The sequence below is a fragment of the Lonchura striata genome, chromosome 1 (genome assembly GCF_046129695.1).
Source record: "Lonchura striata isolate bLonStr1 chromosome 1, bLonStr1.mat, whole genome shotgun sequence".
In the NCBI taxonomy this organism is placed as follows: Eukaryota; Metazoa; Chordata; class Aves; order Passeriformes; family Estrildidae; genus Lonchura; species Lonchura striata.
Window position 1 is genome coordinate 7,901,247 of NC_134603.1, and position 144,179 is coordinate 8,045,425.

A 144,179-nucleotide genomic window follows, 5' to 3' on the forward strand; every position below is an offset into this window, starting at 1 on the left:
AAAATCTGTTCCTGATCTTCCTTCATAAAACCTCATGTTTACCTCTCAACATTTTCCAGCTTCTGTAACAAACCAGGCAGAGTCTTGTGTTACAGATGAGCCCTGTGCTGTGTAGCCTTCATTCATATCTAGGTCAGGTACGTCAGCAACACTGAATGAGTCAGAGATTCTGAACAAATGCAGTATATGACTGTGGGATGTGAAAGATTCCCAGAAATAGCTTATGCAAATAGAAATGAAAACTGTACAAAGCAGTACTAATTCTAATTTTTGATTGATTTTATCACCTTAATTCTGTGGGGCTGGCTGCTCTAATGGAACAGCCAAGCAAGCTGCACTCTTTTTTCACACTTGGGAATACACATCTCCAGTGAAATGCTTTTCCTATTTGAAAATAAAACCATGTAACTGGGAAAAGGAGAAGTCAGCATCTGCTGTGCCCTCAGTAAGGGCATCCACACTCTGTTCATGGATTCCAGCTCCAGATGCAGGCTGAAACCCTGTGCAATACTGAACTTGCTCTATATTTGAACTTTGCATTCCCTAGTTCTTGGTAGAGATTATTGTTGTTATTATTTTTATTATACAAGAGCTGGTTCAGAAGTCAACTCATACCAGCCAGCCATGGAGGCTGTGAGGAGCTACTCAGTGGGCTGAAGAGAAGGAACTGGGAGCTGTATTTGATAAACACTTGTGTGTGTGCAGGAGCTTGTCTGCAAGTGACTAGAGAGATGTCAGGGGTAAGAGAGAAAGTGCAGAAAGCATCTGGAAAGAGCACTTGAGAGAAACAGGAAAGATATTCCTGTGAATGAAAACTGACACTGGGACCTGAAAAATAACAAAAGATCAGACAAGAAGATGTGCAGGAGGGACAAGGAAAACATGGGTGGTGTGGGCCTTGAGTTTTGTCAATAAGGAAACTGTGCCAGAATGAGATGAACAGACCAGGATCAGGGTCCTGCTTGACACGAGGTCTGTTCATAGAATCACAGAATATCCTGAGTTGGAAGGGACCGTAAAAGGATCCTTGATGTCCAGGTCCTGCACAGGACAGCCCCAGGAGTCGCTGCTGTGTCAAGAGGGCCTCACAATCGATGCTGGTGATTCCAGTACCTGGATTTGTCTTGTGTGTGGTAAAGCTGAACTCTGTTGGTGATGAATTATATGGCTTTTAGTGGCTTTTGCCACTTCAAAGAACTTGAGAGTATTTTTATTTAAGCTGTGAAATTGCTGATTCAGAGCTGCAAGTTTTGCTTGATGTAGCTCTATGACCTGGCCAGGCACCTCAAGAGCGATAGCATTTCTTTCTTTTCTGACATCCAACAGACAGACCTGCCGTCCCCCCACTCCCCCAAACATTTTGACTATGCCAGGCAGCAAAGCTCAGCAATTCCAACTCTGATTTGCTGTCTTAGGTAAAGAACAAACCTTTATGAATGTAGCCTTTTAAACAGGCTTGTGATTGTGCAAAGCAGAAGTGTATGCAGAATGTGTATGTAAAAAGTAAACCACGTGGCACGTGGATGCTCAGCCAATGGTTCTATGTGAAGATAAGTGCTTTTCTTGGCAGGACAATCCACCCCACTTGCTGTAGTGAGGCTCAGTGACTTAAGGACCAGAGAATGTTCTTTCAATGCCAAGGTAAGGATGAATATTATTCATGTCCAAAAAAGAGCACAGTCCTTTCCTTTCATGGGCAGTATGTGCTTGAGCAGAACTGTGCTTTCATCTTTATTGCTCCAAGAAGTATGAAACGTTCTCCAGAAGATGTGTGCAGTCCGCGGGAAGAGGGGCAGAAATGGGCACAAGGAGTCCAGAAAGTAAAGAGGGCGGGTCAAGGCAGTGGGCTAAAGACAGGTTCCCAATGTTGCCTCTCATGAGAACACCCAGTGATGACTCTGCTATAATATTGCTCTGTTATTTGCATTTGGTCAAAAGAAACAAAAATTTTGCAGAGGAGCAACCACAGCCTCTGGAAAGGTCTGGTCTTTCCCTTCTGCCTTCTACTCAGGTCTCTGACATAAATTGCAAAGAACATGTTTTTGTAAGAGTTGTCTCATCTAAGTAATTCTGAGTAAGAGAAGCATTAATGGGTGAAGTGATGGAGCAAAGCTCTGCGTAAAGCTGGAAGAAGTTGACACCAGCAAGGAGAAGTGACTTTTACACACAAATGACCCTGGTTCCAAACACTTGCTTTTGCACGCCCACAAGCACCAAGTGTGTTTGTTCAGACAGTCCTGCCAGAGTTACCTGTGGTGACACAGAGAACAAGGGACACACAGCCTGGTTCCCCGTGATCTCAGCTCTTACCTCAGAGGATAGGTTTAATTAGGAAGAAATCCGTCACCGTGAGGGTGGCAATACTGCAGATTCCTGAGAGTTAGTCAAACTCAGGATGTTCCTGGGAATGTTCAAGGCCAGGCGGAACTGGGGCTCGGAACAACCTGGCTTAGAGGAAGGTCTCCCTGCCCATGGCAAAGAGGCTTGAACGAGACCCTTCCACCCAGTGCATTCTATGACTAGTGCTTAAGTACCAGGCTCATTAAAACACATTTTACCCACAGGTGGTGAATTAAAACGCCTTTGGCACCCGAGGCTGTGCCAGCCTGAGCTGTGCAGCCCCGGGGTCCTGAGGCGGGCAGCGGGTGCTCCGAGGGGCACGGGGAAACGACGGCGGCGTATGGCGGCTGTCCCGCGTGTCCCTGCCACACCGTCCCCATCCCGACCCGCGTGTCCCTGCCACAGCGTCCCCATCCCGACCCGCGTCTCTCCTGCCACACCGTCCCCGTCCCGACCCGCGTCTCTCCTGCCACACCGTCCCCATCCCGACCCGCGTGTCCCCCGCCACAGCGTCCCCGTCCCGACCCGCGTGTCCCTCCCACACCATCCCCGTCCCGACCCGCGTCTCTCCTGCCACAGCGTCCCCATCCCGACCCGCGTGTCCCCCGCCACAGCGTCCCCGTCCCGACCCCCGCCCCGGCCCCGCTCCCGCCGCCCTCAGCCCGCGGGCGGCGCCTCAGGGGCCGCGGCCCCGCGCGGCCGCGACTGCGCAGGCGCCGCCCCGCCCCGCCCCGCCGAGCCGAGCCGCCACTGCCGTGTCGGCCGCGGCAGATTCGCCATAAGGCGCCGCACGGGGACCCTGTTTTCGGTGGTGTTGGTTTTTTTTCCCCCCCTTTTCCCTCACTCTGTGTTCCAAGCGGGCCGCGCTCGGGCCCCGGCGCGCTGTCCCGCCGAGCCCCCGCGGCCATGGAGGCGGCGGCTGCAGGTGAGCGGGGCCGGGCGGGCGGGGGAGCGCGCAGGGATCCCCGCGCGGCGGGCGGGGAAGCGGTTCCGGCGCGGCGCTGTTGCGGCGCTGTTGCCGCTCCTTCCGCACGACAAGTAGTTCCCAGCGCGGCGGCCGGCGCCCCGCGCTGCTCGGGCCGGGGGGCTGCGGGGCCGGGCGGCTCCGGGAGCTGCCGGAGGGCTCGGGCAGCCCGAGCCGGGAGTGCTGCAGTGCCCGTCCGCCCGTCCTGAAGCTGCCGCTCAGCAGCGAGTGAGGAAGAGCCGGGAAGGAGCAGCTGGAGCTGCTGCTGGTGCCGAGTTGGAGCGTGGAGACCCTTACAGGATGTGAGGGGGCCTGCAGGGAAGCTGGAGAGGGGCTCTTCCTCTGGAACTGTAGCGATAGGACAAGGAGTAATGGGTACCAACTGAAACAGGGGAATTTTAGTCTGGATATTAGGAAGAAGTTCTTTACTCTGAGTGTAGTGAGACACTGTAACAGGGTGCCAAGGAAAGTTGTAGCTGCCCCAAGCCTGGCAGTGTTCAGAGCCAGGCTGGATAAAGCTTTGGGCAACCTGTTCTGGTGGGAGGTGTCCTTGGCCATGGCAGGGAGGTTGGACTGGATGATCCTTAAGGTGTGTTCCAACCCCTTTCCATGCTCTGATTCCGTGATTCTGTGCTCACCTGGGTTTGAAACACTGGTGAGCTCCTCTGGCAGTCACTCTAGATAAACAGTGTTAACAGCTCAAGGTCCCCGCAGCTCAGCAGAAGGCAGATGTTTAGGATGTGTTAAAGATGTTTTCACTGCGGTATCGTCTCAGGCCTTGGTGTGCCTTGTATTGGCCTGGCTTTCATTCGAGCAGTGAATAAAGTTACTCAGAGGTGGCAGCCCGAGGAGTGCTGTGTATGTGCTTTCTGCATTTCACAATCCTTATGTGCTGCTGCAGTACAAGTTTGTGAAGTGATGCTGCAACAATTTAATGCCTGTTAATTACCCTGTATACTCAAATTTGGCTTCTGGTTGTCATTCCCCAAGTTGACTTCTTAATTTTTAGAATCCTGAGTTACTTCTACCTCTCTTATGAAGTACTGATGGATAGTTTACAGCTCAAACCACCACTAAGGAGTAATAGCCATACTCTAAAACTCAGAAAGTTCAACTGCAACATGAAGAAGAACCTCTTTATGTTGAGGATGGTGCTGCAACAGGTTGTGCCCAGCGAGGTGGTGGAGTCTCCTTTTCTGGAGACATTAAAAACCCACCTGGATGCATTCCTGTGTCACTGGTCTAGGTGATCCAGCTTTGGTGGGAGGGTTGGACTAGATGGTCTCCAGAGGTGCCTTCCAACCCTATCTATTCTGTGATTCTATGAAATGGGATTTTATGCCAAGGAAAATTGCACTATCAGGAGAATAAGTGAGTAGCAGAGTATCTAACAGGTGCTATGTTACTTATGGATTATTGTTAAAACATTTAAGGACTGCTTTATATCCTGGGATCCAACTTTCAGTGAGAAATAATTCTTCTACTAGTAGTGCTACTAATAAATTAATATTTATTCAAGTGCATTTATCTTAATAAAGAGTGTTCTGAGTGTGGTTGAACCCAGAACTCTCATGAGTGCACAGTATTTTTGATTTTGCTACTGCTGAGGTGTATCTGACCTCAGATGTTTTTCCTTATGGCTGCTTCCAAAAATCTGGTTCAGTGTTGCATCTTGAAGTTGATGACTGATTAAGTAGTTTGTGCTTCTACTTTGAGGGCTTCTGAGTGGTTTTGGTTTCTGGTAGAGCACCTTACACATTTTGATATTATGCATTAGTGTATTTTAGTGGAACCTTAAGCAGTGTTGTGTTTAGCCACATGAGGGAGATCTTAGCACATGAAAATAAAAATGTCTTGCTATAAAATGTACCTACTATGGCTTTTTTTTTTTTCCCCTTAATGATGGAAAAGCTATTATTTTTCTGTGTTGGATCAAGTGATTATTCTAAACTGAGAAAAATTTCATAATTATTTGAATATCCTATTAAATCCATGTTATATCCAAGTAAGGAATTTTACATATTTTAGCCAACAAAAGTCTGTGTAGACAGTTGTCTTCTTTTAAAGAACTTTATTTAACTTTTTTCCAGGAGCATTTATGAAGATGGTGTGTATAATACAGAAAAATACATGTGCTTTTATTTGCCATCGTCAGTTAAACTCCAGCATTTTCAAATGCAAGTTTCTTTTCACAAATACAGTATCAGACAGGTTAAATACAGTGAGTTTGGGTTAGGTGAGAGTGCCACAGGTGGGGCTGGGTGAAGCTCATGGAGCTCAGCAGTGCCAAGTTCCAGGTCCTGCACCTGGGTCAGGGCAAGCCCGAGCACAAACACAGCCTGGGCCGGGACAGGACTGGAGCAGCCCTGACGAGGACTTGGGGTGTTGGTGGGTGAGAGGCTGGACATGACCCAGCAATGTGCTCTGGCAGCCCAGAAACCAAACGTGTGCTGGGCTGCATCCAGAGCAGGTGGAGGGAGAGGATTCTGCCCTACTGCTCTGCCCTGGTAATGAAACAGATTTTTGGAGGTCACTTAACAAAATGAATTAAGCATTTATATTCTAGCTTGTAGAGTTATATGTTGAATCTTAACCTTTTACTTAAGAAACCTCTGCCAAGGTACAAAAGGGCATAAGAAAATGCAAATTTCTGAAGCTTTTATAAAGAACAACACCAAAAAGGACCAAAGATACAAAGAACACGGATCAAGAGGCTCCTCTGCCCCTAAGCCTACAGAGACTGACAGACGGTACTCAGATAAGCACCAGAAGACCGAAAGCACGCATGCAGAGAGGAAGAGTTCAAGAGTTCAACCATGAGGAAGACCACGATCTTCAGCCCCAAGAGACCACCAGAGACCCCCACGGGACTACCACAGCAAACCATGCATGCCTAGAAGGCCGTGGACTTACTTAGCATGACAGGCAAGGACAGGGGCCAGGGCTTGAATATGCACAGAAAAATTGTGTAATGTACTGCGTATGGAACACCTTTGGGAATAAAGGTGGGTCAGACTAAGGCTCAGTGCACAAGTCTTGGAGAGTGATCTCACTTGTGCTGAGCGCTGGCAATACGTACCCACTCCATAACTACCCCAGGCTGTGGAGTCTATTTATTTATCCCACGTATTGCTTCAGTGAGACCCCAGCTGCAGTGCTGTGCCCACCCCTGGGGCCCCAGACATGGGAAGGATGCTCTTTGGAACAATTGAACTATGTTAAAGTCTACATATATTGGTATTACCAATATTGAGAACGGGACGTGCCTTGGCTTGTGTGGCCCTGCTGCTGACCAAGTAGGTGCCACTGTGGTGTTGCACCCCAGAGACACTTTTGGCTAGCTGGGTGTTGCAGCTGAGCACGTGGAGACAAGTCCAGGCCAGCCGGAGCTCCAGTGGTGGTGGGATGGAGCTTCCCTCACAGAGGGTCTGCTCCCTCAGAGATTTTCCTCTGCCAGAGAGGCTTTTAAGGCTATGGTGAAGGAAAGGAGTTGGTTCTCATGGAGGGCTTTATCCAGAGTTTGTATTCTGGCCCGCAGGCCTCTGAATCTAGCAGCAGCTCCAAGCAGAGCTCTGAATCCTATCACTGCTCCGTCAGAACTCCCAGATTACGTGGTTCCCCTCTCTTTTACCTGGGGGAGGGGACAGGGGAAGGGGTAGGGAGCCACCAACCAGGTACAGGAGAGGAAGTCTCAAGGGACAAAGGACACCTGGATGGCCCAATGCCCCCTGGGGGTAGAGGGCATCTTTTGAATCTGCCCAATCACTCAACGCCCTTCTGGCATTCCAGGAGTGACAGGCAGTGCCCAGCGGGGGTCAGGGTGGCAAAAGGAGGAGTGATTGACACACCTGAGCTAAGCCCAAATACCTCCAATGTGGCATCATGCTGCAGCATAGATTATGAAGTGATCTTATTGCAATGTGCAAAATATAATGTCAGAGAGTATTGAATGATTTGGATCTTAATTTTGTTTCGCTCCTGACATTTCATGTGCCTAACAGCACACAATGGATGTATAAATAGAGAAGAGTAAGAATGGGACAAGCACACAGTGATACTTGTCCAGAATACGGACTTGGACCTTTTTATAGGCTTTGCTGAGCCCCAGCCAGTCTGTATCAACTTGGTGCTTCCTGGTCAGCTTCTAAGAATTCTGGACACCAAGTGGATGTGTACCCACCTTGGAGTTGCAGCAGCAGGGAGAGATCAGCTGCAAAGCAGGCAGTAATTTCAGAGGGGTCATGTCCTTCATGACATCTGGTTTTGTAGTTCTTCATTTTACACTTTGCCTTTTCTCTGGTCCTCAGTTATATCTTTCCAAGCCAAAAAAAAAAAAAAATCTGATTTATTTAACTCCTCATGTATGCTGTGTTTGTTATTGATCTTCCTTATTTCTGTACCTTTTAAGGCTGTTGATTATGATTATTATTATTTTAATAGAGGAACAATATCCAAAGATGTAAGCCAAATATGGATCTTTTCTGTTTTTCAATAGGTCTTTGTATTCTAGGACCATCTCTTTTATAGGTCTGTCTGGTTTAGCTCTGAGGTTTTATTTCTGAGCAGTGCAGTTTCTAGCCTTGTTTTGAGGCTGTCTTTAAAGTGTTTGCTATAATTGAGATATCTTTCACAGAAAACTTCTCCAGACCATTATAAAATGACAGCAAATCGAAAAATTTATTTTGAAATGGGCTCACCTTCTTTGAAGGGTCTTTTTCCTATACAGATTGCTTTATATTGCACAGGCTCTTGGGCAGGCCTGTTACTGTTGAGATGTTTTTAAAATCTTGCTGCATTCTGATTTTTATTTTTTAAGTTACTAAAATTACCCTTAGTGACCTGCCTAACTGTTTTTTTTACCTTAAATTTGACACAGTTTAAATCTTCTTTTGCTTTCCTCATTTGATGAAACATCTATGAAAATGTTTTCTTCTATTGAAAGTTCATTTCACTGCTATTTAGCTGTGCTAGATTTCTTGTTCCCGTTTCTAAAACCTTCTTTGATGATTAGCATCAAATATGATGCTTTTAAATAGCCTTCATGCTGCTTTCAAGGATTTAACTTCTCTTGGAACTTTGTAGTCTTTTTTGTGGTTTGTTTTGTTAAAGATGCTTTTTATCTTCATATACTTTGCATTGTTGAAGTGAAGCATAAACATTTGGTTCTTTATCACTCTTTTAAGAGGGCTTTTGAGTAGTACTTTAATCATGGTTATAGAGTAACTCTCAAATAATGTCACTTTGAAAAGGGTCTTGTGTTTTACTTCTGATAAAGTTAAGAACTGTTTCTCCTCATGTGTTTCCCTGTCTGCTTGCTGGGTGAAGCAGTCATTAATGGTGTCTAAACATTTAATCTTGGCATCCTATCCTGACCTGACATTTAACAACTCTGCATAAGGCTAATTAAAGCCTAATTACTAAGAAGTTGTGCTGCTTGTCTTAAACAAAAGTAATTGGCTGTTTACATGCTGCTTTCATATTAACTGCTACCTCACATTTCATTGCTTCAACCTGAACAGAAAAAGTCTTGTTTATTATTCTTAGACACTTGAATATCTTACATGTTCAACATTTGTGTGTGAAAAGTTCTTTTACAGAACAAATAATTTGATTGGAATTGCTGTGCCCACTTTTTCCACTTTTTATTGTACTTGATATCTGTACAGAAACAACAGAGAAAAAAAAAAAACTAAAACAAAAAGCCCAACAAGACCAAGTCCTACTCTGATGAATAAGATTTTTAATTGCAGAAAGTTCCTGTTAAGAATTTGATTGTGATGAGGCAACAAAGTTTGTTTCAGCTCTGTAGTAAGTTTAGAAAGAAATAAGTTATTATTCATATTCTGAACTTAATTGCTGCATATTTTAGGAAGGTTGACCAGATGCATAATTATTGATCAACTTTTTACACAGGCCAACAAATACTCAGTGACTTTATTTTTTTATTTAATTGTGGAGTTCTAATTCCTTTTAACAGCTACAGAACATTAAAGGCACTTACAGAAGTTGTTAACTCTTGCTTGCTTTGAAAGGAAATGTGAAAAGTTTTGGATGCATTAGAATGATTTAGGGTACACATAAATATAAATAAAACAAATATAAATACATGTTTGTGTCCTTGTCCTGTGTGTCTTGTGAAAGTAATTGTTAAAACAAAACAATACCCAATACTGAGATTTCCTTTTATGCAAAATTAAAGTTTTTGGTTAGTTAAAATTGACTTTGCACTAGTTTTGTCATATACTGGTTAAAAGTATATATGACAATAATATATTCCTTGATTCCCTTAAGTACTGTTAATTTCAGTGATCTTTCCAAGAGAAGTGCTGCTTTCTTGCCCCTTTCCCATTCCCCACTACAATTTGAAAGCCAAAGAGGACAGATACAGGTTTATGCTTTGTGAAGGGGATTGGGAAGCAGGGAATCTGCTTCCTAGTCTGCAGCTTGCTCTTTGTTTTTAGAAATCCATTTGTTAAACTCCCTTTGCTGTAGCTATGCTCAGTGTGAAGGAAAAAAACCCTACTAATTAAGCAATATGCTGAGGGTTTTGGAAGAATTAGAAAAAAAAGGCTTTGCTTAAGTTATAGCTCAATTTTCCACATAGTCAATTAAGAAGAAAATTATTGGTATTATTTATTTCAGTGTATATTTAGCACAGCTTATAGGGGCAAGTTGAAGATAATGAATTACCACAAACGTGTTTAGTGAACAGAACATCCCAGATTGGTTTTGGCTGAATTTCCTGACATTTGTGTACCTGCATACTTGATTACTGTTCTTTTCTTTCTCTGCATATTTAATTGCTGCCTAATTAATTGTTCAGTTGATTTCCTACATAATTAATTATTCACTAATTAGTCATTGATTCTATGCATAGTTAATTAACTTACTCCTTATTTGATTTTTACACTTAATTGACTATAATTCATTGCTTTATTGCTACACTGCCTAATTAGCAACTGCGTAATCAATTATTGTTTGCTTATTCCATACTTGCTTAGTCTGGTGATCAGCAGAGTTTATCCTCTGCTCTCTGCCCTCCTTTTCCAGTCATTCTACCTAAAATAATTTTATTACTCTGGTTTCCATCTTGCCTCTGAGTAAAGCTTGTGCATCTTCTGTGTGTTCTCCTGGTGCTTCCTGCACCTTCACTGGCACTCTCAGTGCTCTGCCACCTGGGCAGTTCTCTTCTGGTTTTGGGTGGCCTTGCTAATCAAACACTTCTAACACCCACAGAGGCTTCTGGGCGCTCTCCTTGCTCTTCTGCCCCTCCCCAAGTCCTCACTGGGAGGAGTGAGATATAGTGGTGTGTAAATACTGATTGCAGTTGTTCAACGTGGAGACAAGAGAAAAACACTGAGCCAGAACTTCTAGGGTAAACAGCCAGCAGGTCAGGAAGCAGATACAGAGGCAAATAAAATTTCAAAGCAGAAATGTCAGCTAAATCGTGAGATTTCAATTGGTTAAATGTTTAGGTAAATGTTCGTAGGTTTTATTTTGCATTTACATTCAAAGAGCAGAGTTGTTATTTGCTGGGTCAATAACAGGCTTCATGCTCTGTAAAAAAAATAACAAAAAACAATAATGCTAACTAGAGCAGAATTAGTTCAAAGGACCATTTCAACATACTGCAATCAAAACAGAAATATCTGTGTGCTCAAGACAGCAGAATGCCTGAGAAGGAGCCCAGCTGAGCTCCTAAGAACATGTTGATTGTACCATACACTTACACAGCTGCTTGTGTGTAATAAGGGAATATTTCGAACAACAGGAGCGGTATTGGAGCTGTTTTTTCAGAGATACTGTGGAAGAGATGAAGGCATAACCTGCCTGTTGGTTTTGAGCCATGCTTTTGTTATGTTTCAAGAGCAAATACCTGTAAAAGAGACACCTCTGCTACTCTTAACTTTCAGGACACCTTAAATAAAGATTTTTTTTTTGAGTGGGGTGAACTATATAATTAGTGTGCCATGAAAGAGGTAGAATAAGTTTCAATAGGTGAGTGCTTAGGTTTGTTTTAAAAATAGGTCCCAAAATACAGCTTCCATGTTCTCATACGCCCAGATTCATCCCAAAATTCACAAACTATCACTTTATTTCTGTACTTACCCAGTGATCTCTGGTTTGGCTTGTACCTCAGAAATGCTGCTTGTTCCAGTTTGGTTTCAGTGGGTTTATGTCCCTAATTTTCTATAGGGAGGTGCAGGGAGAGCAGCAATTGCAACCGGGCTCTGGACCAGAGCTTCATACATGTAGCTGGAGAACAGCTGTGCTGTTAAAATTGGTTACTGGTTGTTTTTTTGTTTCATATTACCCCAAAGGGAGTAGGGACTCTTCAGAAATCAATTATTAAACTAAAAGACTGCAGTGTTAGAAAACAGTAATCCTCTGAATTTCTCTGGCTAAAATCTCTGGCTTTTTAAAATCTGGGATTATATTAGTCCTTCTTTATTTTTATTTACTTTCTTGACGCTTTGCTTTCATATCACACGTCAAGTACCTGTGAATTAAAAAAAAAACATAAAGATTTATCTAAAAAGTTGTGTCAAATTGACATTTTAATGGCATTCTTCATTTGCTTCTGCTGCTTTGAAGGTTTTTAGTTTGTTTTTTTGTTTTGTTTGTTCATTTTTCTTAAATCAACAAGAACTTTTCATGGAACTCAATAAGGACATCATGTCTTACATATAATTTTACCATGTGTTTGAAAATATATAAAATTAAAATGATGTTTAAGGCTGGAAGGGGAAAAAGGTCTTAAATTGTTCTTCTTCCTTTTGTGTCCTGTTAAAACATTTCTAAGATTTTAGCCAGAAGAAATTATCTGCCCTATGAGGATCTAGCTGGGAGTTTGCCCATTTCTTAAATTAATTAATTTGGGGATATATTATGAATGTGTTCATTTCACCTCATTGCTACCTGTTATGTGTCTTAAGTAAATGATAGTTACTATGTTGACTGAACCAAAATCGCAGTAACTCATGGTAACATAAATAACTTATATTTGGAAACACTAACTCCTTGTTTTTAAACTTGCTTTTTTAGGGAACAATTCCATCTTCATGTGTAAGCTTTGTAACTTATTTTCACCGAATAAGTCCGAGCTGTTGTCTCATGTCTCTGAGAAACACACAGAAGAAGGGACCGGTGTGGATGACATCATTATTCCTCTCCAGCCTCTAACAGTACCCACAAACACAAGCAAAGATGGAAAAGGTACCTTCAGAAATTGAGAGAAACGTAATTTTCAGTGTTACATATTTTTTTAATAAAACCTGTGGTGTGATGACTCTGCATTGTGTATAGAATGGTTTCCATAGTTTGTTTTTATAATAAGCACTGTGAAGCTGTCACCCCAAATTTCATTCAGCACAGAATAGATTACATAACAGATATGGATAAACTCAATGTGTTTTAGGGAATGATGACATTGGTTCATTAATTGCCAATGTCAAGTACAGTAAAGTTTCCTTCCTACAGCTTTAGTTTGAGCTCTGTACTGGGAGCAGTGGGAAGATTGTCTAGCAGCCATCTGGACACCATGGTGAAAAGCAATCAGGACACCATGGGTGAGGGTGTCTTGAGGCTTAGTTGTCCTTTTTGAGTGATCTAATTGTTTGTTGTGATTCAGGTAATGTTAATAGTTCTCTTCCAAACAGAGAAGTGGCACAATTCATAATTTATAACTGTGTTTTGATAGTGATGCTGGTAAATAAAGCAATCAGAAGTTGAATTAGCTACACATAAAAATTTTATTGTGCAATGGAAGAAGTTCCATTTGTTCCTTTCCATTTTTAACTGATCATAATTTCCATCCTTTGGAATATTGGAGATGGGTTCAAAATAATTCAGACTTTTTATCTTCTTTTATGCTCTTACAAAGTAATGGATTTATATTGCTGGCAAACCTCTTATTTAACACAAATACTAAGATTTTTCAATCATTATAATTTCTGGATTTTAAAAACTATGTGCTTATGAATCAACTGCCCTCTAATATCATACATTCAAGAATTTTTTTTGTTGTTAACAAATGTATGTGATGTTTCTTTGCTTATTTACCAGCAGTAATTCAGTAGTTATATTAACTTCACCAATGTAAGAAGATATTTCTAATTATGGTCATTTAGTATTTCACTAGAGCTGCTGTCTACGTAGGTGGCTGCTGATGAAAAAATCTCACCAGAGTATTATTTCACATAATGCCCAAAAGTACCAATGTATCAGAAGATGATAAATAAATTTCAAATCAGTTTTCAAAATGTTATTCTAATTTTATTTTCATAGCACAGAATTAATTCTTTGGGCATGCAAAATGCCTTTTCCTTTCTCAAATCTTTGTTTCCTGTTATCCCTCCACTACATATGTTTCTGAGCACAGTGAGCCTGGTACCTTGTAACATACTCATTTTAGTAAAAAGGCTCTTCTATCAACTTCGCTTTGCATTTTTGTCAGGAGCATCTGCACTTTCTATATTGTATGGGTTCAGCATGCATTGTACATTCATGAGGATAGTTTGCAATTACCATTATGATCTGCAGCAACAGAAATTAGACATAATTAGCTTTTAAGAAAACAACTTTGCAAATCTTATGTAAAATATAACATTCTTAAGTTATATATTCATAATTTACCTTTCTAATTATTCTTGGTGAATACTTTATTCATCTGATGTGTTCATATGGTGCCACCTTTTTCAGGTTATGTAGCCCAACTCTTTGCCATCTGCTGTCAGTAAGAATGTCAAGGTAAATTACTTTTCCATAGTTTTCAAGTAATGTTCTAGGCATTCTTTAGCATTTCTCCTTTCTTATCAGGCAGATTGATTGGAGAAGAGGGTTCTGAAGTCCCATTGAATTATTTTCTGTGTTCTGTTTTAAAAAAAATACAGTATTCTACAGTTGAGCATAGGATTTGGGAAAAGTTCTTCTTTAAAAACATCAATTATTCCCTCCTGCTGTGGAATCTGTAGCAAATAAAACTTGGAAAGTTTGTAGCATACAATTATTTGTTAGTGAACCAGTCTTTGTAGTAATTCAGTATTGTCATTGAAAGGAGAAATAATTGGTGAATGACAGTCTTAGAAATTACAACTTTCAGTACTTGGTGACTAATAGATGAAGGTATTTTTCTCCTTTGAAAGTGTAAATTATTTTCCAATTATTGGTAAATACTGTAGCTACCCCACAATTGGTATAGAAGAGTGAATGCTGACTTGCTAATGGAGCTTTGTTCTGCTTCAGTAATGAATTAATTATTTTATAAATACCGGGGACATGGAATATATGTTTATTACTCTAGTGTTATTTTACTTACAGTGCTCTCTGCTGCATTTTGTTTAGTCACACCACTTTCCCATTGTTAAGCCATAATCTATTTAGAGTTGATTTGTCCTAAATATTTTGGCACAATGCCGTTAAAATTTTTTTAATGGAGTTGGACCAAGGGTTCCAGGGAGATGTTGCTGTTATACATCTATGCACAAGTCACATTTTGTCCAGCTTTAATGTGACATCTTTGTTTTGGGAAATGACAGGTAATTGTAGTCATTCGTGCTTCAGTTTAGCCTAGGGCTTTTTATAATTCTTCATAATGATCTCCATTTCCTTCAGAGTGCTTGTCAAAATTCAGCTTTCTTTTGCTTCTGCTTAGTCAGATTGGTGAGGATTTGTGGACATCAATGGCCCTGGCTTCATCTGTTCATACTGTTATTACCTGATGGATTATTTTTGGTTTGGGCTGTATCTGGATTATGGGATGCATGTCTCTGTCTGTTATGAAACCTTGAAGGAAGTTACAGTCTGAGTATCACAGTTTCCTTTGAGGAGTGCAGCTCCCTAAGGTCACTTAGAACCACAGTGTGTACATCACCTTCATCCTTGCCTGAACACAAAACCACACACAGAGCCTGCATTCACACCTGGGGGACAGGAGGTGTTGCAGGTGCTGTGATACAAACACAGAACTGTAATAAAATAAGGCTGAGGATGAGATTTATATGCATGCATTTGTGTGACACTGTGTGCAGAAGAGTCTGAATATGTTGTGCTGTTGTAACTGATGAATTTAAGCTTTTTATACTGACATTTGAGGAAGGAGTCATGTTGCATAATGTGTCAGCCTGTTAAAATATGGTCAGGAGGTTTAAGTGACATTTGCACAAGTGTTTTGTGATTTCTGACAAACTTTTTGTATTAAATAGATTGATTTGGACAAGCTTACGTGGACAATTCCTATGAAGAAACAGTATAAAAATAGACTTACAGTTTATTTCATTACTCTCTTTTCGGAGTGTCTTTTTTATGCCTTTGAGTACATAATTATACATCATAGCACAGAATGTCTTCCCTGGATATTGCCATTGTTCATCCAATAGCAGTCAGCATAAAGATTGGTTTCAGTCAGTCTCTAATGAGTGCAAAATCCCCAGAAACAATGAAATTGTTCTTGAGGGAACAGGATCTTAATTCAAAATCTTTTTAATGACCAATTTAAAACTTCTATTTATGACTAAGCATCCTTGAAATAAGTGTTGGGGGGGGGGGTTATTATTTATTTAATATACTACTTTATTTTTAGCAGTTAAATAGATTCTTTTTTCTAACAAGAAATATTTTATTAACTTGGTTATGTACTGGCAGGTGAATGAAAATGTTCTACTATTAAATTACTGGGTGCTGTTTATCTTAGGTGGTTTAAGCTGGAATTTGTATACTGCAGTGTGGAGAGCTCTCTGGAGGCAAGCTGGCTAGAGAGACAGCTGGAATTTGTGGTTATGTGCCTCTTTAAAAGTTTAATTCTGTCATTGTTAACTCAAAGTAGCTTGAGATAAGTTCTGTCTTGGAAAAAGGAAACCAAGGAGCAACGAAATGACTGATAAGCCTTGGAAGTTCCTGTGATGTATGAGTTCTCCCATTAGCCCTCCTGTTCCTGTGTTTGTTGCTGCCTGCCTCATGCCACCAAACCTTTTACATGGTTGAGAACTGCTGTAAATTCTCCTACTGCTGCACACATTTACAAACATTCTTTGTTTATTTGCCACACCATTAAGAGTCACAGTGATAAGAGCTGCAATTTTGTAAGCCATAGCAGAAGTTCTATCACTAGCCATTTAAAGGAGCAGTTTTCATATTTCCACTTGCATGCAAGATTTTATTTCAGTTTTGGTTTTAATGTGAAAGTGCTGTTCTGTTTTTCATTAAATTTGCACTAAAACAGTCAGGAAGAAGTGACTCTTTGACCTGATTTTTCTTAATTTCTTGTTGTTGGGTTATCTGATGATTGCATTGGAAGAAATGAAAAGAATATCATAGATACAGAACATGGTGGTTGCATTCATTCTTTGAAGCCTTGGATTTAACTATTTTATAGTAGTCGGACCAGCATCCACATGTGTATTCCTCATGTTGGACAATTAGCAGACTGTGGTCTTGTGATGGGTTTTTCTAACAGTAAATATAATTGTTGTTGGGTTTGTTTTAATTGTTTGTTAATCAACTTAAATACTGATTGCTGTGATGGCTATCAAACTAGCATGAATGGTAATGAAGAGAAGTTGTGAGAGCACTGCAGTCACCCCTTTCTTTTGGCTGAAATTGACAGAACTGCTTTTCCTAGAGTAACATGAAATTTCAGGACACTGGTGGAGAGTTGCAAAAAGTTAAGGGAAACAGTTGTTTTTTTCTATTCATAGTAAGGTTTCTTGGCAGTTTTAAGCAGACAGGTATTCAGTCACTCCTGTAAGAAGACAGAATGCTTTCTTTTTAATCTCACAGTAATTACATGGTTAACTCAAAGCTGTGGTCTCTGATTGTGAGGTTTTGTTTGCTTGATGTTTTGGGGAAATGCTGACTAGGTTACAAATAACATGATGCTACCTTCTTCTGTTCTCCTGCATCATCTTCCTTTAAGATTCCTTAAGTCATTTAGTTTTCCATAACCTCTAAATCAACCAATTCAAAAAGGTCTTTCAGCACTTGTGCTTAAAAAATTTTGTAGTTCGGGGTTTTTTTTAATATTCTCTCTTTTTGTGATTTTTCAGACTTCTACATTGTCAATCTCAAGTTATCAGTACAGCAGTGATGAGAGAAATCTTAAGCAGGAAATACAGTTTATGTTGTTATGCATTTCTGTGCACTGCATATCATGGATTTCATCAATATTTCCTCTACTATAGGAAAAATATAGGAATGTAAAATTATAGAAAATATATGTATAGAAATATAGGTATGTAAAATTATATTGTATTTATTAGGAGTTTTGGATTACTTCTGATTTTAATTCAGGAATTTTTTTTTGCATGACTTCTGGAATTTATTTGTTACCAATAATTTTTTAGGCCAGCTTTTGGCTAGAAAGTGCTGACAATTAAGAACCACAGAAAATATTAGGGAGTAATTTTTCACTATATTAAAAAGACAATGAGATTTTGGTTCTTAAACATACATTGTTTTTCCCTGATTACATCTCAGTACCTAGATAATTTATTAGAAAATTATTTAAATTAAAAGGCTTTTGTAGTGTTGAAACACAGCAGAACAATTTTGTAGAATACATGTGCTGATAGACTGCTTGCAGTGTAATTAAGTAAAACTGTGGCACTTTGACATCTGTTGATCTCAGTAACACAAGTATTATTGCTTTGCAGCTACCAGAAATGCCAGCAAGTACCACTGCTCTAAATAAGTTTGTGTGATGCTAGCCTTTTTTAAGCTTTTGGAATAACTCCCCTCAAACTTCATTTAAGGCACCTATTTTTCAAAGATCAGAGGGATATTAGCTAATTAGCCATGGAATTTAATTGTAGTTTACTTTCAACTTTAATTTTGTTTCCTAGAGTTGCTTGTAGCGAAGAGGAAAAGGGGCAGACCAAAAGGGTCCACTAAGAAGTTTTGTGTGGATGAAGATGTGGCAGAAAATAATCCTGTTCCAAGCAAAGAGACTCCAGCTGGGACAGAGGAAGGCCCAGAACCATCTGAAGTCTCAGCAGGCAGCCTGGAGTGCAGGAAATGCAATCGGAAATTCTCCAACACACGTCAGCTGACCAAACACATCTGCATTATTGTTCTAAATGAAGGAGAAGAAGAAGGAGATGGAGGTAAGAAAACATCCAGAAAAATATCTGAAACAGGTTTTAGGACACCATGAGACCTGGCTTGGAATCCCCAGTGCTGGCTTTAAATGGAATGGAGTTGTCTGTTCCTTGTAGCACAAAAAAAAACAAAACTGAACTTAGACGAGGTATTTAAAATTCCTTCAAAGTGGCCAAAATATTTATTACAGTAATGATGGTCTTACAAGGCCCTGAAATGCTTGTTTTTGGTTAGCAACTGTTCTATTTCTCACAAAGTGGATTGTAGCTTTTCAGTGGGAAGTGGTACAGGCCCTGCAGGTGGGTATCACACACAGGTGAGGCAGGATGAGCCTGTACAGGTGTTTCTATCCCATGTCTTTGGAAACCTGTATTCTGCTCTCTTCTTTTGACAGAGTTTGCTTTTCTGGATGGCTTCTTTCACTGTACAAAAAATAATGTCAAACTCATATAAAGCTTTATGTGAATTATTGTCTTTGGCATAGGAGAGTCCAGTGTTTAAATTTAGCTTTAAGATTGAATTGGATATATTCAACCTCTCAAATTTTTGGTATAGAACAGAATGGAGTTATTTTCAGTTCTAAGGAACCTACAATGCCAACTGCCTGACCAATTCAGGGCTGACCAGCAGTTAAAGCTGCTGCTAAGGGCATTGTCCAAATAGTTTCTTAAACACTCATTGGCCTGGGACATTGAGGCCCAATCTGTTTAAAAAGACAACAGTGAGTATTTGTTCAGATTAGAGTAGTTGAAGAGATGTATAGTAGTAATCTCCTCTACCTGCCTATTTAATTTTTCCCTAAGAGGAATATCACATACATACAAAGCAATTACTTAGTCTAAATTACCTTAATTTATGTGAGTTCTGTGTTAATGGTAAAATTCAGGCTTTGCTTTTGTTACAGTTGCTCAGCATGATACTGTGGATTCTGCTTGTAGACAAAATTTGCTACTGATTTTTTTCCAGTTTTCTATTACTCTTTCCAGTCTGTCATGATTATACACAACTAGTATAGCTATTGTACTTTCATTGATACGTAGAGTTTAACTTCTGTGGAAAAACTGAATTAAAATAAGCTTAAAATATGTTGATAGAGCAGAGAAACTCTTGCTTTGATAAAGTACCTGGTTATATTTTACTGTCATCAATGGTACAATTTTTCAACTACACAAAACAACAATTACTCCAGCTGTCTCACCTCTGCCATCCTAAGTGCCCATGCCCTCTGCTGTTTGTATGTGCTAATATTTGCATTATTTTAGAAATGTCACCTTTTGTAATGTCCTTTAAAAATAAACTCTTCAGGTCAAAGTACAAACTCAAATTACCTGTTCTTGACCTGTTAGCTCATTAGAGCTCCTAAATCTTACCTCCACTGGTTTCACTACAAAATACACTGCAGATTTTCCAAACTAAATTGCTCATCCTTTTCCTTCTTCATAAAGAAAATAGCCTTAGTTTTGGGCAGATGAAACATTTTTTGTTTATTCCCTGGTAAAAGCAAAATGAGCAAGCAAAGTCAAACAACAAGTGACTTGGGGACACCAAAACAAGGGGTTCCAATTTTGGGAAGCTTTCTATCTTGACTATGAAGGTATTAGGGGCTGGTTTTATCCTGAAAACATAATTCTTCCTTGGAATACATCTGTGAAATTCAGTCCTCAGCTGTCTGCTAATTACTGTCCCATCACAGGAAAATTTTTCACTTCTGGCTTTACCATATGAACTGGTTTGAGACAACTTTTAGTTTCTGAATATGTAGATGAAAGTAGTGTGTGCATTATTATTTTCCTCTAAGAAAGTGTGAATACAGTCAGTAACACAAAACTCTGTGGAATGGGCAAGAACAGCATGTTCTCTGCCTAGGGTACTCTATAATAGTCTCTGTAATATTCCCCATAACCTTTTGCATAATCACAGAATTGCTGTGTTTGGAAAAGACAGGCAAGGTCATCGAGTCCAACTGTTAACTCAGCTCATGTTCACCACTAATCCATGTCCCCCAGGCGTCACATCCACAGACCTTGTGAACGCTTCCAGGGAAGCTGAGTCCACCGCCTCCTTGCACAGCCTATTCTGATGGTTGATCACCTTTTCATTGAAGAAATTTTCCTAATATCCAATCTAAACCTCCCGTGGCACAGCTTGAAGCCATTTCCTCTCATCCTGTCTCTTGTTACCTGGCAGAAGAGGCCAACTTCCACCTGGCTACAGCCTCCTGTCAGGCAGTTGTAGAGAGTGATAAGGGTCCCCCGGATCCTCTGCTCCCGGCTGAGCACCCCCAGCTCCCTCAGCTGCTCCTCACCAGACTTCTGCTCCAGACCCTTCCCCAGCTCCATTGCCCTTCTCTGGACCCACTCCAGCCCCTCAATGTCCTCCTTGTAGTGAAGGGCCCAAAGCTGAGCACAGGATTTGAGGTGTGACCTCACCAGCACTGAGCACAGGGGGACAGTCCCTGCCCTGGTCCTGCTGGCCACATTAATTTTAATAACCTGTCAAGGTGCCAAGATGCCATTTGCCTTCTTGCCCACCTGGGCACATGCTGGCTCATGTTCAGCCGCTGTTGACCCACAGCTCCAGGTCCTTTTCTGCCAGGCAGTTTTTCAGCCCCTCTGCCCCCAGCATGGAGCAGTTGTGATCCAAGGGCAGGACCTGGAACTTTGCCCTGTGGAAGCTCACACAGTTTGCCTCAGTCCATTGATCCAGCCTGTCCAGATCCCTCTGCAAAGCCCTCCTGGTTCATACCAGGGCATGAGGTGTTTTTTTGCTGTATTGCTCTTGATGTTTCCTTTATGTTATGGTTGATTTTTCTGACTCCTGCTTACTATTAAACTTATGTTTTCAGGTAAGTATTTAGAAATAGAGACAGATCTTTCTTGTACTCTTAAGAGTCAATTTAGAGCCCATCATTTTATCAGTATTTTTTTTTCTTGAATCCACTTTTGCCAATTTTCTTAGAGGTGGATGGAAGATTTTGTTGATGGTCTTTGAATCTTCCAGAAATATAATACCTGGTTCTGCATCTCAGAGACGGTTCAAAACAGATGGTTAAAATTCACAAGAGCTTTGGCTGCAGGTTCTTCTCATTTTACCTAGTACATACAGGTTGCTTTTTTTTTATTTTTTCTTTGTATCCATGCATTTTACAACTTTTTTAAAGTTTATACCACTTTCTCATATTTTTAATTTCTTGGAAAACTTAGCACTCTATAGACATCTGGTTAATAGTCAGATGTTTTCACTTTGCCCTGTGTCTGGCTGCAATGGAGTTAATTTCTTCATAGCAGCTCATATGATGCAATGTTTTATATTTTTGACCAAAATAATGGCTATTGCTAAAATATGCCAAGCATGAAAATATCTATCTATATATATATATAAATATATATATAGTTATTTTGTGTGTTATTCTCTATTCAGAGAAATCTAATAAATGTTTTGAGCTGGAGCTCAAATATTCATAGAGGTTTCCCAGTAATAAAATGTTTTGCTGTCTTTTATAGGTTGACAAGAAAAGTTCTGAAATCCCTGACATAACTAAAATAAATAAATCACTAGAAAACTTAATTGAAGCTGCACATGTATTGGTCAGAGGAATAGTTGGTAGATGCAGTGGGCCTCCGCTGTTCCTTGCTTCTGTAAATTCAGATTCTCAGTGATCTGCATTGATCTCCGAGATCAGTGACTCAGGGATAGTTCTGCTCTTTGCAGAGTCACCAGGCCTTACTGGTTACTCACATCCTCTGTGCATCTCATTTGATCCTTTAAAGCATAATGATTGCCTCCACCTTGTGGGCCCATTCACTGAAACAGAATAAAAAACCCAAAAAAGTATTTTTTTTTCAAATTTGGAGGGTTGACCCTGCCTGGACTCCAGGGTGCTCAGGAAGCAGCTCCTCAGCTGGACTGGAAAGAGAAAATCCTACAAAAGGCTTGTGGGGAGAGATCACTCACGACTTACCATCACAGGAAAAACAGACACAACTTGGGAGAATTAACTTATTACCAATCAAATCAGAGCCGAATAATGAGGATTAAACTCAAATTTCCATCAGACAAGCCAAACTGTAGCCCCATTGCTGCCAAAACTTGGCAACACAAAGCCAGTACAGCACAGGAGGATTAAAAAATATCCGCTTTATTTACAGTTTTCCATGTACATGCTTAGTAAATATATTTTCTTCATAGCAAGTTGCTGTTCTGTATAAGCCAAACTGTGTGTACACCTATTTCTGTTTCTTTTTGGTTAAACAAAGTTAACAGTTCTGGCTAATGGTTTGGATCAAGATACAAGAGAAGACATTTAATGGCTGGAGAATGGCATTTGGGTAGAAAACAGATTAAAGCCCCTTCTCTGTAGTGAACCATTCAATCCTCATGAAGTGGGAGCCTACATATATCTTAAAGATGTCACTTTTGGCCTTAGTTTAAAATGGTTTTGCCATCAGCTGGATTCTAATTTAAATTAATTCTTCCTGCAAGTAGGATGTCATTCTCTGCAGGAGAAGCAATTTTCTGTGTTAGTTTTAAATGGCCAGTCCAGTTTATTTTTTCTCGGCTGCTCTCCTACTGCTATGAAATACCACTTTTTAGAGGCTAAAAAATAGTAATTTGAATGAAGAGTAGTTTAAAAACATGCCAGTTAAGGCTGTGTAGCTATGCCTGCAAAGTCATACATCCAATTACAAATGCCGAGAGCAGTCCCTTCAAATTAATGACTCCAACAGAGTCATGGGACAGAGGAACGACGCAGTTCGATGGGACTCTGGAGCCCTGATGAGTTCAGAGCTGCCGTAGCTGTGCTCTGGACAGACCTGACCATCACTGGGTGGTGCTGGAGGCAGCTCAGCATTGTGTGTCCTGCACAAACACGAGAGGTGTTCAAAGCCTGGCGCTGGGAGGGGAGGGCGCTTCGGCCATCCCTGTGTTGGATCCAGGTGCCAGCTGATAAATGCTGGGCCGACTGCTTAGCAGGGGAGGTGCAGAGGGAGACAGCTTGTCTAAATAAACCTGTTCAAGGAGCAAGCAAAGGCTTTTATTGCCTGGAGAAACTCAGTATTCAAGTGGCATATGCTCCATTTTCTCATAAATCATCTTAAAATCGTCCAAGGGTGTTCCTTTCTAACCCATGGCCGTTATTATACAGCAGAACTCTCCTAGTTGAGATGGACAAAGAATTTCTTTGACACTCTAATCCATGAGCCAACAGTGAAGGAATTTTTGTCCAGGAAGGCAGCTAAATACTGATGAGATGACCACATATTATAGAAAAGCTGTTTGAGCCCTGTGGTCAAAGTTGAAGCTCTTTTTCATTAAAACATTATTTTGTGTCCCTTTTAATCCTTTCCTAAAGCACACCTTCCACTTCAGGGTTTTTTTTTTTGGTGTAGAGAGAGTTCAGGAACAAAGAGCTGTCATTGAGAGTTAAGGTGTTTGCTCATTTGGTGGTTTGATAGGGAGTGTTGGTTTGAAGGATTTTTAAGTCACAGGTTACACACAGACCATGAAATAGTTCTCTTTGTAGTAAAAAGTGTTGTCAATGTGTGCACCCCAGCTCCTTATCAACAAATTGTTTCTGGAAGATGTTTCTTCCTCTCTGACAGGGGTAGAATGGAGCTACTGCCACCAACAGGCATCAAATTAGTGAATAAATTTTAATGTTTAAATATCAGAACTAGATCGCTGTAGAGAGATGATTTGTTTTTTTTTTTTAATCCAGTATCACGTGAGGGTGAGAATATTCTTAATGTTCTTAGAGATCCTCAGCACTAATTGGAGATGTGTGATCAGGAAATCAGTGGAGTTTTGTCACTGCTGTTTCTCACCAATCTATGTGTGGGCTTTTTTTGTGTTCACTGAGATTGCACAGCACTCTGTAGTTTCCTCACACCTTTGCTCCTACTGAATGTAGGCCTCCTGTTAGAGGATGTCTTCGGGGCCTAAGATAAAAATATATTTTCTTCTCATATTGAGAAAGTGGAGATGATTTTTTCATATAGGTAGTTGAGATTGAGTTCTTTGTTTGAAGTACTTACCTGCTTTGGGTTTTGTATGAATTTTTTTTTGTATGGCCATAATTTTTAGTGCTTAGTCTTCATGCACAAATATTCTACACGTATGAAGTAGCTCCATTTTAACAAAGAAGTATTTTGATACTACAATTCTGTATGTTGTTTTTAAGTCTTTTAAAATAGTATTTGTGGTCTGTTTTGAAAGCAGGGAGACAGCAGTGTTTACTGTAATACATCTCTTCACCTTGACCCTTGGCTGGACTGAAAGAACTGACAAACTGATCTGCCTGACAGAGGCAAGTCAGGAAAGAAAAACAATGTGAAACATTCATTGGCTTCTATGGTTGTAGTTATTCACTAACATGGATCACAAGCAAACTCAAATCTGTGGCTCTCCTTTTTTTAGTAGAATTCCAATACTCAAAAGTTAATAGGGTTGCATATTAATATGAAAAGGTAATAAATGGTTTTGTTATTTGTTTTCAGCCTCTTCATCATTAAATTGATTAATGTTTAGATAGGAGATTTTAGGAGTAAGGTGCTTGGTTTCTGTTCAGACAACTACTAGGAATTACATGATTCCTAGTGAACTAGAGAAAATTCCATTCTTCTCATCAGAGCTTTCATTCCAATATATGGTTCTGGATTTCTTTTAGCTAAAGCATGTTTTGTCCATAGGTATATAAAATCTTTTGGGGCTTTTTTGTAATGCTTTTCAGTTTTGTTTACTGCCCACTGAACAAAAGCAGAGTAATTAATTAATTAAGCCAGTATGTGAAGTACCCTCAGGGAAACAATTTAATAAGCAGATTATATTCTCAGGTACATGGTGTGGCTCTTGAGGACAGTCCTGTGCAGGGTCAGGAGTTGGACCCCATGATCCTTGTGGATCTCTTCCAACTCAGCTTATTTTGTGATTCTGTGTGTTCTGATTCTTTGTGAGAAGACTTTCTTGTGTTGGTAGCCTGGTCCTGCTGAGAAATTTGTGATAATTCATTTTATTCTTGCAAATAAGCTAACAGAGGTTGTTTAATGAAGAAAATGTGAAAATATGTGTTTGTTTCATAGAATCATTAAGTTTGGAAAAGAACTGTAAGATAGAAACTGACTGTTTCCTTACACCCCTGCTCAGCACACTAAATGAGACCTATACAAGCAGGTTCTGTTTGAAGGGGATTTTTCTTTATGTTCAAATATCCCTTTCAAGTATTGCAGAAAAATATCAGTGCTAGAACTATGTGCTTTTAGTATAAATGAATAATTTACAACTATATTAAGGAATTAAATGGGGACATTATGAAACTCTTTATACCTATAAAGCAGCAATGTTTTCCAAAAATCATAGAAGTCCACAGAGAAGAGGCATAGATCAAGGAATTTTTGTAATGAAATTGGAAAAATCATTAGTAGGTGTTGAAAAGCTGGGGACTCCCCAGGCAGAGGAACTGGAAGCTGGGCAGAATCATGGCTGGCTGTGTTTGAATTCAGTTTGCTTTTTTGTTTTTCCTCATTCTGGAAACTCTAAATATTAATTTCAGGTTTCAGTTTAGTATTAAACCACTACCAGCTGTCAGCCTACAGTTTTCTGTCTCAGGATACCTGAGAAAGCTAAACTTCTCCCTGCACACCTTGTTTCCTTCTGGTTATGTGTCTAGTAAAGAAATTGTAGTTTATGCAGATTATGTGATCAGGCTTAACCCATGCTGCTTTAGCTTTTGCTTGTGTCCTTCATTTTTGTAAGGAACAGCCAGGACACTTTAAACCTTTGTTCCATTGGAGTGAGGCCACAGAGACAGTCTTTGTTTCAGTCTCAGCTGAGTATTTACAAAATATTGCTTGAATTAAAACAGCTGCTTCCATGTTGTATTTCTTTTCAGTCCTGCTGTTTGCATGACAGAAGCAAGTCTGGACAGACTACAGCTTTGCTCTTACTGGTTTTTTATTTATATTTTGTTTTCCTATCTCATCATGGCAGCTACAGCATATTTTGTATTTACATGGAATTGCTTACTCTGGAGATTGAATCAACTGAGAGAGGAAAAAAAAAAAGAAAAATTCACTGGGTTTATTTATAATTTTCTTCCTTCCTTCCTGAAACTTTTACATAATGCCTTAATTTGCTGACTTTGTTTTTTCTTGTCTGCATCTTCTACAACTTCATCTGATATAAGGAATTTTATTTTTATAAGCTTAAAGGGTCTCTGATTTTTTATCGATGCTGCTAATTATTTATCTATAGAGACACTTGGGTTTTTTTTTTTTACTTTTATTTTTATATTTCAGAATTTCAGTAAAAGAATTCCTCATTTGCTTTCAAAAAGAAATCAACTGATTACTGTCTATTAATTTTTATCTCAGAAGAGTGTTTTGTTGCAAGTGTTGTGTGGCTTTCTAGTTAACAGGTTGAAAACTTATCCTATTGAAGAGGTTGAAGACATTCTGGGAATGATTTGGAAGTGCAGGCCTTCAAAATGAGGAGTTACATGTTGGGAGTTAGGCTGAACCAAAGAACTGTTTTGAACCCTAATTATTCTTGAATCAGCACTAAAGAGAAAATTTTATTTCTGTCCGTTGATTTGCAATAACAGGAGTGGAAGAAGGTCAAATCCAAAGAGATTGTTAAAAGATTTGCCCTTAAATAAGATGAATAATGAAGCCAGTACTAGAAAAGATAATCCTAAGATTATCAGAACAATTAAATATGGAAAAGAGACAAATAAATTGTTCATTAATTGCAAAATCTTGAGAACTTCAATGAAATTTGTAGCATTTTTACAGAAATCCACAGTAACGTGAATGAATTTAGAGACACATGTTTCTGAGGGATCATTTTTTAAATTTTGATTTTTTCTCTTTTATTTTCTTTGGATAAATATCATACTGGTTTTATTAAATAAAGGGGAAAAAAAGTTCCCCTTTAGGCATCATGCAGCACATCTTGTTTTGATAATGTTTCTCTTTCTACTGTAGGATAATTTTTCTCCCCATTTGTTCTTGCAGTGTTAGAAACTGTGTTACCTGCATTGCTTTTGTACATAGTTACCTTCTTTTTGATGTTTGCTCTTTAGGTAATGATTCTGACGTTGACCTTGACAGGAAGGAAGATGAACGAGAAAAAACTCCCAAGAGGCCCAGGGTTCAGAGAACAGAGAAAACAACATCAACCAAGGAGACTGAGCAGATTTCAGGAGCTAAAAATCCTATTATAAGTGTGGTTTTGACAGCCCATGAAACTATTCCAGGTAATCAAAATCACCAATTATATAATAATATTTTTTAAAATTATGCTGACACTATATAAAACATTCATTGGTCTAAGACAAAATTGCTTGGAATATTTAGTGTATGAAAAATATTTAGCATTATTTGATTATCTTGATAGAGACTCCACATCTGGCAGCTATGTAACTGTAGAATTTCAGTCACATTTCTGCCTAGGTACCAGAAATGCTGGACCTGGCTGTAGTTAACCTCAGTTACTGCATTAACATTAGTTATGTTTAGTCTGTGAATAGTTTAAAAGCAGAAAATGCTAAAACACTGACCAGAGAACAGAAAAGTGCATATATATTTGAAAATCAACTTCTACATAAAGATAAGAGGATTCAAACTATTTAGTTAAACCTAGATTTGTATTTGACTGTTTATATAGACCATTAACTAGTTATAAATCATTAACCATCCTGACTGACTGTCAGAATCCATTTTTTATAGTTTTGTACATAATTTTCAGCTTTGTTGTTTTGTTTTTCTCCTTTTCATTATTGATAACATTTCTGAGTATTTGTTTTGCTTATACCTATCAGAACAACTTCAAGTCTTCATTTTGTTGTTGTGGGTTGAAAGCTAGCAGGAATCTCTGTGTTGTTAATATCTTTAGATATTGAGATCTGTGATATGCTGGTTCAGGACTCATGGAGGTCTAGGTAAATTAACACCTTTTAGGTGTTAATTTATGGATATAGACAAACCTCCCTTCCTCAGGGCTTTTGGAAAGAACCATAACTAGAGATTCCCCTCTCCTAGTGCTAAATTTTATGCACTTTGTAGAAGTTTTTATCTTAGACCTGCACATTTCTGGCAGGGACTGGAAGAATTTCCAAGAGGGGGAGGAAAGATAGGATGGATAATGCAATCAAAGATCCATTTCCTTACAAAACTGGCCTAAAAAGGCAAATGAAATAATAATAAATATAGATAATGAAGCAAATATAGGAAGCATGTGATGCAGGAGAGGAATGTAAATCTAGTGGATGTTGTTGCCTTAATTACTACCTAGTAAAAGTTTTCTTTGGAAAACCAAAATCTTTGGCTTTGTTGCACATATGCTTTTTGAGGTACTCAAAGTAGTAAAATAACTTAAAATTTGGAGGTACTTGGCACAGTACATCAAACATTCAGAAAACTTTAATGAACTAAAAGGATTTATGGTCAAGTATGAACCTGCAGCAGTTTTTAAAGGTCTTCTCATCTATTTGACTGACAATAATCTTACTTCATTCAAGTTCCCAGCTAAATTATGAGTAATAAAAAAGTCAATACTCTTCAAAAAGTTATGAATTGTCACCTAACTTTTCAGAATTTGGAAATTCTAGAAGACACAATGTAAGTTATTAAAGTTTCAAATGAAAAATATTCATTTAATGCAATTATGGTATAATTTATTTTCATTGATTTTCCTTCTATTTTTTTCCATTAATTTCCACAATCTAACTATATCTTAATGGCACTAGCATTTCTTAGACAGTTCCCCTTGCTCAGTAATACTTAAATATCTGGAGTTTTTAATAAAGATCTTTCACAGTCTTTTTCATGGTAATTTTTCTGGAGATTTGTGCTGAAGAGATGAATTACTGCGTTAGACTGCTGTTGAAGAATATAAATAGATAAAGCAGTTCTCCCTTCTCTTCTGCTTTCTTTATACTAGGCCATCTGTAATGTTAAGGTGAAAATAAAGTTTAAAGTTCCTTAAGCACTATCTAAACTAAGTCCTCTCTCTGCAGGCATTAGCAATCTGTACCCACCTATTACCTAGTTTTGAGGATGCATGGAAATATCCCTTTTTGTGTCCATTGCAGCAAAATTCTGTTGAAAGATTTCCGATGACAATTAAAAAATTAGAGAAGGCCTTAAGAATTACCTGGTTTTTATTCCCATTACTAAGCAACTACTTAGACCGTATTTTTCCCCTCTTAAATAAAAGATTATTTCAGAAGTATTGCATTAACATTTTGCTGTAACTTTTCTAAACACTAATGAGGTTTGGGATGTTGGGTTTGTATCATTTAGATTATGACTAAATGGGTTTTCAAAATCCCTTGGAACAAACAGGATAAGTCAGTTTTTAACTTCCCAGAAAGGATATTTGGGCACCTTTGATTTTCCCCGGTGTTCTTCTGTAATGTTTTCCTGGGAGGCATATGAAAGATTTACAGCTATAGAAATCTGAAAGCTGGCATTAACCAGATTAAATACAGCTTGAATAATCAAGTTGTAGATTGTTTTTAGTGCAAGCCTTGAAGTTCCTTGATAGGCTTGAGAGGTCAGCCTGGGCAAAGCTTCTGCAGGGCAAGGCCAAGCACAGGGTCCTGCACCTGGACATGGAGTGATAGGATAAGAAAAAATAGCTTCAAACTGAAAAAAACTAGTTTTAGATTAGTTCTTCACTCTGAGGGTGGTGAGGCTTGGAAAAGTTTGCTCAAAGAATTTGTGGATGCCCCAGCCCTGGAAGTGTTCAAGGCCAGGTTGGATGGGGCTTTGAGCAGTCTGGTCTAGTGGAAGGTGGCTCTGCTCACAGCAGGCAGGTTGGAATTAGATGACCTTTAAGGTCCCTTCCTACCCAAACTACCCTGTGGTTTTATAGCTGGAGGGATGTGGAGACCTTGAAGAGGAGTGCTGAGTTCCTGAGCACACCAAGGCATCAGATCAAACACAGGACAGTTTTTTCATAAGCATCACAATTAAGAGAGGGAATAACTACAATTATATGCATTTCTGAAAATTATTTTGAATGACAGACACTTTTTTTCATAGTCTACTTTTAAGAACAAGTGATTAAATTTGTCCAATATTCCATCTTCTGGCTTTTTAATGTATTTTGTTTCCCATGTTTAAATTCTGTAAATATCAAGGTGTCAAAAACCAATTTATTATTCATGCTCGGTTAGTTTGATTCAGGAGAGATGTGAACATCTATATTATTGTTTTATGTAAATTCTGTAATATTGTAAAGACTCAGCTTGTTACTAGAAGATTCATTTTAAGTTCCTGTTAAGATGGTCAGTAGTAGATTATTTTTTTGTTTGTTTGTTTTCAAGAAATACAAAAATAGCATGAAGTATTCAGTTTCATTAAAATAATTAATTTTTGTCCTCTAAAGGAGTTTTTTTTTTTCAACTACAAATTCTTAATACAACACTGTGAAGGCTTTTCTATCCCTGATTTCCACTGTCCATAAAAGTCCACCTGAGTTCTCATGCTACTGTGTGAGAGGATTCTATCTGTAATCTATGAACACTTAGTTCCTTCTTCCATCGAAATTTTTGGGCAGTGGGGAGGAAGTGGAAGAATGTAATTTTGCTCACTATTTTGGGACTGACTTAGTTTAACTGGTAGCAGTCTTTTTAACTGATATTAGTCTTTTTTGTTTAAGATAATTTCTGTACTGTACTTCATTGAATGATGATTGTGGGTTTATGACACATCTGAATGGATTTAATATCAGACAAAATGAGCCTCCTGGGAAAAGGAGGAGGACTGGGACTACCCCTTTTCAAAGTATCTTGGTCAGTAAGTACAGACTGCTGTCAAAAGCAATTCTGTTCTCCAGCCCCAGCTTTCTGTCCTTCAGATCATTGTGCCTGTTGATGCATTTCTGTAGTAAAGCACACTAGAAAATTAATAATGTATTTGTAGGAGAGGTATGGTATAGATTTTAGGCAGATCCCCTCTTTAATCCTTTTCAGAAACTTCGTTGCTGGTACTTTTCAGGCATCACCAACATGTAGTTGAATGGAGGGGCAGAGAAAAGATGTTGTCCTTATGCTGACTTAAATGTTCAATTAGACAAACAGCAGTTGTTCATGTTATTGTGGGTTTACAGACTGATTTAGTTCAGACAATCTAATGCCTAGTTCTGGTGAAACGGGGAATCTTCATCCTCCCATACATGGGTCTGTGTTTCTATTTTTGTCTAAATTAAAATGTGTTCAATCTCAGGGTGTTCTAACCTACACAAATGTTAAATGGTCCTTTTGCCTTTTTTAGCTTTATTTTGAGGATTAGAGACAGCTTTGCTTGGAGAGCTTTGGGATTACGTGTAGGGTTGGTTTCTGATGATTTGACTTTCAGAACTGTCTTACTGTGGATCACACACATTTGGAGCACATTTCACAGGATATTGTGGAAGCTGAAAAAAGTAATTCCTTCAAAAAAAATTGTAAGAAACAAATACCTCATATCCATAGCATATTATTTTAACTGTACAGGCCAGAGTTATGGTCTGTACATTAAAATCTGTTATGTATACCTACATTATGAAGTTGTTTTTTTTACTTCAGCTAAAGTCCTTTTATAAAACAAAAGAGTTGGTCTAAAGGCAGCATGCAGCATTTTATAGGAAAGAAAAAAGATATTGTGTAAAGTCTCGTGGATTCTGACCATTGTTGAGCTGGTGTTTGCATTATCATATTTAATATGTATCAGTTAATTAATCCCATCTTGAATGCATTTATATTTTCAGTCTCTGTGACATTATGCAGTAATTGTTCTATAACTTAATTACATGTGGGGTGAAAGTGAATATTCCTTTATTTAAGTGTGCATTGAACTGGTTTTTTTGGGTTGCAAGATAATGATTATTCACACTTTTTTTTTTCACAGTATTAATAATGACAGAATTTTTTCTGATATTTAACTTTCAGTTACCTCTCTTCTAAGATGAAGGTCTCCAAATTCTGCATCCCTTTCCCAAACAAAACACTTCTGATTTTGTCTTTGTTACTGTTTTTTTGGTTCTTCTTTATCCTTTTTTGTGATCCATACTCGAAGCTTTAGGACATTTGCAGAATTTAGTTGAATTAATAGGAATTGATGTTTTTTCCTGGTGTATTTCTGACCCCTTCCTAATAATTCCATTGCCTTTTAGACTGTTGATAAGTATAGGAGAACTCTGTAGTGAAGGACAGGCTGTTTTTCTAAGGGACAGACTCTAAGACACTGGAGGCCATCTCTGAGTTTGAGCCAGAGATGAGGCTCACTGAGTAATGCTTATCTGTAGAAACTGCTGTCAGAATGCCATGAAGAACTCAAATCTTATTCTTCTGAAGGCAGCTTTACTTAGATGATATTGACTGAAAAGAGGAAAGCAAAAGGCATAAATATAGTCTAGTAAACTAAAGTCGATTCTGCCATTAAAATAGAGATATGATAGTGCTGGAGGAAGAATTTTTCTGAAAGAAATGATCAGTAGAGTAAACTTCTTTTTTAACCCTGATATTTATATGCTTTGACTTCTTGAAATGCTTGCCTAGGGAAGCAGGAAAACCTTTATCTTCCTTATTGGCATTTGATGTTTTTAATGAAAGATAAGACCTTTTATGTGTTTGCTTTATTCTTAGGCATTTCCCTAACCTGAATACTGAGTGCATTCTTTTGGGATTTGGGACATGTGGGGACTAGACTAGGTATAGCCTAGAAACCAATTTTCTCACTTCCTGGGCAAATGTTGTAGTCATTAGTCTGTGTTCTAGTGGTGATTGCTGTGGCTGCTGGTCTGTTGGCACCCTCAGGCAGCATCCCAAGTGGATGGAGACATCTAATGTTTCTTAATGCTTCCCTATCTTCTAAGGGTGAGAAGTAGCAACCTCCCACTAGGGGACAAGATTGCCTTTTGTGAGCAGGTACTTCATCAGCATGACTGAAAATCTGAATCTCCCTCTTCAAGTTTTTAAAGACATTTGTCTCTCTGTTAAATGCATAGGTAATTTAGAGGCAGTAACATGAGGATAACCTTGGAGCATTCTGCCCACTCAAAGTATGTAAAATGCTGGTGAGTTAGTATTTATCTAGTGAGTATATATTCAGTTCACCCAACTTAGATGATTAAATTTTTATAGTGGTAGTACAAAAGTCTATTAAACCATTTGGCAGTCTTTTTAGGAAATGCTCAAACATCCTGAAACACAGAAGGGCACAGAGGAGAGTTAGTGCGGAGCATTTAATGAGAATTTTTGTCTCACACTGAAGAAATGGGAGGCCTAGAAGAGGCAGTCATGCATATAAAGCAGTTTAAGGTCTATTTTCTTTTAACTGAGTCATTCTAAATATAGAATTTGATTCTATTTTAAGTATTGAAGTTTCAGAACACGTTTATGGTGTCTGATGTCTATTCTGTTACCTTTGTACTGAACCCACAGACTGAGCCATGCTCCTGTGCTTTAATGACAAGGTCCCATCTCACTGGGACAGTGCAATTTGGGAGATGCAATCCTTTGAACAACCTGACATTTTTGGGAAACAGAGAAACAGGAAGAATAGAAGTTGTAATGTTCTAGAAATGTTTAGGGTGAAAACTTGGAAGATAAGTTCTGTTGAACCTGCAGAATCTTTAGTACAGAACTGAAAGCATTATTAAAAAACAGTACTCCAAAAAAGCTGGTTTTAGATGCAAACAGTTTGGTGAGCAACAGAGCTATTATAGTTTAGTTATCCTGTTTAATTACAGGGTTGCCTAATGTCCAGTCTGATAAGAAAAGCTTCAATAACTTTAGGTACTCCCATATGGTCTCTTCTCAAAATACCTCAATTTCCCACTTAAAATCACTCTGAAGGACCCACAGAATCTCTGTTTTTCTCCTTGTTGTCTACAGCACTTCTTTCCTTCATGTCCTCCTAGACTCCTCACTAGACCTTTCACACCTGTTGTTGGGTAGCCCTCACTGTGATTTCAGAAATTTTATGTTAGTGCTGACTATATTTATAAATAATGTCTTCAGGAATTTGGGCTAAATGCATTCAGTAGAACCTCTTCTGCTCCCAGCGGAGATTGAGAAGTGCACATGGAACACAAAATCAGAATATCCTGAGTTGGAAAGACTCCACAAAGACTGAGTCCATCCTCTGGCCCAGCCCCAAGAATCACACCATGTGCCCGAGAGCATTGTCCAAACACTTTTTGGGCTCTGTCAGGTTTGGAGCGGTGGCCACTGCCCTGGGAAGCCTGTTCCAAACATAATTTCATTCTGAGGGATGGCAATATGCCCAAAATATAAGGAGTTTAAGGAAAAGGTGTACATAGTTTTTTAAATACAGACTAAATTGTTTTTCAGACTAAACTTTTCCCCAGCCTTATTTGTGGAACCAATTAAACAGCTTGGCATAATTTTTCAAAGGATGTGGTATGAAGCAGAAACAGAAAAACTCAAATCTTACTTAGAAGATTTGCAATCTTTTAAAGGTGGAAATATTTGGATGTAGGATCTCCTTGTAGCAGGCATCAAGCACCATGAATAACGCTCTGAGCTATCAGTCCTGGTAAGTTATTTAAGCAGAACTGTGGTGTAAGTACTGATGGCTTCTGGAAGTGTATCTGTTATTAACAACACAAACAAAACCAGTCAAACTGATGATTACAGAGTTTAAATTTACACTTTTATATTACAGACAATGCATGTCTCTAGAGTGAGATTTTTAATGAGCGTTCTTTTCATTCTTCCTTTAGGAGCCAGAAAAATTGTTCCTCTTGAGGCTTCTCCTCGTGAAAGTGAACCCAAAACTCCAGACACAACAGTCCAAGACCCATCACAGCGTAAAGGATATCAAGAATATGCCATTCAACAAACTCCATATGAACAGGCAATGAAAACAAGCAGGTAGTTTTGAAGTACTTATATTTGTGTTCATGCAGAATATGAATTAAGTGCTTCCTCATCCATTTTCATGAAGCTGGGGTATTTTTCTGAGACTTTATTTAAAGGAACAGCAGAAAATTAACTATGAATAAGCTGTTTAATTTAAAATGTCTTTGGAGAATACCTTTTTTTAAAAACTAAGCATTTCTGTCCATTATGAATATCTAGGGAAATTTCAATACATTATTTTACCAAGGCTCATTACTGTAAATATAACTGCTTGTTTTTGTTTTTTTTAGGTTGGGTCCGACTCAACTGAAAATTTTTACATGTGAATACTGTAACAAGGTGTTCAAATTTAAACACTCCCTCCAAGCACATCTGAGGATTCATACGAATGAGAAACCTTACAAGTGTTCTTACTGCAGTTATGCCAGCGCCATCAAAGCCAACCTGAACGTTCACCTGCGGAAGCACACCGGGGAGAAGTTCAGCTGTGATTATTGTACCTTCACTTGCCTCAGCAAAGGCCATCTCAAAGTCCATATCGAAAGGGTTCATAAGAAGATTAAGCAGCACTGTCGTTTCTGCAAAAAGAAATACTCAGATGTTAAAAATCTGATCAAGCATATGAAGGAAACTCATGACCTTCAAGACAAAAAGGTGAAAGATGTTTTTGATGAGCTTCGCTTGATGACACGAGAGGGCAAAAGACAGCTTCTCTATGACTGCCATATTTGTGAGCGCAAATTCAAAAACGAGCTGGACCGCGACCGTCACATGCTCGTTCATGGTGACGAAAGACCCTTTGCTTGTGAGCTCTGTGGGCATGGAGCCACTAAATACCAAGCCCTTGAACTTCATGTTCGAAAGCACCCTTTTGTATACGTGTGTTCTGTGTGCCTGAAGAAGTTTGTCAGTTCTGTAAGGCTCCGTGCTCACATCAAAGATGTGCACGCAGATATGCAGGAAGATTTTGTTTTTAATAATTCTATCAACCAGAGCTTCTGCCTGCTTGAGCCAGGAGGTGACATCCAGCCAGAAGCCCTTGGTGAACAACAGACACAAATTGCAGGTGAATCGACTGTCACAAGTGCTGATGCTGTTAACACCCCACAGCCATCTGCTTCTGAAGGCCAATCAGCAGCTGCAGATGTAAACCATGATGGGCAGCATAATGGTGATACAAGAATTGATGCAGTATTTTCCTTAGAATTAGAAAATCCTCTGGTGAAGAATGTAACAGAGGCACTGTGTCAGACAACAGACATCGCAGTCCCAGACATTCAGCCCTGTGTAGCATCAGACTGCTTCCTGCTGAAAAATGGTACTGCTGGCCCTGAAGAGTTACAAGATTCTCCTCCAAATGAAGAGGAAGTTAATCAGTGCAGTTCTGTAAACAACCAGGGTGAAGAAATTCACCTTTTACTATCTGAAGACAAAAGTTTAAATGTTAGTCAGAACAACACAGTGACTGAGAACCTTCCAGTTCTTGAAGAGAGAATCCGTTCTGTTCATCCTGGTGAATCAGAAACAAGCAATCTACCCATTCAAAATTCAGCAGAACCTACTGACCCTTTGACAGCAGCAGAAGCTGGTGCAGCCACGAGCCCCCAGGCAGCCTCTTCCAACACAGCCACAGCCAGCGGGGGGAATGGATCCGTTGCCTTCATGCAGATCCTGGACAGCTTGCAGAAGAGACAAATGAACACTGAGCTGCGGGACAGGATAAGGAAAGTTTATGGAGACTTGGAATGTGAATACTGTGGTAAGGAGCAGTGTTATTATGTTTGGGGTTTTTTAAATCTTATGCAGTGAGCTATATTTTTCCTTCTCCTTTGGTTTACAGTGTTTGATATATTTATGTGTCTTTGCAGCAGCATTAATTTTGTAGTTCAGTATGGATTCTGGGATCCAGTGGGATTTATTTTTTGCTGCACAAATCATGGGAAATGAGTCAAATCTCCTCAAAAAAACCCATTATAGAATATAGCAAAGCAGTGCCTTGCAAGGCTCAATTTTCTGTTTATGTGAAATTTGGTACAATTAGATTACTTCTGTCCACATGCATCTCCCCAACTTTCACTGGGGCCAAGCACAGCAGATGTAGTCATGTGATCAACATTAGTTCAGTACATGCTTTAATGCTTGAGCTTCATTATCAGTTTAGTACAAAACCCATTTTTTTCATATAGTGCAGGAGGATGTATAGTAATATACATTCTGTAGAATAGAAACATAGATACTGGCATAATTTTGTGTCTTGTTTTGAACCAGGTTCTTTGAGATGAAAATTTTTATTACGTGGTATCAGATGAAGATTATCCTGATTGTAATCACTTGGGTTTTTTCATTTATGGAAGTGGGAATAACACACCATTCCCACTTATTTTAACTGAAAATGTTTGTGTTTTTGTAACTGGAAAGGAAACAATTCGGGATATATTTTGTAGTTTTCATTCTTGAAAAGGGAAAAGACTCGAAGTCTGAAAAAACAAGTTTTTGAAACATCATAACATTGTATATTAGATTAATTGCTCTGAACTTTTTTGGTGCCATTAAGCCAAAAAGGCTTTTAAGAAGTAGTAACATGCAAGAAAGTAACAAAAAATATTTTAGCAGTCTCTTTTAGTGTACAGTTGTATTCAGATTCTTTGCTTAAGAGAACAGATGTAAAGGACTTTTTCTTTAGGAAAACGATTATTGATATGTATTAAAGTTGCTCTTGTTAGGCCATTTCAGTATGTGTACATGATCTTTTTAGGCAAAGATGGATTTGTAAATATGTTTTCAGTAGTGAAGGGTCTGAAGACAAGTTTTCATCAAAGACAAAAGGGACAGGATTCAAACTATGTCTTGTCCTGAAAGAAAATTGGTTATATTTTTTAATTTTCACTAACAACTGTTTAGGAATTCCTTTCTTCATGTCTAATTTAATTTTCAGGCAAGCTGTTTTGGTACCAGGTGCACTATGACATGCATGTCCGTACGCACACTCGAGAACATTTGTATTACTGCTCCCAGTGCAGTTATTCTTCCATCACCAAGAACTGCCTTAAGCGTCACGTCATCCAGAAACACAGCAATATTTTGCTGAAATGTCCCACAGAACATTGTGACTACTCCACTCCAGATAAATACAAGCTCCAGGCACACCTTAAAGTTCACACAGATCTGGTGAGTAGCAAACCAAATGTGTGTTTGTCTGAATTCAGTGTCTTCTTCAGTGTTTGTAATTCTGTACTAATACCTGAAGACATAACTCAGGGTTCTAACCTGTGTGTTCTCTGCACACTTCTGGGAATACCTGACTTAGAGTAACTGGATATTTGGACCTTCTCAGAGCTGTTTCCAGGGGAGTATGTCTGTATCCATTTTCTCTCTTTGGTTTTCCCAGTATTTTCAGATCCTTTGAGCAAGTGGAATAAAGTTGGTATTATTGTTACATTGCTTCATTCTGTGAACCTGAATTTCCTTCCTTCATAAATAGATGATTTGTTCTTAATTACTACAAACAAAATATACTTGTTGTTAAAAAGGATTTTTTCCCTAGTATCTCCACCTAGTTGCAGTTGAACATCTATGATTTTCTATTGTGTTGACAAAGAGATCACATTTTAAAGGTTCCTGTCTTGTTCAGAAAGCTGTCCAGGACAGAGTGCCATGTGCTACAACCAGGTCTTGGTAGACTATTGGTCAGTATTTCCAACAGCTGGAGTTACTTTAAAGGTATTTGGAACAGAACAACACTTCACCTCCTTACTCTTCTTAAGCAGTTACTTCTCAAGAACTTTAAAACCAAACAGAAGAGGTGACACAAAAAGGAAAAATTATTGAAATTGAATCTGATTTTTTTGTGAAAGGTGCAGCAAAATCACATATTAAGACTTTCTTTTTGGATGTTTTTGAATTCATTATGTTTACAATGCCCATCTGATAGCACAAATCTGTGCAATTGATGTCTAAGAACACTTAAGAAGAAAAGAATCTACATCTAGCTTTCCTGTATCCTTCCATAAGTACCTGGTTTTCAAGTGTGATGAATGTCCAACAAGCTCCCACCAGGAAGATCATTTTCATAATTCTAAATAGAACTGAAAAAATGGATTTCATAATTAAAACAATTGTGACAGCAAGATCTTTCAGAAACATGCTTACTGATGCTTAGTGTCAAATATATTTATTTAAACGTATTGAAAAGTTAATGTATTAGATTTTGGCAATTCTCATATGGTCTTTGTGCCCATTGCTTGGTATATTTACTCCATGCATATCTCAGTGAAAAGGGCCACTTCTTCAAAAATATACCTATGCACAGTTAAATGTGGAAATCTACTTTAATTTTAATTTGAAAAATAAATTATTAATAAATATTAAAATTTAACTTCTCTGGAGACAGAAGATATCAAAATGTCAGTCCAGTTTCTTGTGTGGATGCACATCCTGCATCATCTCCTTGCTGGCTGCATTTCAGCTGGATCCCTGCATTATTTGTAGAAGATAAATGATGGGTGTTAAAAAGCCTTCATCCTTGTATATATCACTCTATAGCCAACTCACTTTAATCTCTGTGCAGCACCCAAGTCTTGCACTGAATTTGGGACTGGGTATTCCCTGGCAGATGATGATGTGGAGTGTCAATGTGCTGCCTTTTGCCTTCTCTGTTTTCTACACATTGTTGTTACAGGGAAGGTTTTTACTTTTGAAGCCTGGGAATTGAGCAGGGCTTGATTCAAAACCAAAATTTTGTATATATTATCTAATTTTCAGTACTTATCTTTCTCTCCTGGGGCTTTTATTGTAGGTTTTTGATATTTATTGGCATTCATTGAGCTCTTCCAAAGTTCAAACTGTGACATGACCAATCACTTCAGTATCAGAGGACCTAGGAAAGGGTTGGGCAGTTTCAAATTGATTTAGTACAATTTATATCATGACGGAGCTCATGATAACATTAAAGGGCAGGGTGTGGAATTGAACAATGCTGAAGTAGGTACCAGAGTTTGTTTACAACCTCAAGTGGCTTTTGCCATAGTCACTGTGCTGAGCAGATAAACATCACAAGATTTGTCTCTGAACATATTTTAAGTCTATGTATGTAATTGATACTATATTGTTAGCACCTCTATAAAACTGCATTTCAGACCCAGAACCAGCACCCATTATTGGGTGCCTATATCTGCTTTCATGCATGTTTTGGGATGTAAATTATTCTTGTACTTGGAAGGATGCTTAGAAATTCCATTATGCTGCTGACCTTCCATGTAATGGCATAGCTGTTGGTAGGATGTGAGATGCTCAAGCTCTGTTTGCTTATTTGCCCTTCCTGAGGAGAGTAAATTTTCACATGGTCACTGCTCTGGCTGTGTTACCTCTGCCTCTGGAGCAGTGCTGCTGAGCAGTCAAGAAGGCAAGGTACTGCAGAGGGAAGCAGTTAACAAAAACATCTCTGATCTAATGGTCAGGCACTCAGTTGGAAAGCAGCTTTTGCTCTTAGTGCTCACTTCCATAATGAATGTCAGCTTGGCATTTGTTTTTACTAATAGTTATTTGACAAAAATATGCTTAAGTGCTGTGTGGAGGTGCTTGTCATTTTGTGAGCTGAGTTCTGCTTGCCAGACTTCAGAAAAGTCTGTCTAAACATTTGCACGTTTTTCTGTAGCCTCCTTCACATGAGTGCACAGCTGTCTCCTAGGTACATCACATCCTTTTAGCTGAGTTGCATTTTAATAGGACATCAGTTTAATTAAGGAATCTTTGGGAAATTTTTTTACTTGAACATCATGACAACTGTGGTGAAGATTTCTGGAGGTCTTCACTCCTCAGAAGTGTAACTTGGGGGACTAACTCTGATCCTATGGGTGTTAGAAATAAAATTTCTGTTGATCTGAATAGATGTGGGAGCAGGCTTTGGCCCTCTATTCTCCTACAAAATGATGCAATCAAATATTGTGTTGAGTTGTGGGAACTTTTTCTGAAAATGTTCTGTGAGTGCCAATATTTAGTAGAGGGTTTTAATTTTTATTTTTGTGACTGTATACTTGTATACATACCCCTTGAATTATCTTGAAACACATGCCTCAGAGAAATAAAATTCACTTCAGAGCACTATAAATGGATAATGCAATGTAGCTGATGCTTTCTTAGCACAATCTTAATTTATATAAAGAGAAATGCATTGTGATTATTATTTAAGTGGCCTTATTAATAACAAAATAGTATAAACAATAAAAATTTTGATAGTATTAGACTAATTTATTTTCACTAGGTTTAAGAATACTTAATTCTAATTAAAGTACCTAATTAAATTCCTGTTTTCTGGAATGTAAACAACACTTTCAATCAAAAACCTACCTTTACTTAGGAATTATTTTAAGTTCCTTATATTTTCTCAAATTGGCTAATAGGGGTTTTGAGCAAATACCAGGCAGTGATAGCCTTTGACATTTAAACAGCTGATTGTATTTTGCAGCTGGTCTCTAACAAAGGTAGATGCAGTTCTCTATATGCTTTGCTTCTGTTTGTGTCCTTCACAAAAACCTTCAAAGTCATTTAAAAGGCAGGTATTCCAATAAGGCATAGGAAAAATAGCTTTCATTCTTACCAGAGGAAAACGTGCTTGCTGAAATGTGATTCGGGTATTACTGCAACCTCAGCCTTCAAAGGGTTTTTGTCATCACCTATGACCAGGGCACCTGAAGAGCTGGAGCTGTGGTGCAGGGGAGCTTCTCTGGGGCTTTGTGTTGTGGTCTGGGGGCTCTGAAATACTTCATTTGTGACAGAGCATTTTTAAAGGCTGTTTTGAGAGTGATGGGATTGCACTGAAGGACTCACACAAGCTCTCAGGGCAGCAATAGAAGAACACTTAAGCATTCCAAGCTGACAGCATAAGCTCCAGTACTCTGGCACTGGCCTGGATGCCCAGCAAGGAAAGGTTTGGCTTCATCTGGGCGCTCACTGGGAGAAACTGGAGCTTGACAGACACACTCTTAAGGGCCTCAGTGCTCCTAGGCATGCTCTGTTACACGACAAAAGATAAGCCTTTTGAAGATCACTTCTGCAGAACTTGATGTAGATAACTTTCTAACAGCTTGAAAAAAGCTGTTGCCATTATTTCATTATTGAAGAATTTTGTTCCCATCGTCTTGTGGAAAGATGAATTCTCAGCACCCATCCATTCATGTTCCTCTATAGCTCTTCATGCATTTACTGATTATTTTGGTTTTTCCTCTAAGTTGTAGGCTTATAGCCTTGCCTTCCTTGAGAATATTAATAGGAATGTAAAGTTGTCACAGTCAACAGCACTTCAGCTGAAGTAGTGTGTGTGTAATGGAGTGTTGAATTTTTTCATATTTAACATTTATCTTAATGTCCTGGTCACACTGAGAAATATTTCATTCAGTGAGTATTAGAGACCAGCAACACCCAACTGTTCATTAAAAGTATACTTTCCCCCCCACTCTTCATTTATTGTATATTTTGAAATCAGATATATAGCAAGTTTGAGGAACAGACTGAGATCTATCAACACATTTCAGCTCAAGAGCCCCTAAATGTTTTTTTTCTGTTTTTCTTATATGTGCCAAATTATGAATGTGATCCTGCAACTACATCTTTGAAAAGGTGCCAGCATTGCTATGTAGTTTTGTTATGATTAATCTACGAATCCTTATTGGAGTAATGTGTTCAGGTAGAAATCCAAAATCATCAGTAGCAGATTTAGGTTATATCATTTGAGAGACCCTAATTCCACAAATTAACAACTCGTGTTCAAGGTTTTGTCGGCTTTGTAAGCTCCTTGAATCTCTTCTAAAACTCAGCTAGTATTCTCTGATGTTCCTTTTTCCCCTTAAGATTCTTAGGGTTTAAGATGATGACAGCTCCAATTCCATCATAGCAAGGTACTGCCCTCAGGGTGGTAATCCTTGTGTAGCTGCCATCCCCAGTCCCTGGTGCAGGTTTTCTCACAGGAGCAAATGACTGTCAGCTCAGGCAGAATTCTCCTTGTGCCACTGCCACATTAATGGCACTGAGAGCTCTGTATTCTACAGCTGAGTGAGTGTTTATTGCTGTTTCAGCCCAACTGTTCTAGGGCTACTGCTGGTTTTAACTTGTAAGGTACTTCAACACAGGGATTTGTTTCTCAGAGGTACATGAGACTGCAAATGCTGCATCATATTCCAAAACCCCATGAAAACCCATTAATATTTGCTTTCCTTTCAAGAGAGGCATCCATTTACAACTCTACAACTGTACAGCAACATCTGGATATTCAGAGATTCTCTTTGGTCAAAGGTCAGAAATTGTTAGAGTCCAGGGTCCTTAGCCTTTTGTGAAATCCAGTTTTCTCCTTCATAACACAAGGGTGTGTCTCATTTTGATCAATAATCTTCCTTTCACACTGTTTGGGAAGTATTTCTGTCCTCCTGGAATTAGTAGTGAAGTGTCTGTTCTGTGGCTTTAGCTCACCTTTTCAGAGATCTCTGGTAGATGGGCAGCTGCACCTCTGAAACCAAGTAATGTGTTAGCTGGGCACCAGCCCAGCTGTCAGGACTAACTAGGCTCCCTCCATCTGTGGTTTTCATAATGCACTCACAAATTAATCCACTCAGTGCAGAGGTGACTATGACCCACCCATTTGATTGAGCATCCAGTGCCAGCAGGTACTTCAGGAAAGACCATTCTCTCCAATTTGTATTGTGACTGTCAAGGTTTAATTTAAAGTGTAATGGGGAAAATTCTTATATTTTTACATGGAGTTAGATGCATTTGTAAAAACATGAAAATTACAATTAAACTAAAATTGCATATAGGAAGAGATGACATCAAAACTTTCCAGTTGATGGATAATGTTAAATCTGTTATAATGTCAGTGACACTGAGAAAATCCACTGTAGTCTTTAAATCAAAATAGTAGAATAAGACTTTATCGGTAATACATAAAATGCTGAATATTTATAAAGTAGTTAGAAATTGAGACACTGAATAAATAATGGCATCTGTCATTATTAACTCTGCTGCTCAATTTCAGGCCATTTTATAAATTCACATAGTAGTGGTTATCTTCAGAAGGGCAAGATCTGATCCTTAGGTTTCAGAAGGGTGAACTTGTGAAAAAAAGAGAAGAAAACCCCCTAAATATTACTGCTTACATCAAATACATTTTCTTCTGTTACGTGACTTGATCTTTCAACTCCTGATTTTCTACAGAGTCAGTCAGAAGATAATTCTTACATTTATAGTGCATATTCTCATCTGCTGTAACTTGGAGCCCAGTATTCATGAGGATTAATGATGTGCTTAGAGTCTTTTAATATTTCTCCTTCACTTATTTCACTATAAATACATTCATTTTTTCCTTAAAAACCGAACCTTGAATTATAACTTTGTTGAGAACCATGTATTACTGAATAATGACTATAGTGATTATACCAATAGACTGAAAATGCAATCTTTCTTTCTCACTTAAGGATAAAAAGAGTTATTCCTGTCCTGTGTGTGAGAAGTCATTTTCTGAAGATCGACTTATAAAATCTCATATCAAGACAAATCACCCTGGTAAGAAAAAAATCAAGAAAGATTTCTCAGTCTATGGCAATAAATGGATAAGAGTTTAGAATGAGCAGTGTAATGTGATTATATTCCTAAGAAAGAGAAGAATCTATTTCTAATTCAACTGGTTTAGAGTAAGAATTGTGTTGGTTTTGCAGATATTACAATTCAGAGTGAAAAGTGTTACTGTTTGAGCATGGAATATGTCAGATAATTGTGCTAAGAAATCTGTCTTCATCTGGCAAAGGGTGAATTCAAATTAAGCACTGGAAGTTTGGGATCAGGCATACTGACATCCTGTAGCAACCCAGGAGATGTAAATTCCCACTGGACTTACATGAACTGACAGGAATGTGTCCAGGGGTCATGATTTGTCTGTAGGTGCCTGATGGGAACGCAGAGCTGGCCCTGTGCATACCAGGGCTAGGCTGGACCTCCAGGGCCAGCTGGAGTCTGCAGCAGGGCTCCTGCTAGAACCAGCTGGGATGTGGTGTAGCCAGTAGTAGTGGAGCTGGCAAGCCTGGCTGGATGCAGCAAACTGCTCCAAACTCTGTTTGCACATTGCATTCTGGTGCAAGTACAAAATAACATGAATGTGGTCAGTCTGTGTCCTGTGCCTGGATAAACAATTCTTTCTCAGCTCTTGGGAATTTGATGCCAGAATACCAGTGTCGGGGCTGATTTAAACCTCACTGATGTGAACTCAGCAGAGCTACACTGGTGTGTCCCCAATTTCCTGCTTCTCAGGCTCTGTGTTATGTTGGATAGAAAGTCCTGCTGCTACTTCAGAAAAGGGAGAGGTGGCATTTTCATTAATTCATCTACGGTGTTCCTTATCACCTGACATAACTGGATACAAAGAAGTCATGCTCAGACAGAGTCTAAGGGAAAACATCCAATTAAAATGATGTAACTTTCCTTGTCTTTCTTGTCAGATGTACAGCACAATAGGTAAAGCAATAGTTTATCTTCCTACTGCCACTAGATAGTGCTAGACACGTGTTTTAAACAATTTCCTTCACTTTAATTTCATCCTTAATTCCCACTTCAGCTCTTTAGTTACTAAACCTCTTTATTTGCAGACCACTCCAGAGCAGTGTGGTTGGAGGGCTTGTCGTACGTCAGAGGACATGTCTGATGCAGGAAATTGGGATGAGGAAAGGCTTCTGAACTATACTGTAGTCAGGAGGTATAACACCAGTAAGCATAGAAACTGAATCTCTAGAACTCTGCCCTTAAAGCCTTCGTGCCTCAGGCAGGGAGCATAGGAGACTTCCCTACATAAGGACCTGAGAACTGGCAGGACAGTGCCCTTACATGTTGTCATTAGCCTGTACTGTTCCACTGACTGCTGAATGATCAATGTGTGCTACGTCTGAGGTCCAGAAATACCAGTTAACTGTGGAGCCCTGAAGTACTAAACTTGTGGATTTAACTAGTCCTGAACAATCCATTTGGTATCTGAATCTCTCTAAAAAAAGTATAGTGTATTTTTTTTTATTCAAGAGGGTCTTTTAAACTCTTAAAATAGAAGTAAGGTTTAAAAAGAAAATCTGCTGTATTTTGTGTTTTCATTTTTCATTCTTTTATCAGGGCGAATAGAGCTTAAAGGCAGAATAGCAGATTTATTAGATGTGTTTTTGTGGTACTAAAGAAATACTGCATGTAAGATATGCCTATGCAGCAGTTATGCAACAACCTTATTTTCATATATGGAGGAGAATTAATGCACTAATCTTTTTTATGTCTGTTAATTTTCTCCTTGTAATCAGGAAGAAATCCTTAATTTGTACACCACACCTAATTACAAGTCATATTAATGTGAGGGGTCTGGTGGTATAAGCTATTAAATACTGCAGTGGCATGAATGCAGTTGTTTTCAAAAATATAAATTAAAATTAATGAAGATGAAATTAATTTGAACTGAAACACTTCCATATTTATCATTAAAATGTTCTAGAACTCCCCCTCTCCTTCCTTCCTTAGTATCATTCAGCATGCCCTGCTCCCTTGTCTCTTCTGTTTCATCAAGTAGAAAGTATGAAATCAAAAAGTCATCCTTCCTCTTCTGTATTTGCAGAGGAGTTGATTTTTGGTCCCATGAAGGCAATGAGAAAAAAATCTCCATAGATTTGGCAAAGCAGTATTTCAAACCAAAGAGACAAGAGAGCTTGGCTTTGTTGCCCAATGATTTTTGTACTCAGCAGTGAAGGAGGAGTCTTGGGTTCTGGTCCCAGCTCTCAGAATTATCTACCTTTCATCTACTGTCTGATTTAATATATTTCTTAATAGTTCTGAGGCATAAGAGGCATCAGCTTCCATAGCTCCCCACTGAGCAGACATCCTAGCCTGCAGTCATGAATGAAGGATCTAAGCCATGAAAGGCAGAATGAGGGTTCAGACTTATGGCTGTATTTTTCATGTTTTTGGTACCTCAGAACTTATCTCTGCTCAGTTCATGGGCTTTTATAGTTACCTTTTGAGGTTATTTTCCCTGTGCATATGAGTTCAGGCAGGATTTTTGTGATTGCATTCTGAGACCAATCATCAGGAGACAAGATGATTTTGGTAAAAATCGAAGCTTAGACGGGAACTTTGAAATTTGTAAGATTTGGGGCATAATATGTCACCAGCTTTCACGTCTTAAAGTTTAGATTGCATGAGTGTTGTACTTTCATTAAGTCAGGAGATAGCCTTTCATTCATCTGACATGCATTGAGCAATTTGATTTATTTGTAAAAGCATCTGGCAGTGTTTTCATTATATGTCCAGGCCACTTTAATTTAAACTTCATTATTTTGAACTTTTTCACTGTGACAACCAAAACATTATCTCATATGAAGGAAATACAGAGAATGGAGTGTGTCTAGCTTGAATAAGAAAAGACCAGGAGAGGAATCTTAATTGCTGTCTTCAGCAATCTAATTAAAAAGAAGACAGAGGGAGATTTTTCTTGGAGTTGTACACTGAAGGGATGTCAGTTGAAGCAAGAAGATTCTAACTCGAACTAGGAAAACAGTTTTGACTGTAAAGAAAACAGTTTTGACTGTAAACTCTGCAATGGCCCAAGAGAGGCTGGATATGGCCTTGGATATGTTCAGAACAGAACTGGATATGACCCCAAGCAACTTGATGTAACTTTGAAAATGGAACTGTAAGATTGACTCTGCTTGAGTAGGTGACCTTAGAGGTCTCTTCCATTCACATTTATTCCATGAGCCTGGTTTTCCCTTTAAAATGTCTGATTATCAGAATTCTGACCATTGTAACTGTGGCTGAAGTGAATTGTCTTCAGATCCTTGACATCTGGAAGTCAGGGGTGAAATTGTGAAGCTTTTGAAAATATTTAAGAAAAAATTGCTAATTTAGCTTATGGGGAAGGGTCACAGTAACAAAATTATCTTTTGTGCCAGTGGCCCGAGTTTTTTATATTTAAAACATTAATTTTTTTTTAAACAGGCAGTGAGGACAGTGAGTTCACAGATCAGGAGAGAAAGGACAGAGCATCCTAGAAGGCCTAAAGGAAATAAAGGTCCTTGTGCTCTTTGCTCAAGTCAGTTTTGAGTGGGAGTAGGGGAAATACAACTTCTTAAAAGTTGGACTGAATCAGGATCTAGCTCTTCAATATTACTTACAAAATAAATTCCCTCATGTCCTTCTGGTTCTTACTACCTTTTGCATTTCTCTCAGAGGTTTCAATGACTACTATTTCTGAGATTCTTGGCAGAAGAGTTCAGCTGAAAGGACTTATTGGAAAACGAGCTGTGAAATGTCCCCACTGTGATTTTTATTTTATGAAGAATGGATCAGACCTTCAACGTCATATTTGGGCTCATGAAGGTAAAACTCAGGTTTTAAGCTTTTGTGGGCATATAATGAGTCTCATATTCCCCTGAAGCTTTGCTGACATTTTAAAAAATGTATTTAAGTTTATTTCTATACTCAAGTATAAAACTTTAAACTACATTGGAGGTTAATTAGCTAGTTTAATGGATTCTGAATCTCATATGGAACTTCATAATCACAACATGAACAGACAGTTTAAATGTTTTATAAAAAATTAAAAAAATTGGAAGCAATTTTTTTTCCAAAACATATTCATAAACATCAATAAAGTATTCTATGTGAGTTAGTAGGAGTAAATTAAATATATGCTCAGTATTTTGAAACAAGTAATTTTCTGTATCTTCTTATGAGTCTCTGCTGCTGCTTTTACGTTTGTCCAAAAATCCTTGGTCTGGAAATCTGTTAGTAAACCAATTGAAATTCAGTTCCTTTGATGTATACATATAAATTCTGTGAGTATTTTAATTAAATCCTGCTGAGCATAGCAGCTAGCTGCCACAGACATAGACAGTAATCAAAATTCCCTAAGATAATGCTCATCATATTTATGACTTTTTTTAGGGAGAAATTCCAGTAATATGGCAACACAGGGGTTAAATATGCCTTGAATTGAAAATCTTTAGACAGTAAAATCTTGTGTCCATCCAGTCTGTGCATTTTTATAAAAAGTTGAAGACAGCCTACAGGCTCTTTAGTCACATTAGTAATCTATGGAACAGATTGCCTGTGATTTTAGGTGCTTTAGCCATCCCTGTGCACAAAGGGGATAATGGGATTTGGTGCTCTCAAACTGGTATCTTGTTCCCAAAGTGTTCCCATATCAGTAGTTCAGCATATTTGTTTGAATGCTCTAACTCTGAGCTTTCCTGCCTGTGTAGCAGAGCAGGGCTCCTCTCCAGTGGCCTTTCCTCCATTAAGGAGTTTAGGTAAGGCAGGATCTATGTTCGAGAAATTCCTTCTTTATTCTATAGACAAAATTCTTCTATTCTGACTGGAACTGGGAACCCATGTAACCTAATTGTCAGGAGAAAGAGGTGAATAGAAATTTCTTCCCAAAGCAAAGTGTGCAATCAAGTCTGCTTAAAGCAGATTGCAATTCTTCATGCTTGTAAATCTAATATTAAGGTCACGAGCATCAATCTAAAATATGGAGACCTCATGAAACTGTTGAACTGCTCTGCCAGTTCAGATTTATTCAGCTTTTCTCTGAAGGATTTACTTTGTTCTTACAGACCTTCTGTTAGATGACCCATTCTGTATGCTTTGGGCATATGTCCCTATATGCTTTGGACACTTTGAGGGAAGTGTTGATTGTAGTAAACAGAGAATGGGAGTTACCTGAAAACTTCTAGATGGAGACACATACACTAGCTCAGCATAAACATAGGCAGCCTGGATTTTACTTCTAAATGAAGGGTAGGCATAGCAAGGCCCAAATATCAATATTTTCCTGGGCAAACTCAGTACCTGGCTACAGTAGGGCAATATTCAATTGTGAAATAACTCCTCTTTTCTCTCAGCAAGTCATGAGCTCAGCACCATTTACACAGAAGCTGTAGATGAAATTTCATATTTGTAGAGATCCAAATTTTGAAGTGTTTCTTTGTCCATGGTGCTCACATGATCTGAAATTTCTTTCAAGCAAATGTCCAGCCTGGAAAGGCACAGCCTGGTTGTTTCATGGTATATTTTTTCACTTTTAGGTGTGAAACCCTTCAAATGTTCCCTCTGTGAGTACGCCACTCGCAGCAAGAGCAACTTGAAAGCCCATATGAATCGTCACAGCACGGAGAAAACCCACCTTTGTGACATGTGTGGGAAAAAGTTCAAATCAAAAGGCACTTTGAAGAGCCATAAACTCCTTCATACTGCTGATGGTAAGGACATTAAATCTCTTATCTATTTATTAAATATATTTTAGGACAATAAATATTGGTTGTACCACAGGCCTTATTAACAAATAAGTTGAACACTTACATATGATTTATAGACTTTGTTTATTCCCAGGAGACACCATCTGGAAAATAATTCAAAACTTTATGAAATTAATTTCTGTGAAAGACAGCTGTCTCTGAAATATTAGTTTTCTCTGAAATTCATGTTGGCTTTGTATTCCTTCCTTGTTCTTACGGAGAATCATTTTATCTGAATAGAAATTTGAAATTGCCAATAGTTTGTGTTTAAGTCTCTTACTGTTTTATTCTATGAGGATATTATTTGGGTCCTGGTGGCAAATTGTTTGGATCCAGCCAGTGGCAAACCTGGGCTCTTACTCTCTGCAGTCTCACACTCAGCACCTCATTTGCCCTGCAGTTTTATTGTTTCTGTGATGATAACTGAAAGAAGCAAGATGCACATCCAGAAAAGTACCCCATTTTATATCAAAGCTTAGAGCACAAAGGGCTTTATTATTCTGTGATTATCATACTGAAGTAAATTATTTAGCAGAATAAGTTGTACAGACCTTCATTATGACTTAGTACTGTGATCTTTGTTACTCATGCAATTATCTGAAACCTCATTCTACTTTTTATTGACCATTTCATTTACATTCTTGTTTTTTTCAAATTACATCTTCAGAGAAAGCACACAATGTTCTGTTACATTTTTAGAATATATTTGAAGTTTCTGTGTCAGAGATGTTTTTTAATGTTTATGTCTGTGTGTTCAAGTGGAAGAGACAATCCCTTTTACATCAATATGCTGCATCTTACAGGAAGATTATGGTTATTGTTATATTACCAAAGTTATTGCAGAAATTATATGTGTTGATACATCACTTGTTATTCAAAAAGTACTTTCCAGTATTTTGAACTAACTTGATCAGTAACAAGTAGGTCTGTTACACACACATCTAAGCTTCATATGTGAGAATCAAGATTTTACTTACCAGATGGAAATCTCAGCTGATTCCTTGCTAGGAGAAGGAGGCAAGTTGTATTTGAATGAAAAGAAAACTTCAAGCATCATCAGTCTATAGAGTAGATCTCTTTCTATGGCCCCATTAAAAAAAATCACTTCCTGGGATTTCATTCCAAAAACTTTCTGGTTTTCTTTCACTATCTGGCATGTTCAAATAGTGAAATTCAGTAATGAAAAGTTGAATTTGTTTTCACCTGTGTGTTACTTAGATTTCTTAGAACAAATTTATGTGTGTATGAGTCATTACTGCAATTCATCTGAGACTGCTTTGAAATTTAGTGTTGTTAAGAACAGCACTATAATTGAGCAGGATCTAGCTATGTCTGGATGGGGTTCAAAAGTGTGAAGTTAGCTTTAAACATTTAAATCCATGTGAGGAACTGTGTTCTTTTATAAGTTACTGCTAGGTCAGGCCGAAACCTTGCCTCTAGAGGCATTGTTATTACCAGGAGCCTTTTTTAGCTGCCTTCAAACTCATCATTTGGAACAACTCCAGTGACTTCTAGGAGAAGGTGTCTCAGCCCATCGCACGGGTGATGCGGGTTGGAACAAGATAACCTTTAAGGTCCCTTCCAACCCAAACCATTCCATGACTCTGTGTTCCTTTTTAGTAAACCTCCATTTTTGAGTGGTACAAATAAATCCAAGACTTAGGCTCTTTTGCCTTGCTTTTCACACTTCCAAAATTGTCCCAGGAAATTCCCAATGCCTTTGGAAGGTGAGTTTGACCATTTTCTCCAGTGGAAGCAGGATCTCACTGTCTGTGGAGTCTTAAGTAATTTTCCTGACTTAATTCACCCCAGCAAACTTTTCATGCATTTCAGACTCTTGTGGAAAAGGACATTTTTCAGCAGGAATGTGGTTTGTCAGGGGACTTTCAGCCTTCTGAGTGACAGTTTCTCTTTGCCCAGTGTCCCTTCCTGTAGTGACAGCACTGCAAAAGTTCTTAGCAGCACACATATAGTGTTCTTCAGTTATTCCACAAATAAGTGAATTTGAAAGCTGTTTCACTGTTTATGAGTCTTGTCTTCCTGACTTATGAATCCAAGCAATTTTTGTTCAAGTATCAGAGCCCTGCAAGGTCACTTAAAGTCGTGGAATATAAAGTAGTTTTGTGTCTGATTTATTCTTTTCCAGAAGACAGACTTCTCAAGAGTGACATGATAGAAAGCAGTTCCATAGTCCAGGGTCATTACTGCTTGTGGTTAGAAGTAAACCAGAAAGCCTGATTTTCATTATTTTATTTAGATACCAGAAGGTGCTTCTTAGACGTGCTTTATAATAACTTCCACATTTAGTATAAAATGCTTTCATCTTTTTCATCAGCATCTGGAATCTAAAGAAACCCCATCTCTTTGTGGTAATACAGAACATTTCTCTACTTCTGCTTTACCTTTTGATTATTTTGCTTTTGGAATAGTTTTTAGCATATCCTTATTCCACATCAGTCAAATACTATTTGTCAACTGTGCAGATTTAATTCAGGAATTAAGTCCTTCTGTATTTAATGCACTTCGTAATTTGCTTGGAGGTAGCAGGACTGATAGAATCTTAGAGGTAAAATAAGGAGAAAGAGAGTGTGAAACCCAGTGAATAAAAGGAAGGAAATTGTGTTCATTTAAATCATAAGGGGGAAAAATAGATTAGAGAGAGACTGCTTTGAGGGGAAAATGTATTTGAATTATAGCAATTCAGTGCTTGGGAGAGAAATAACTAAACCCATGTGAATGTGACCAAACATTGGTATTTTAAGGATTTCCAAGTGTGCTTTACAAACAGCAATGTAGTTGTGCCTGCAGTTGTAAGTAATGGATTTCCTTCTTCTATTTAGGGTGCACTATAACAATTCTTTTTCTTTCCCAAGTAACTATCCCAGGAGAATCCAGAGCATTTAATGCTTATAATTTAAAGATTGCACTCGAGCCTTTTTTCCTACCTTATTCTGCTCTTAGCTCTATTTAACCAAAATGCTGCAGAGCAAGTGCCAGATTTCTCTTACTGTTCATTCTTAGCATTTTGGAATTTATCTTTATAAGGAAATAGAATTAGTAGTTTTCTGAACTTAAATAGAAAAATTATTCCATTTCTTATTCCCATTACAGGAAAGCAGTTTAAATGCACAGTATGTGACTATACAGCTGCCCAGAAACCACAGCTCCTACGTCATATGGAACAGCATGTCTCTTTCAAGGTAAGAAAACATATAAATCATGCTTAAAGTTATTAGGAAGTACACAGAACTTTAGATAACATTATTAAAACTGACACATTTTCTTGTTTGATGACAATTAACAGTATATAAACATTTTAGTATTTTGGAAATTTTGACTTTATATTCAGACTTTTGAGATAGGGTTATTTTGTTCATGACCAATTTGTAATTAATACTTGACAAAAATACCTGTATGTTGCAATATGAAACAAATTTATTTATCAAAATTTGATTGTCAGTCCTTGAGTAAGTGAATCTAATATGTACCTTAAAATGGCCTAGGAAAGTATGAAAGCAAATCCACTATATCACTGTTCATTGCCCACCTTAATTTTCTCTGAAATTTGCAGTCTCTTATAATACAGATGAGTTAATATACTTGAAGAAAATTGAAGAGAGTTAATTTTAAAACACTTACCTTAAAACATTTATCTGAAACGTGCATTGGAAAGAGTTTTGAAAAGTGTTAATGTTTCTATGAAGTATTTAGATTAGAGATACAGTTTATTTTAATAAATGGTAGTATGTTTTTATTTCTAAATTTCACACTGGTTCTCAGTGTGATAGGTCCTAATGTAATGTATTGTGAAATGTTATATTCAGTAAATAGGAATTATACTGGTTCCTTTTCCAGAAAAGACAGTATATTTTACTTACAAAAATGTTCATTTTAATGTGAAGCTTTATCATAACAGTGAACATATTTCTTATTGAAAACATCATACTATTTTCACATGTAACATCTTTCATTATCTGACAGATCATTTTACTTCTATAAAGAGTACACTGCAGGCATTCTTAACAAGTACCATAAAGCAGCAAGGCAAGCAGTCTTTTCAATGATGGTTTAAGTTTTGGAAGACAAAACAAGTAATCTAAAGAGATTATACATTTTCAACAAATAATTTTTCTGTCCTAAGTATGTGATTTTGCTCCAGACTTATATTTTTTTGAATATTTTTTTTAATGAAGAAACATAATTTCCTTTTTTTGATGGCTAACGTGATGAATGCACTCACAGTGCAGTTCTTGATATGCAGCTGGTTCTGACCTTGGGATCTGCCTACACATAAGTGTGGCAATTCAGGACATTGTCAAGAGAACTGAATACTGGATTAGATCAATCAGGAATATTTGTTTAAAGGAGTTCAAAAAATGTTTGCCTCATTCTAGGACAGTTGTTTACATGCTTATCAGGCTCAGAGAAATGTCACTACTTTTGTGACCTAATGATCCTTTAATCCATCGTATTTCCCAGCTCCATGAATTTGCAGTCCTGCTATCTAATAGCAGGCAATGCATGGCTTGCACAAGTGAGTGCTACAAGAGCACAGCAGTCTGGATTATTTTCTATAAAAAAATGACAGTTTCAGCAACAGAAAGAGAGTACCAATCTCTGAAATATTGAGTAGCTGAATGTTACAGTACCCTTTGAAGCATAAGGTTAAGGGAGTCTGAACATCACTTTTCTTCCTTATTTTTGCTGTTTGGAGCCTGAAGGAAGATCACGAGCAATGAGCTTAGGAGAGTGTTCTAATCAATGTACCCTGACTGCAGACATTTCCCTGCTTTAAATTCAGCTCCTGGATGAACATTTCTGTACCAACCATTTTCTGCTGAGGAGTTTTAGGTGGGACTGCTCTGCATGAAACATTTTCCATCCTGTTCTGAGGTACTTGACTTTTCCCTGAGGACTTCAGTCAACATCTGCATGCTTTTACAGGACGTAATGGTTGTGTCAGGCTTCCTGTAACTGTGATATATCTCAGTCAGAAAGTTATTATCAAAGGTTAACTTTAGGCTCAAATGTTTACTCTCCAATTTTTTTCTTTCTTTAGGAATTTTTCTCTCTGACAATTGAAAAGAGATGTGTTGTTAAAAATTAATTAATTTAGTTGCCAAAATCAGCTCACCAAATGGTCAGAGAAATGCAAATGCCAGGGAGAGGTGAAAGGAAAGGAAAAAAAGAAAGGAAAGACAAAAAGGAAAATTAGATTGGCTGTACAATCATATTGTACTTTTAGTTATTTTAGTTGTCTTGCTGCCCTTTGTCAAACCAAAGCTCACAGCAGCTGAGTCATTTCATAGTAGAGTCTCCCACATTGTCAGACCTGTTATCATCAATTATGAAGACACACAATTTACTGAATTACAAAAACTGGGTAATAATCTTATAGTAGTGAGAATATTTGTTGTCTTGCACATAATAAAAACTAACATATTTAGGTAATGTTTAGTTACAACTTCAATTTATTTTGAATTTTCGAGGCTTTCCTTTAAAGGTGCCCAAGCCAGAAATAATAATGATTTCTTGGGATCAAAACCTTGCAGCTTAGACCAGTAGCCTGAAGAGGTGAGGAAATACAGTCCAACATTTTCCTTTTTGCTCCCAGCCCTTCCGCTGTGCACATTGCCACTATTCCTGCAATATATCTGGTTCCCTGAAGAGGCATTACAACAGGAAGCATCCCAATGAAGAGTATGTCAATGCAGGATCTGGGGAGCCTGCAGCTGAAGCTCTTATCCAACAAGGTACAGCTCCACTAAATAAGATTTTTTGGTTTGGTTTTTATTGCTGAAGCAAAGTTGGTGTGAAGGTAAACTTTTGTGCAGTATGTGTTCTTCAGTTTATTGGGTGTTATATGATAAATCATTATTCCTTTTTAGTATTTCTGAAATGGCCACCTTTTACCCTTCATTCAGTGTCCTTTGTTCTTGGTTGTTAAGGGTGTGGGAACCAAGTTTTGTTTGACCTTGACTATGCTATTTGTTGTTGCATACATTTATCATTTACACTTGTTTGTCTCCGTTTGTAAGTCAAGTGTTACTGCATGTTGAAATGAATGATAAATTTCTACCATTCTGCTGATAAATTTCTGTGACAATTCTGCAAGGTTGAACTTGAGGTAAGGTTCAGTAAACATAAGGAAAGAGACTGAAAAGTAGATGTCAGCAAATTATTCTCCCACTAGAAAAATCCGGGGAGAAAAGAGAGTACAGGTAAAACAGGTTAGGAGTTGTTATGCATGGAATATTGTTTATGGGCAAAGGAAGCACACCTTGTCTGTGTAAGTAAACCAAGAATTTTTTAGTAGTATATCAGAAATCTTAACAGTCTAATTTAGAATTAGTCTGACTACTGTAAGTAGTTTTGCTGTTTCACACCAGGTAGATGAACCAAGGCAAGCAACTGATTGTACAGTCAGGTTCATTTATGGGTGTAAAGCTCCTTCAGTTCTAGTGCTTGGTGTGAGGAATACTGAGCAAGAAAAGGAGAAAGCCAGATTAAATGTTAAATTGTGTGGAAAATATTTTAATTTTTGGTAAAATTAAGTTTCTCTCTTTGTTATACATAATTTTAGCGTTTTCCCTGTTTTTAAATAGAAACTACCAACAGTTTCATCTTTGGGAATCTTCAGTTTCTGATTTTGTTGAAGAGGAATGGAGACCAAAATAATGCTGTTGTTGTATTAGCTAATGAATTAAATGTCATTCTTGTAAGGTTACATTATTTCTAAATGCTATTTCCAGAGAATTAACACATAAGATTTATCTATTGAAGGCATTAATCCATGTTAAAATACTGAAATCACGATACGGAGAAAGATAACTCAGTCATAGACTCTCCCTTTAAACGTGCTCTATAAGGGGAAAATGCATAAATACAGTAAGTAATCTGAGTCTGTGTTGGTTTTATGTAACATTTCTTTATTTCCTATTATCAAAAGAAAACCAACCCAACCAAATAATTTTGAAAGTAAATATATGTAACAGAGTAGGTATATATAGTATAGTTTTATTCTTATTTTCACGAGCAGTACGAGTCCATGGGGAGCCTGCAGTTGTTTTAACAAAGTAATATTTGCTTGGTCAGTACTCAGAGCCTCTATTTTGTAGTCACCCAGATGAAGGAAAAACTCTTCAAGGGGAGCTTGGTTTAACTTCCCAAATATCTGAGCACTGCAAGGAATTATTTGTCTGTAGTTTCTTTTAGGAATAGTTATAAGATAATGAATTATTTCAGTATAAATTAGGGATCATACTTGCAATGTCTGGAACAAAGAAATTAATCTTATACTGATTAGGCTTTCCTTCCTCATTGGGAGCCAGATAAATGCTTTTCTGAAGGTAATTCTTTTCCACAGAAACAAAAGAACTGTAAAGTTGTTGAGATATAAGAGTAGTCTTAACATGGAGATGGAGTGAGATGAGAGAGAAGAGTCTTTAACGTTTTCCTGTGGCAGATATCCTTTTCCCAGCACACTGGAACATTGGGCAGGATGAAATTTAACAAGGTCAAATGTCAGCTTCTGCCCCCAGGGTGGAGCAATGCCTGGGATCTGGTTGGCAGCAGCTCTCCAGGAGCCAGCAGTGAGCCCTGGCAGCCCAGAGGGCAAATCCCATCCTGGGGTGCATGAAACACAGCATGGGCACCAGGGAAAAGAGAGGATTGTCAAATCCCATCCTGGGGTGAATGAAACACAGCATGGGCACCAGGGAAAAGAGAGGATTGTCAAATCCCATCCTGGGGTGAATGAAACACAGAATGGGCACCAGGGAAAAGAGAGGATTGTCCTCCTGTGCTCAGTGTGGGAACCCCGAGTGCAGGGCTGGGACCCACCAGGTGAGGATGTGAAGGTTCCTGACTGTGTCCAGAGGGTAACAAAGATGGTGATGGGGCAGGAAGCTGTGTCCTGTAAGGAGCACCTGGGGGCTCTGGGCTTGTCTGGTTTGGAGGAGGTTGAGGGGCAACCACATCACTCTCTGACAGCTTCCTGAGGGGGAAAGGGGAGAGGGAGGTGCTGAGCTCTTCTCCTTGGGATCCAGTGCTGGAACACATTGGAATGGTTCAAAACTGTGCCTGGGAAGCTTAGACTGGACATTAGGAAGCAATTCTTTACTGAGAGGTTGGTGAAACTGGAAGAGGCTTCTCAAAGAGGTGATCAATGCCTGAAGGCTCTCAGTGTTTAAGGGGTATTTGGGCAATGCCCTTAACAACAGCTTTAACTTTTGGTCATCCCTGAATTGGTCAGGCAGCTGGGCTTGGATGGTCCTTGTAGGTCCCCTCCTACAAAGGGACAGACACAACAGAAACAATCTTTCCTGTTCTTTCCATCTCTGGCTTTGCATCCTTCTTTCTCTTCCTCTCCTTACACAGCATTTATATTTCCTGTGCTGACAGTAGTGCTGTGCCTGCTTTCCACATTCACCTGTGGAAAAGTCAGGCATTTTAGAGTAGTAATGAGGCATCAAATCCATGTAGGAGCTATGAAGTCAGTGTCTCTTCTCAGGGCTCTGTAATGAAGCCCTGAGCTGTATTAATAGCTGTGATTTTCCCACATGCAGCTTCCTTTGCCAACTCAATTTCCTGTTCTGTGATGCATCAGATGTATCTTGCACCTGGGCTCCAAATAAGACCAGAGATTCCTTATCATGCTATAGAAACATCAATTTTTCTCAGTGTATTGTTATCTCAGTGGGGGAAGAATTGTTCCTGGTGGGAGACATTTGCATTTGGAAGTGATAACCATGAATCCTATTGAAGTTAATAAAAGTTTTCCTGATTTGGAAATCAGAATGTCTTCTGTATTTGGTTCACACAGCACAGAGAGATTACTGTGGACACATTATGCAGTATGACAAGTAAATCATATTTGTCATATATGACACCTGGTTGTCGTATGAGGTAATAGATGTTAGGAAGAAATTCTTTACTGTGAGGTACTGGAACAAATTACACAGATAAATTGTGGATGCTCCATGCCTAGAAATGTTCAAGGCCAGGTTGGATGGAGCCCTGAGCAACCTGGTGTAGTGGGAGGTGTCCCTGCCAATTGGCAGGGGTGTCGGAACAAGGGGATCTTTAAGGTCCTTTCCTTTGGATGTTTCTAAGCTGCTTGGGCCAGACATTGCACCTTGATATCTGACAAACTGCTATTTAGTTTCAATTACTGTATTTATAGATCTGAAAAGCAATTTTGGAAAATTATTCATGTATTCATATAAAGGAAGACCTTTCAAGCCTGATATTAAACAAATCCTTTGAAATTAAGAGACTGTAGATGAAAAGGAAAAGGAGAGAGTACCCGCAAGCAAAAAGGCTTGAAAATAAATTGAGAGGGGAAAGTAACAAAGATTAATATCTAATAAAAGCTGTCTATATCTATTTATATTGTATTCTGCTTGTTCTAAGTTACCTACTGAGCCCAGAGTGAATTGCCTCACACTCTGTCATCTCCTCTACTCTCAGTTGGTTTTTGACTGCACTGCAGGCACTGCAAAAAAACTTAATTGGAAATATTTATATGAATGTAGACTGCTGGACTGTACTCAAGATTCCTAGAATGAGCTTATAAATAAATGAATGATTCATAGAAGAGGGATTGTGTTCATTGGAGCAACTGCACTGCCAAAGATAGACAGCAGTATATAATTTCTGGGCTTGTGGTTAGAAATTGGAATCACCCAGGATCAGACAGATGTATGGCATTTTGCAGGGTATGTGTGTTTAAGGAGAAGTCTATGATCTGACATTTATTTTAGTATTATAAAGTAATAAAGGAAAAAATAGCATAGGAATTTTATATATTCTGCAAAGGGGGCAAGAATATTATGCATTACCCATTAGTTTTTCTACAAGGCCCTATCTATGTGCTCATTTGATGGCTTATTTTTTAGTTTCATTTGCTTTATGCTGGGCAAATCCCATACAATTTTTCTAGATTTGTTTCTTTTCTCTTCAATGATACTCCTTGCCATTCAGAAAATTTTTTTAATGTGTCTGAGAGACAAATTTGTGTTGCAGCTGCTTGTACAGGCCATAGGTGAGGATCCACTTGTGGCCTCAGTGTTCTGTTTTACAGCTGTCATGTGCTTTACTTATACAAAAATGAGAATTTTCTTGTGGAGATTTTAGGCCAGTAAATAAAAAAGAGCACAATGGAAGAAAGTTGTGGAGCTATATAAGATCTGCCTGCAGTATTTTGTTACAAACATAATTTTTGTTATTGAAGGTAGTAAAGGTGTGTAATTCATTGATTTTCTCTGTATGTTACCCATTATTCTAATTATTTAATTAATTTCTCTGAGCTACCATTTCAAGTCACTGGTAAGGAGTTATATATTAACAGCTGTATTCTATGTTTCTATTACTTGTTTAATTAAAGTAATAGTGACAAAAATTACGGATTTAATTTACTCGTGTGTTGTTTTAATACTGTTGATATCAAAGTAATGCAGAAAAGTGTTCACTGCTTTACAGCAATGTGTTTTTCCTAATACTACAGATTGGTGTGAAATTAATATGTAATTTCATTTTCTGTAACTGATAATATTATCTAATCTATTTGTATCTGAATTTTTTGTTTCCCTTAGTAAAACTGCTTCAGTTTTGCTTACAGGTGGAATATTGAGCATCTGCTCTAACAGTGAAGTTTGGTAAAGACTTAGCAAAGAGGAGGGTTAGTATAGTCACAATAAGTGTCAGTGAAATACTCTAGAGATTGAGTTTAGTTACCTTCTGTTTTTAAAAATATTACTAAAGTATGCCACTGATGTGTATGTTAAATATTAAAATATTTCATGTTGGACAAATAGCTAAAAGGAAATGTTTTACAGTTACATGGCTTGATTGAGATGGGGTCAAATAAAACAGGTTGTTGCTGTGTTAAAAAACAATTTATATGAAAATAACACAAAGAATTTATTTGTGTTTTCTTGTAGGTGGCATTAAGTGTCCTGTTTGCAGCTTTGTGTATGGTACAAAATGGGAGTTCAACAGACATCTTAAAAACAAGCATGGAATGAAGTTGGTGGAGAATGATGGGGAGACGAAATGGGAGGTAAAGCAAAATAACAATAGCTTTGACCCCAAGATTTTTTAAAATTCTGGGGAGAAAAATAAGGATAAAAATAAGAAGTGTGAAAAAATGTGGCTCTGACTTTATATAAGATCAGAAGGTCGTGGGATCTTATCTTTGCTTAAATGCATGCCTTGCTATGTCTGTTAAATTTTAATATATGGTAGGGTTAACAACCTTGTAAATGCTTATTTTTGCATTTTAGGCTTCTAGTCCTCTGTTTGCAGCAGAAAGGGTGAAAGCTTTAGCAAAAAAGTGTGAAATTGAAAAACTTAGTGCATTTTGTAATATGCTGAATATTTACTGGTGTTAACTGCAAGATGAGCAAAGCTGCAGAAAAAAGCTTATGTCTTGGTGGCTAGAAGGCTAGAATATAGAAAACTGAATTTTTAAATTGACTATCTGAAAAAATTATAATGTTATGCAGAGTAAGTCTTCTATGATATGTTCCATGCTTTCAGCTTCAATCCTGGAGATGCAAAATCAGTGGGAAAAGCACAAATTTAGACACTTTCATTACAAAATTATGGTTGGCCAGCAGAGTATCTTCTACTGCCCGAGTAGGCTGATTTTGAAGTCAGAGAGAGGAAAAAGCCAAGAGCAGCTGCAGCTGGCTGACCCCCCACAGTTTTAGACCTCTTCTGCTAAATTTCAGTCTGACCCCGTCACAAATCTAATGCCTGATTTGGAAGACCTGACCTGCAGGTCTTGTCTAACAGTTATTGAATATCCACACACAGAAGGATAAGTCTAGCGTAGATTCTATTTGGATAGCTGTTTCAAGAAGACAGGACAAGCCTTTTAAAATATAACCCTTCAAAGTCTTTTTTCCATCTTCCAAATGATTATCTATACACTTCCCCTGTAGCTGCCCAAATCTGGAAAAATAAGAGGACATCCTGGGTGCAAGAATGACTTTGTTGCTGAATTGTCAATAGAGTCCCATCAGAGCAGGAATACATATTGAGAGCTTGTCTTGAAAAAAAATTTAGTTTGTGGAAAGGGTAACTTGTCTGAAACAAAATGCCATTTTTTCCAAGTTTCTGAGGTGTTTTAGCAGATCTCCATTATAAATTCATTTTGCTGAAAAAGCCTTTGCTAAACCCTGGTACAGTACAAGTCTGTTGTTATTTCTAAGATAACTGTGCAACAAAAATAAGGTCAGGATAACTTTGCATCCTTAAAACAACTTTTGAAATAAAATCTAGAAGAACACTGTGGGATTATTACCCTGTCTCCCATGTAACACTCTTCTTGAAATCTGTTTCACCCAGTATAGCTCTTGTTAAAGTATTTGTTGTCCAAACTCATTCCTTGTTGCTGTTAAATCACTGAAATGAGATTATTAATGCCTTGGCTGGGTTTTGTTTCCAAGTTAACTGCTGAGGTTTCCGAAGAAGCATCCACTCAGTATCTCCATATCACAGAGGCTGGAGAAGATGTTCAAGGCACTCAAGCTGCTGTGGCTGCATTACAGAACCTCAGATACACTTCTGAGAACAGTAAGTTACCTTTTTCCTAGGTTGGAACACAAATACACCTTTTCTTCCAAAATATCCAATTCTTTTGAGTGTACTGGGCAATATATGACGTCCTGTAATCTTCTATTAAAAATTATGAAATAAGTCATCCAGAACTTACTTCTGGAGGGTTATATTTTAAATATAAATGAAAAATTCATTATGAATTCCTATATCCTGAAGTCATTAATACTTATCACTGCCTGTTTTGCACTTTATTACTAGCTGTGTGGAATTTCCTGCCTATATTATTAAATATGCTGTGAAATTAGCTATCTTGGCAGAGTATATGGTGTGTATCTAATGGCAATTCTCTGGCTATTATTTTTCTCTCTCTCTGGCTTTAGTCAGCAAGACTGCAGGAGTGACATGGTGGAATAGCTCATTTACCACATTCCCAAGACAGCACTAACAATCTCAATTTTGGTGGTACACAAAACTAAGTGAGCTATTCTGTATCAGGTTGAGAAGGAAAAGAGTAAAAAAGTAGTATTAGAAAACATCTACCAAGTGGAAAATAACAAAAACCAGGAGAAAAGATAAAAATGCCCAGATTTCTGAAAGTGTTATAACACCAGAGACTAGAGTAGGTATTCCTACTCTAGTAGGTATTCCTGTTTGGTTTTTTTAATACATATAAATAAATGCCTTGGTTATGAGAAGACAGCATTTTACAATTGTTTACCATTGTAGTCTCTATAGTTCACAGTAGAGATGCATGTCAAAAACTCTGTTTTTATGGATTTTCCAAGCATATTGCAATTAAATTACATTACTGCCAGTTTCTGTATATTACTTTAATAAGTTGAGATTCTCAGTAGGTGAAAACTTATTGAGTTCTTTTCTTCTGTATATCTAAATTAAAATAAATATTGTAATGGAATGTACTGTACATAGCAGTCTTTATTTTAAGCAGGAAACTATAGTATTTTGAGTAATCTTCTTTTTAGAACACCCAACTTCAGGTACTCTTCCAGCATTTTTCCTCTGTATACAAACAGTAGTATCTTGTCTAAAGGCAGTTTTATAGTTAAAAAACCCAAAGCAAGCAAACCTTTTTCAGTACTCAGATATATAACTACATTCTATTTGAAATTAAATTACCTGACCTAGACTACCTATACTATCACAGTATCAACCTCAGTTTAAAGAGTTTAACTTAGGAAATTAGATTTATTTTATATCTCTTTTCTGTCTCTAACAGTGATTAAAGCAAATATAAGGAAGCTTTACATGATCCTGACAGTTTCTTTCCCTAACATCTTCCTCATGCTGACAGTGGGCATGTAGGAATGGTGGGCCATTGGTAGGAATTTGTATTCCTGCATAAATAAAACATTTTTCTGCATTCAGGTCTTTCACGCCCTGTGAGAAGTGAAAGTACAACTATAAATGTTTTGTTTGGGCTTTTTTTTGTAAACGTCCCTTTCCTTTTGCAGGGGGGTACACGCATCAGAATTTTTTAAAGAGGACAGACATGTTCTGATCCAGTGTTTATAAAATGCTCACTATGAGATTAAGCAATTAACCTTTTCCTTCAGCAGGTTAGTGACAAAACTTCTTCATTTAGGTTGAGGTAGATATTACAGAAGACCAGACAGAGGGTAAACACAGGTTTCTAAAATACCAAATGGCTGTTATAGGTGTACAGGCAGGTTCTGTGTAAGTGAATGTCTGGTAAACACACATTTGGATTTGTAAAGTCTTGCAGTGCAGCTTCCTAATTTCCAATTCCTGCTATGACTTGTGGCTGTTGTTTCTTTATTCTATGTACTCTTTTAGGTCTCTTTCAAATAGGCATAGAAGTGGTAAGTGTGGCTGCACTTACTGATTCATGCATTCCCTGGGCAAATTTATTTTGTGAATACGTCCCTGCAATAGATCTGTTATTAAAATGTCACATTATTGAGCTTTTTGAATTGTACCAGCAGCACTGCGAGTCAAGGCTGTGCTGTTTGATTCACACAGCCTCAGAACTGTTCTACTGTGATGATCTTATGGCTGCTGTCTTTCGGATAAGGTGAAGGACTGGATCCAACAGCTGTGAACATCCTGCAGCAGATCATTGAGCTGGGTTCGGAGTCCCACGATGCCACCGCAGTGGCTTCTGTCGTTACCATGGCACCTGGCACGGTGACGGTGGTGAAGCAGGTGAGAGTCCTTCCTTCTCTAAATCAGCCACATTTAATTTTCATATATTTATTGTGAAATGAGTGTTTGCAAGGGAAAAAATTTAAATGATCATTCAAGACACATAGAGAACTTTTCCTGATTTTTCACTGGGTGCTGTATTTATGTGTGTTTACATGCCCACACATGTGTATGTTTATAGATACTTTTATATATCTAAAAATGCATATATAAAATATGAATTAATAAATACACCTGTATGTGTATGTAGATATTTGTGTGAGAATACAGCTTTTTTCTAACAGGTGTTTTCAGGCTTTATAAAATAACAAACTTACATTTTATGCAGACACTTAATGCCATTGTCATCTAAAAGATTCAGGTGGTCCTTGGTGCAGCAAGCGAAAGGAAATAATTTTCAATTTGAGGTGTCTGTTGGGTTCAAACATGAAGACTTTTGCTTCTCACAGGTGTCTGCTAACTTCCATTTTTCATTCTCCTCTCAGTGTTCTTTAAACTCTGCTTGTTCCTTCTCTTTCAGCACAGCTCTTCGCTTATCCCTTTCCCCACTGATTCACTGGGGTCTCTGCACTCAGTGATTGACAGGTGAGGAAAGGAAGGTACATGCGAAGTTTTAACTTCCCAAGGAGTTTAAGTAATTCCTTTTATTTAAATGAACCAGAACTGATTATTTTGAGTGCTAAAACTAACTGAGTCCAGCATTTTTGCAGTGTTTTGAACATTTGTGTTCATGAGAGCTTCACAGAAGTCTGAAGTTCATGGTCTGTGAAGTACTTGGATAATTCCTAAGCTTGCTGCCCAATGTCACAAAAACAAGGCAGAATTTGATGCCAGAGCATTTTCAGATGTTCCTTTGCAATACTTAACAGGTATTTTGACTAGAAACTATGTAAGAGTTTAGAGATTTTTTGTAGAATAGCATACCCAAATTTGAAAACTAAATTCATTCATTAAAGAGAAGAAACAGTGTGGTCCAATTATGTGCAAGTTTCAAAAAACCTATTATACAGTATGCACAGAATGTACATGCTGTGCTATAGAGGTGACCTGTTTAGGGGGTTGGATGCAGTATTAGCAATGGGTGTTTGTCAATATTATTTAAATTAATTCTTCGAAGAAATTCATCTTTTGAGGCTGTTGTACTAAAGGAATAGGAGAAAGTGGCTGCTGAAGGAGAGCTGCCTAGAGAATGTTTTGATACCTGAGTGTTAAACTTTAAATATACAGGTATTAACTCTGATCAATATCCGAGTCATCATAAAATCTATTACCTTCCTTGTTGGACCCTCTGAATGTAGTGGTAACTTTTTCTGAGTAAATATTTATATTCCAAATTAATTTTCTTTTCACTTTTCAATCCATATTGCTAGACTTTTGAGTTTGCAGACTGCTAAGCCTTAATCCCTTCTTTTTTCCCTCTATACATCAGTGACTCAGTGATATCAGACTCTTACAAGCACCCCTCCTGTATTAAGTAAAATATTAAATTCTTAGAGCACAGAATCTCTTTGCTACTTTTCTTTTTATGCCCCATTTCCCTTTCTCTTTAGAATCTTCTACATTTTAAAAATTTTTCTTTTCATTTTTCTCTTTTTTCTTTTTTCTTTTATTTTTCTATAGAAGTTGTTTTTTTTATCATAGTCTGGTCTGTTATATAGCTGTTGTTACTTTCTAGCTCTTGTCTTCCCACCAGAAAATTGCACCAGAGTTACAGGAACACCCAGTTTTAATCTGAGGGAAAGAAGTATTTAAATGTTATTAAATGACTTTAATCCTCCCCCATTGGAAACTGTTAAGTTTTTTCTTCAATACTGAGTTGCTTTCCTTGGGATATCCCTCATTTGTACCTGTAACTTTACTGGGTTTTAATTATCATATGTTCCTAATTGTTAGCCTTGAAGTGACCTTTAGATATGTTCATATTTCACTTTCCTACTGGAAAATGTATTCCACACTTTGTTCTGTGACCTTCAGCTTCTCTTGTGGATTGTGAGACAAAGAATTCATTCAGGGTGTCAGCAATCTACCGACATCATCTGTCACTGAATTTCCACTCCTGCTCTCTAATGGCCTCAACAGAATCCTTGCTTAGCAGCTTGGATCCCTTTTTTCTTTCCTAAGCAACATTTATTGTAGTTGTCCTGATTTTTATGCTGTTTGTTTTTTTCTTTTTCTCTAAGGACATACATTACCCATTTCTTATATCAGTTCTTACTTTCAAATCCCATTTTTAGCTAGCCCTCACAAGTTTCCTTCATATTTTTCTATTTTCACCAAGAAATTTATTCTAATTCTAAACTACTAGAATGTTTCAAAAGCAGGGTTTTTTTGTTGTTGTTTTTGTTTGTTTCGTTTTGGTTTTTTTTGGGTTTTTTTTTTTTGTTTTGTTTTTTTTTTTTTCTGTAAATGTTACACTATAGTGTTCCTGGTTTTGTTTCCTTTTTCCTCCCTGGAAATTTATTTCTCCCACAGCTGTCCTCATCCTTATTTTTAACTCATAAAATTCTCATTTACACTTTATCCTCCACATCTTGTATAAATACAGCTGTATCTCTCAGTAATGCTGCTATGCTCATACTTTAGCACTTCCCTAACCTTTGTGCTGTGCTTCTAGAGCTTCAGGTTAATGCAAGAATTTTGCCTCCAGAAAAAACTCAGTATTTATCCCTATGTCCTTTTCAGCATCTTAGAAGATGTCTAGTATATTAATTAGGTCTAACTGGTGTAATTTTAAAATTGCTTTCTACTAGGTCACAGGACATAAAGGACAACATGTTTGAGGAGTTCTAGTAAATTATTGTTCTCTTTGTGGTCTTAATGCAAGCACACTACATTATAAATATACATTATAAAGGAGGTGAAATCAAGATCAGATTGTCCTTCACAACTCCTGAATTGCATGTCGAGAACAAAATTTCCGTTCTGACTTAGGAAATTTTATATTTCTTGTTTATATGAGTGGTTATATTAAAGAAAAGGCTTTGACAACATAACAGTAACCAATTCCAGTTAGAATTGGGATTCAGCTTACGATTTTAAACCCCAAAAATGCAAAGTTAGCCCTGCTTAGCTTGGATTATGTTTGGTAAATAAGAATAATTGTTGGCTCTGTTAGTGTCACATGTATGAGACCTTTCCAAGGTTGTGTCTGGAGCCTGAAATTATTTTATCTTAATTTTTTCTGTGCGTCAGTATACTAATCTGTTATCAAAGTTAAATTTTTTCTAATTTTGGATAAATCCAGTTGTTTGAGCACTGAAAGTATGCAGCTTCTACAGAGTGTAATATAAATTTCAAATGCCTGAGGAAAGAAGTTACTAATGTGAAGTTTTACCAATATGATCTGAGACTGGCAAAAATCCCCTTTGAAGGTTTGATCACAGCGTGGCAGGAGAAATCCATCCTTGTCCAGTTACTGGGATCCACTCTGGATCTCTGTAAAAGAGCTGATGAAGATATTTCTTCATGGCAGGACATTTGAGACGTTCTGCTCTGCTTAAAGACAAAAAAAGTAGCAAGGTGGGAAAAAGGAGAGAAGAAAGAGTGCTAAGCTTGAAGAACAACTAGGAAAGAGGCTAATAAATGCTTAGAAAAGTCAGGAAATACTTTCCATAGTGGATGGTAAATATAGGCAAGAGACTGGGGAGAAAGGAGTTGTGTGGGAACAGCACATGGGAAGGTGAAGGGACTGAAAGGGTAAAACAGACACTTCCCTTTCTGCACATTCAACTCTGTGTGTCCTATTACAGATGTACTTTTGCCCTTGTGCCTTAGGGTGGAGATTGATTCATTTGGTTTTTTGTTTATTTTGCTAGAAGAATCTCTTCAATCCATTATTTATAGGGGTGGACTATTTTCCTGGCTTACATGCCAAGCATAAGCAGTCAGGCCAGTATCACACACACCCTTGATGTACAGTCTCTGCAGGCCTGTGTTCAAAGACTGCTTTTTCACACAAAATCTGTGTGTTAACTAGAATAATGTTTCATTACAAACTGCCTTGATGTTTAGTTGTTTCTTTCAGTTAGAGTGTACATCAAATAAAGGATATTAATTATTCCATTAAAAGTTTCTTCCAAGTTAAATATTTGTTTGATTTCAATACTGAATTTCTTGTGAAGAAACCTTACCCTTGGAAATGAACGGCCCTGATAGGTTATTTTTGGCAGAGGTGATTCTTTAAGTGTGTAATGCTGTAAGTAACCCTCCCAGGAAACAATATTCAAAGTGCATATTCTTGATTTCACAATATATGAAGAATATCCTTGAAAGCTTAGTTCCTGAATCCCTTACTGCATTGACAAGAACATCAGAAGTGTTTCCTCTTCTTGGTCTGTATCCATCAGCTCTAGTTTCTCTTCTAGTTGATGCTTTTCCATTTCTGGTGTTTGTTGGCAGGAATGTTTAATGGCAGCAAGATACTAACTGATTTAATTCTTTCATTTTTTCATAAATGCAGTTTATTTCTTGTATCAGATCTCTTTGACACAAGGAGCAGAAAGCATGTAGAATTCTCTGTCCAAATATGAATTCTTATTTTTGCATCAAATTACTACTACAGAGCAGTACAATTTTGGATTGCAAACCAAAGGTTTACATTTGTCTGCACTGTTGTAACCAGTTAAATTTGATTGCATGTTACCTGTTTTTAATGGTTTTTCTCATTTAGATAGTGATGGACAAATTTGCTGGTAATTTGGTTTTTTCTTAGGCCTGTGATACTGCACTGGGTTTGTGTGCTCTAGAACCATCACTTTTAGCTCACTCTGAAGATGGCTGAGAAGTTTTTGTTTATCACTAGTCATTATTATTATAAGGTGATTATATCAGCCTTTCTGCACAGTTGTTCATCAGAAGTCCACTTTATTTCTCAACTCTGTGGGATGTCTTTCCTATTTTTTCAAGCCAGAGAGCTGATTTCCTCCTCAGGAACATTCTTGGGCCATGCCTGAAGGTGAATACCTAAATGTTGCCAATTTGTTCTGAATGATGACTCCTGTATGGTTTCCCATTTCAACCTTTTAGCTACAATGGTTGCCCAAGCTATCATTATTTTATGCTACAGTTAACTCTGATAATCTTTTTTCTGGCATTCACAGTTTATGTTTTATCCCTTTTGTATTATTTTAGGAAAAAAAACTCAACTTTTTTCCTTTTTTTTTTAAGAAATAAGATTGCTTTTGCTCCTCTTCTTGTCATTGCCTTCTCTTATCCTGTTTACTTCATGTTCCTTTTTATGCCACATCAAACAAAGTCTTATTTTCCTTTCCTGAATTTTTTACTCCTTTTCTACTTCAAGTCCCATTTCTCATTAAAGATTTTGTCTCCTACTTTTGCCCAGCCCATGAAGATTTAGTTGCTTATTACTTTTTTCAAATAAATTTCTAATGCCTTCTTCCATCTTGTGCTTAGTTGTGTGGATTTTTAACGAGGAGCAATTTGTACCTCATTGTCTTCTCAATTACTTGTCAAAAATATGATAGCAGAAATTACCTGTGAATAGACTGTTGTATATTGACACTAATGCCTGTCACACTGAACTACCACTGTCCCATTTATGTTTTACTCTCTCACTTCTCTTTTTCTGTGTCTGCTTACTTTTTCTTGTTTTATGCTGAAATGATACTGAAATTATCAGGCCTCTGGGGCATGAACTACTCTTTTCATGTAGCATAGCTGATACAATCCAGGTCCTGATCCAAACCACTACATGAATATTAACAATACAGTGCAGTAGTTGGCTGCTGAATTCTCTTTCTTTTCCTTCCACTCAGAAAGATGACACAGGACTGACAATTTTACTACTGTACACTGGAGTGAAAGGTTAAATCTATTTCTAAAAAGGATAGTAACCTATTTTTAACTTAGACATAATGTGTTCTGGAGAGTAAGTATATCAGTTATTCAATAACACAACAGATCTTTATCAGAAGATAACCAGAAAATACTGGATTTCCGTGTGTTTCACCCTTTATTTTAGTTCCTTTCATCCTTTTATTCTGTGATCTCTTCAGGCTCCAGTAAAAACCTACCATGGTAAGTCACTTACTTCAAAGTGACAGCAGTAGGAAGGCAGAGCAAAGATTATACATGAGCTCAAAGCAGATCACAGAAAATAATTTTATAGTGCAGCACATCTTCAAAAGTAAATACCTATTATTAGCATGGCTGTCACATCAGAGGCTACTGATCATTGTGCTTCAGCAGCACACCTTGTTTTTCAGTCTGCCTGGATTGGTCCTGGATGGTTGCTGGTGGTAATCTAGAAAATTTGGCAGTATATAGAGTTAGGTACATGTTGATTGTCAATTTTGTTGCTTTAGAACACAGAGCAATCTGATGCTTCCTAACATGGAAACAGCAATGGAAAGTTCTAAATGGGGCAGACAGGGCTGAGGTGTTCTTATCTCTGTAAGGTACAGATAAAATCTCAGTCAAAATCCCTGTCCTGTTAGAGCTCCTGAAACAGTGGCAGTGTTGCCATTCTGCCTCAAAAGGAGGTGAGGTAATCCAGCATTTTGCCAGATGAGTGCCATGTCCAGCCACAGTCCCTTTGTCAGGGTATATTCAACCAGCCAATTGCAAAAAGTTTTTAAAAATCTGCATCAATAGTACAAAGATTTGTTTGTCTCCTTGCTGCTTTTCTTTTATGCAAAGCAACTCTTTCATACTCAAGCCTCTTATTATTCCAAAACCATTATGCACCAGATTGTCTTTGTTTTGTAGCTCATTATAGAGATTCAGATGATCAAATTACAGTGTTTTCTGTGTGTTTTTTTCACACAATGTAACTGTATGTAAACCAGAACTGAGAAAGCATTGAAATTATTCTGATGATATTGAACAAAGCTTGTAGGCACCAATGTAAGCTGACACATCATGTATCCAGGTGCTCTCTGTGATCTAAAATGCTTTCATTTTAGTCCTTTCTGCAGATATTTTGTGTATTTTTGTACTGATGCTTTATGATATAAATAGGAGCATCTGCAGCCTAGTATAAGGTTTTGAAAGTCTGAAAGATCTCTGTGATTAACTTTTCTGCTTCATGGTAAACTGAAAAGCAGCATTCAATGTGAAATCAAGATGGAAAGTCTACTGAGGATTTGGGGACAGGCCCAGCGAAACTGTTACAAGCACAATGGACCTGGAACTCCTGCTGACTTCAAATAAAATTGAAGATATTACAGTATTTCACAAAATAAGCTGTAGAGCAAGGAAAAGGCTTTAGCATCTTACTGCAAGTATTTTTTCCTTACTCCTTTTAGGAAAGGGAAGAAGTATGTTTTCCTTAATGGCTTGAATTCATTTATTTCATATTTAGAAATACTTCCTTGTTTTGAGAGAAAGAGATTTCTCTAAGAGTGACACATTTGCAATGAATACTTCCATGTATTTGGATGGTCATTGGATATGTAAATTAAGATCATTTGGAATATAGAAATGTTGAGTTTCGTAAGAAAACATGGTGGTGAAAGTCCCATTGGCTTTTGTGAGAGACAGATTTAGTTAATAAAGAATATTTATGCAGGTACTGACTTGATTTAATGTGCCAGCTGTGTGTAGCTTCAGCTCCTTGCTGTCATTCTTTAATGAAGGATAAGCAGACAGATGCTTTTCAGCTGACTCTCAAACAGAAAAGAGGTCTTGGATGCTGCTCTTCAAAAGATTTCAGAAGCCAATAAAGAGAATTGAGTGTGGTGACTTCGTTCATTCAGATGGCAGCTGTCCCACTGTTTCATCAATTTGAGGGATGTAAATTAACATTTTGAGATTATTCCCTGTGGAACAATCTAATAGGAACCAAGCAGAAGCATGTAAACATTGAACTGATTTGAAATGTAAATATCTCAAATAATGTGGTGATTTGTCAAACTAAAAGGATTACAGATAGCTGCCCAAAAAAGATACTGGAAGCTAGAAACAACAGAAATAAAGGCATTAGTTTTCTTTACCCTGCATGACAAGGGTAATAAACCCACATCGATAAAGTCAGGTAGGGAGTTTAAATTAACTTTCTTTATTGGCCATTTTCATTTCAAAAGGATATAAAACTGAGTAAGTATTAGATTGCTGCTATTGAATTGAATGAGATTCTGCTTTCATTTCATTTTTGTGTCAACTATGCTTTATTTATTTTCCTCTCTTCATTATTTATGTACATTCACAAAGCTGTATCTAAAATTATTTATGGGTTTTGATTTAGAGTGACAACAGTGAGATCCATCTCATACTGTATTGTGCATTCCTGCAGCTCTTAGCAAATGTAGTGCTATTTTTCTGGCCTAAGGCATGCTGTCAGAGGGTTATGTGTAGTGCACAAAAACAAGAGGGATTAGTGTATATTGCATAATTATAGGGCCACATTTTAGACACTCCTATTTCTGTATTTGAGCATCTCTAACTTAAAGGGCTGTAATTGTGAGCTGATTCATAACAAGTTGTGAGATTCTAATTATCTAACATTTTTAACTGCAGCTTCCTATCTGAATTCAGTGGTGATTAGACTTCTCATGGCCTGTTGCAATATTCATCACTAGATCTTGTGTATGTCCTTAACTTCCACAGAGCTGAGTGGAGCAAGTACCCTCAGGAAAAAGGAGAGGACAGTTATGAAAAGGGAGTTTGGTATTAAAATTCACCGATGCTCAGCTGCTTTCTGTAGGATTTAGGGTTTCTTTAAGAATTAAAAAATAAAAAAGGGTACTTTAGGAGCAACAAGAGACAAAAGTTTACAGTTCTGTGGTTTTTTTTTCATGATTTAGCTCCTTGCTTTTCAAAGAGAGGCCAAAGCTTCCATTAGCGAGGGATGAAAGGGGCTTACAAAGAGTGAGTGATTTTTGACAGGGAAAGGACAAGGACAGTTGTTTATATACTCAAAAAAGAGAGATTTAGATTAGATGTTAGGAAGCAATTCTTTACTCAGAGGGCAGTGAGGCATGGGAACAGAATGCCCAGAGAAGTTGTGGATGCCCCATCCCTGGGAGCATTCGAGGCCAGGCTGGATAGGCCTAGTGGAGGTGTCCCTGCCCATGGCAGAGGGGCTGGAACTAGATAATCTCCAAGTTCCCTGTCAATCCAAACCATTCTGAGTCTATTTACTCTTTGATTCTGTGATGCCTGCATTTTGAGACAACATAAATTGTTCTTTCTGAGGCTGGTTGCAAATTCTACTGTGTCAAGAAAACATCCAGCATCATCTTGTATAGGGTGTTGAGCTTGAAGTTCAGCAGGAGCTGTCTAAACTATATTTCAAATAAAACATTCAGATATGTTTGAGAAAAGAATGTGAAAAGGACTTCACTCCTGTATTTTTTTATCCCTATATCCTGTGCAATGAAGCCAGAGTGGGAATTGGTGGGTATGACTGTGCTATTGCATTAAGGTTAGTGACAATGGGAAGATGCCCTTTAGCTGTTGTATCTTTCACCAGATAAAATCCACGTTTATTTCATTAGTATATTACAGTCATACTGACTTGGGGCCCTCTGCATAATTTAACACCTGGACATACTTGTTACTGTTCAATAAAAGCTTTCTATAGCCTTATTAATTGAGTAGAAGTTCAGAATGATGTAAAGTTCTAAAGGGCTGGTGAATCTCTGAAATCTTCTCCTGACAGGTATTTTAAACACTAACTAGAAAAGTCAAAAGCAAAGTCACTGTGTAACAAAGAGAATGGTTGCTTAAGGAAAAAAATTAAATGAGAAAAGAGCATCAGGAAAACAAACATATAGAGCATATTTTTCTTCTTGCGGGTCTCTAAGGGACCAAACAGATCCTTGGAATCTCTAGTGTAGTTCTTCCCTTCTGTTCCCACTCCCTTTTTAAACAGCATTAATGATCTTAATTATATTTACTTGTATTTGATTGTGCTATTGCTGTTTACTTTCGCGCCAGCTTCTAACTAAAAAAAAATATTAGCCCTTTCTAACTTCTGTAACTCAGATTCCATTCTTCATAGAATCTACCATGTCTGACCTCTTCTTTGTAAGATCACTTAAGAGTTCAGTGCTGCAGGAGCACACCATGGATTCCCAGAATGGTTTGGATTGGAAAGGACTGTAAAAATCATCTCATTCAAACTTTCCTGCCATGAGTAGGGACACCTTCTTCTAACAAATGGTTTTGCTTATGTCTTGCATACTGAAAAGTTGCTGTTCTGTTCCCTCCTTAAAAGTAGATTATTTTGTCACTAATACTTGAAAGAATGCATTTCTTCCACGTGACTTACAGTTTCTGGATTTATTTATACTTGTTTGGAGTACTTTGCATGTGAATTTTATATGGGTCTGATAGAAGACTATAATTTGGTTTTGCATTCTAGTGTGTACTGCATTTCAGTAATTGACAGGCACTCCTATGAATTTGGAATTCAACACCAGATTGTGTTACTTTTTAAAATTTTGACAAGAAGAAAAATGTTCAGTAAAAATTTCTTTATTTTCACTTGTTTCTGTCACTCTCCTTTCCATAATGTAAACATTACTGCCTCACAAACAGTAGGCCTTAGGAACCTATTTCAGTGATATTTATATTACACATTTTTCTAATAAAATCCCTTAAGGTTTACAGTGAAATTTGCACTTCTAAGAGCAGCCACTGACTATGGAAAAAGAGAAAAGTGGGTACAGTTAGTGTTTTCTCACATGGTTTTGGTTGGGTTCTCAACTCAGTGCTACTAGAAGAATTGATTGAGTTCAGATTTATTTAAATAAAAGCAGTTTTGAATGAGTGACTGCTGAGAGATTAAAGCTGTCACTAAAGACCAGTGTTCCTGAAATTTTGCAGCTCTCTGTGCCCAGAACTGAGATGCTGTGCTGGTGCTTTCAGTATTCTGCCTAGCTACGCACTCATTAATCAAAAGCGCTCACATTTTCTGCAAAACTGACATTTTCTTCCAAAACTCTGTGATTGCTAATTTGTGTGCTGTATTTCCATTAATCATCTCAATGCCAGCAACGTCTTGGGAAGGTGAAATTTCTGTAAGCTCTCCACTGTCTCCTCAGGTGAAGGAAGAGGAGCAGTCAGCCAACCACACGCTGATGATCCAGGAGACGCTGCAGCAGGCATCGGTGGAGCTGTCGGAGCAGCATCACCTGGTGGTGTCCTCAGATGAGGTGGAGGGCATCGAGACAGTCACTGTCTATACCCAGGGTGGGGAGGCTTCAGAATTCATCGTTTATGTTCAGGAAGCTGTGCAGCCTGTGGAGGAGCAAGCTGTGGAAGAATCAGTGCAGGAGCTCTAGAGAACAATGCTCAAAGGAGATGAATTCTTAAATTTGCCAAAGCCAGAGGTTTGGGGTTTTCTTGTCCCAACCAAAAGTGAGCAAGCTGGTGGATTTTCAAGTATTTATGAAGTGGTCTAACTGGTTGAATTCTATCAGTAACATAGACGTATTATGTGCAAAACCTTCTCAGACTTTTTTGTTTCTAGAAGATGCTTTTAAGGAAAAAGTATTCTTCCCCTTCTTAGAAGATCTCTCACTTGATTCCTGTAAATTTGCACAAATATTGTCTGTTCAAAACTGTGGTATCCCATGATAAAATCCATCTGTAAAGATAGCTAGAGTGTCTGGAAAAGCCCATACATCCCATTTTATACATGCTTCATATGTTCTTGACTTGGCTGGAAGCAAAGTTGTTTTTTCTGTAATTTAAAAGGGCCTCTTAGCTCTGAGTACATGCTTAGAAAGTGTCTGTTGAGTTATGGATCTAACTCAAACAAAGGCTCGAGTTTAAACTAGAAACACACCACAGACAGACTGTAGTTTATACCTGTGAGATGATCCGTTGAGTTTGGGAGCTATTTAAAGCCATATGTGATAATTCTGGGTATCAGTAGGATGACTGTTATTTATCTATTTGAATAATGATAACTGTTTCCATCCCACTGAATAAATACCCATCTGGTATTTTTAAGGTGAAACCAAAACTGTCAAATCAAGGAAATATTCTTTTGTTTTTAAGAAAAAAGATATATTCAAAAGATTTATAAATGCTCTAAGAGATGTATGTTCGTATGTTTTAAACAGACATGCTTGTAAATATGACTGTGTGAAAAAATTTGTACAAAAAGATTAAGTAAATATTGACAAGAATCAAGATATTCGTAATTATGCATGTATATAGTTCCAGGTTTTTCTCCATGAATCTTGAATTGTTTCTGGTTTAATATTTTTAAATTTGAGCTATAAAATTATTAATAAATAAAATTTGTCATGTTTTCTTCTAATGCTTGAATTTCTTAAGTGCTGGTTTCATCCCGAGGGTGCACCAGGAGCCCCAGGGATGTTAAGTTTGGAGGGTGCAGACCTTCTTGCCATTTTGTGTCACTGATCAGAGCTGGTCGTAAGTGTCAGGGTTGATTCTGTGTATGTTCAGTGAACTTGGCAAGAATGAGCCATGAAATGTTTTAGTAACATTTGTAATGTGATAGAAACCGATGCATCAAATGCATCAGTGTGATTAATCTGGATAAGAAATTGTGGGTTTGTAATTAATGGTTCAAATTCAGTATTGATTTACAAGAACAATGCTTTGTTATCTAGAAGAGAAGAAAGCAGTCTCAAAAACTTACAGTTTATTGAAACAACCATTTGCTGTTAAAACCATTTGGAAGAGCCTCTTGATTACATGTGGTAACAGTGGTGAACTTAGTGTAAAACCTCTCTGAAAAGGGGACAGTATTTTTCTATGCATCATTCAAGAATTCTGAAGTACATTGTTTCAGATAGACTGAATAATTCTGTCTGGCAGAATTCTGTCTGTGTGGCTGTATTTGGACAAAGTTTTGGGGTTTCATTTGTTTTAATTTTAGTATATTACAGCCGTACATACTTATGTAATTTAAGTCTTGATATCTATTTGGTGAGTTATATGCATTTTTCTATACTAAATCATAAACACTTGAATTTTCTGCTTCCTTTTTTAATTATTTTTTTAAAAATACTTTTAAATTCAGGTCTTTTTTCCCCCAGTTCTGTCTCCCATGACCTAAATAGCACAAATTGTTGTTTTTAATGACTTGTTTTCCAACAAGATTACAAAATTGACATTGATGCAATTCACATTTTCAAAATATTTCAATATTTTTAATTCTTCTAAAGTTATAAATTTCTTAGTCTACACAGCATCTTAGCACTGCTGTATAGAATATGAACTACAACCATTCGGTATTAATAAAGGAAAATTATTTCACATTCCAATTTGCTCACAACATGGACATCTGCTTTACAAATTAAAAAAAAAAAAAAATCAAGGCAAACCCAAAACACAGGAGAAAACCTTTTGCACCTCAAGAATGAGCAGTCCTATTAGCACAGGTAGTAAAGAAAGGAAGAATGTAGCAAAAATCATACTGCAAGATATTCAATTGTTCAAATGATTTAAGATCCAAGTGGGCAGAAAATCTGGTGTGAGGGAATATTTTGGAGTTATGTTCAACTTGCATGATCAGAACTTGATATTTGGCTTGACTTGTTCACATCTACTTGTGGAGGAGTCTGAAGATTCAGTGAAGTGTCAATGGAAATGTGAAAATTGACCCAGTGAGAAGTTTTACCTTTCTGGCCCTTGTAAGCATACTGAATGTTTGAGACTGACCACTCAGGGAGAACTTCTTTCCTAAGTCCCACCTAATCTTTTATGGGCCCATCTTATGCCCTAGAGGACTGCAAGCCTGTCTTGTCTTACCTACACCTAGAGTTATATTTATGTAAGAGCAGTGAGATTCAATTGAGAACTCTGGTACTAGTATGGAATAAAACTAAGATTAATTTTTATTTTGTAATTCTTTTGATCTGTTAATAAGGATTACTGCTATCAGCACTCACAGAGCAGAGCTTCATGAAACAGATGGTGTGCACAAAGTCATAGTTCATGGAGGTTATATTTGAGTTTGTGTTGATTGTTGGATTTCTTTACACCAGATTACAATTTTTGCTATTTGCAGGTATGTTTGAGCTGTATCTGAAAGTCTGAACAGGGAGTGACAGGAGCTCATTTGCAGATGGCATCATTAACAAAAGTGTGGCTTGTTTAGGTAATGGTAATCCTGTCGTGAACTGCAGATGTTCTGTTCCCTTTTGTGGTACAATGACAGTGAGGTTACTGAGTGGTGCTGCACGTGGCTTGACAGCTTCTCAGTTTGCATTTCCAGCTTTCCCATCATAGCAGACATAATTTCCATCAATAGCAGCACTACTCCATTTGTCTTTTAATCTGGGAAGACTTTCATGTTCACTCAGTAACAGAGATGTATTTTGGCTCATCTGGGGATCAGACTTGCCATTAGGACATAAATATGCAGTATATATTCATTCCTGGTATAGTTCCACCAGGTAATTGATCTTTCATGAGTTCCTGTTCTCAATTTGCCTATATTGTGCTTTAAATGATTAAAAACAGTGGCACACATTTCAAAGGACAGTGCAAATTACAGATCTCTCATATCTGCTAAACAAAATATTCTTTTCAAGACCATTGTGTTCCCCACCCCATCAACCTTCAAAATGGTTGAAGCAGAGAAAAGAAACTGATAAACACTGATGGACAAAAATGCTGTGTCTGTGACTGATACTAGGTCTGGTCCAAATTCCATGCCATGTGCTCTGGGATGATCCTTCTGGAACAGAGAGGATGGACCAGGTGACCCAATGTGGTGTTTTCCAACCTGACCCATTCTGAGATTCTGTGAAGTGTCTATGTGTACCCTGATCAGCAATGTTTAAATATTTCACCAGAGGGGAAGGAGCAGAGTTCAGTGTGAAACAAAATCATGGAATAAAATCATCAAGGAAAAGAAACATTAGGTCAAATAACAGAATTAGCATCCTGTTTTGAAGATCTCTTACCCTAAAATGTAATACCTAAAGCTCATCTTGAGTTATTCTGTTTTTGTACTAAAATACAGCCAGACATTGGGAATAAGCCCATTGGGAAGAGCAGGGCAACTGATCTCAAAGGTTTCTCTGACACCTCAGGTATCTGGACATTTAATGACAGCAAAAGAGAAAAAATCTACAAAAGACCTTTTTTATATTCAGAACCACACCGGGAATTGATGGGATGGGCTTTGATGGGATGTTAAATAAGAGCAAAATCATCACTTACATTTCCTTATTCTTAGGTCACATATTCCTCATAAAAAGTTCAGTGCAAGGCTTGAAGTGAGTAGTGGCTACCAGTAAAGCAGAAAAACAAAATAAGTGTCTCTGACAACACTATAAATGACCTTTATATTCCCTATAAAAGTATTTTTACAGGCTGGTTTGCTAAAGGAGGATAAAGACAGAAATCACAATCAATATGTTGCACAGAGCTGTTCCTGGTTTTTGAAATCTTGCAAATTTTCCTGAAAGGTGGCAGTAACTATCAGCCTAGGTAAATATAAAGGGATCAAAAAGTCTTCACTGTCTTGGAATGAAAACAAACAATGGGAATTTATAGAGCAAGCTTTGCTTTGGGTTTTTCTTCAGTTCAAGAAATGTTATCTTCTGGAAAATAAGGGATCATTTTGTGTTGTGTACCCAAATGAAACACACTGCAAGTGTGTTTTACAGGAACACATAAAGATATACGAGAATGAGACCGCAGAAGCTCCGCATTGGTAATATTCTTTATGGGCAAGCAGTGAAATAAGGGGACAAAATATCACAGTGGATTACAGAGCCAGTCATTGTTTTCACACTTTCCTCTGGAAATGTTTCCCCTTTTTGATTAGCCATTATAGAATTTATTTTGCTAGTGCCATTTGGAGTGAAAATACTTTCTAGGAGTTGACTTGGCCCAGTGTATTAAAAGTAGAGTACAGAATCTTTTAGGGATGGATAGCTTGTTCTAATACATGTTCAGATAGTATTAGTCAAATATTCCTTTAATCTAATGGTGACTGAATGAGAGAGTTCAAATCCAAGATAATGATAAAAAAGGTCCAAATCAGAAAATCTATCTGCTTTGTGCATACCCCTCACCTCTTGGTCAAAGGCCAATCAGTTTCTCCAGCAGAAACAACCACTCTTCACTTACCACAGAGTTTGTCTGGACAGTGACATTCCATTTAGAGTTTGAGTTTAGCTATTCAGGTTGCATTTTCAAAGCTTAAATGAATTGCACAGGAAGCCTTGTCTGTTTGGAGTGTAGTCCTGCTCACTCAGAGATGTTTTCCCGTTCAGATCATTCCCATACCGTGGGTGTTGACTTTAACTCCTGGGTGGTGCCACAGCACAAGAGCTTTTTACTACCAATTGTAGCACTTACAATTTTTATGGCATAGCTGTGCTCTTTTGTGAGGTCAGAACATGTGATGCTACAAAAATTACCCACTGAAAAGCTAGAGAAATATCATCTACTTTTGAACCTAAAGTGTTCCCAGGACTGTGTCATCCTCAAGAGCTCCTCTCTCCATCTTCCAGTGTTGACTCAGTAGCTTTGCCAGCAGAATGGGTGTGTTGGGTTTGCTTGGCCGGGTTTTGGTAGCAGGGCTTGACAATTTGGCTTCTGTGAGAAGCTGCCAGAAACTTCTCCCCATATCTGACAGAGCCAGTGCCTGCCAGCTCCCAGACAGACCTGCCACTGGCCGAGGCTGAGCCCAGCAGGGAGGGTTGTAACTCCTCCGAGATAACATCTTTAATAAGGGAGAACAGTTGTTTTTCTGGGATAACATATTTAATAAGGGGCAAACAATTGTTTTTCTGTGAGAACATATTTAATAAAGGAGAAAACTATTGTGCAGAAGGAGTTGCAGGCAGAGTGAGAATATGTAAGAGAAACCTCTCTGCTCCACCAAGGTCAGTGAAGGAGGGGGGGAGGAGGTGCTGCAGGTGCCAGAGCTGAGATTCCCCTGGTGCAGCCCATGGTGAGGCAGCTGTGCTGCAGCCCAGGGAGATCCACGAGGACTCAGAGATCCACCAGCACCCACAGCAGAGCAGGGAGATGCCCAGAGCAGGCTGTGATCCCGCGGGAAGCCCATGCCCAGCGGGGTCCTGGCAGGAGCTGTGTGCCTGTGGAGAGGAGCCCAGGCTGCAGCAGGGACTCTCCTGTGTTCCAGCGGGATTTGGAGAGCGGCTCCGGGCCAAGGCTCACGCAGTCAGCCCTGGTCGGAGGAGAGGCAGTGACTGCCATGGCAGGAAACAGGCTGACTCTTGGGGCAAAGCCCAAGGGTTGGAACGCTCCTGAGAAACCACCAACATCACAGGAGCAACCCAACAACAACCCCGAGGGACGGGGTGCAACAGGTTATAAACCAGGAGGAGACAAGGGAGGGGATCACCCCACGACCAGTGAGGGATTTTAGGGGAGTGGAAACTGGGATCACAGAAGGAAACCATCCCCAATGGGGAAGGCAGGGAGGAGGGATCCCTGGTCCGTGCCCAATCACTCGATGCCCTCGGTGGAAGGTTCTGGATAGGTGGGATGGGGAGTCGGGTGATGGACAAGGCACCGGGGAGGGGACACGGGAATGATCCAGCACTTTTCTGCTGATTGACCCCAGAGGGGGAGGAGGGGATTAACATAAGGAAAAGGGCAGATAAGGATAAGAGCGGTGGGAAAACAGGGGGTACAAGAGCAAACCATTACAGAAATAAAATAAGGTACAAAGAACACAAGGGACCCTGTGCTGGGGCTGAGCTGGAGAAGGAAGCAGCAGCAGAGACAAAACTCCGTGTGATGAGCTGACCTCAGCCCCCATTTCCATCCCCCTGAGCTCTGAGGGGGTGAGGTGGAGCCCAGCAAGGAGGGAGACATGAGGGCAGAGGTGTTTCGTTTTACTTCTCATTACCCTTAGTAATAAATCCAGTTAATTTCCCCCAAGTGTGGTCTGTTTTACCTGTGACAGTAAGTGGTGAATGATCTCTCCCTGCCTTTATTTCAACTCAGTGACCCTTTTGTTATATTTTCTCTGTCCAGCTACGAATGGAAGTGACAGAAGAGTCTGGGTGGCACCTGGTGACCAGCCAGGGTCAAACCAGAACAAGTGGTCAGGTAGGAGCTTCCTAATACACCCCAAGGCAACTGGAGCATTAACGTGATGCCTTACACTTCCCTTGAAGCTCACTGGGGAGTTTCACCCGAGCCTTCTGCTCACAGAGCTCTTGGGCAAGCTCAAGGAGCCAGCTGGTTATGAGCATTTTGTGGACCTCACTGATATCAACCAATATGGTATTTATGGTTTTGGAAAAGAGCACAACAGTGACGGGATAAAACTCCTTACACTGGTATGGCTAATGCTGGGACTATCCTGATTCTATGTTTTAATTTTGTATTACTTGAATATATTTATGTAAATTCTTTTTCCACTTGCTTGAGTAGATTATTTTTTTTCTGGCAAAAGGTCTTTGCTAGCATAATTCATCTGCATTAGAAATGTGGCCTGCTGTGGTTCTCTCTCTGACTCTTAAAGTATGTTTAAACTGAAAACATGGACAAAGCTGTAGATGGTGTACTTTAGCCACTCTCATGCTTTAATTTTCATCAGAATGAAAAAAAAAAATAACCAAACCAACAAGCTGACAGAAAATTTAATTTTCTATGTAATTTAGCAGAAAACAAAGGGACTGCCACAATGATTGTGTTCCACTTTTGGAGGATTAGTCTAATGATATTTTTATTTTACTTTACCTGAAGCTGCAGCAGAACTTCCAGCTTTCCATGTGATGCTCTTAACTACAGAGCCTCTCCATAGCCTCATCTGAAGTGAGGAAAACAAGGGAATCAAGTAAACCTTAGACTTTTGTGTAAAGTTGCTGTTGCTTTTGAGTGAACCTAATACTTTAGTCTTACTCAAAACAGGCACTCAGCATGGAGCCTATTCCACGGTATTATATACTAAGGAGGATGGAAGGTGCACTGTGAGTAAAACTTATTAAGGGTTTAAGGTTTTGTGGGGTTTTTAATTGGTTTGGTTTGGGTTTTTTTTGTTGTTTTGGTTTGTTGGTTGGTTGGTTTGCTATGGCTTTTTTGATCATCACCTTAAAAACTGTTACAGAAAAAGCCAAGTGTAACAAAAGTTCTGACAAACATTTATAAAAAAATATTTTACTCTCTCCCATTCTTGCCTTTTAATTTTACTATTTCTGTGTAATTGAATTAAAAATTTAGGCAGTGGTTCTAGTAGGTATTCTTATATCTGAACAAAAATTCTTGCCCCGAAGATCTTAATCTCTCTCACCTCCAAGCAGGTGGGATTGATACGAATTTTTAAAATTTTATGTGTGTAAACAGAGAATTAGAGTAAGGGGCAGCTGTAAACCTGTGGTACAGCCAAGAGAAGCCGGATAGCTTTGTGTTGTCTTTCCTCTTGAAAAAAAAATTTTCAGAAATTCTAGAAACTGATATTTCCTTGGCAGATGAGTGGAAGTACAAAAGGACAGACATTGGCTGAGTGATGGCAGCATGATTTTGGTTATGCTGTTTTTCAAGCAGTTATGGTTTTGGCTGGTATTTTCAGCATAGGATTTTGCATGGGACCAGCTTTGAACTGTAGATACACTGATTTTAGGTACCTTGTCATATAACTACGGTCCAGCCCCCAATGGGAGACTTTGTAGATGCTTTAGCAGGAACCAGTGTGACACCAGGGCAATAAGAAACACAGCTTTCAAAACCACACACAAAGGATATTCTTGAAAAGTCTTGATTTGATAATGTTGCAAACCAGAAGTCTGTCTGTCATGAATTAACAATATTAATGTGTTTATCAGTAAAAGTCTATATTTATAATTTTTTATAGGTAGCCACTGGGACTTCTTTCCTCCTGGCCATACTTAAAAGCAGAGAATGGGTTTCGTCTTAGGCTACAAACTGTGGTCTTGACTTTCTTCTCTCTTTCCAGACCCTTGTTCAACAGCTGTTAGAGTCTGTACTTTATGCTTAGGTTGGTTCACAAAGATTTGAGGACACTGAGTACTGTGAGACACCAAAAACATTTCTAGGCTGGATGTCAGGGTGTTCCATGTCACAACTCAACATGAAGGCAGATTGTTGTTTAATTGCTTATTTACCAGTTGAGCCCAGATCCATCTGAATTGGACATTCATGCTTTTTCCCTTGTGCTCTACATTCAGAAGAATGCCTTACCTCTCTCACTCTTTTTCCAGATCCCTTGGTGCTCCTTTTTTATGCTGAATGCTTTGGTTGGTCCCTTTTTCTACTGTTGAAGGCAGTTTGCCTTATTCCCCTTCTCAGAAATGTAACAGGATTCCCTGTATTAGAGGATTTTGCTTGTTCTAGATCCTGCCTATAAAACCGAAGGCACTAAGGCTTGGATATTGTGGGATTTACTGCAAACCCAAACCATTTCACTGAGGCTGACACCACAAGGGTATATGAATTTGTGTTTAAATCACCCTCCCAGTGATTTATAAGGGTTAGTTAAATACCTGATTTAGAAACTAATGATTGAGCCTATGTGAGCTGGCAATTATGCATGCAGTAATTGAATGTGCTTAGAAGCATGTATCATGGAAATGGGAACCAATGGGATTATACCACCTCTCAGGAGGTTTTGAGATTGAGAGGAACAGCAAGTATGGTTAAAAACAAAATTAGCTGTGCATATGTAGAGATTATAAAGCATCAGCAGACAAACAACAAAACTAATTCTTCTCTGCCAATGACTGGGAATTCATTGACACTAAATGAGCATCCAGCTGCATGTGGATGGAGATGGGAGCTGGTGGGGAGCATTCCTGACACAAGAGTGGTTGGGGAACTCTTGCAATATCTGGAACAGGAGATGAAGCTGCTTTGAAAACAGATGCACAAGAGCTGCTCAGGACTTGCTGAAGAGCTGCACCACCAATCCACAGCATCCAAAGGTCAAGTCTGATTTGCACAAACCAAAACATTGCAACAGCTCTTCAGGCAGGTAATGGCCCACAAAGGTCCCAGCTGCTGTGCTGTGTCTGAGCCAAGAGCCCTTGGGGTTGTGGTGCTGCAGGCAGGAGGGAAACATTCAAGAAGTCAGTCCAGAGAAAGAGGCAGATCCAGGAGTTGTAAAACTTCTGCAAGTTTAAAACTTTCACTTGTAATAAGTAGCTCATCCTAGCAGAAATGCACAGCTACTAATAAAGCATTTCTCCCTAGCTGCAGCTGTCTTACATCTGGCTACACAAAACTCATGAGGGTGTCTATGATAGAATTGTCTGCTGCATGCAAATGGAATCACAAGCCTACTGAGTTATTCCTGCCATCCTTTGTCATTCATGGACTTGTTGGAGCAAGTCCACAGAGATGATCAATGGGCTAGAGCACCTTTTCTATGAAGACAGGCTCAAAGAATTGAGATTGTTCAGCCTGGAAAAGAGAAAGCTCTGTGGAGACCTTATAGCATGTTCAGGTTCCTAAAGGTGGTACAAGAAAGCCGGAGGGGGACTTTTTAAAAATTATGGGGTGATAGGACAAGGGAAAATAACCTTGAGCTGAAAGGTGAGGGGTTTATATTGGATGCTAGGAAAAAATTCTTCCCTGTGAGGGTGGTGAGGCCTGGCACAAGCTTCCCAGAGAAGCTGTGGCTGCCCCATCCCTGGATGTGTTCAAGGCCAGGCTGACCCTCAGGGGTCTCTGAGCAACCTGGGATACTGTGTCCCTGTCCATGGCAGGAGCATTGGAACTAGATTATCTTTAATGTCACTTCCAGACACAAACCAATCTATGATCCTATGAACCTCATTATGTGCAGTTGTAAGTAAATTCAATATTTTTTTTCCTAAATACTTTCCTAAATTTGTAGCATGAAACTGGAACTTCAGTTTATCGTCCCAAATTAAGATGTTTGGCATTAAGAAAAAAAGCCTGGAAAATTAATTCATCTGTACATTAATACCTTTGTGCATTAGAAGACATCTTGCCACTACTGTGGTAAAGCCTGAGATGTCACTGAAGTTTTGAAAGAAAGATATTGCCTTAGTGTAGAGTAAATGTCTGGGTTTTGGGCTGTTTTTTTTTTAATCTGCATATTAATTACTGTCACACAGCTGATGGAGTGGGCTGCAGCTAGATTCATCCCATTTAAGTCAGTTTAATCCTTTGCAAGCTTGCAAAAGTAATTATTCTGCATTTCCATCTAACACTGGTAATAACAAACTTCAATCTGTTCAGCTCCTGCTCCAGACCCTTGGTGACCTTTCTGCTTATAAACCAGCAACACTGACTGGAATTAATTTCTTCTCTCATTAGGAACATTCTTATATCGATCCATTCTTCATAAAAGATGGTAAACTGTTACCTGCTGGACCATTCTTTGAATAATCTCTGTCTCTCTAATTTTTGCATTTATCAGTATCTTGGTTTGAAAAGACAGGTTTCTGCTAAGGAAGGCAGAAGCCTCTCTTTAAATGGAAAATGTAAACCCCCTCCCTCCAAATTATTATAATTTTGGAATGAAGGGGCTCTCAAAAAAGAGATATGGGAGTAGGAATAACAGTTCTTTACTAGGAAAAATAAAAATTCAACAATACAAAACAACACTGCCAGAGTCAGAACATGACCTGACACCCTGTGGGTCAGGGTGGTGGAGGCAGTCCCATCCCAGGGTGGCTCAGCCCTCCTGCAGTGCCAGCTGTGCTTCTGCTGGAGCAGGGATCCTGGACAAGGGGGGAGTTTTCCTCTGAAGCTCCAGGGCTGGTGGGGATGGGCCTGGTCTTCCTCTGGGAATGCAGTGGGCAAAGGCTGCTGTGGTGTTCCAAACCTCAGATTGTATCCAGGTAGGAATTCTTGGCTCCTCCTCCTGGGCAGAGCATGTCCCATTGGGATGCTGTAATTTTATCAGCCATGCAGGGACACTCACTGGCCCGTTGACAGAAGAGATCTCCTGGAGGGAGGATGGATCATGGAAGAGATAAAGAAAACTGCCCAATGAACAGAAGATAACTGCCCCCCTCTAACAGATGGCCACAGAGTACACACCCTGGGCACATCATGCATTTGCAACCTAAGACAATCAGCCTCAGTGTTTGGATCATGCATCCCATGGCACAGCTTTCCTTTCTGCATGGAGACCTTATTGCCATCAATTCCTGGTAGCGTTTCCTGATGCTGGGAGTCCAGCAGCCCCTCTGCATCTGTTCCCTGTGTTACATTTCTGCCTTGGCAATGAAACATTCTGTGCAGCTTAATTTGTCCTTTGGCTGGATTTGTCTGCTTCATCAGCTTGATTTAATTGACCATCTTGTGAAGTGAGCCTGGGGTGGAGCCATTCTGCTGACAGGAGGGCAGCAGGTTCAGTGGGCTCAGCCCCTTTGTGCTGGGGACACACAAACATATTCATGTGGCAGAAATCTCTCTTGGCAGGCTTGAACTCCACTGTGCTTTAGGATTACACAGTCCACACACCACTGCAGTGAATCACTTCCTTGTGGATTTGTGTTTCAGATTGTCCCATTTATTCCTTTTTTTATTATTATTTCATTGCAAAATTTGTTTTTATGTCAGAGCTCATTGAGCTGGAACCTTTTTTCCATGACCGTCATTAACACAATGATGATAATCACTCTTTCTGAGTGTTGCTATTATTTGTTCTGGTTTTCACAAGTATTAAGAGAAAAGAGTGAAGGTATCCCTTGATGTGAAACTTACCCATGTTTTCAGACCTTCAGATGGACAGGGCCTCTTGCAGAGCTGTGACTGTTTCAGGCAAGTGGCCCAGAACTGGAGCTCTGATATCAACATTCTTGTAGCCTTTCTGCTGAGCACAGGTGGCAGTTTACTTCAATCACTCTACAGAGCTAAACAAGATGTAGAAACAGGCAGCTCTATAAAAGAGGGAAATTTCAGCCTTCTCAGGTGATTCAGAGATTAGTCCACCTACAGTTTCTAGTAGGTTATTTTTATGTGTATGCTTAATCCTTTTATATAATCCTGCTTAGTCTTTCAAAGACAGATAATTACAGCTTTTTGAACTGATGTGGAATCTTAGACATGTTGTGAGTGGTGGGGATTCAACAGTGATACAGACAGGTGAGCAAGATGGAGCTTATTGCAGCTGCTGTATTTAGTTACGTGCATATTTTAAACTAGCAGGCACCATTTTATTATACATTATGAAATTACAGAGCGGTGATAGTAATATAATTACCATTATTAAATATTTCTGTAGCTGTACCAATTGAAACCTCAGCTGGAATCTTTCACAGTTATCTGAGAAATTACAGTCCCTGTCCAACCAGTCTTCCAGTTGAATTCTGAGTTACCTGCATGGTCCAATAAAGCACCTCACCTGTCATGTTTTCTGCCAGAGCTGCTCCAGGTGTTAATGCAGTGCAAATGAAGGGCCTGGTGTCTCAGCAACTTGGGAAGGAAAGTGAGGACAGGCCTCTGCTGCCCAACCCTTCACACTCCCCTGGTGTTTTTTGTCTTGTGAGGCAACAGCAGCTGAACTTCTCCTGATTTGCATTCTGAAAAAACCAGGTAATCTCAGATCAAGTTGCTGTTGTGGGTTGGGTTCAGGACTTGTTTCAGAAGCAGCTGAGCTGTTTGTACAGTAGGAGAAGGAACAGGTTAATGGAAGGCAGTGTCAGCAGCTGCTGTGGCCATCCAAACACACCACCTCTTCACTGGTCACAGCCTTACAGGTGTGAAAATGAAAATTTGGCCCCAAAAGGACAAGGTGAAAGGAAATAAAATTTTGATCTCCCAGCACAGTAATTGTTGGATTAATTTGTAACTCCCTTAGCTCAAGAAGAGTTTTGTTTATAATTTCAGAGGCAAAACTCAGTGCATTTTCCCACCATGGGACTGGAAAAGCGCATCCTAAGTGAATATGGAAAAAATGTAACATAAATCAAATTTTCAAGAACTCAAGCAAGATATTTCATTCTGTATAAAGGAAAAACCTCAATTGGCAGCTGCTGCTGATATAAAATGTCAAAGATTACATGTTAATTTACTCTCTAGCTAGGACTTGCTTATTACCTTTCAGTAAGATCTGTGTGCAAGACAAATTGAGCTTTGAGCAATGCATGGAACAGGCTTGAAAGACTTAAACAGAAAAAAACATCATGAGCAAAGGACATTGAAAGTCTGCTGCTGTTTGTTGTTCTGCCTCATTCTTTCTTCCTTTCTAGTTTCTAATAGTTTCAGCCCTGCTGTGGAGTTTTTTAATTAAATCTCCTCTAAAAATGGGGGGGAGGGGGTCAAGCAGCCCCAACCTGCTGTCACTGGCTGTATAGATTGGAAAAAGAAATGGTCCCTAGTCACAAACATGAGATGGAGAAGTAAGATAGGGGTGGGGGGGGCGGGGGAGGAACAACAATCCCCTGCTTTCTAAACATCAGGTCTCTCTGAATCTGAGCCAAAATCCAGTGAAAGAAAAGAAATCTTTTTTTCATTGGTTTCTGTGTGTTTGGAGAGAGCTCTCCACTCGAAGGAGCGGCAGCTGTTCTTTAATGACTGTAATTGGTAACAGCGCTGCAGCAGGGAAGGATCAAGCAAGCAGCATTCAGTGTCTCCATGGGGAAAAGGATGTTTGGGTAATATTTTGCCTCCTGTGTTTGTAACAGCACTGTGTAGTGAACCTTTGCTGAGAATGCCCCACTGCAGCCTCCTCTGAGGGCACAAAGGACTGCCTTTGGCAGCTCTGCCTACGGCTTAATCCCTGTTTTGCACTTGTCTGCCTCCCTGCATCTGGGAAGATCAAAGAGCTGGAAATTAGGAAACTCTTTAAAGCTCTTGACCCTTTCCTGGGATCAGCCACTCACGCAGGTGCTTGGCTGCTCTGTGAGGGGTGCTGCACATTGAGTGCAATTTTGGCTGGACACTCGGAGCATGCGGGGCTGCAGCGGCTGGCAGCGTCACAGGGAGCCCCGGGAGGTTTTCTGGTGCCTGTCAGAAACACCCCCACTGTTGCTATTGGACATGAAATGAGTGCACAGAAACTTGGTGAGTTCAAGAGAGGAAAAAGAGCAAATTTTATTTCTAACTTTGCAATGTATAGAGTTCTAAAAGTGACAGTGGATTGGAGGATGAAATTGCTACCTCTCCAACCATACTGGTCAAACTAACAGTCTATCAATTCTCTCCTTCTACAAAGAACAATGTAAAATAATTATTATTTACATGAATAGTGCATGAGAACTCCAGTAGAAATATGTAAACATCAGAGGGCATGGAAAACTTTTTTAAAAGAACTTTAAAACTTTCAAAAGAACTATAAAAGAAAACTTAACACTTCTAAAAATCAGGGCAACACCCCCGTCACTTCTGTTATAGATGAGTAATGGGATGGTTGGTTCTCACATTTAAGGAGTGAACATCATATGTATGTTTAGAGAAGTTTCTGTGGATGTATAGTTGTATTAATCTAATATATCCTCCCCCCTGCATTGTTATCATGGGATGGCCTTGGTAATCAGGGCATTTGGGGAGGGCTGGCTTGTTACTGTGGCAATACCTGACCTCCAATCAAGATGTGAGGAATTGATCTCCAGCACTGGATGGCAAGGAAGGAGCCGACTGACAAGACTTTAGGAGGAGCTAGAAGTATAAAAGGTGGAGCATCCATTTTGAAGATGAGCACATGGCTGATAGTCATGGGGCTCCCAGCACTGTAAATTTTCTTTATTTAGTCCTTTTGTTGTGTTTTTTGTTAAAGTTTAATAAATCTTCAGAAATTTTAAAAAGTGAGCAGTCGTTTCTCACAACTTCCAAGCATCTGGAAAACAGAGCAGAGTTGTTTTCTTCAGGAACCTCTGGAAGCAGCTTGTGTTATTCAGCATGGTGGGAAGGGACGTGGTGGGTCCTGCCTCCACTTCCCTGCCCACGTTTTGGGAGGGCCCTGGAAGGATAGCACTGTGCCCTGCCCAAAAGCTCGGGCCCAAAAGCTCCTTTGTACAGAGAGGAAACGTATAATTCTTTCCATGTGTGATCCCTTATTGTCTGCCCTAAAATCTGGCACTGTCACCTGAGACTTTTCCTAAAAAAAGAGCCTTTTTCCCTCTTACCACCCTGGGGACACCATTACCCTATGGAGTTTAGCTGGGTGCTGATCCCAGAGCAGCTTTTAAACTCTGTGCTTTTTGAAGCATGGTCAATCCAAATTTGTATCCAGAGGAAAAACAACCGCAGAAGCAGACTAGCAGGTCAGCAGCAGCATTAACATACATCTCCTTCTTTGGGGCACAGGAGTTCAGACCCTGCATTGAAGAGTGGCAGGTTCTCTTATCGGAGGGTGAAGGGAATGACAGGCCAGGCCAGCACTTGTCACCACCGTGTCAGGGACTGAATGACAAAGGAAGGACAGTGATGTGTCTCTCCCAGCAGATAGTCAAAGATGGTGGCCTGCAGTCAGAGCCAGTTGTCACTCAGCCATTGTGAGATGTGACAAAGCAGCAGGGCTGCTCTGCCGTTTAGAGCCAGCATGAATTATTAATGGAGCACTTGTACGAGTAAGTTAGGAGAAAAAGAAAATAAATAAGTCAGCCTGCTGTGCTGCAAATACAGTGATAACAATTCCTTCCACTTTTCTTTTTTAAATCAGAAGATGGAGCATTCTGGCCTGGTTGCTTCCACCTCTGTTTAATAAGTGAGCAGGGTTGGAGTGGCACAGCCTGGGTTCTGAACACATTCTGCACAGTTTTTCCCAAAAAATATGTTTTGGATCTTTCTCCCTTTATAAAAGCCTCTCTATAAAACCCCTAACCACAGCAAAGTTTTTCTCTCCGCACCTTGCCAGCCCCTTCCAATTATGTAATTTCTCTCTTTCTTTTTCCCCCAAAAAAGGGTTCTCATGTTGTGCAAACTGGCAAGAGAGGGTCTCCTCTGTTGGTAAATTTTAGGTGGAATACTATTTTTTTTCTCTTTAAAAAGTACAGAAGATTGTATCATGAATTGGATTTTAAAGTTTAATCACACTCTGTTGTCCAGAGAAGTTTCTCCTCAAATGCCCAAACTGAAAGGCAGCTGTGTAGGCAGGCAATAAGTAAAAAGCTTGAGATGACTGGCATTAGTATTTTTCAGGGAATCAAGGATTTATAAGCTATTACTTTATACTAGTGCTCTTCTAAATCCCAGCTGCAGGATTTCTTTGAATTTCTGATGTGCTTGTGCTAGCCTTTAATTTTCTCAAGTACTCTTAGGTGCCTTCTTTGTATTTCACCCTCACAAAGACACACGACTTGAGTTTGGCAGCCTGAAAACTCTTAATGGGTTCAAATTAGCCCCTTTCCCACCTCCTTTGTGTCTGAGGTGCACTTGTAATGCTGGAGATGATTGATAACTGCTTCCAGTGAAACACGGGGGAAATGGAAGGTGTGATTCATCATTCCCAAAATTGCCATTTATGGGGCCCCACGGTGACCCTTTTGGGGTTTGAATCAAGGGAGACGTCTGTATGTCTGTCTTCCAGCTTATGTTGGTTTTCTGTCAAGCATTTGTTTGTTCCTGGTCCTCTCTAACCCTCAGTTTACAAAATAACTCACATATTCCCTCTCCCCCTAGCTCCTGTGCCATCCAGCTGCAGATGGGCATCTGAGCACATCTGTGCTGTAACCAAGAGGGGGAAGGCAGAAAATGGGAGCAGCAGCACCACTGGAGCTTTCAGAGGGCCCCTAAGGGGTATCATCTGTCACTGAGTTCATACTTGGCACTCGTTCTGAGGACTTGTTTTACTGGGCTCTGGATAACCTCCCTTAGGAGCAGCGAGGACAATCTTCACAGGAGTGTAAGAAAAGGCTGTGATAAATCAGAGTGAGGTGAAATGTGCTATAAATGCCTCTGCTAACCAAAGAGCAGCTGGCAGTGCTGTATCTCACACGGTCCTGCACCAGCACAGGCTGGCTGTGAGGAGGAGATGCTGCCTGCAAGCCCTTCCACCAGGGAGGGCAAGGAAGACAAGGAGGAGCAGTCCCCAGGCATGGAGGCTGTTTTATGGACATATGAATGTAGGATTTATGTTATGGCATTGTTTGGTGCCTTCTGACAATGTTAAGTACGGATGTGTTTTAAAAGGAAAAATAAAATCGTCACCTCTTACAAGAAGTTTGCATAAATGTGCCTTTTGCTACTGTAATGCTGCCTATAATATACATAGAGCTTCATGCTTCTCCAAAAGCTCTTTTACAGCCATTTAAAGAGACATGATAAACCATTCTTGGTAGGAGATAATAAAGCTTTCTTTGCATTATTTGGAGTGACAAACAAGCAGAAATGAACATACAGTGCTGCGAGCTATGGGGAAAAGCTGACACTTTTTCATTGACACTTTTTCATTTGTTCAGTTTACTTTCATTGCCCTAAATTTTCAGGATTTTTTTAATTAATTTTAAATTTAAATGAGTCCTCCTCAGCATGCAAAAGGTAGACAGAAATGCCATCCTTCTTTTCTCAGCCCTACCCTATGCCATTGTAATTCCTGGTCCCTTGGACATGACAATAAGGACAGCAGATCTGGAAAAGCAGAGAAGACCCGAGTTGCATTTTTGGATTGTAAGGGATGCTTCATGCCTGAAATACTATGAGAAAGCAATTTTCCTTTCAAAATGTTGGCACTGTAATATCCTGCTGAGACATGGCTGCACAGGAATGCATGAAAATGAAAACTTACTTGGGAAGAAGGGAATTGAACTAAATAACCAGGCTCCTTCCAGCATGGTTTTGGAAACATGGGTAGCTTCCTAAAAGCTGTGTCACATACTTTGATCCCCTGGCCCAGTGGCCAGAACGTTGGTGTGACTAGGCAGAGAAATCATCTTTGTAGCTAAATTTAACAAGAGTGCTTTGTAGTGGCGCAATAAGTGAAAGTTGTTCTCTCTAGGAAGATGAAGTGGTTTGTTTACATTGTTTTGTACAAGTGCCTTCCAATAATAATAATAATTTCCTTGCAACTTACCCTGTTAAGAAGATACTGTGTGCAGGGCAGTCCTCAATTGCTCTACCTCTCCCATCAGAAATACATAAAAAGTGGCGGGGGGAAATTCTGTGAAGATTAATTTTGTGCTCACACCAGTTTGCAGCTGGCAAAGAGGTATCTCTATAACATGACACCATTCTTCATCACTTTGACATAATCCATTGGTGGTAGGACAGGCACAGGCCAGACTGGGAACCAGACAGGCTGCTGTCCACTCTTGGGGTGGACAGTGGTCATCCACTTGCAATTCAATGAGAAAATATAAATTTGATTTTTATACAAACCAGATCAAAACTTTATATTATTGAATTACTTTGCTCATGGCTTTGAGAGCTGTAGGTTGAAAGCCCCTTTGTATTAAATCCACAACTCCTTAGCCTTGTTGTTCAGCATATAAATAAATATATAGCTGTCTGAATGCTGGGAGCTGTTGTTTCATTCCCTCCCTCAAGGCACTCAGTCCCTGAGTGACAAACGTAGAAGAAAAATCAAACATTATTGCTCCTGCCTGAGATGGCATCATTGAGATTCACAGCAATGAAAAGAACTTTATTTTCTATTACCTAGTCATGGCTGCTGCTATTTCAAATGAACCAGAAATGCTTTTGAATTTCATCCTTCTAAGTTATCACACTTTCCCTGCTGAGATGAATGTAGTAAAAACGCTGTTTGTCAGGAGCCTGGAGAAACTTTGACATGAAGGTTTCAAAGTGAACACTTTAGGAGACGTCGATCACGAGCACACACACCAGAGGCCCCTGGGGCTTTCTCTTCCTCCTGGCTTTATTCCTTAGGTGATTTATCTCCACTTTCTGAACAGGTTTCCAGTTTTCCTTTCAAGAAGTGACCGGGATATTCAACCTTCTCATTTTATGCCTGAGTGAAGACAGTTGTTTTAGTAGGGGGAATGTTTGTCATCTTCTGAAAACCAGAGTACATCCCAGCTATTTGAATTAGACACTAGATTGGGTTTTTTCAATAACCCCTTCTTTTGGGGAAAATACATTTTTTAATATATATAATAGGTGAATATCTCTGTCTCCCAAGTGTATCTTCTGTATGGAATAATGTAATTTCTCAGTCTCAAGATTATTTTTCTTGAGACCAAATTACCTCCTCACAACTCAAGAAAATGTGTTTATCAGGTCAGATTTTCCACTTGGACTTCACTGAAGCCCTGCCTGCTTTTGCTAGCAATGTATTTCACCTCTTGCCCTTAATTTAAAGATATTTTGCTTACAGAGACATTTATCTAACAGGGACCTGTAAAGGAAGAAAAAATTTGGTTTACAGATGACTTGATTCCCTCAAGGTATGTGAATCAATCATGTAAATGGCAGTGTGTCCTGCACTTTAGCTTCAATCAATAGGGGATTAAAGTTCTTCTTTTAGTGTGGGGAAAATAAATGCCCATAGTGATGCTATTAATAACACCTGGGATTACTGAAACTGTACTGATGCTTTAAAAATCTTGCTTTTTACTGTTTATGTGTCTTGTTTGGTATTTCCACTGTTCATCTCTGCTGGGAAGGTGAGCAGAGATGAGGAACTTTGATTTCTCCTAACTTATGTCAGGCATTGCTAAAAAAAGTTTATTTCCTACTAGCTCTTTCCCTGTCTGCAGTGATTAACCTTTCTTAGAGTAGATTGTTTAAGATCCATTAAGATCTGTAGGGCCAGGGGGCAGAGATATCTCTGGTGACTCCACAGAATTCTGGTGTCTCTGGAAGCAGGCTCTCTCTCTGGGGTTGGAATAGCTCTGCTGGAGATGAAGGATGTTTTTCATGCCGACTGGGGGCAGCCTGGATGCAAACAAAGCAAGTGGAAGTGCTGATGCAATGTTGTCCTTGTTGGTCAGAGCACTTGGTCTTCTTGCAGAGACAGTACCTGTGTCGCCTCATCTCTGTTGGGTCAATATTGGACATTGACTGCCTCTTCCACAGCATGTCCAGAGTCTGGGAGAGCTCCATTCCATTCCCTGCCCGGGGTGAGAGGACTCAAACCTGCATCCCATCACCTGGATTTGTCATTTTTTGTGAAAGTCACATGGGAGAGCAGACGTGTGAGGCTTTGCTGGGTGGGGTGGCAGATCCCTGGGCCCTGCTCCAGAGACCTTTCCAGAGTCTGGTATCAGATAGGATACACAGACAATTTCACAGGCACTCCTTGGCAACATTTAATGGTCTGTCTAACCTTTTACAGCCTTTTTTGTACAGGGTAGACTGTCTTTTCCACGACTTGGAGCCGGAGCACCTTGTAAGGAAATCATGAGCTCAGGCTGTGTGGCAGCAGCTCTCTGGCCACAGAGCAGGCACAGACTTTCCCAGGCATTTTCCTGGGGAAGGCTGTAAAAAAATCAGAGAAAAAATGACAAACAATTCTTATCTGCACTTGCTAAGCCAGTTGTTGTACACATGTAGAATGTGTTATAAAAATTTGTTTACCAAAGGGTGATTTCTTAATTAGACACTAAATAGTGTTTAGATTGATTGACCAATTAGGTCAAAGCTGTATCAGACTAACTGTGAGAGTTACTGAGTTTCTTAATAGGTATAATATAAGATAAGATAATAAAACAATGAACCAACCTCCTACAATCATAGAGTCAATACTAATTATTACCCAAGTAGAAACTTACAGCAACAAGGCTGTATAGAACAGTCTGTATAGAACAGTCTATGTGTTGCCTACCCCACTGTTGAAATTTTGCTACTTTTCTTTCTAAAGCTTCATCTGTATCTTCACATGAGGCTGGTACTAAACAAAAAAGAGGCAAAAGCAGTGTCTGTTTTTCTAAATGTGTAAAATACTCTACAATAAATACTCTGTTTTTTAAATGTGTAAAATATTCTGCATGAAATACTCTGCACTCTTTGTTGGGTTTAGCATCTGCTGCCCTAGCATTTACTTACATCTTCTGACAGTCCTCTCAAATCCTAGGCAAAAAGCCAAATTTACTTATATGCATTTTTTGCTGGCCCTATTATCACATATTTTGTTCTACTGTATGTAAGATTTGAGATAAATAATATATTTCTTCAGAAATGAAATTGATGGAATATATTATGCAATATGAAACATTATTTCCATATTAGTGTAGTTTTGAGCCAATAAATCCATTGCAATTTTGAGTTTTAGAATGATCTCCTGCCTGCTTTAGATGGTTGTCATTGATTTTGATACGTGCTTGGTGTACATGAAATATGATTTTCTAGATTGTGTGGTTTGAACTTTGAATACTTCTGCTTTAATTTACTGCAGCTCTCAGATGCTTTTGGCAAGGAAGGCAGCCTGCCTCACATAGGTCTGAAACCAGATGCAATTAGGAATGTTTCCCATCAGGACAAGTCTGCCCTGGCTCCTTACACGACTGTATTTGTATCATCATTCTCTGTGAAAGCTGTTGCAGGGAATTGGTGTCTGTCTTCACTGCAGTCTGACAGTGACTGGGAATCTTATCAACTTTTTAGTATGTTTTGACTCACCAAAGACAAGATCAGCTTTAGCTAAGCCGTCCTGGCAGATGATGATCTAACCTGCTTGTAGATGTCTCTGAGCAATATGGACTTTACAATTCTCACAGGCAGTGTTCTCGCCAGAACAGCTCATGCTGAAATTAAAAATCCAGAATTCTTTTTCCTTCCCCCATTAGACTGATTTCTTTCCTAAATTACCCAAAGCAGACACCAGCTGAGGTTCTACAAGGTCTGTATGAGGAAGGATGTCCTCTTGTGGCAGTTGTCATCTGCTGTCAGAGTTCTGTGTCCATTGACCCACGGTCTCACTTTTCACAGTATGGCCACAGGCTTGGTTTGGTGCAAAAAAATAATGGTTTATGGGTTTGATGGGTTGAATCTGGCTGGACTCCAGGTACTCACCAAAGGTTCTCTGTCACTGCTGGATGGGAGAGTAAATATAACAGGCTCGAGGGTCAAGATAAGGGCAGGGAGTGAGGAACACTCTCCAAATACCATCATGCACAAAACACATTTGTCTTGAGGAAATTAATTTATTACAAATCCATTCAGAGTAGTATAATGAGAAATAAAAGTTACATTTGAAAACACCTTTCCCCCAACTCCTTCTTTCTCCACAAGCTCAAATTCATCCCCAAATTCTCTACCTCCTCCCCTACACTGTACAGGGGAACAGGGAATGGAGGCTGTGGTCAGTTCATTGCATGTTGTACAGATCATGTCTCTGACCAAGACATGTCCTGGGGCTCTCCCATTGCCCTTGTGCATGTGCAGAAAAACCTTTTATCCTATAACCTAATATTATACACCAGTCCAAAACAATGCCGTGTTATCTTGTATAACTTAGAAAAGTACACATTCCATTCCTGGCAAAGGGTGTTGCACACCCTGTGTCTCGGGGTCTGGGTGTCAAGGTGACCCCGAGAGTGTAAAAGTCCTCATTTCTCAGCCTGCACAGCCAGGGAAGTCTGAAATGTGTAGGGTCGGCTTCTCAAGGTTGTTTATTTTCTCTTATCTATAGCATTCTTTCTTTGACCTGCTGAGCTCTGTCTAGCAGGTTGGCCATGGCATTCTGTCTGCCCCCTCAGGCAGTGTTTACATTTTATAAGAAAAGCTACATGTGCTATGTTTACAATAATATGCCAATATTTATCATTTATGTTGGATAGTGTCTCTATCCTAAACCAATAGAAAAGTGTCACCATCACAGCAAGACATGGAGAACAAGAAGGAGAAGGTCAGGACATGCCCAAATCCCTCCATCTTGTTCCCCTGAACCCCATTCTAAAAAGCCCCAAAATTCTACTTTTTCCCCCTGTGTCAATTCAACTACCACACTACTCAAACCCTTGTTCCTTGTAATTCCTCATACAAAGTTGGCAGTTTTTTCCACAGGCTAAAATCAAAGCCACAGCTGTTTTTGACTTTGTGCCAAGGTCTCCAAGCCCCCTGCTAGGGTTCTGAGACAGGGCAGCCAGAGGGATGTCCTGGATTCCCACACCTGTGTTTTAATAAATTTGTTTCCCCTACCCTGGTTTTGCAGGACTGTTCTCCCTGTGACATCCTCCTGATCTTCATGGCATTATCTTAGGCAAAAAGTTCATCTGTGATCACATCCTCTGCAAGATCTGCTCTTACTACCTGTCAGCCAACACTTACATGATTACAAATACTAATCAGTATCTTCAGCAGGGTCTGCATCCTCACATCCTCTGTAGGCTGCATACTGCTTTCCACAAATCCCAGGATCATTTTTGCTTTTTCACACACCAGGACACTGTTGACTCATCTCCAGCTTGTGACTCACCACATCCCATCCCCTTTTCTGAATAGCTGCTCCCTGGGGCCTTGGTCCATATGGTGTGTTTGTACAGTCAATTCTTCCCGTCCTGAATGTGTTCATATTGAACTACACCCTGCATATTTCAAATGTCAAGATCATCTGCAAACTTGACCTTTTTCTGTAAGGACTTCAAAAAATCACAGTTGCCTGTCTCAAACACGCTAAGGCCACAGAAGGACTTTGCAGAATGGAGCAGGAGGGTGGTGCTGGCTTTGGGGCTGGCTCTGGGCCTGGCACATCCTTGGTGGTGCATCCAGGCAAGGGTTCCCACTGTGGAAAACTGTGTGTACACACATTGCTGGTACCACCCCAAGCTATGGCCAGATGGCACCTGCTGCCATGGGAACCTTCCCCACTCCAACCCCTTCCCCTCAAATCTGTCTCCATGGATTCCTGGAACTTAGACAGCAGACTAAGCCACCTGATGGGAATAAGATAAAGGTGCTACTATTGTCCCAGTGCTACCTCAAGCCTAGGGGAGCACTGATAGTGGGCACAATGAACCCACAAGGGAAGAAACTCAGCAGCTGTGCTGAAATCAGCCCTGAGGAGGTAAAAGGTAATTCCAGCAGGAGGGGATTCTCATAACCCACTGATTCAAAGAAACTCAGTTAGGAAGAGAGAAAGACTGAGCACAGGGCTAATCAGCGCTAAAAACGAAGGAATAATTTAACCAATAGAACTGTGTAGCAAATAAACATTAACTCCTTTGTTTGCTGAAATATAGAAATTGTGAAAAGTTTTTAACAATCTCGGGATCCCCAGTGTCGAGGAGCTTAGGGTGAAGAATGACAAACAGGATGCTGCTGGATTCACAGGCTGTAATATCTGTCTACCTAATCTGTGTCTTTCTCTCCCTCCACCCATTTTCAGTTTCTTTTGGTTTATCTATATCACCTCTAAAATTTACTGTTAAATAAAATCTGTACTATTGACTTTGACATGTGGTCTCATTTGCACCTTAATTCTGGTAGAGGCATCTCTCAGTAATGGGAACATAACAGCTCTCAAAGAGGCTCAGCAGTGCCTTCACACCACTTGAAAATTCATTAAATCTCACTGTTAAACACTGAACAGAAGGATGGGACCACACCCAATGCATTTTTTTTCACATTTACAAAGAACTTCTGGTAAAAGCCCTGACCTATGAACACTACTAGGGTGAAGTGCAGGTGTCTAACTATATCTGCACCTGCTGTGTGTGATTTTGTTTATACTGCACTTATTCTTATTTATAATAGAGTTGTGCCAATGAAATCCAGAACTTCTTTGCTGCTGTGTGAACTTCTGTCTAGTTTGGAAGGAAACTAGGCAGATTCTGTCATAATTTAATACTTGGCACATAGGCATTTTTTCTTATATGACTCCTTATTTTCCAGATTCTTACAGATGGCTGTTTTGATTACTTGATTGGGAAATCTAATGTGCATTTAAGCCAAGCTGAAAGGTCTGTATTTCCTCCAGGTTCTCTCTGTTTGCCATTATCAGGACTGAGAATGCTTTTGACCCTCACAGTCTGTTGGTAGTTCATCCACTCTTTACAAATTCTCACAGCCTATAACCCCAACAGACACCAAGGTCAACCTCACAGGCCAAGTTGTACTGAGAATATCAAGGGCTCAAATGAGTTTCTTGAATGTAGAATGGCATTTGGGATGCCAGAGCATATCTGAGCATCTCCATTGTCTGTGGAGTGTCCTGCATCTTTCTGTACCAACAACTGCAGGTGGGGTGAACATCTCAAATAACACAAGAGTCATTGAATATCCTGAGTTGGAAGTGATCCACAAGGATCATCATGTCCAACAGTACAACTAAGCAGTGCAGCCAAAAGCCATCTTCTTCTGTTTTTGGTCATTGGCATAAAATGTTCCCTGTTTTTAGTAAAAAATAATGTTCGCTTTTGAGTTTCTCAATGTCATTGGTCAGCAGTGTCCCTTCTGCACTGTGAGAAGCTGATCAGCATTTTCCATGGTCTTCCTTGAACTGATAATGTAAATGTAAATGTGGTTTTCTCTTCCTGTTCTTCTGTGTGGAGACCTCAATCTACTTTCCTTTTCCATGGACATAGCTTACACTTTTGTTTTAAGTGTATTTTCTCTGAGGAACTGCAAACCATCTTTTATTGCTGTCTCCTTCAGACTCACCTCCTGTGACATACTAGTGGCTCTGTCCCTGAGATTTGTTCAAGACCAAATGTGAAAGGTTGTCTGTGGAGTGAGTGAAAATTCTAGATCTGAAATTGCAATTAATTTTGTCAGGAGCTACTCTTTTGGAAACATATATTGGAAGTTAGAGGATTCCCACCACACACACAGTCACAGAATTGTTTAGCTGGGGAAGGACCATTAAGGACCAACTCCAAACCAAGTTCACCACTAAACCATGTCCCTAAGTACCACATCACATGTCCTTTAAATTCCTCCAGGGATGGTGACTCAACCTTGGGCAGCCTGTTCCAATGCTCAACACTTTCCATGAAGTGACTTTTCCTAATATCTGATCTAAACCTCCTTGGGTGCAACTTGAGGACATTTCTGCCATCGCTTGTTACTCAGGAAAAGAGACCAGCGCCCACATGACTGCACACTCCTTTCAGGGAGTTGTAGAGAGCAATGAAGTCCCCATGGGCCTCCTTTTCTCCAAGCTTATCACCCCCAGCTCCTTCAGCTGCTCCTTATCACACTTGTGCTCCACACACTTCCCCAGCTCCATTGTCCTGCTCTCGACTTGCTCCAGCATCTCCACTTTTCTTGCCATGAGGGGCCCAAAACTGAACTCAGGGTTAGTGGGGAGGCCTCAGCAGTGCCCAGCACAGAGGGACAATCACTGCCCTGGTCCTGCTGGCCACACTGGTGCTGACACAGAATGCTAGGAGGCCAGCACCCCCAGGGCCTTTCCCACTGGGAGCTTTCCAGCCACTCTGCCCCCAGCCTGGAGCACTGCAGGGTTTGCTGTGACACAAGTGTAGGACCTGGCTAACAATTGTGAGATTTCTCCCAGATGCTTATAGAATGTGTCATGTGCCTCTTTGTCCTGGCTGGACAGTCTATAATACACTCCCACCAGGATATCTGTCTTCTTGGACTTCCCCCTATTCTTACCCATAAAAACTTGATGCTTTCATCACCATCATCAAGTTTAGGTAGTCAAAATACTCCCAAGCACACAGGGGTACTCTACTTTCTCACCTTTCTTGCCTGTCCCTACTGAAGACCTTATAGCCATCCCCTGCAGCTGTGTGATTCATCCAGCCATGCTATGATTGCAGCTCTATTGAAGTTTTCCAGCTGCACAATGGTTTTCATCTCCTCCTGCTCTTTGCCCATGCTGCATGCATTGCTGGAGATGCACTTCACTTGGGCTACTGTTCCTGACACCTTTGCTGGAGGAGAAGCCATGATTCCTATGGGACTGTTCCCAGGTTCTTCCATGGTTTCTAAGATATTAACAGCTTTTATTAATTTGCTGCCATGTGGATCTCCATCCCCTTCTCCAAGGAGATGGCTGAGGAGTCCACACATTCTTACAGAGATGTTTAATATGTGCTTCAGTGTGCTCAGCACAGCCTGGAGCAGCCTGAGGGGCTTCACTAGAACACTCCCTGAAATGTTGGTGTGCTGCCCCCCAGCTTACCTCTAGAGAGCCTGGTTTATCAATTTCCCCTTTCAAACCTAGTTTAAAGCTCTTTCCATGAGCCCTGGTAACTCAACAGTCAATGCCATTGCTCCCTGGTCAAGCTGGCTGAGTTGCAGCCTTAGCCTGCACAGCATTCCATGAAAACTCCCACATGAACTGCTGCACCTGTTCTCTGGTACTGTTTGTGAGTTCCTGAGTTCCTCTGATCCATGGCTTGGCCGCTGATGCCCTGGTCCTGCCCAAGTCCCATCAGTTGCTGTGACATGTGCTGTGGTTTTCTGCCAGGTCTCTGTGTTTCCCTGAGATTCCCCCAGCTGAGGAATTCTCTGGAGTGCTCCACTGCAGGTTGTGCTGGCATTGGAGCTGCCAGCCTTGGCAACAGAATTTTCCTTTGCTTCCTTCATTTTTCTCCTTTCATTTCCCTCATTTGCTGTCAAAACACAAAGTTTCTGCCAATTCTTTACATCACTACCTCTTCTAGGGGTTTTCTGATGAAAAATGGCAGCATTAAGATAATTTGCATATTCAATCCAGTACACCCAATAGACAACACAGTGCTGTGGGGCATTTATAAATAATTTTTTAAAAGTAAATAATGGAAATGGAGGCTTGAAGATTATTGGCATGCTGCTGTTGACTTAAATGACTTCATCATAAAAGAATATCTTAGTAGTTCCAACAATTAAACTGAACCACGTTCTCTGCTCCCATTTGTTAAGTAATGCCAAATGCAAACTATTTTTTGTTAGATTTCCAAAATTGAAAGCATATTCTCCATAAAAAATTATTACTTTCACCTGTCTTTGCAGTTACTCATAACTGTATTGGCTCTAGGCCTGCAGCTGTGAAAATAGCACAGTATTGAAAATCTTTATTTCTTGCAAGCTTCTCCTTTGATCATCATCATGCTGTCTCCATTAATAACTCTTTAGGTTACTGGAACCTGCTCAGAGAACAGAATCAATGACATTCCTTTTTAATTACACCTGAACTTTTGACTTTTCTTTTTGGTGTTGGTTTGGTCTCTCCTGATAGAAGGTAATGATGATTCCAGTTCCACCAAAATCCTTGTCAAGTAAATATTCATGGACCTTTAAAAAGACTCCTTTCTCTTTAGTAATAGCACAACATTTCAGCACTATGGAAATGGCACACAATTTTAATAGCATGCACTTAAAGCAGAAGATAGCACAAAATCAATGCACTGTTTGACCAGAATAAACACCCAGAACATGATATACCCTGGCCATTTTTAGTTTTCATGTTTGGATGATATAAAACCTGGTTTTCTGTTTCTTAAGAGAAACTAGCACCAACTTTCTGCTATGAAAAAATAAAATTAATTCTGTTGTGTTTATACTATTATTTTAATCTTAAATTTGGATTATTTTATGCTGTATTTTCTGTTTGCTTTATGATGCATTTTTTCTATTAACAATACAATATTGCATCAAGAAATTTAGTTCTCGTTATCAAAATACATTAGCCTGCAGTGCTCAGTAAAACTAATTCAGTCAGGTAATTAAATAGATGCTAAATTCCCATGTGTTTTTTAAGTCAGTCACAAATAAGGACAATTTTCTGAATCAGGACTAATTGATCAGGCAGCTCTATTTTACTTTACCAGGAATGTTAGAGCAGAAGGGTCATCAGATTCTGCTTCCTGCCATTACAGGTACACAGTTTCTTACCTACACAAACTGCTGATCAGGATCTGTCTCAAAAATTCTTATTGATGTTTACTGGTTGTGATCCAGAGAGTTTGAAACTCTGAATTCTATCTAAACTCTCTGGTTTCTGTCTGAATGTATTCATGCCCAGTCTGTTTGTCCTGCATTAAGCTGGTTCACCTCCTCTGGAATTGAAAAAATGGAAAAAAGGGAATACTTTTTAATGAAAATATTTCCTCTTTTTATCATCATGGCTTGAGCAAGCTTGGTGTGTCCAGATTCCTTTTGCACAACAGCCCAGCCCCTTCGCTGTTGGTTTCTTCACCATGCCCAGATTGGGGTCTTGAATGTAGAACCTCACTATCTCAAAGTACTGCAGGTGAGAGCTCTCTAGAATAAGGACACCAAGGTGGATAAGATTCAGTAACACTTGTGTTTCATTGTATATTCTGGAAAGTTCTCATCTGTCCTAGAAACCCCTTTGCTTTTCTCACAGATGCAGCAGTTGTGACTCTCAGTTGCCCGCGATGGGCAAATTTGAAGCAGCTTTCCTTCTCAGTTGTTCCAAGTTATTATTGCCCTGTATATATTATTCCACCAGCTAACTGAGCTGACAGCTAAATATCACTGATTGTTTCCAAATAGCATGCTTAAATTTCCACTCTTCCTGACATTATTTTACACATTCTCTAATTATTGTTTATGTCTCTATTCCTAAGGTAGTTGTCTTTTACACCATATGCTGTAAATCCCTTTAGGTGTTCTTCCTGTGTCACGCCTTTAAATTATTCTGTTGGACTTTCAACCCTTCTCTGGCATAATTTCAATGTGTCTCAGACTTTTGGATGCCAGTGTAGATCCTATTTCTGCATGTCAAAGCACTTACAAGGGCCAGCAGGAAATGTGCTGATGTAGAGAATCCTATTCTCTAAGAACAACATCAATTCAGCAAAAGAAATGGGAGAAATTTCTATTTTTTAACTTAATATCCAAATAACAACAACAACAAAAAGAGCTACATCACATTATATGAACTCGTTGAGACAGCCTGTGGAAGCAACAAAATTTAACAGAAGGTTTAGAAACCATTGTGTCATTTAAGTAAATTGTGGTTCATCTGTAGTGCTCCAAGGTAATTACTTGTTTTGCTGAAGCCAAATATTTTGATGTTTAAATATATATCCAAGAGAGAAGCATAAACATTAAAGAAAATGTATGTCTGAAGTAAAAACCAGCAAATAAACCAGCCACTATTAAGAATTAAATTCTTAAAAGACTGTAAGCATTTGCTGTGTAGGTAAATAGGTGCTGTACTCACTCCTGTCTCTGTGAAATATTGTACTCATTCAAATCAATTATCCTTTTACAGATGTGATTTCATAAAAGGATAATTATTTCATGTCTGGAATTGCATCAGGTAAAACAATCTATTTTAATTGTTTCTATATCAATGAACTGAAGCACAATTTTTTTTTCTATCCACAAAACAAATTTAATCATCTCTGCCAAATAAGAACTCATTTGTCACTTGAAAGATGAAATAGTTTATTTTCTCTGTCAGCCAAAAAAAGCCCCCAACAAACCATATATCAGCGTGCATATGTTCTTGCAATGTAATTGTACCTATCTTAGCCTTTTCTAAAAATTCACCTGCACTGGGGAACAATGTAGGTGATTCTATTTTCTTTCCATTATCTTTCGTAGATGTTTGTCCTGGGTACACAAGAACAGTGCCTGGCAGAGGTCCTGCTGACTCCTATTTAAAGGCCATTTTAAACAGGTGAAGTTAAAAATATTTGCCCTCAAGGTTGTTTTTGAAAGTCACATATGACACATGAACAATGAAAGATTGTCTTTTATTTTTCTCAGGAGAAATTTATTAAACTGACCAAAGTAATACAAAAGTGAGGGAACTTAATGGTACACAGCACAGCTGGAGAGAATTTCAGTCAAAACACAGCGGGTATTTTCCCATACACCTGGATGTGGGAGGTGCACCCTAAACTTTGCTCCAGCTGAGCAGAGGGGTGGATGTGGTTCACAGGATTCCTTTTGCAAACCTCACAAGCCAGGGGCAGTGGATTTGCTTTGTCCCCTGCAGCCACAAGCCCCAGCCCCTGCCTTGCAGCCAGCACTGGGCCTGTGGGTGTGCTCATCCATCCTGAATGTGCTGGCAGTGAGGAGGGAGCAAACTCCTCACCAGTCTGTGCTTTCCAGCCTCTCTGACTCCTCTCTTACATGATGGATCTGGTGCTCTGTGTGTGTGTGCAGAGAAGCCATCCCTGCTGGTGGCTTCCTTTACCATACCACAAGAACTGGATGATAACAAACCTTTCCCAACCAGTGAAGTGCCAGTTCTGCATCCTTTGCATGCCAAGGCTACCTATTTAACTTCCAGCATAGTCCTGGAATGTGGTTCCATGTGGCAGTAAATCCCTAGATTGTTCTCTGTCAAAAATTTCTCCTCTTCCAACTTTTGAACTCCCCAGCAGTCCCTGGATATACTTCAACAGACTGCACAGTCCAGGGATCATTCCCAAAATGTTTTTTTTTTGTGCAGCCACCGTGTTCTGGGTGCCATCATGATTTACAGGGTGCAGGCTCACGTGTAGCTCCTGACTTCACGGTCCAGGAACATTTATTTCATTTATAGGCAGCCAGCATGTCTCACCACGTCCCTTCCTCTGTGCCTGTCACCTCCCTGGTGGCACCTGCCATTTCAAATCTCAGCCACTGCAGTGACCCTTTTTCCCTCTCAGCCCAAGCTATTTTCCAAAGCCTCCTGCAGGATGGGATCATGTCTGGGCTGAGGTGAGCTAACCCCATCACTCCAAGCAGGCTCAAAGCTCTCTGCTCTGAGAGGCTCATTCCACCAGGCTTGGTCTAATTGTCCAACAACAGCTCTCTCCTCTCCCTGCCTGTCACCGATGTAGCTGCCAACCAAGACAGGAACTGCAGCAATAAATAGTCAGCATCTCCCCCAGAATGAGAAAAGCAGGGGTCTATTTCCTGGTGCATTTATTTCCTAGGCTTTGGAGTACACTATTCTGATAAAATTCTTATTAATAATAATACATAGCCACTGCTTGATGAGACAAGTGGGATAACTGAAATGTATGCAGGGTATTTTGAATCATGTCTTTTCTGATAAGACTTAGATCTCTGGAGCAGAAGGCAGAGCTCTGCAGCATGTCTCTCTCATGATTTTTTGTACGTTTATACCTGGGTAATTGAGAAAACAAGGGCAATTCAGACTGATTCACACTGGATTTACCTGTGCTGGCTGAAGATATTTCCTGCCTAGATGATAAACTCTTCAGCTGCTGCAGCTAAATCAGAGAGGATTGTGAATCTGACTTGTCAGCCTGCCCAGTTTGCAACCTGATGTTTTAATGTACACTGAGATTGATAGTGGTTTACATTTACTGGCAATGACAAAATCAGCACCTCACCTAATCAGTGATCTGGCAGGGACGTTTTTGGATGGCAAGCTTTTAAATCACCCTGTCCTGAAGGGCCAAATCTTGTGAAAAGGGGGTTATAAGGACAGGACTGTTACATCTGACTCTGGCTTCACAAGCTTATGTCCATCAGCCCTTTGGATTTCAGTGGACTAAAGAAAAATACCCGACCTGTTGTATTGTGAAAAGTATTTTTCCTTGGCTCATTTTCTTTGCATATATCTCTTGATCTCATCAGAGATCTTGTCAAAAGAATTCACTGGAGAAGACATACCAGGCAGGTAAAAAACCTCATGGATAATTAATACCCAATTAATTTGATGCCAGTTATACCTAAGACTTTAGAAGAAATTATTATAGAAAATGTAGAAATACAGATAAATGAGTTAATATGTTACAAGTCTTTGTCAAAAAAAATTTCACAGGATCATATGAAGTCTTCTTTGATAGGACATGAGATTTTCTAAATTAATCAGTGATTTTTTTTCTCTTGATATTTAAGAATTTATTGCTTAATATTACTTATTACTTACTAAACTGGATATCAGTACAACTTGAGATAACTGGAGACAAGGAAATACAAGACTAGCATGAGAATTCTGGTTTTCCATACCTGAGAAAAAGAAATACAAAATTAAGCAGGCAGAGCACAGTATAAGCAGCATAAAAGAAATTTATTTTACTGGAGGAAACAAAAATAACCTAATTTATTTCAAACAAAATTTATAACAAAAAAATAAAAATATACAAGATTGCATCTGTGATAGGTATGTGACTCCATCCAGGTGGAGAAAACTGGCAGGTCTCCTTCAGTGATGCATGACTGGTAGGGAGATCCTGTTTGATGCCAAAAAAGTTCAAAAGAAAGTATTGCAAGCCATTCTGGGGGGAAGAAATCAGTCGTGCAAAGGCCAAAATGCTTCACTGCCCTTTGAAAGCTCCTGAACAAACACGTGACATTTTTCCACTGGAGGAGATGAGGGAGATCAAATGGGAAGTGAGACCTCAGCTGCTTGGTCTCATGGGAATGCAGAGGGATGTGTCTGCCATCACTTACTTTGGCTGGAATCTCTCACATCTGGGCTGTGCCATGTCCTGCAGATTGTCCCAGGCACAGGCTGAGTGCCAGCAGCACCCAGGGAACCCTCCCAGCACCCAGGGAACTCTCCCAGCACCCAGGGAACCTCCCCAGCACCCAGGGAACCCTCCCAGCACCCAGGGAACATTCCCAGCACCCAGGGAACCTCCCCAGCACCCAGGGAACCCTCCCAGCACCCAGGGAACCTCCCCAGCACCCAGGGAACCCTCCCAGCACCCAGGGAACCTCCCCAGCATCCAGGGAACATTCCCAGCACCCAGGGAACCTCCCCAGCACCCAGGGAACCCTCCCAGCACCAAGGGAACCTCCCCAGCATCCAGGGAACCCTCCCAGCACCCAGGGAACCTCCCCAGCACCCAGGGAACCCTCCCAGCACCCAGGGAACCTCCTCAGCACCCAGGGAACATTCCCAGCACCCAGGGAACCTCCCCAGCACCCAGGGAACCCTCCCAGCACCCAGGGAACCTCCTCAGCACCCAGGGAACCTCCCTAGCAGCAGTTTCCTGACACCCCCATGGCAGCACCCCCAAGGATGAGCCCAGTGCTCTGCACTCAGCTCCAGTGTGCTGAACTAAAACTCCTGAGCTGCTGAGTCCATGGTCAGGCTTGTGAGGGGAGGACAAATTTTCCTATCAGAGTTTGGAGTGAAAGAAGGGATTTAATAAAAATATCTATGCTTGTACGTCATTCAAGCTCTGTGAAGAACACCATGCCTTGTTTGTCTGCTGGTTAAACAGCTGTAACAAACTATACCTGCTTCAAAGAGGATTCACAAGAGACAGCAATCAATAAATGCTTGTGGAGACCTTTGATGCTTGAAAATGGAAAACGCTATTTTCACTAGGCTTATACAACAATTCAATTATGGTTTTGGAGAAACAGAGGGAGCAGAGCAGACAGATTTGATCAAGACTGAGGTTCTTAGCCATGATTACACTGAGACCTAGATAAAAATAACGATAGGCTAAGAAAGAACTGATTCAAATTGTTGTCTTTCAGACTTATTCTAAGTACATGATCTAGAAATTATAAAAAAAGTATTAAAAAAGATAAATAAGATAGTCAAGGACCCTTCTGTCAGATCAGCTGTTTCTGTTTACAGGCTAATGGAAGCAGCATATCAGGTTAGAAAGGCACAGTCACAAAACTAATGAAAATTTAGGGGGATGATAGATGTGTTTTGATACCAACCTAAGACTGAGATGTCCCTGAAGAGCTTACTTCAGAGATAAGTGCAGGACAAAATTCAATTCCATGAAATTGCAGTGAAGGCAAGATTGAAGTCACCTAAATTAAGACTGAGTTTAGACTAATGTTCTGCAAAATTTGTGTGCCAACAGCTCAGACCACTGCTTCAAAGCAGCCATTCTCTTGATAATCTCCTTACTGTCCAATGTCTGTGTGTGCCTTTGGTCAGCCACAGAGTTCCATACAAACACAAACATTGCACATCTCTGCTGTCACCCATTCAGATCAGGTTGGTTCCCATGTCACCCTGGAGATCTCTTGACATTCAGATTTGGGCACCAATGTCTAATTCCACCCAAAAACCTGGAGAACTTGGCCTGTGGTGCTGTATTTACAGGAACCCACTGCCATACACAGATCCACAGGGCTGACAAACCACAGATGTTCAAACCCGTGATGGAAGAAATCAGGACCTAAAAAGCAGGAATTTAACTTCCCCAGATGTGGGGAGTTTTGAGCCTCTGTCACTCCTGTCCCCAGCCACTGTGCTCCAAGAACTTGTAATTACATCGCTCCAGATGCACAAGTCAGATCTCAAGATTGGTGAGAGCAGGAAAAGAGTAGAAAAACAACAATCTGACTCTACTCTGAGAAAAGCACGTGAGGGTTCTGACTAGGCTAATAAACTTAGTGGAAGGAGAGAGAAAAGGCAGTTTTTATTTGGTCCTGAGCACTACTATAGCAACAGTTTAGTATTTGGGAAGTGCACTGTGCCCTTGTGCATGAAAAGGATCTGCCAGTCTGACCTTTCTTGTCATTAAAGTCTGCTTCCCATGTGCAGACCTGCTTAAAGATGCCTCTCTCCATGTGCTATTCCATAAGTCTCCTAAAAAAGGAAAAAATGTCTTTTGAATATAATGGAACACCTACTCTCATGATTAAATGCAATGAAGAAACCATTGAATACAATGATTTGCTAGCAGGAGACTCATATATCTTTAAATCAATAGAGTTGCATTTGCTTGCTGTGATGAGCCCACAGCCCACCTATGGCTGGCAGAGGTTGAATCAGCTGGCTGGAAGAATTATGAAGAATATATTACAAAAACACCAGAAAGAGCAAATCTGTTTTGTCAGGCATGTTGAGAATAAATCCTGTGCTGAGCAGTGCCACACAACAATCAATCTCCTACCAAAGTCTTAGCCTGTCTTCTGTATCTCTTTTGGGTGTGTGCAGTCTCACCAGGATGCTGAATCTGGCCCTGATTCTGCCCTCTTGCCTGCCCCATCCTTGGCTTTGTCACTGTGGTGGCACCATCAACTTGCTGCTTTGTCATAATGTGGCATCTTCCCTTCCCCTTCCCTGCCCTTTCAAAACACTGATGCTCATGTCATCCACCCTCTCTTCCAGCTGTTTTTGCTACTCACTGGCCTAGAGCACAGACAGCAAAAAGTTGTTGAAAATATTTCACAGCCTACATTTTTGTCTCCTTGCCTTCATCTTCCTTATCCTCAGCAGGGCCTTGGCATCAGCTCAGTTGTTTGCTTTGTGCCTTCAAGTGACCTCCTCTATGCCTTCTTTGGTTTTCCCTGGCATTAGTCAGGAAAACCCCCTGGCCAGTCTGAAATATGTTATGATTCTCCTTGAAACCCCTCCCTTAAACACCTGCTTGCTCTGTGACTGGGGTTCCTGTCCTTCCTCTCCTGGAACCACTGGATTTATCACTTTCACCCATGATGTGTGCTGGGCTCCTTGTGCTTTCCTTGCCTGTTCTGTTGTATCCCATCTTACATTTACCCTGTGAGTTCTGCAAAGGAGAGAGCTTCCTTATGCTCTGTTCACAGAGTGTTTAACTCCAGGAGGAGGACGGGACAGAGCTACTGTCCAAATAAATTAATATTCTACAGGTAGCTGTTTGGTTTTTTTATTAAGTCAGGGTCTATCTTCTATGACTTTTCCATGTTACTTGACAAGGTAGCAATATTCCACCCTGCTATGCTGAATTACATCAAAGCCACTGGGATGTTGGGAAACACACTCTGATTGGTTTGAAAAACCCAGAGAGAGAGAGAGAAAGTTATCAACTATTTATCTTGGCTCCAACAGACATTTCTGCAGCTGTTGTGTTAAAAACAAAACAAAACAAAACAAAACAAAACAAAACAAAACAAAATACAAACAACAACAAAAAAACCCCCAAAAAAATCCACAAAAAAAAAAAAACCCAAACAAAAACCAAAAAACCCCAACTTTCCAGGCTGGGTATTTTAAGTTTCAGCCTTTGGCCCTCTTATCTCAATTATGTCTTCATTAGGCACGTGAAGGAGCTGTCGAAACTCCAGTATATTCTACAAATACCATCAAATCACTTTTCCACCATATCCTGAACCTTCATGAGTATAAGTGCCACTTGTAAGTACCACACCAAAGAAAGTAATACCTAATAATGGTGAAAGAATTCAGTATTCACAAAAGAGACAGAACACACAAAGTGCAAAATATAGAATCAAAACTAAAAGCTTGAGTAGAGACCAAGACATTTCATAAACTGAAAAAGGAAGGCTTGAGCATAGCTTAAGACACTTCATAGGCTGGGACAAAATTGCTTTTGATTTCTTTATATTGGCTTTTTATCTCAAAGAAAGCAGATGACAAATTGTCAAGTGATTTTTCATAAGCCATTAGTACATGGTTTCCCTCCCTGTCTCCTCCTTCTCCTTTGCACATTTGGATCCTTGCCTTTTAATATTTTCAAGTTTACAGTTTGGAAAGGTCAAAAAATGCAAACCACAATGATTTTGCTCTCTGCAGCCTGCTGGCTTCCTTCTTACTCTTTATACACTGCAGTTAAACTAGTGGACATCAGTCATCTTTGATGTTAGACAAGCCCAGTTCAGAAGGTGCTCCTGCTCTAAAAGATTTGCACTGAGTAGATGAAGCTTCTAAGAGAAAGAAGATTAAGCACAGGGACTTACCCCAAGTCAGTGGGCAGTCAAAGGGCAGGCCTGGGAAGGAATTTTTATCTCAGTGGTGCTTTGGTCACTGTTTTTCCTATGCACTAGTGTCCTTTTGGATAAAGATTGTTGTGACAGAGAAATTGGGTGTTTCTCTAACCTGTCAAAAGCCAGCCAGCCAGCCAGTACATAAAGGGAGCACTGGGGTGAGCCACTGTAGCTCAATGATGTCTCAGTGCACCTGTACCCCGAGAGCATTTTTAAGCTGATGGTCAGATCCAGGTTTCCTGGCATAAAGTAAGGCTGAAATTTATGTGCCCCTTCTTCTCCCCACATCAATAGACCCCATTGCTATTCCCCCATCACAGCACTCAAACCTGAGCACTGTGGGACCCTGGCACCCCCCACATTTGACTGCTGGCTATGGGCAGCTTGCAATGCTGGCAGCACCAAGGTGTTTGTTTTTCATCCTCCCTGTGATAGGAAGAGAGGTGAGGAGTTCAGCACTCTCCCTTACCTCCACTGACATCAGTGCTGTGTCAGCCCTGATGGTATTAGAACAATCTTTTAAAAGCAGTTCATCTTATTACTGAGCTGTGCTCTCCCTGAAGGCCATGGACGAATGTTAAAGTCTGGAAGTGTGTGTGATGTCATGGAAGAAATATGAAACAGCAGCTGAACTGCTGGCTGCTGCAAGGGCAAATTCTGGTTAATGTTTCCTATTAACTCCTAACTCCTGTCATCCTGCTCTTGGTAGGGAGAATCTAAAGGAAATAGCTCTCTCATCTTCTGCTCAAAATTGCCATTTCCCAAGGATTTGCTAGAGGTCTAATTAACACAGAATAAATGTGTTTTTGCATTTCTCACTCAAGAGAATAGTTTAGATCACAATCAGTGTAATGAATGTTTCTGATGGAGTTTTGAGTGTAAATGAAAGGGACACTGTGAATGATGATGACAAATGTACTTCAAATGAAGAATTAATACTACTCATAACACTAGGAATATAAAAATCCATATTATTAGAACAAATGCTTTGGTAATATTAAGCACTTCTGTGGCTAAATCTCTCTTAGAATACACAGAAGGAACAGACAAATATTTATGCTGATATTTAGTACTTAGTACTGCTGTGGCTGTAATTTATATTCCCCCATAATCATGTCACAGTGCCACTCTGTGCTTTGTGTTGTGCCATTTTCACTTGTGATTTTAATGTCCCTGAAGCAACACTTCATGGGGAAACCCCTTCTTCTAGTCAAGAAAACAACTTTTCTCAAATCTCTGTGGTGCTCTCTGAAATACAAATAACAGCACTAATAAGACCCAGAAGCTTCTGTATTGAACAATGCACAACTAGCTTGTGAGAAATATTTCCTTCGCAAGGGACCTTATGTTCTTAAAGAAGACTCAACACGTGATTTTTGCAAACAAGCAGGGGAAGCTGTAGTCAACTGAGACGTGCTTATGAAATCTGTTTATAAATGTGAGTTGCAACCATGTCACATTTTTACAGACAGAAGGAACCCAAAAAATGTCCATGAGATCAGAATCCCTACTAAACAGCAGCCTCTGTGCTCCTGCTCCAAGGTCATTCAGAGATCCATGTCCTGTTGACAAGCTCTGCACTGGATTGTCTCCCCAAACAGCTGCAGCGTGACATCTGCAGAGGTTCTTAAAGATGGATGAAATGATTAACCAAAGCACTGGTTCCCATACTCTTTCTTGGAGCTCCCACAGCTTTCTCTTGATTGTGCATTTGGAAGCACATCCTTGATACCCTCAGCTAGCTCTCCTTGTTTCTAGCAGCCAAAAGGACCAGTGGACATGTACCTCTGGTAACAATTAAGAATGAGTTGGCTTGGAAGGGACCCTAAAGATCATTTCATTCCATCCCCCCATCATGGACAGGGATACCTTCCACTAGGCCAGGAATAAGTGACATGAACGGGACACAGAGTTATGGAGTTATGTTTTGGCTCACAGCTGCATTTCATGATAATTCACCATGATCATCATTTGTCTTAATCTCAGTTTCTTTAGAAACAAAGTTGGAACCCTGCTTTGCAGTACTGTTATGTCACCCTACAGAAGACAGTATTTTAACCGTTGCTATTAATACCTTAAATGTATTATTATTATTATTGAGGGCTTGCCCCATACTTGCCTACAAACTATAACTGTCTGCCAGACTAACTCCATTTTCTTCCATTTAATAAAGTGTTGTAATAGTTTCCCCAAGCACCCTTTTTTGTCAGATTTTCAATGTATTATTGCTGTTTACTACAAGCAGGGTCATTGATGGGATCTTGGTTCCTTGTGATAATGAAGAAATTGGCTTACACAGTGAATAGCTGTTCCTTTGCCATCACATTTATGTTAACATTCACAGTATCAATTAAACCAAAATTGAGGATCAAATATGCGACAATAACTGGAGGGGCTGAAATAATTGCAAGGGTGAGGTCATGGTGATCAAGCTTCCAAATACATTTTACAGAGTGCTGATGTGAAGTCTGCAGGTAATTTCTCCTTCCTTCAGGTGTCAGAACTCATTTAGGTTTTAGACACTGCCGTAAAAGGCAATCAGCTCTTCCCTTCCAATCTCCAAAATCATTTTAGCACAGGTAATATCAACAGAGTCACATCATTTAGAGCCTCCTCCTGCCGCCGTGCAGCTGCTCAGGCAGTTAATTACAATATGTTCCTGGGATGAGAGGCTGAGCAGGCAGCCACATCTCCGCGCTCCATTAAAACCAGCTTAGCCAAATTAGACTGATAGGATAATGGGAGTGTTTCGTGCAATTCCTTCTATTCTCAGCAACAAGGATTGTGCCAGGTATTGCTCTCTTTGTGTAAGTTGTATACCTGGTGTTTGTTTACTAGCAATAAGTAATGGCTATATTCTTTCATCTTATACCGAGTTGCAAAACTACATTTTTCTAAAGACTTATAAATTAATGCATCATCAACTCACGCAAAATAGCAATATATTTACTGTCAAACTTTGATTTATCAGGGAGAAAAGGTAGGGGCTTGAAATATTTTTCTTAGGAAAGTACAGGAAACAAACCACTCCATCAGAACAGGTGCTGTACATGATATATGTCATTTATGCACCTTCATTATTTCAAAGAGAAATGTTTTAAGTTTGTACAACTCTTCTCTATCACCTTCAGTTGTTGTTAAGATTGGAAATTGAAATTATTTTAATAGCACTGATTTGTCCATTGTTGATTCAGTTGGAGTGGGTCAGGGACCCAAAGATAGGATTCACCTCATCCTTCTCTCTGAAAAATTGTCATCTACATTTAGTGTAAAATAATTAGGGGAACAAAATGCCCTTCAGGGAAGTCTAGCTTAGGAGAAAAAGTACCTTTAAATATCAAAAGAGCTCCCAAACTACCTTGAGACAGATGAGCTAAATGTGAGGCCCTAATGTAAGAAAGGATAAATTCAGGACAAAGACATCCTTTTTTTTAACCCATCCACTAATAAGCTTTTCTTGATTAACAGAAAAATGTAAAATTCAGCTAAAATAATGTTATTTATTGCAGTTGGATTTTTTTTGGTGGTGTCATTTTGCTCTGTTTCTCATGCTGTACTTCCTAATTGCTGTTTTTCCTTTTCATAGTAACAAATGGGGATTTTGGCACCCCCTATAATCATCCCCTTGGCTGAGAACAGGGCAGAGCAAAGAGGGGAGTGTGGGTTGTGGTTTAGCATGTCCCTTTAGGCATCTCTCTGACAGGATAAAGATTGGTCAGTGTGGGTGGCTCTCATGTGGTGTTAAGGAAAGAAAAGTGCTGTGTCCTCCTTCACAAGGTGGTTTTGGGCCTCATCTCTGGGACATCTGCAACAAGCTTAGTAGAACCTGAACTGGAGATTTCCCAGTCAAGACCCAAACAATGAACAAGGTAATGAAGTCTGAGTCCTCGGGAGTGGCTCTCTGGATAGAGCAAGTCCTGGCCCCTCTGCAGAGGGAGTACTGGAGGTATATTTTGCTGCAGACTTTAAACATTACACCTGTAATTTCAGAGTTTCATGGTCAAATTCCAAGGTAGAAATAAGCCCTCAGTGTCTGTTCCTTTATCAGCCACACTGCAATGAAGATGACAGATGGTGTGAGGTTATTATGTTTAAATGGCCACAGAGGGAAGAAGTCCCAAGCTTTGCTGTTAGCAGGAGCTGTGTTCTAAAGATAAGTGAGTGAAGCAATTGCTGAGAAAAGTAAGACATTATTCCATATAACATCCGTTGCAGACATACATATTATCTATGATATATGGATAAACCAGGAGGGATTTTCATTTTTAAAAAATGCCTATTTTTCTGTAGCAGTGGGGGGTGTGTTTTTATGAACAGACATGCATGTGATTCCAGTGTGTGCTGCTTTATTGTATTCAGAACTGCTAAAAATAATTACCCACAATATCAATTTCCCTTCTGGAGCTTAAGAAGCAGGTTGAGAGCAATGGTGTTATTAAGAATAATTTCAGAGCAGTAAATATAGCTATCTAATCATCTATAATGGCAGGCTAGACATCTAAATTTGACTGAAATGAAGAAATATATCACTACACATTATATTTCAGTGAAAATATGCATACATTCCTTCTGCCTGCAGCAAATGTGAGGTACAGAAAACATTATTCAAAACACAGAGTTCCTTTAGTGATCAGTTCCTAACCCTCACTCTTTAATCCAAAGTATTACAACCAAAACACTACATTAAATTTTGCATCTACTCTCTTATGTATCATGATCTACTAAAGAGTTGGAATACTTTAAACACATTTCATATAATTTGAAAGCTATTCCGAATCAAAGCTTATGATCTGGAATACAATGAGACTCTCACTGATGGTTCAGTTGTTAAATGGATAAGATTCTAGAGATTCTGCTGGCATTCAGTAGCGAGTCCATACCCAGCACAGGCAGTATTTGTCTGTCTGTACAACAGTAATTGTGGAGCTGCATTAACAGATGGGACTGCTGCTCTCAGCTCTGGAGCATGACAGGTTCATACCCCAATGGCAGCAAAGCATATGGTCTAATAAATGTGAACAGGGTCAACACTTAACTCTGTGCTCTTGGGATATTTTATACTCAGCTAATGCCCTTCTGGGAGAAAACCTTAAGGGATATGGCCAACATATATATAAATATAACCATTTATATTCTACTTGGCACATGCTGTAATGCTTCATATTTTTAGTATGTGAAGTCTGCAGATTTTAACAGCTTTATGATGCTACATTTAGAGATGAGACCAGTAATAGTGGATGAGAGGCTGAACATGACCCAGCAATGTGCACTTGCAGCCCAAGAAGCCAAAGGTATCCTGGGCTGCATCCAAAGCCCTGTGGGCAACAGGTGAAGGAGGGGATTCTGCTCCTCTGCTCTGCTCTGCTCTGCTCTGCTCTGCTCTGGTGACATTCCACCTGCAGTGCTTCATCCAGCTCTGGGGGTCCCAGCACAGGAATGACCTCAACCTGTTGGAGCAAGTGAAGAAGAGGCCATGAAGATGATTAGAAAATTGGAGTACCTCTCCTATCAGAAAAGGCTGAGAGAACTGGGATTTCTCAGTCTGAAGAAGTCCCTGGAGTCACATAATTGCAGCTTTCCAGTACCTGGGAGCCTATGGGAAAGATGGAGAGGGACTTCTTGCAAGAACCTGGAGTGACAGGACAAGGGGGAAAGCTTCAGACTGAAAGAGGATAGGTTTATATTAAATATTAGGAGGAAATTATTGTGAGGGGTGGTGAGGCACTGGCACAGGTTGCCCAAAGAATTTGTGAATGCCCCATCCCTGGAAGTGTTCAAGGCCAGGCTGGGTGGAGCTTTGAACAACCTGGTCTAGTGGAAAGTGTCCCTGGCTATGGCAGGGGTTGGTTGGAACATGATGATCTTTAAGGTCCCTTTCAACCCAAACCATTCTGTGATTACACAGTTCCATGATTCTGTGGATAAAGAGGTAGCTGAGGTTGAGCTTGTCACAAGTTTTGCAAATTTGGGGTTTTTTGCGGGAATTTCGGGTATCACTGTCTGTATCAGGATTGACTGTGACCACATCCAGGACTGTGGATTCAGTGCCATGCACTGGCCTGAATCTCCTGGGGCAGGAACTTCAAGACAGAGTTCACTCTAACAGGAGAACTGTCTGCAAACCAGAGCAGGTTTTACTGAGATATTCTAAATGATTGCTTTTGTGAATATATCTTCATAAATTAATATACATTTTAGAGGAAAACTAAAGTATCAGTTAGGTTAAATATTTTCTTCTACAGTGAACACCAATGTCAGATGAAACTCTTAAGTGCTGGTTACACGTTTCCAGGTGAGGTCACCTCTCTGCTCACATTCACTACTCATCTTCAAATGGCTCACTGGTTTTGATTCAGAAGGTTTCATGGTGAGTTATTTTTTCCCAGTCCACTCTCAAATTATGGTTTATCTTAGGTACTTCCGTGTATTTTCTCACCTGGGCTTGATTTATTAAGTGTAGTAGGTGGCTCTCTATGACTGATCCAGTTTATCAATACCTCCTACTCCTCAGGCCTGTGTTTGCTTTACAACCTTTATCAGGGTCTAATAAAAATGCACTTATTCATGAACCTCATCAGAGAGATACCAGGTGGTTGGCAAAGGTGTCTTCTGGGCATCAGGTAGCCCATTATTGAAGTTGTTAGATATATTCATAATTTCTACTAATTTATTTTTTGAGCAGTCATGTAACAGTAAGTTATTACCCAAAAGACCTTCACTACACAGAGTATGCAGTAAAAAAGGTGAACAGTGAAGAGCTTAGCCTCACTCTTGTAAATACACTTGACCTTCCCAGATGACATTTGACACTCTCTCAATTTAAAAATAGACTAGTGTGTTAATTCATATCTCTATGGCTTTTCTTGCTTTTCTGAGCTTAGAAAAGCTTTCTTTGTGTATTAGTTCCCATCTGACAAGGAAGGGAGGTGAGAGAACATGTATCAGAAAATCAGCATCAGTCACAGCTTTTCTGTGTGGTTTTAGTTTTTTTCTCCTAACACTTTCAAGGTTGTATCACCAGATATGCTAACTAGTAAATGTACTATGAGAAGAAATTTAGCACAGAGAACATTAGCATCATCACTGATAGTAATTAAAAAGCAAATTTAAAAAATGAAACAAATACCACAAAACAACACAAACCCCTACCTTCTAATGATTAGAGCTGTTTTTCTTATGTAATTAAACCAACCAGCTCATTAGCATTAACCACACTACATATTCTAATGACCCAATTTATTTTAAACTACAGATTCAAGCAGATCTGATAAGGCTGCTGTTTCCTAATTCTAAAATAATGCCTAATTTAAAACAGCCTTATAGGCTTTGGCTGCCACATTGAACCATGTCCCATTACAATTTGACTTACTCAGCAAGCCAGTCTAGTTCATCATGGAGAAATTCAGGAAGAGAATTTGCAAGCTTTTGACTCCATATGTTCTTTATGGGAATATGATGAATTTATTTTAATTCAAATCTATCTAAGGATTGAAATTCAAAACTGTTAAGGAAAATGAGCTATTTCCCTTATGCTGGAGATTGTTCAGTCTCCCAAGGGCAGCATCTGGCAGATAATACAGTATGTTGTGCTGGAAAACAGCTCGGACATATTTAAGTAGCAAACTGTGATTACAAAGGCAAAGCTTAGAGGATGATGCCTTTTGACACAGAATTTAAACTTTTAGCTTTTAACATCAGTCAGGTTTCTTGGCCCTCCTTGGCTTTAGATTTTCAGTGAAGGAACCATAGATGCCTTCCCAGAAGTTTTGCAATGTGCCCAGAAAGTGACCATGCTTACATGATGGTGATTACCCCAGAGCAATGAACTTTTGCTCTGAGCCTCCAGATCCAGCCCAGGTGACAGCAAAATTTGGGTCAAGGGGCTCTGGCCAGCTCAAAGGAGAGCAAGTTCACCTCTTCACGCTGCATCCAGTGCAGCCACACATTGAATGGAGTCACTGGCTGCCACACTGGGATCGCCCTTTCCAGAGAATTTCAGTGCTTATCAGTGATCCCTGTTAGGAGATAATTTTCAATTTAAATAAAATAAGCTCAGGTTATCTTCAAAGTGGAAGGTCATTTGCTGTGATCAGATGAGATGGCAGACGCCTTCCAGAAGAACTCCATTAAGTGAAAAACAACTGCTCATTAGTGAGGAATTAAGCTCAAAACACTAAAAATCTACATCCTGGGATTGATTCTGGACACATTTAGTACACAGATTAATTTAAATGTTTGCTGCATCTAATCTTTCCTTATGTGCATCTGGATGTTCCATAAAGCAAATTACCTCAGCTATGAAATGATCAAGTAGTAGAGATTTAAACTATATATAACTTCTATGCAAGAGCATCAGAACATGACATTAATCTCCTTTCTAATTTCCTAAGCTCCCATTTTGTCATACAAGGTGACATCCCTCACAGCAACTGGATGATTTATATTGTGGAGGGTATTCTTAACTATCTTTAATATTGGTGCAACAGCTCATCCATCTTGAAACTAATTATATATTCAAGATTATTTATTCAGGACAGACAACGAATCATTAAAAAGTGATCTTATTTCTGAATAAACACAGTACATCTATCTCTGTCTCTCTTGTACCAAGTAAATTTCATGTGTCCATTATGAGTATGTGCAACCCTCCCAAAATTGACTGACTTTGAAATCTTATGGTGAAATACCTCTCTGAAATAGAATAAGGACTTGAAAAATGAAACTAAAGTGAAGTTATTGTCTCATTTTCACAGTATAAAAATTGATAGAAGTACCATGACACAAGGTCATGGTATTAGCAAAATAATCCTATGTAGTTCTATTCTAGTCTTACAGTGTAATGGATTTTTATGCTGGTTACATGAAAGGCACCACTATGGTTTATCCTTATCCATCTATTAACATCTTTATGTGTAATAATTAATTCCTTATAGCACTGCGATTTTGGTAGACTTGAAACTTGTTATTTCTCCCAAAATTGATAAACAAGTTACAACTGCAATTGCCTTAGGTTCTTCTTGTTTATATGTAGGAATAAATGAGGTTGTCTCTGCAGTCCAGTGGCCAGGAGTTTTGTAGGATCTGACTGGGTTGCCTGTTTTCCCTGAGAAGGCACGTCACTCCCTAGGGCTGCACGTGGTGTGGGTGGAGAGGGGAAGGATGACAGAAGTCTTGTATTTCTTGGCTTTAAATTGGCGAGGGGAAGGTAGAGATGATTTTAAGGTTCCTTCCAACCTGAGCCATTCTATGATTCTATGAAATACTCTCTTCTGCTAGCCAGTAACAACACCCTGTAGCACAGGAATGTGAGAGGGAAATGGGGGTTCCAGTGCAAGAGGTGGTGGGAGCAAGAGGTTTTCTCCCAGTTAAACACTGAGCTGCTGTTCAATGCTGGCTGGGTCCCTCTCCTGAGGCTCACACTAGAAGGGCTCATTCAGGACCTCTCTTGTACTTTTGATGATGTTATGCAAAGTGGCATCCAAGAAAAAACCCTTGTAAAGGCTGGAAAAAATGATACCTGCTGCTTCTTTCCCAGCCCAGGCATCTTGGCCAGTCACAAGCAGCAACAGGTTGCTCTGGTATGACATGTCAATATACCTGCTGCTTCACTCCTTTCTAGATGTTCACAGACAGTCTGGTTGCCTTTTATGCAGTTTTTTTTTCCTACTGCCATGTGCTTGCAACAAGGTCCCCCACAGCTAACAGCCTCTGTGGTTTGAGTTCCTCCACAAATGATAGCAATAGAGAGAGCAGCTGTCATCTGGGCCAAGTTCAGGGCAGCCATGACCATCTGTTTTTCTCCTTTGATTCATTTAGTCTTATGACAATATTGCCCTCCATCTCCTTTCCCTCCATAGTAATTGACTTCTTGTGGGTGAGCTGCCTTGTATCTTCCAAGCCTTCATTTTGTTAAGCTAATAAATCAATTTTCCATACAGGTGGTAGGGTTAAATATTGCCCACATCTAGCAAAATCAGAGATAAGACAGATGTGGAGAGAAAGTTCTGAACAGTCTGAGGAATTCTGGGATGGCATTGGGGGCTATCAAACACTGACTAAAACATGCAGTTTTAAAAGGTTTTGGTGTTGGTGGTCAGTTAGAAAGTCCATATTCCATTGCCTGCCTCAAACATACATCCAAGAGAGGCAGAATTAAGCACATTTTTCTTCCTCATGCTGAAATCTAGGAAAAACAGGAATCAACAGTTTTAAAAGCCAAGCAAACTTCAGCTTGGTCTAACCCAAAATTTGTGGGGGTCAGTGTCACAGTTTTCATGTCTTTTAAGTCAGTTCTGCAGAGAGCAGCCAGAATCCATCCCAGCTGTGAGGAGGGCAGAGAAAAATTGAAGCAATTGGAACAAAAATCCAACCCTTCAGGAGAAAAATCTCCATGTCTTTATTAGATGTCAAGTATAGAACAAGGTGTTAATAACAATTTATCTTCCATGGGAATTATCAAAAAAACTCTTTTTGTGTTGAAAAGTTTGGGTTCCTGTTTTGTGGCATCAGTTTTCTTTCTTTCACAGGAATTGCCTGAAATATAAAATTCATGCCTGAAGAAAGAAAAATCAATCAATGCATAATAACTTATTCAATAGTATAGACTAGTGCTGCCACTGAAAATTGATACAGAGGTAATCAGAGTGTGTTCGACCCCATCCTTTCCTGAATTACATCAATGCAGCTTCTGATATAGCAAAGGCAGTTTTGATACTTCAGAACCATACAAAAAAGCACGGGACCAAATCTACTTCTCTATTAATTTTATGCCAGGGTAATTTCATACATTTTAATGAGATGACTTTGTATTTACATCCATGAGAGAGACAGAAGAAAAAGCCTAAAGCTTCCACAAATACGATTTCTTTTTTTTTTTTCTTTTTTTCAAGAGGAGGAAAAGCTATAATGTGGACATCATAATTTTCAGAAACATGATTATTGTATTCTTTTCCTTTGTGCAAGGATGATCAACAATACTGTAAATACAAATAATGGCCATTGAGCAAGGTTCATACATTATACTGCCAACAAAATACTGACCTGAAGACTGAAAACAGAAATTAAAAAAAAAAAGTAATAAAATTATTGATTATACCATGGCATCAAGTAAATTAAGTTTTTGTTATGAGAGAAGCCATGTAAAAGGGAAAACTTCAGACGGAAATATTTAGGTTTCATTTGGTTTTGCTGTAATATTTTTCCTTTAACCTTCATCCAGACTGCATCCTGAAGAAGATCTCTGCTAATAAGGTTACTCATTCAGCTCTTTACACCACCTGTAATTTGCCTAAATTATGGAAGGCAAATTAAACCAGCTCCAAACAATATTAGCAGGCTGGTGCTACCATCATAATTAAGTCACAGCAGATGCAAAGGGACGATGGAGACTTGGTAGTAAATATATCAAGTGTTTCTGATGACAGTAATGCATTTTATTAGGAAAAACTATCATCATTGCTATGATCTAATGCACATTTACCCTTTTCCTGTCCTTCAGTCACTGGGTAGACATAAACTAAATCGAATTCCTGTATGTTAATGTTTTTTCCTTGTTAACTGATATTACTATTACATTCTATATTATTTAGTGGTTACTCTTGCAGCTACACTTTGTGCTGTCAAAAAGGCAGAATTACTTTCCTTGAGAGGTTGTCTCAACCAGAGTCTTGGGCTCCACAAGAGACACGGATTCAGCTCTGCCTGTTCTTCCTCCGAGCAGCCCCAGTCCTGAGCTGGGCACAAGCAGGAGTGGCAGGAGGGCTGTGTGCAGGCAGGACGGGGCTCTGAGGAGCATGGGGCACAATCATCTCAGCTGGAGGGAGCTGTTAACCTGAATTTGCAGTCCCTGGAGGTGTGCACTGATCACTGGGCTGGCAGCAGGGTCACTGCTTCCTCCAGCCATAAATTGTGAGCACAGAATAGGCTATTTGACAAAAACAGCATTGTGGGTTAACCCCAGCTGACAACCAAGCCCCACACAGCCACTCACTTGCTCCCCCGTGGTGGGATGAGAGAGAGAATCAGAAGGGTAAAAGTGAAAAATCTCAAGGTTTGACATGAAGACAGTTTAATAAGTCGATCAAAAGCTGTGCACACAAGCAAAGCCAAACAAGGAATTAATTCACCCTTTCCCATGGGGAAGGCAGGCAGGTGCTCAGCCATCTCTGGAAAATCTGGGGTGCATCACACATCGTGGTGAATTGGGAAGATAAACACCATCACCAGATGTTCCCCCTTCCTTCCTCCTCTCTCAGCGTTATGTGCTGCTGTTGATGCCATATTGTATGGAACATCCCTTTGGTCACTTGGGATCAGCTGTCCTGGCTGTGTCTCCTCTCAGCTCTTGTGCACCCCCAACTTCCCCATTGCTGGAGTGAGGAGCAGACAAGACCCTGACAAGCAGCAAAACCAAAAGCAGTCGCTAAGGAGCACAAGACTTTAAAATTGATTGAGCACATTCCAACCAAATCTGTTGTTACCTCAAAACGTCTGAGCACCAGAAGGATTATTGTGGTTTATTATTATGGTTTAACCCCAGATGACAATAAAGCACCCACAGGCACTCACTTACTTCCTTCCAGTGGGATGGGGAGAGAATTGGAAGGGTAAAAGGGAGTTGTAGCTGAGCATCAAGGAGGAATCTCAAATGTCCATATTTTACATGATGTCCTGGTCAAATGTATGGCACACATGGACTTGGATACCTGAAATTACCAGGCCAAAGAAAAATGTCAGTATTTGGTGACTGCATAGTGCCCTCCTTTTTTGTGCTCTGCTCAAAGGCACTTCCCTCTCACCCTGCTTGAAGGGCAGCACAGGATTAGGGCTGGGGTTGGGCACTGCTGTGCTCCAAATCCTGACCAGGAAAGAGCACACAATATGCTGTTTATACTTGCAAAATGGTGTTTGTAGGGTTGCCACACATAGCCCATCTCTTTGGACTTGAATCCCAGCACCAGTGTGGGTGGCAGCCTCAGAGATGTTGATGCTTTTCTCATTCCCACAAGTCCCTGGAGTGTACCCAGTTCTGATATCCTTAATTTGAATTTAGCTTGTTGTCTTCTTGTGCTATGCAGCCTACACATCTCTGCTTGTTTACACTCGGAAAAAAAAATCTGCTCAGAAAAGAAAGAAGGCTGTTTTCCTTAGCTTCAGGCATCAATCAAACCAAGCAAGGGGAAATGAAGTGGAAATGGAGTGTGACATCTGAGGAAAAGCCTTCCTCTGATCTTTCTTGATATTATTGGTTACAGCTAAGGGGGAAACAATTCACAATTCCTTCATTAGTCTTTGGTGTGTGAAGTAATTGTTTTGGATAAGGGCAGTGGTTGAATGTCTGCATCCTACAGCCTGTGCTGGGAACAACATTGTGATATTGACATTGCACAAACCACTGAGGACAACTTATCTGTTAGGAAAACCTAATTAATAGACTTGTGCTCATCCAGACTCAATATTACCTATATATAGTCCAACAAATTTTAATTATGTCAGAGGCTGCAAGATAAAGACACTATTGGGATAGTGTAGACACCCTCCATTGTACTCTTTCTCCTATTAGAATGACATGTTAACTTGCCTGTATACCATAACCTGTTTATGGATTAAATGTGGAATACATAAATTTCACCCCACTAATAAGCTGTTTAGTGTTATCTGGAGAGAAAAATAGGTCTGCTGTCTTCTATGGCTTGATCTGCTGAAATGCAAGTCTGGATTGCTTGTGGTTACAGGAAAGGTGCATGCAGATATCCTAGGTAGCAATGTGCTTCTTATCATAATAACTTTCTGACACCAGCCAATAGTAAGTTTAATCAGAAGATATTTCTCTTAATCAGAATGGAGAGAAGGTGTTTCAATCATAGATGACATCTGAGCTCTCAGCTCAGCAATTATGAACTTCAGTTACTTATGAAGCATTTAATTTTTTTTCCTTTTAATGCCAAACAAAACAATTTTCCCCTGGAAGAGAAGATGGCTTTTCCAGTCTAAACTAGGGGCTTTCAGAGATTAAGTAAATATTTGTCAGATTGTCCTTTATAAAACATCTCCAGTCAAATCCTTTCTTTCCAATTAGTCAGAGAATGCTGTAGATGGTCTTTTCACGTACATAAACCTTCCAGAGTATGACAATCTGTACTTTATCTGAGTACCTGATACGAAAATAGAAAACAACAGCAGAAGGCATCCCTGCCTGGAGGAGACATGGCACCTTGCAGAGCTGGAACACCCAGGTGGGCACCCAGGACCATCACTGATTTTGGTTTCCATTGTACCCTGGCTTGCTGGAAGGCCACATCCCTGTCACAGATGGTGATCTAAAACAGTTTTATCAGACTTGGATCACTTTCCACTCGGATGATCCCTGTCTGCTTGCCAGGCTGAGGAAATTCCTGATGGTGCAGGACACCAGAGTGGCCCATGCATAGCTTGGCATCCTCAGAGCTGTTCTAGCCTCTCTGACTCCCACGTCTTGGACCTCATCATCAAGGAGCAGGGCACCCTGGAACAAGCACCTCTGAGTGGTGCTCTTACAGTTTTAAATCCTTCCCATTCCAGAAATGTGATCTACACTTCTGCCCCTCAGAATTAACACCCCAAGGTCTCCTGAGCTGGATGCAGTACTCCAGCTGGGTACAATATAAATTCACAGAAAAGATACATTTTTTCATTATATGTGCAGCAATATCTCTAAGGAGTTTATTTTTCTGTGGCCTGACTACAAGTGGAAAAAAACACAAAACAAAACTAAACCATAGCAGAATACTGTGAGCTCATTGCAAATATCTGCCTCCAATCTTGACAGATTGACAGACATCCCAAAAATGAGATATTGTTTAACTAATACTTTGAGCAGTTTAGAATTGGAGAAGTATTGCACCTATAACCAGAGGTTGTCGTGTAAGAAAATGAGTAGCTGAAAATAAGCATCTAATTTTAAACTCTGTGTTTGGACAAACTGCAATGCTCCATGTCAAACCCATGCAGTAGAATCCTTTTCATCTCTGGCCTCTTGTCTTTTCTCCTCCCACACGAGGGAATTTTTGTTACTGATTAAAAGCAAAATTCACTGGTCACTGGAGTGCTCTGAGAAACTCAGAAAAAAAGTGAAGTGATTATTACTAGTTTCTCTAACAAGAAAAAATTGCTTCAGCTTTAAATATCTTCCAGAAAGGATACATTTTTTCCCAGTTCCCTGAAATAAAACAAACAATTCCAGAGAGGATAGCAGTGCTTATATTTATTATTTTAAAAACCTTATGTAGCAAAATATTACATCTTCCTATATATTTTGGCTGTGTGGGAGCTGATGCCATCAGAAATTAAATACCCAACTTCTGAGAATTTTTGTTTGTTTGTTTGTTTATTGCCTCATTTTGTTTTATGAATGCAGCCTCCAGAGCCTGTTTATTTTCTGGCTTTCCATGTTGCTGTGACTGCTACTTTGGGTAGTTGTGCCATCACTTACATTGTAAAACCCAGGGGATCTATCCTCATATGAAATGTGTGAACCTACAAAAAACAGACTTGAAATGTGAACAATAATAAAAAGCTTCATACATTGGGAAACAAATCAGTTTGTCCCTTTTGTAACGTAAAAATAAAAAGTAATCCTAAAAATGAGAGGATAAAATCCCAGCTTTGCCTCAGTTGCAAGCCCTCTTTGTAACCAGCCAAAGGAGAAAATTTTTCCAGCAGATAGAGCCTATACAGAGACCAAGTGTACAAACTGCTCCATCCAAGACCAGCCCTTCAATGTAGGGCAGACCCTGCGAGAGAAAAGAGTTGGGGCACTGACCCCTTGTGCCAATTCCTCTTCAACACATAATCTCACAGAGCAGGGGAATGAATTCCCATGGCACTGGGAGAAAAGTAGAGACATGAAGGAGAAAAATATAATTTTCTCTGAATAAAATACAAGTTTCCTCAATATATGTGTCCCTTCCCTCCTCCCAAGAGCACAAATTTCTATCATTTCTTTCCTGAACCTAACTTGATTCCCAGCAGTCCTCCCTGCCCGTTTCTCTGGAGGCCTTGAATGTAGCACATATTCCAATTTTCATTTGCTGTGTCTGTGCCTTCTATTTTTCAAAGCTAATAGATGAGTGTGATGCTTTATGCTATTTTATATTCTGGAGAAGTTTTCCAGCAAAAACCTTGTGAAAAATTGCAGTGTGCAGCTGTAGCTCGCCTCACTGCAGGCTGCCCCATGGAATTGGAGCCTCTGATTCTCTTCAAATGCTCCATGTACAGCTGAGATGTTAAATGTGCTCAGAGATAAAAGACAATTACAACTTCTAGCCATGGCCTGTAGTCTTCATCTGTAAAGTCTGAGCCTCATGTTACATTCAATAAACAGCCTCTCTTTAAACTAAATATAGACCACTTGCTCATGCAAATACGCCAAGTGAAGAGTTACAGCAATTGCATTTACAAATGATGGGAGCATGCCAAAGCCTTTTGGGAAAAGGTTTCTTCTTCCGCCTGTATTAATCTTAAGGTTGAAAACTGCATTGAGATGAAGGGCCTGTTCACACCTCAGGCTCCTTTTGACAGCCTTCCATCAATTCAGGTTGGAGAGGTGCCCTGGGAACAGGAGGAATGGATGTTTGCCCCTGTTTTTTCAGATGGTGCTCCTGGTATGGCCATTCACAGCTGAGAGGTAAGGGGATATATAAGGCCCTCAACTGAAATGGAAACACATTACACATTTTTGTTCTGGTAGTATTTGCACAAGAAGAATGACAACATCAATATGAAACTATAATTGATAAAAGATGAGTAAATAAATGTTGTTTTTAATAAGGGCTGTGCCTAAGAAGTAGCTTAAAGCTACAAAGCAAGAGATTATGGCTCTTTCTTCCACCTTTCTGCTAATATTTATATTTGAGAACTAAAAGTCTCATTGCAAATACAAGTAGTTGCATAGAAAAAAATCACCTCATAAACCACTTTACTGCCTCCAGATCTTTCCCGTGTGAAAAACCAGCAAACTAAAAAACCTAAAAAACTGGAAAAGCTAGTACAGGGGAAGATGAGAATTCAGCTTCAGAGGTGGCAAATACAAAATCAGCAAAAAGGTTTTCTTGGTGACTAAGATATAATGTGGCATAAGGAATTTAGACATTGTTTCAGCACAGAGATTTTGTGGCTTATTCCAGTGATGAAGAAGAGGTGGCCCAAACCAGGCAGATCTCAGGAGATCTCTGTCATCTTAAAGATAACACTGTAATGCCAGTGGCAACAGGGGAAAAGGATAGGGGCAGCTGAATGACCTACACCAGGTTTGTAAAACTGAACCTATTTCAGACAGGGTCTGAGAAGGCATTTTCAACAGAAAAATGAGCAGCTGGATCTGATGGGAATGCCCTTGTGCTCCTGTGGGGAGCAAAACTTCTAATCAAGGTGACGTGAGCACATCCAAGCAGTTCCTCAGCCCCTCTGCTCCTGCTGCTGAGTCCAGGGGAGCACAGGGCATTCCCCCTGTGGTAGAAACCAGGAGGAGTCATTAAGGCTAAGAGCAAACTTGAAGACATTCCAAAAGATTAAACAGAAGCCTGAGGATGGTTGCAAGGAAAGGCAAATGAGATTTTAAGCAGTCTGCTTAAGCTTAATTGCACATTCCCTGAGTGACATGAGGCAATAATGGATCTTGGGGAGGTAAGGACAGAGAGAAGAGGTGTCTGCAGGGAGTAAATCTGTTCTGGGGTGCAGATGAACAATCAGAACCACTGTGAGGCTCTGGGGCAGCAAGAACTCATGGATGGTGGCTGGAATAGCAAGAAGGAGGAAAGCCATCTCCCAGGTGGCTGCAATGAGCCATGAGCTGGGCAGTCAGGGCAGTGTCAGCCTGACTGTGACATTATTACAACTGCAAAGGGTGAGGGAAGAGATTTCTCTTCTACTGGGCTGGTGGGAGCAGCCAGGGCGCTGGGGGTGGGATGTTTCTCACCTGGAGATGGTGCTGGGGCTGCAGCCACAGCAGCATAACAAATCAGCAGCAAGAGCTGTCAAGAGGACACTGTTATTAGTGTAAAGCTGCTATTAATCAATTCAAGGAAGCTGCAAAATTAACCTCTTTTAGGGGAGTGACTGAATAAATGTGACACAGAAAACATAAATGGGATTGTTTGGTTGAGCCAGTATGGGAAACTTGGGTAAGAAACCCTGTGATTTTAATCCCAAGAAGCAAAAGCCATAAACGTAAATACATTTGTATCCAACTTCCCCCCTTAGTTCCCATGCTTTCTTTTCCTCCCAACTTCTCACTGGCCTCATGGCACATGGAGAAAATATAAATGCAGTCTTCTTGTGTCTGTATCAAATGGACCTTTTCCATGGGCTTCTAAGGCAGAAGGGTCAAATCAAAGTTCCCCTGTGTGTTCCCCACTGGCCAGACCCGAGTCAGGGTCCCTCTGCTTCCCTGGGTGCATGGTCACTGGCAAAACAGAGAAAGTGAAATGCCAAGAACAGTGGGGGGAAAAGCACAGCACAGAAAATCCTTCTGTGTTGTCCCTCCTCATGGATGATCTTGGGAAGTGTCTGCATATAAACATCAGGCAGAGAGGAGGAGGAAGAATGAGTAGAAACCAGGGTAGACAGGGAGGGATGGATTTGCACATATTGTAAAGAAAAATTACAAGGAATTTCAGCTGGCCTGAGCCCTGGGGAAAGAGTGAGCATAGTGAAAAACTTCCTGCTGGTCTCATTAAATCAGAAAGCTCCAAGCTCTGTGCAAAGGTGTGCTGAGGTATTGCTGCTGTCTGTAGCTCTGGGATGGCTTTTTGCTGGAGTTATGTGGAAATGCTCAGAGAGCAGACCATGGCCAGCTTTCAGCTGGTCCCAGGCCAGCTCAGAGCAGCTGCCCAAGATGCAGGACATGTGTGGTCTCATGGGACACGAGGACTGAGAGCACCTCACCAGAGCCCACAGCAGGGAGCATTCTGGCCTGAGAGGATGCAGTGTGCTTGGGAACTGGCACTCATGTACAATGAAACACACAGCTATCCTCTCAGACATGCTCTGGACATTATTTTCTCTGCAAAGACCCAGGTCTCTCTACCTCAGAGTCCTTTCATGCAGCTAGACCAACAAAAAGAGTTTATAAATGCTCCAGTTATAAACTCAGGTCAGACTGTGCCAGTGCCCAAGCAATTCAAAATGAGTTGTACATGTGCAATATATAGGTTCAAATACACCATCTACTTAATTTCAAGTAAATCTTTCTCTCCAGGACAAAAACTCTAAATAAAAGCTGCTGTAGTGCCTGAGGCATTCAGTTTCTCTAATGGTAGAAAGCAGACTGGCCTCTTAGGGATTTTTCTAATTGGCAGAATGTGATTAAATAGAGAGCAGTGAGACAGGAAGTGCCCCAGGTGTTAAATACTTAAAGCTGTTTTGTACCATTGTGAGTAAATGGAATCGATGCTCTGTATCATTATTTAAACACTGTAATTAAATTTGGAAATTCAGGTGCTTAATGTTCCCTCTGGTCCACAGCCAGAAAAAATTATGGTCAAAGGAGAGGGGGCCAATAAACCAGGCAAGCAGCTGAGGGATGCTGGAGATCAGAGGACAAATTTGTTCCAGGGTTCTAATTGAAATCAGTGGACTTAAAGTGAAGCCCAGGGAATCTCAGGGAGCTGAGAGAGGTTTTCATTCTGTGTTGGTTGGGAGAGATGACGTCTGGGGCTCTCTGCTTCCACCCCAGGCTGCTTCTCCATCATCTCTGTTGAAGTGACCTCAGGGAGGATTTTCCAGTGATATTTGCCATGAAAGGCTGCTGTTCTCTATAGCATCAGCCGACACACAGCTACTTGAAAATGTTCACAAGCAGAAGAGAGTGACACCCCTGTTTCTAGTGATGAGCTCCTGCTCACAGAAGGACCTGCTGTGGTCCTTGAGCAGGTGGTCAGAGCTCTCAGGTGGCCCTAGAGAGCTTTGCTGATTGCTCCCCAGCAAGGGACAGCAATGACAACTCACTTTGGCACCTCTGCCCCTCAGTCATCAGCAGCTCTGAGCTGATTATGTAGATAGGAGACAGAGAGAACGTCTGACAGGGTCTCAGCCCAGTACTGGCTTAGAAAATAGCAGGCTTGGTCTAAATTATGCTATTGAATCAATTTTTGTGCCTTTTTTAGATGGATGCACCTGTAACAACAGACTGAATAGGGACCATTGCATCACCTTCCCTGGATATTGCCTTCTGGGTAATCCATTTTTCTACAGTAGGAATATTGGTTTCATGGCCCCATTTTTAATGACTGAGTAGGGCATGATGAAATATTTTTGCTTCCATCATCTGCACAGGATAATTAGGTTGGTTCCCCACAGGTAGCCTAATAGCTGGGTGCTGATGCCAAGGAAATCCATAGTGAAAACAAACTTTGATCATCAAGGCCAGCTGAATGTTCCATCTGTGAACAGATCAAGAATGTGAAATTCCCTGGAAGTGTCTAGTTATTTAACTCGCTGAGCTCAGCATTGAAGTGGAAAAGTAAAAAGTTCCTGATAGTAAGATAAAGTCAAACTAACTGATCAAATAGTCCTCATCTGTGAGAATGTGAGTCATTGGTGCAAAAAGTTTTTGCAGCTTCTGAATTTGTGATGCAATGCTGTATTAACTTTTTTTTTTTTTTTTTTTTTTTTTTTTTATTTCAAGGTTAATAGCTAAAGATAATTGGTGCCAACCTTTTAAAAGCAAACTTCATATTATACATGAGCCCAGGACAGCAAATTGTCCAGTCATATTTATGCTTCTTGTGGCAAAACTGGCCCCATTGCTTGAAAAATTGTTAAGCAAGGTTTTGTAACAGTTTGTCTTATTTTCATCCAATCAGTTTTAAAGTCAAGCTCTAATATGCCATTGACAATACTTTTAGCCATCTTGAAGAGCTGGGAAAATAGGGAAGTTTGTGGTTTTCAATGTATTGTCCTACCAGCACTTCATTCAGAGAGGTAAGAGTCCTTGTTCAATTTGCATTTTTCTTAGTATATTATTTTAACAGGTATAGCTATCATTACCAATCCCCTCTAGGAGGAAAAATATAGATCAAAGAAAATTACAATATGTATTGCAGAAAGACACTTTCAAGCAGTTTCTGTAAAGATGATATTTCCTACTAGAGATGATCTTTAGAGCAGTTTCCATGGAAAGTGCAAACAACCTTAATGGAAAATTATGCCCAAGTCTCTTTCAGGTGTCCCTTTATCTAAAAGAAGCAGCATAAATAGCTCATTCACACCACTGCCTCACTTCACAAGCAGAGACACTGAAATCAGAAACAAGGATGACAAATTCTATACCTGATGGTTTTTAAGAGGATTACAGTTCTGCAAGATGTTCAGCAGATCCTGAGGAACTGACATGGACTTGGGTGCAATTAAGACTTTGCAGTATCAAACTGATAATTATCAGGCTTTGATTAGTGTTATCTCCTGGGTATGAAGCTTTTATTTCAAGTTTAGATCTCATTAGGTTCTCTAACTTTTTCTCATTGCAGTTTCTTGCAATAAAGTAATCAAGTAATTTTGGCATGCAGATTTATGAATATCTCACAATTTATTGGCAAAGACACTCATGAATTTTAGAGCATATTAATTAACCCAATGATTCTTTTACATTGTTCAGGCTTGAACTAATAAAACTGATTTTCAGATGGATTTCCAAGTTTGCATAGATATAAATATGTTATGCACACAAATGCAGACATAATTCTTATGCTGCTGTAGTACAGTCTAAACAAAACATTACTGAGATATGTATCTCTCACCCTGCATCAGAGGTGTCACCCTCAGATCCCAGCTCTGACCCTTGGACAGTGAACTCCTTGGGCAAGGAAAGCCAGACTCTTGCTATGCATTAGGAAAAAAACAACTTTGCCATCTGTTTTGTGCAGTTTTGCACATGTGTTTGTACGAAAAATAAAAAGAAATAAGACTTCTGTCTTTCAAAGCAACATTTACAGATGCTGCTGATTAGTCAATGGAGAGATTAAGGATTCCAAAATCTAGGGCAGGCAAGAGAGAAGGTGGTGGTGTCCCATTCTCAAGGGATGTGGTGGGTTTAAAGGGGTTGCTTGTGAATGTGGAGTCTGGAAATTGTCCATCAAGGATCAGAGCTCCCAGTTAGTGGCTCCCAGCAGTGGTGGCCATGGTTAGTGGGACCTCCACAAGCTGCTCCATGAAACAATATTGACTTTGCAGCATCTCCAGGTAAAGACTTGCTGATTTGCACATGCATCTGCCATAAATTTCAAGATTTCAGGTGTTTTGCTCTGAAACTTTTGGGACCACAAGCCTATGAATTAAATCATTCATCTAGGAGGCAGGAGAGATTGTTTCTTTAAAAATAACAGTGTTTTAAAAAATAATGTGGATGGGAATCAGCAGGATTGGGAAAGAGCAGACTCTTTCTAGAATGTCACTGCCAGTTTACTTCTACATTTCCAATTAAAGATAGTGGTACACATGTGCTAACATTTGTGCTACCTCATGTGCTACATACAGTGGCACATTTGTGCTACCTCAGCTTGGGGCTGCTCTTCTGAAAAATGTGTTAAGACCACACTGTAGGAGATGTCTGCAAAATTGTTGTTTTCTTTTTCTTTGGCAAGGACCATACTTGAGGAAGGCTAAACAGTCTAGCCTGGCACAGACACACAGCACTTGCTCTGTAAAGAGAGAGCTTCCATCTCCAGCCCCTGCTGTCTGACACATTTCATATTTATTAATACTACAGGAAAAAACCCTACATGAATGTTTTTTTTTTTTTTTAAAGCAGATGTCCAATTAGCTACTGGCTGCTATTTTTCTCTTAGACATGCTTTTGGGAGATTAATGGTAATGAAAAATTTTTGAATTCCCTTTATCCCAAAGAACATACACTCCAGCACTTTAGATCCAATTCCATAACCCGTGACATACTGTTGGATGCTGTACTGCTTTCAAGTATTATCCCCATCTCTGTTTTGGGGAAAGGGAGGGCTTGTTTGCTTTTGTACATCCACGCCTGCTTTGATCCATATGTAATTTATGGTGTGCTTTCAACTGTTTAGTTATCTTGCCTTCTGTGCATACTCCACAAAGCAAACACCATTTGTAAGTCAGTTTCTACAAACTTTGAAGAGTTTTACTTTTTTGAATTGTTTGATATACTACACATAGTTGTGTAAGAGGCCACGGTGCACGCATTGTTACAGACCATGCTTAATGGATTGGAAGCAGGAAGCTTTTAACACCGCTGTGAACATGAGCATCCACGGTGTTTGCAGGCTGCCAGTCACACAAATCACCCAGAGCAGAACCAGGAGGACCAAGTTTTCTGCCAAGAGGAGCAGCTCTGTGCTGGCAGCGGGTGCTCGGCGCTGTGCCCTCGCATTGCTCCGAGTCAGGGAGCCCAAGGATCACTGGCTGCAGAAAATTCCCCCAGCTGACCTGTCCTCCTGCAGAGCTCCAGGTCACCCTGCTCCAATTATTTTCATTCAGTCCTTTGCTGCCTCTGCCAGAGACCTTCCTTCTCTCAAAACCCAAGGATGAAAAATCACTCTCCATTGTCAAGGGAGACCTAGGGGAGATGGCTCCAGGGTGGCTTCACACCTTTAATCACCTTTGGCTGCAACCCTCACCTCAGTTTTTGTCATATTTTTGTTTTAGCCATACAGCCCTGACTTTTTAGCACTCCAGAACATGGGTAGAAGCCCTTCATATCACATTCTATAAAAGTTCTCAGTAATTGAAATAGAAACTCAGATGTTAATTGCACTGAGATATATGAGTCTGGAAGAACATTCTTTTTCTTAACAAGTTCTGTGTATTTGATCTCTGCAAGAGTGATGAAGCCCCACTATCACAGTTGTGACGGTAGATCACTATACCAAAGGGATCTCTTCAGCAGAATTATTTTTATGGATACTTTCAACTGCTGTCCCACATGTTGAGCACACTTGGGAGAGGCTTGGCTGTGCAATGGGGCTTTTTATACCAGATGAAATGGCAAATCTCTGAGGAGTGAATTATTCATACTGATACTGTAACCTTTCATTAATAAACTCGGTTTCAAAAATAACCTTTAATCCTATTTAATAAGTCTCCCTTACTTTTTCTGAACATCTTTCTCTTCTCTCAGTAACACACAGATCCTAAAACTTCAATGTGAATTCCTGAGAAGACTATTTTTTTAAATCATTCTCCAACCTTTTTTGTTAATAACTTCAGGAAATTAAGAAAAGTTCCTATACTCCTTTCACAAACCACTCCAATAATTTCACCTTCTGTGGAAGAAACTTACTGCAGCCCTATGTAATTAAACTTCCTACTACATCCTACTAATTATATGCCACTTCCTTTAGGGAAATTATTTTCCCAATTCCTGAATCATATCACAATAAATGTAAAGTATAATAATAATCATAATTTATTTTTACATGTATTTCTCCTCTCCTACTGCAAAGACCTGTTTCGTTCCAAAACTTCTCTCAGCACTTCAATATTTGAGGACTTCTAAATTCTTATTAGTAAAAAATAGATCTTTAAATTCCAGCTTCTTCCAAGTGTAACACACTTTTTTAATATAAGGATTACCTCAGTATCATAATTTTTAAGCCAGATATTGATTACTTGCCTTGTTTAAACTTCCTAATGCAGCATAAAGCTTTGCTTATATGCCTTTCTTTTTCTTACATTTGCATTTGCAAACAATGGGTTTGCAAGTTACCTCCTCATCCCCTAGAGTGCAGGCTGTCTTTAAATGATTGCCAATACATCTTGGATTTTATTTAATTAAACCCTACTCAGCTGAGGATGTACTTCAGTTTTACCTTTCCTTGTGCAGTTATATTCTCTTTTTTAGGAAGCTTTCTGGGTCAGCTTTCCTTAGTGCTCTTAAAATACTGCATAAATTCTGGGAATAGTAGGAAAATTTATTCTGGGAGTCCTAGCTCACTGTTTCAGAAGAGGTCTGATCCCATGCCTAGTGAACTCAATAGAATGAAGCCTGATGATTTTTGATTAAACTTTTTGATTAAACCTGATGCATTCATCTTGGTTGTTCTCAAATCTTTTAGATCCAAACCTCTTCTTTCTTCTCCTCTTCAATAGCTTAAGAATGGACAAGGGCCAAAAGAAAGTTAGGCTCTTCACCTGACTGATATAGAATACACATCTCTCAGTGAGGCAAAAGAGAGGAAGAGAAATTCAAAACTGTACAGGTCAGAGATAAAAACCTGAGGACTCTGCTTCTCTCCTATAGAAATACAACCTCCCCCTCTCCACAGAGCCCCCACCCTCAATTCTCTCCTGAGCTGAGAAACCAAAGCTGGCCTTGCTCCTATCTTCTCCCGATGTCACTAAATCATTCAGGTGAAAGAAAGACCTTCCCATCCTCTTGAGTGGCAAATGTGCACAGATCCCTCTCCTGAGACACAGTCTGTTACCAAGAGCAATTATTCTACCTCTTTCTAACTATTATGAACAAAAGTGGTTAAATTAATATGGCTTTCTACCCACCATCACAGCCTGAGTTTAATTGGAGATTGTTGTCTGGAAAGAGAACAGAATCATTTCCTATGAGCCTGTTTCAGTCACAACTGAAGTCACTTACTGAAGGAACTACTGGTATTTCTTTGCTCTGACTGAGATTATGGAAAAGGTGGATTAGTTAAAAAAACTGGATCTAGATTATCATATTGCTGAATTTTTAGGTATTTATATATACAACACCTTCATTCTTAGTGTGTGTCTTGGCATTCAGAATTCACAGAATTCACAGAAGCTTGGGTATTGTGAGATGTCCAGAAGCAGGAGTCACAGACCCATGTGCTGTGCTTAAACTGAGCCAATAGGATTTATTCAGGTCAGGCTTAAAGTCTTTGACCTTTTAGAAATCCTCAGTGGAGTTTCTTCTGTGATTTATACCATGCAATGCTCCCTAGTCCCTGTGCCAGGGTTCAAAGACAAATCTATTGTAGGAGACAGAATAAAACAAAATAACTTAGTGTGAGAGACTGGAAGGGTTGCTGCCATGAAACATTTTGGGTGAGGGGAAGGGGCAGCTTGTGCCTTGGCTCTGGGGAGGGGATGCCCTGCCCTGCACACCCCACACCCCTGTGGCAAGCACACATCTTGACCCTGCCTCCTCTTGGAATTTCTATCAGCTGCACACTGCTGGAACCAGGAGTGGTAGTTGTGTTTATTCTCTTCTATATCTCTTCTGTCTTTTTATTCTTCTAATTCCCTCTTCTTGGAATTTTTGAGTAACTTAAAATCAAACAGGCTTAGAGTTTGCAAAGTTGAATAGGTCAAGTTAATGCTTTGAGAAGTGTTTTATGTTACTTTTAGATACTGATAAGGTCCCCTCTCAGTCAAGACCCAAAATTTGTCTCGGTTGGAGGCATATGTGATGTTCACATGCCCAGAATCTGCCACTGGGCATTTAATTCCCTCTTGTAAATAGCCAAATATGAGGTTCCAACACCTTTCTTCGGGCAAATTGCTCCCAGATGTACTCAGCATGCACTTTTACAATCGCAAATCTGTTTAAATATCTGTGCAAAAATTCATGAATCTTTCTCTAAGTCTCCAGTTTTTAAAACTTTGGTTTAAGGCTTACATGGTTCCACTTCAGTGATTTAAAAAAGATAGAATAAGGCCTGGAAATTTCTTAAAGCAGAATTGTTCCTGTTGTCAAGATACTGTGAAGCATAAATATTGGCACAAGAATTTGCTTTATTTATATATATTGGAAATGGACATGGAGATTCCTTCCTGTATGTATGTTGATACTTCTATCAAGTGCAGCACCTTAATATACTATTCTCTTTTGCACCTGGGCTATTTGATTTAATATTCGCTTGATCTTTTTGCACTGAAAATGCAGCTAGTGCACTAATACATATTTTGGCAAATTTTGGCATATCAACAAATCTCAAAAGTTTCATGCAAGGATCTACAGTTTATACCCTGAATTTAATAACTCCTTTTCAATAGTTATAGGGATTCAACTTAGGCAACCATAAAAGGCACATAAATCAGGTAAAAAAAAAAAAGCACAAGGCTTGATCTTTTCAGAACTTGACTCATTCAGGTCTCAATACCACTATTTAAGCTTATTTGCTTTGGGGGAAACTAATTAGTAAACCAGTTAAAAAACTTGATTAAACGAAATGTCCTTGCATCCTGCTCTGAAAATACCAGCTTGATTCACCAGCAATTGCTTTAGAAATGAGTGTATGAATATTAATATTCATGTGTTCGGTTGATGAAGCTATTCACACCTTTTCAGAATTTTGCATTTTAAAATATATGCTCCCTTCTGTACCTTCTTTGGAGTTTATCATCTTAATAAAGAGCACATTTAGAGCCTCCTCCTTCAATGTGCTGAGTGCTCTACTTTAGCTCTGAGTGCCCTTGGTTTGGTGAGCTCAGGGATATTTTGTAGAGCACTGATTGTGCTCAGCACACTAACAGAACATTCAGTTTCTCTGCTCTGATCCTTAGGTCCTACTCTTAAATAGGTGGATCATTTAAGCTTAGACAACACTGCTTCAAATACCCCTCTTTTTTTGAATTTTACCTTCCCTGCCAAGGCTTTAGAGAAACAGCATCTGATATTATTTGTTGTCGAGGTAGGGGCTAGAAAGTTCATCCTCAGCTCAGCACAGGTGGCCCAGCTCCCATCTGCCATCTGTTAACAGAGGAGCATGGCAGACCCTTCCTGGAAGATGCTTTTGCATTTTAATCAAACGACAAAGTTAAGAGGCTGCTTTGTTAGGAGCTGTGACTGAACTATATCACCTGCTCATTTTTCCCCAAAGGCTGCAGACTCTGCAGCAGACATACCACCACTTTCTCTTGGGATCCTTCCTCAAAGCTTCATGTGCTGTGCCTGAAGCTAAAGAACTGCTGGGACTCTCATCCTCAAAATTCTGGAAATGCCAAACATGCTCACAGATTAATCTCTGTCCAGAGAGGAGGAAGTGACTGGTGTTAAAAAATCCCTGTTGTGGATTTATGTATCTAATGCAGCCCTGGAGCTGAAACTGAGCTGGTACATCCACACACAGATCCCTTGGGATCCTGTGGTTCAGTGGCACAGGACTTCAATGTGCTATCCCTTCCTACTTTGTCACAGCTTTTTCCAGTTCTCTGCATCCCCTAGGGGATTGCAGGGAAGGTGCAATGCTCTTCCCAAGGGTATAATAGGGAAATAAATGGAAAATGACAACTGAGGGCCCTTTCCTGTGCCTTCGTCCCTGTCAGTATTAATACAGACGGTAGAAAAATTCCAGTAAAACCATTTTTGGTTGGTTTCTCTCCCTCTGCAGGATTTACTCTTGACTTCTCTATTCCAGTTACCAGGAGAAACAGGGATTCTGAAACAATTGGGCTGGAGTTATCAGTTTTTTCTGGCTCCTCCAGCAATGAGTCAGAGCTCCCATGCTCATTCTCTTAACCCTGGATGATGCTCTGTCTTCACATATGTTAACATCTTGCCCCAAGCCTGCTGGTCTATAATAAGATAAGGGATATCAGCATGACTTAGGCTGTAGTTTTCAGGTAAAGAAACAGGATTTTTTGGACAGGCATATCTGGCCAGATGCATTCAGTACTGCCTTACGCTGGCATATGTTTATTGTGCTCTTTCAGGCTATCTGGGGACAATTTCTAAAATATGAGCATCTCTTTGGAGTGGTCTGAGTTCATCAGCTCATTTTGCAGAAGCCCTGCTTGCCAAAAGCTGTCAGGTGGTAATTCCTGGCAGATCCTGAAATGGTGGCCTGGTGAGCTGGCTCTGAACCATTGGTTTGTCCTTCCAGGCAGAGATAATTCTGTAAGATCAGCACCAGCCTGTGGGATCCTGGTGCTGCTCACAAGGCAATGCCCAGATTGATGAGGCAGGATCTGCAGCACCCACGCTGAGGGACATCTGGTTACTTGCTATCCTTAAAACTTAAATGCACTTCAAAAATAATAAAAAAGCAAACCAAAGCTCTCCCAGCTTAAGCCAGTAGGCACATAAACATCCATGGGAAACAAAGTGATTCACAATTGAACAGCTTCAGTTTTAATTTAATTTTGCAGCTTTATTAGCCAGAATAAACATCTCCCAGGAAAAAATTCCAAAACTCGTGGTCTGGCAAGAAGAAAAACAGAATAAAACATTAGCCAAGTGTGCAATAATGAAGACCAATCCTGGCCTAGCAATAGAAGGAACAGATGACCAAAGCAGTTTTTTCCATCTCAGGCCACAGTGGTTCAGTAACAGCACTCTGTTGACAGCTGCCTTCATCCAAAAAACAGATTTCTAAGTGTATCAAAATACTATGAAACAATTGAGTTACAGGCAAAATACTCAATCAGCTGATTTTAACCATGAAGATGAAATGTTAATTCCAACATGTTTTTTATTTTGAGATCTTCACCTTCTCAGCCCTAGAGTAGCTTACAAAAAATGGAATTCATATATAGAGAAAATCACAGCATGTATAATTCAATATCAGCATGCCTTAGCTAGATCATTAGAGGAGCTGGAGCTTTTAATCCACAGATCTAGTTACTACAACTCAAGTGAAGGGAATTCTGGATACAGGAGAAGACCCCTATCATCTAAATGGGACAGTTATTAGCAGCTTGTTGTCTT

At 39.5% G+C, this 144,179-nt stretch overlaps 1 protein-coding gene across 1 annotated transcript; it reads left to right on the forward strand.

Annotated features, from left to right (window-relative positions):
• The first annotated feature begins 3,065 nt into the window (after positions 1 to 3,065).
• On the forward strand, positions 3,066 to 77,532 carry ZFAT (zinc finger and AT-hook domain containing). The gene is made up of 16 exons (XM_021542388.2): positions 3,066 to 3,265; positions 12,350 to 12,520; positions 18,142 to 18,402; positions 27,477 to 27,650; positions 35,129 to 35,279; positions 35,558 to 37,026; positions 38,203 to 38,435; positions 44,729 to 44,816; positions 48,501 to 48,650; positions 50,360 to 50,533; positions 53,681 to 53,769; positions 56,184 to 56,322; positions 61,513 to 61,631; positions 63,025 to 63,151; positions 65,190 to 65,320; positions 76,327 to 77,532. Exons 1-16 carry the CDS (start codon positions 3,247 to 3,249, stop codon positions 76,564 to 76,566), a joined length of 3,735 nt encoding a protein of 1,244 aa, XP_021398063.2. The 5' UTR covers positions 3,066 to 3,246; the 3' UTR covers positions 76,567 to 77,532.
• Positions 77,533 to 144,179: the final 66,647 nt, after the last annotated feature.

Excerpts from the sequence above, each read along its gene's own strand:
- ZFAT (XM_021542388.2), top strand. Across the intron at positions 18,403-27,476 it reads AGAAGAAGAAGGAGATGGAG|GTAATGATTCTGACGTTGAC; the intron begins GTAAGAAAACAT and ends TTTGCTCTTTAG. Across the intron at positions 63,152-65,189 it reads CAGATACACTTCTGAGAACA|GTGAAGGACTGGATCCAACA; the intron begins GTAAGTTACCTT and ends CTTTCGGATAAG.